The sequence below is a fragment of the Lissotriton helveticus genome, chromosome 9 (assembly GCF_964261635.1).
Source record: "Lissotriton helveticus chromosome 9, aLisHel1.1, whole genome shotgun sequence".
Lineage (NCBI taxonomy): Eukaryota > Metazoa > Chordata > Amphibia > Caudata > Salamandridae > Lissotriton > Lissotriton helveticus.
In genome coordinates, this window is record NC_136070.1 from 460,577,845 (window position 1) to 460,722,023 (window position 144,179).

General features: G+C 42.7%; 1 protein-coding gene across 1 annotated transcript; it reads left to right on the plus strand.

Annotated features, from left to right (window-relative positions):
• The first annotated feature begins 8,172 nt into the window (after window positions 1–8,172).
• Window positions 8,173–120,706, plus strand: LOC144783200 (inverted formin-2-like). Its single transcript, XM_078662298.1, has 16 exons — window positions 8,173–8,180; window positions 8,282–8,423; window positions 17,384–17,525; window positions 27,085–27,208; window positions 37,268–37,538; window positions 37,621–37,682; window positions 42,979–43,081; window positions 43,173–43,258; window positions 48,255–48,355; window positions 76,063–76,133; window positions 76,294–76,401; window positions 81,475–81,545; window positions 108,896–109,019; window positions 111,842–112,006; window positions 115,920–116,022; window positions 119,944–120,706. The coding sequence occupies exons 1-16, from the start codon at window positions 8,173–8,175 to the stop codon at window positions 120,135–120,137; spliced, it is 1,875 nt and encodes a 624-aa protein (XP_078518424.1). The 3' UTR covers window positions 120,138–120,706.
• The last annotated feature ends 23,473 nt before the right edge of the window (window positions 120,707–144,179 follow it).

Sequence of the window (144,179 nt, forward strand, 5' to 3'; positions counted from 1 at the left end):
TGAATGACCTTCCCAACCCAGTCTCTACTGAGTTTGTTAGATTCACTTTCATCCAGGTGCGTTTCCTGCAATAAAGCTATGTCCACATGTTTGGACTGCAAATATGAAAGAACTTTCTTTCTTTTAATGTAATGGGTGAGACCATGTACATTCCATGTAACAACAGATAAAGGATGAGCATGAGTCCTAGTGGAAAATATTCAAAGAAATAATAAAGAAGAAGAATAGGGGGGTAGGGCCGAATAGGAGAGGGAGTTACTCTGGTTATTAAGTAGGAAAAGAGGTGATAATATCAGAAACTTATAAGATAAAAGTGCAGAGAAAGGAGGGAATCAAACAGGATAGAGGTATGTGAGTAGTCAAGTAGAAATGAGGCAGATGTTATGTATTTGAAAGAATAAATATAAATCGAAAAAAGTAGGGGAAAGGAAGATTAGAAGAAGTGGATGTGAGAATAAGATATGAAGAAAAGTTAGGAAACCTTGACTGTGAACCGCGGGCCTGGGCGCACTAGAGCACCGCCGCGGGACAGGACCCCATCCAGGAAAAGAAAAAGTATGGATCAGCGGAGTAGATGATAGTGTAAGGTAAGGAGCCCTGGGGAATGAATTAACAAAGAGCTATAGATACAGTAGAATATGATAGAGGAGTGATGAAAACTATTTACGAATGCCTTAGGTAGTAATTGATCAGCCAAATACTTTAATGACTATCTTAGATTATGCCCTGCAGTATCTTGTTACAGCTTATTAATGAAATATCAACAAACAAAACCTTAACATGGTAAAACAGTAAGAATACAGTATGGGAAGAATGCAATAAATGATGGCGAAATTATGAGGAATTCAAATAAAGTAAAGTAAAGTAAAGTCCACATTTGTAAAGCGCACAATCACCCGTAAGGGTCTCTAGGCGCTGGGGGCCGTCGGGAAGATTAAGCGAGCTATTGCCCAGAGTCACATGGTGCTGGGCTAACCTGCCGCCGGAGCCGGGGATCGAACCGTGGTCCCCAGATTCCAGCGTCAGTCGCCCTGGCCGCGGCGCCACACCTCTCCCACAGCAGCTTTTAACAAAATATGAATGACAGATAAAATGAGCACTCATAATTAAAAGAACTCAAAGGGCACATAGCATATTCGCACTTAATATCCAAGCTAAAGCTAGAGAAATACATATTAAAATGGTATACTATAATGAAGGGTAACATGTTGCATTATAGAATAAAATAAGGTGGGGGGGAATATGCATAATCATAGAATTTGGACGTATAAAGAAAGGGAATACCAATACCTACCTTAATCCATTGAGCAACATAGGAATGATAAAACATGCAGAAATAGATAAAGTAATTCCAATACCCCGAAGAGGGATTGAGGATGAAGAAAAAACATGCAATTTACTAAGAACTATGTCTAAGCATATAACAGGCAATGTAATATTAGGTAGATAAACATCTCATAGCAGAAAAATAATACTGAATATAAGTTATCTAATAGTAATATTGATGAAGAAAAATCAGAATTGAATACAAGATATGGCAAAAGTACAACAAAGCACAGGAACAGACAGTTAAATAATAGTAAACTATTCAGTCAGCATCTGAAGGAGTTTTAAGAGGTGATCTAGATTTGTCTCTCTGCGGCTCTTTTGTAAGTGTAGAGACAGAATGCAAAGCTGAGGCTTTATCTTCCTGGGAACGATTGACTCTATTCAAGTCTCTACCCCGTTGTCTGGAGTTACTAGATGCTCGTGGGCTTTGCACCGGCAGTTGTGGGGAAAAGGTAGAAGACGGTTGGAACTGTTCACAAAGGGAAGACTAGATATCCATGTCCTGAGATTTGATGTCATATAAGAATTTTTGTAGAAGTTCAGGGTCATAGAAGTCCTTGGTTTCTCCATGTTTGGTAATAGGGAAGCATGGAGGCTCAAACAACCCATATTTAATGTCTAACTGACGTGGTTGAGGCCGCATGGAGAGAAACGCCTTCCGTCTTTCATTAGTCTCTTTAGAAAAATCCGCTGCTACGTGAATATTATGACCCTTAAAAAGAAAAGAGCCTCGTGAGCGAGCTGCAGTCAATATTTATCGGGTTTGCTCATGACGAAGAAAACTGGCAATAATTGGCCTCAAGCGCGCAGCAGCGTCTGTGCGTAGAGGGCCAATTCTGTGAGCTTGTTGAATTTCAAGAGGTGGAGTAAAGGAGGTTCCAGTCATTATTGGAAGGGTATCACAGAGGAATATTTTCGTGTTGTGTCCTTCAATATTTTCCGGAAATTCAAAGAAGCGTAGATTGTCTCTTCTACTGCGATCTTCTAAGTCAATGATTTTGCTGTGCAAAAAGAGAAGATCTTGATCTGAGCTTTGGACTGTATCAAGGCGACTCTCCATGGCCATTATTTTAGAGTCAAGACTTTCAATTCTAGTATGAAAAGTTGTAAGGTCTGCTCTAATCGATTTAGTTTCTTCAGCCAGAGATGTAATTGTGATATCCATCCCTTCCAATCGACGATTGACCCCAGAAAGCTCCTGCAATATACGTTGCATGGTGTCTGTTAAAGTCTGGTCACCATGAGAGGGCGCAGCTTGGGGCATATTCGTTGAAGAGGACGAGTTCCCTTTCGTTGGCATAGCAGTAGATTGTTTCAAAACTTCTGTAAAGAGTGGTTGTTTAGGTATTTTACTCCCATTCCTATTAGTAGACATTTGTATGTTGCGCTTCATAGACGCTCTACAGTAACGTATTGATGTGGTAACGTGGTGAGAAGCAATTATGAAAACAAATTTCTGTTCTTAGCTCTCATTCTCATTAAGATCACCTTTGGCGGCTTATGTATATTGATCAAATACTTGCTGTTGCAGTTTTTTTCACTATCGGCACCAAGTTTTTTAGGCCGCTAACTGATGTTTGAAATTTTGTTTAAAATCTAACAGCAGTAAAATCCCTTGAAGGTATCTTCACCCTACTGTACATATTGCCCAAACCCTCAAGGGTATATTGGGTTGCTCACTTTTTGGTTACAACACTCTCACATTATATAGCAAAAGTCAGTAATAACAGAATTGCCATGGAATGAGAAGAAACATGTAGAAATTCACCTCATCAAAATAGTCACAGCCAAATGAAGCTCCTCGTAAAATTTCAGGGAAACATAAGCGAGCAATGACTAATGATAGCAACTATAGACTTCATAATGTTGAGATAATATGTATAAAAACTTCAAACCACAGCGCCAGTCTTACTTATTACATTTTGAAAAATAAAGGACTTCCAGGGATACTGGTAGTATTAATACATTTGGAAGCGCTGTTCTCTGACTTTCCCTTAACGAGGTTTCCAAATGACAATTGAAGAGATTCTGTGGTAAATTATTTTAGAAAGCTTTTGATCTAGCTGGTGACATTCTGAAAATAATTATTACCCACAAATACAGGAAGTATTGGTTCACATGGAAAGCTGCTCTTTAATATTCTTGTAAAGGTTTCCAGATGGCTATTAGAGAGGTTGTAAATCAGAGTTTAAAGCGCTGGCAATGCACATGTTAATGGCAGCGCAGAAAGGCAGCGTGTGAGGTGCTTCAGCTACTCAGCTGTGCTTCGGTTTTCAAAATGCCAATGAAATAATAATTTTAGTCATAATTAACCCCAGAAAGGTTCATTCAGTCACAGGATTCAGCCACAGTGTAGAAAGGCAAAGACAGTTCTTACTGGCATGAAATTATTAGAGCCCAGAAGAGTGCAGACCTGTTTCCGGTATATGTGAATGTTTTCCAGTCGGAGTTAACCCTAAAAAGCGTTATTAGAGTCTGAAATTCAGCCACAAGTGTGGCTGCAATGATGTCTGAGCTTCTTTATCTTCTTTTTATCAGAAGCGCCTCAATTCAAGAACCGCTCCCATTACTGGAAAGTCTTTCATTTACTCTGTGAATAACAACTTTGACACTGACCTTTATCTGTGAAGACACACTTCACATTTCAAAGTTGAAAACCAGTGAATTGTCTGCCTCACATATCTCTGCTGTCAAGTTCAAGTGTTCACAGGAAGGCAGGCCTGTGCAGCAGGCAAGGCCTGGCAAGTGCTCCTCTCCTCAGGCCTTCCTCATTAAGCGAGCCCGGGGATTCCAAATAGGTCATGAGGTCAACGGCCCGGCTGCGCTCCTCTCCTCAGGCATTCTTCAGCTTGAGAAAAGCCCTCCAAAAAAAGCCACCAGTCAGAACAAAACACACTGTTCATGACCCGATAATTTCACCTTCTGTAAAATGTCCAATTATTAGCCCCAAGCTCACTGTAAATGAGGCTGCCTCCCAGAGCGGAGCTCTTCTACCAGGCGGCCATTCTCCCTCGTGGCCAGACCATGCCCGTAATGCTCAATATTAAAGAAGATAAAGGCTGAGTGCACCTGATATGAGTTGCAGTTTCAAAGTAGTTTGTGGCTTGAAGCCAAGGCCTCATGCAAAAAATCTGTAAGAAAAGCCAACGCTTATGTTGACAATAGGTTGTCTATCAGTGGATATCTGGGCAAATGCACATGTTAAATAGTTGTAATACAGTGATATAACCACATTGTATGTTATAAGTCTATTTATTGGTGTGGATGTTTATTTCCAGAACTTCAATGAATATTTTAAGGCAATGCAGATTGTTAAATAATGTAGAATGAAGGAGTGATGTAGGGGCCGATTAGGATCGCGGTTTTCCCGCATCCTCCGGGCCGGCGGAAGCCACCGCCAGCCCGGAGGATGCGGGTAAACCGCTGCGGAGGCACAAAAGACCCACCGCCAAATTAGGATGGCGGTGGGTCTCAAAATCGGTCCGCAGCTTTTCCGCCGCGGTCGCCTACCGACCGCGGCGGAAAAGCTTTAACATGGCTGGCGGTGTCTATCAGACACCGCCAGCCATATTAGGATGGCAAAAAACAGATGCCTTTCCGCGGCGGATTCTTCGCCGTGAAAAGGCATACGGTGAATTATTTGGGGGCCAGTTGCGGGCCCCCAGGTAGAGTGGGGGGGTGGGGGATGCACATGGGGGGTGCCTATGGTACCCCCCTGCATTTGCATGCACGAAGCGGCAGGCACCGCGCGGTGCCTGCCGCTTTGTGCATGCAAATGCTAAGCATGCATATTTAACCTTGCGGCGGGTGCTGCTTCAAGCAGCACCCGCCGCAATGTTAAATATTGAGGATGTGACCGCCAGGCTGGCGGTCACATCCTAATTGCACTGGAGGGACCGCTGTTACCCCTGCGGACGGTCCCTCCTCCTCTAGGGTCCGTCCGCCATCCTAATGAGCCCCCTAGTTAGAGGTGGCTTAGCTCACACTGGGGTTGTAAACATGGTTGCAAGGTTGTATGCTATTATACCCATCTCAGGAATGTGTGTAGTGTATTTGTGAACCTACAGAGGGTGTCTATGGGGCCTGGCAGAAGGTATCCTATCAGTGGCAAATGCATACCTGTCAACCCATTTAATCAAACTTTCAGGTCATGTGAAGTATTTAAAAGGGTAATCCTATTAATGTGAATAGAGTAGAAAGTTATTTTTAGAAGGTGATTGAGGCTCAAAAAAGTTGTGATCCACATTAAAGTCATTTTGTTTGTTAGGTGGGTGAATACCAATAAAAAAGCGAATCACCCACCAAATGTGGCTTACTTGTTAGATTTGCTGTGTGTCCAGCAATGAGTATGTCAATTATCATTTGATTGGTGGTGGATAAATATGGCAGCTTGTGGAATTACTTCAAGTCAACGAACCTTGTAGGATGCTGTCACAATGACTGGCTGATGTGCAACTGGGAAACTTTAGTGCTTTGGAGTCATATTATGATAGGAGGTGGGGCAATAGTGCTCTTCTGCCAGCATGTGTTTGTTCATAAAGTGGGAGGGCATAACTCTGAGGAGTTGTGGTCAATGAGGGGGAGAGGAGTCAGGACTTGCTCTAAACAGTGCTACCTACTGGGAAGGTGACCGTAAAAATGGCTTTAGTTTACTTAAAGACTGGACTTTTTAAAAAGAAAATATTATGATCCTAAATCTTCCTCCACCCAAGAGAATCCCTCCAGTCATCTAGTGGTTACAACAATTTTAATATAAGCCTGGTGCACATGACCTGCTGCTGCAGCTAAGTGTAGTAAAAAAATAAATTGCATTTACAGAAGAGTCCCAAAAGCATGCGATACCCAGTAGTTATTTTGCAATTTGGCGTCCTCTGTTAGCATGACATTACATGAAGTGTGGCCGGACATATCAGAAAGGGACATTGTACTGATAAAGGATTTTTTCAAAAGACTAATTCAGCATGAATTAATTGTGCCTTTCCTGTGTGTGTGTTGAGACAGTTTCTCTGTGAGCCCAGTCAGTGTTGGGAGAGCTATACACGTGTATATAACATATTTAGCACTCTGAAGTAACCAACAGACTACTCACAGCACCTTATAAATGTCAAAAATGTCAAATGTATGATATCATTATCATCTGAGATGTGATGAGTGATGTTATCAATGATGTCATTTAACGTGTGATTTAGTAATGTAATATTTGAGATCATAAGCAATGCATGACTAGATTCACAAAAACAATAACTGGAATTTCAGTGTTTTTTCAGATTTTATAATTTCATTACCCAACTATAACGTAATTTTAACCCTTTGTTTTGTGTGTGTGTGTGTGTGTGTGTGTGTGTGTGTGTGTATATGTATATGTATGTATATATATATATATATATATATATATATATATATATATATATATATATATATATATAATCATCATACATGGAACCAACACTCCTAATACTAAGGAGTGTTCTTTAGTATAATTTTACCTTACAGCCTAAATGTAACCCCTTGCATCCCAGTTTTGTTAAAGCAGATGAAAAAAGGCAAAGGGCTGTGGCATGGACCATATTTCCTAATTTCACTTGTTCTGGGAGGAGAGACTCCTCACAATTCACCCAAGGCTTCCCCTTTTGTGAGTCTGTCTTTCACACAGTAAAAAATAATAATAAATAGCATCTACGTTTTGTGATAATTTCTATGCAATTATTGTCGAAGTCTCACCTAGGTGTAACTTCACTTTAATTGTGAAGAAGAAAATCAATGGAGGGTTACATCTAGGAGTAGTAGCAAATAGTCACGAGTTGATTTATTTTTTATTCCAATGGTAACTGAATGTACATTCTACAAAACTATGTTCAAGAAAAGATACTTGCATTTCAGAATGGTACCTATCAAGTCATTCACGTCTTTATTATCATAAACTTGGAGACACACACTTCTTATACTTCTGCCATTAGAGAAGTAGTGTTATAACACAAAATGAGCCCACACTTATGCAGATTGTAAAGATGTCCCATGTCTTGTTACCTCACAGAGAAACTGTTCAACTACCAACGTTCTGCACTTCAACACATCCCAACTCCCTAATAGCCCCCCAATTTAATAGAGATGCAGATTTTTAATGATAGTGGCCTTCTCCTCTGATATGTTCCCTCCATGCCACTGGAATCAAGCTAACCTGGCTGATTAGGACTGAAAGCCCGAAACCGGTCCTAGGATGCTCGTTTCTAGTCCAGGGAGAACCTGGCTTGGCAGTTCAGGCTGGACTGTTCCCATGGGGCAAAGGGTCAAGACTGATTTGCATATGGCTGGGTTCAAACTGGAATGGCATGGTGAACAAAAAAATTATGGATTTAGGCCGAGATCTCTGTACTGGGGTGAATGTATGACATTGTTCTGCATTCAGTCCATCAACTGTTATTTTTGCATTTGTTACCCCGAGTGGGACGGGTATGCTCAGAGGTGAGTACCCTGCTCTCCATGCCACTGGAATCAAGCTATCCTGGCTGATGAGGGCTGAAAGCCCGAAACCGGTCCTAGGATGCTTGTTTCTAGTCCAGGGATAACCTGGCTTGGCAGTTCGGGCTGGACTGTTTCCATGGGGCACAGGGTCAAGACTGATTTGCATATGGCTGTTTCAAACTGGAATGGCATGGTGAGCAAGAAACGATGGGTTTAGGCCCAGATCTCTGTACTGGGGTGAATGTATGACATTGTTATGCATTATGTCCATCAACTGTTGTTTTTGCTGATATGTTTTTAGAGATCAGGGGATAAAACGCTTTTTTTACGATATATATATATATATATATATATATATAATGAATTATATGTGTGCGTATTATGGAGAGGTATCTGAAATGAATAGCATTATAATTTCACTAGGATGATTTTAAACTAAACCTCTTGTAATCTCTTACTACACACGTCTATGATGCCAATTCCAATCTAGGGACCACGAGGATGAAGATCTAGATATCCAGGCTTCCGTGTTTGAAGATATAAAGGCCGAAGATGATGAGGCTTCTTTCAACATATATGGAGGCATTGATATGAACAGTCATCACGAAGTCTTTTCAACTCTCTTCAATAAAGTGAGTGGATTTATTTTTACCATAAAGCTTTAAGTAACCACTCTTTCAATGTTTCAATTCAAAACCAACACCTTTCAACTAATTTGTTTCAGGCATCCGTTAGTTCCTTAAGCAATTATGAAGTGCAGGTTTCCGATTGTGGATATGTACAGTGCTGATCATTCCAGGTACCACACCAGGGGTACTTGAACTGGGGTGCTTCAACTGCCCTATACATAGAGGCAGATACGAAAGAAAACATTCACCAATGAGGCCTTTCGATCAGTTTCCTTTTCAGCCGCATTAGCTGTTTGTTCAAATGCCGTGAAAGGTCATTGGTAATTAAGGAGAGTCCAGAGAGCAATCTTTGAACCACTACACATTTACTTGCAATGTATGTTTTGAATGTACATTATGTAGCTTCAAAGCGATGGCATTTTCTTAAAACTTTTGTCACTCTTGTGATACAGTCCTATGTAGAATGACCTAATGAGGCACATGAAGTGCTCCAACGTAAAAATAGCTATTTTTTTAAATTTTGCAAATGTTAAAAAATGGGGGCCTTTTAGTTGTGTAAGTTTGCATTAGATAAGTTTCAATGCAGGAAAAAAAACACAAACATTTATTTTACTTTTGCTTGAAAGCATGGTTAAAAGCACTTGACTTATTAACAGCTCTTTAAATAACTCTTTTTTCTGAGTACAAACCACAATTAATTCATGTTTGCAAGAACATTCCATCATAATTCAAATTTGAACTATAGGTATGCAAAGAAAGTCTGACTACTAGGTCACCCTCCCTTTTCCCTCACAAAAACATATGCACCACACAAATTTTTTTTATGATGGCGTTGCTTGTTCAGTATCACCAGGATTTTTTTAAATTTAAGAATTCCTATAATTTTAGTGATCTGACTAGGGTTGGCCGAAACTCGCAGAGTTTCACTTCATGGATTCTGCGGAGTTGCATAAAAACTCTGCGAGATTCTGTGGTGTTCCACCAAAAAGGCTGAAATTATTCAGCTTGCACTGCAATTTAGCCCTGGTAGCATGAGCAGAGCTGAAAATCACAGTGAACAGCACTATGCATTGCACTAGAACTCCGGCCATTCGAGAAAATCTTCTTTAGCGGCAGCAAATCTACTTGAACTGCAGCTCTCTGGCCACTCCGCACAGCCCGCATTCGAAAATCACGCTAGGGGACAACAAGTCTTGCTCACGCGCCAGCTTGCATTTTCTCGAGCCTCACAGGATAAAAATTCCACCACTCGGTGTGTAGTGGAATTTGGCCAGAACTCCGTGTTAAAGTGTAACTCAGAGTTACCAAAATTCTGCCAATTCCATGGGTAAAACGAAACATTCTGCCCACCCCTAGAGCTGACACCCCTGGTCCCTCAGAAAATTGTTCCAGCACCACTGTGCAACACAGGGCTGCTTGACGGTTTCTGTTCAGGCAACTGTGTTTGCAAGACTTTGACATCTCTGGGATAAGAAAAAACATGAATAGCTCAAAATCTCCGAAAGATGAGCATAATTCCAAGCACTGTTGTTATGACCAGAATAAAAATGTGGATCTCTTTTATTTGAAATAATGTATACATTTGATAAATAAAATGCAAGTAATTGAAAAAGTGTCCCATTTGGAATGAAACTAGGGATGTATTTAAATATGTTTCAACATGGTTATTCAGCGAATCTTTACTTTTTTTCTGAAAACAGTAGAGATTACATTGTTTCAAGAAACCATCTATTGAAAAAAACTGTCACTTTAACATTAAGAAATGTAGGATAGTACAGTGTCAATTTGTCAACCATAACTGTACAAAATTGCCATAAATCGTAGATATTCTAATATATTTTTTTTAGGAAATCTACTATTTCAATCGGAAGCAAGGTTTCTTAATTGGCATTTCCGCTATAAATTAGATAAGAATCACTAGCATCATTTAATCATCATATTGAAATCCATTTTTGGTTTCGTGGTCACACTAAGGAAAGTATCTATGGAACTCAATAACACTGGTTGCATACCTGTGCTGCAGTAACCCACCATGCCTAGTCCTAGCTGCTTCCTCTACCTCAGTGGTACTCAAATTATGACCCAGGGGCCAAATGCGGCCCTCCTGACCTTTACTTGCGGCCCTCTTGGCAACAGAAACTCTAGGCTGCTGTTTAGTGGACTCAGAATACCATCATTTCTTTTTTTGTTTTAAAAACAGCAAGCATTTAATTATAGATTAATTGCAGTTCAAGAAAAGACGTAACCAGTGTGTACTGCACCCCTTAACTTTAGCAACATCTTCATTTTTAAATAAAGCAAACGTGTACAAATATGAAACTATCTTCAAAATTCAATAAATGTAATTCATTAATCTGCAGCACTATTTCACCTTAGTAAATCAATATTATAGAAGTGTATTGAAAAGTATTTTTTAAAGTGATCGTTTTCAAACGTTTATTTAGAAACATTCATGCTTCCTCTCCCCTTGATAACTATGCGATTAGTGATTAAATCCAAAATTCAGGAGAATGTTTTATACAACAGCATTCTGAAGTCATGTATTTCGAGGCACTCTTGCATGTGATAATGAAGAAAAATTTAAATAAAACAATTGCCCAGGATCACACAATTTGGTAAATTTGGGAAACCAGGATTCATCCCAAGTTTTCTGTTTCAACGTTGTGCAATCCATTTTAGCCACTAGATGTACATGCTTCACTTCCCCTACACCCACTTTACACCCCTGCTCCCTGACCACCACCTAGCTGTCATCAGTGCCGCCCTCGGTCACACCAAAGACCAAACTTTTTAAACCCCCGGGAAAATGTTTGCAAGTGCCCATGCTCACCCTCCATAGTCTGTATATTCCATTGGCACTGGTCACTGTGCTTCCATTCTCCACCAGTATTGGTCCATGGATCCTTTACCTCATTCTCTCTGACCATGTGTCCCTCCCCTTTCGTCATTGATATCAATCCAAGGGCTGCTTTCACAATTCAGTGCTGGTTACCTGGCCCCTCTCTTCTATTATATTTTTTTACCAGGGACCTTCTCTGAATTTTTGTTGTTGTTCTGGTGTCCTTCTTCCTGATATGACGTTGAATCTAAGGTCCCATGCTCATCAATAGTCTTGATTATTAGTCCCCTTACCCTAATGTGCTTTGGTCCAAGGGTCACTTCTTTCAACTAGGTTGATCTCAATGTCCTTTCCATAATTACTCTGCGTCTCAGGGTGTCTAACCTCTATTCGAATTGGTCTTTTCAATTATTCTTCCACCCATTTTGGGTGCATTGTCTGTCTCTCCATGTATTGTGGTACCAGAGCCTCTCACCACCTGCCGTCCTCTCTCTGTGCTGGTCCATGTAACCCTTCAGTCATCAATACTTGCCATTCGTTATCAAACACATTCAGCTACAACTATACTAAAATATTATGCTCTATATTGTTCTCTCTCTTTTGTCTGACTTTCCAGTGCCCGACTTCTCAACAAATGCTACCTGTTCATAGGCTGTTCCGCCTTGCATGGTTGGTGGCTGGACCAAGTCTAACTCACCCTTTCTTAAAGCCTCTTCCGTGGGCCATACCCAACCCTAGTTGTGGTTCCTTCCTTGAACTGTGCCTGGTTGATAATACTGCATTTCTGCATCCTCTAAAAGTCAGTCTTTTCTCTGTGCCTCATGAGTTGCTTACTCCCTTAGCTCATATGGTGAAGTTCACTACCTGGTTCCTCCATTGCCCAAGCTGCTGCCCCTTCTTCCTTTTCTAAGTATGCCTTTCTCTACCTAATATTTGCTCCTGCCCCCTTTGCCTGCCTGTCCCTGCTGAGCTTTCCCAATTTAGTGGTACACCACCATAGATGGTGCTAAATCCCAGGACTCTATTCATCAACATCACATCAAAAAATATCTTTATTTAGATATAAAACAAATATCTTTAAAAGAGAAGTTCAGGTTCACATTATTCATAACAATAAAAACGATACAAGCAATCAATTGTTAAAACTGCTCCCCTAAGCTGCAAGTCCATACATAATACAACCCCATGCACATGAGCTACTATTTAACCCATTATTAGCATTGTTTGCCCAGTACTTTGAGGTTATTAAAATACATTGATTAGTTTAAAACAGGTAGGGGTAAAGCAGTGGCAGGCTGATTTTGTTTAAAATTGTGATAAGCATGCTGGATCAGATTTGTCAGTCTTATGTTTAAGTCTGTATTATCTGGACTCAGTGCTGCAATAATAGCTTGCCTACAGGTTTGAACACCCAGCCAATTCCATTCTCCCCTCAGCTTGACCCTGCGTTGGTGGTTGAAGGCGGGACAGATGCAGACCACATACAGTAGCATTTCTGCTGCTTCGCCACACCCTCTGCAAGTTGTGTCCTCCTCCACGCGACGCCAGGGGGGTATATTTTGCAAGAATCGCCAGTCACCCATTCTAATAGTGATGAAACTGCGTTTTAAGTACAGTGAATAAGGACTGGAAAAGTAAGTGGCAGGGGTCAGTTGATTGTAGGAATTAATAACTGCCCACGCATGGCTTCGTTTTGAAAATAGTGCTTTGTCAGTAATGAGTGATAGCGATCTTACACATTTTTTGACAGCAAGCTTAAATGCAGGCTGACTAGGATTGAGGGCCCAGAGGCCTTCTGGTGAAATTTGTTGGGTGTAGTCCTTAAAAAGTCGACCAAATGATCCTCCTGGATTTTTTCTGTTATTTCTTGCCAAACTAGGGTCTCTAGAGTGCCTGGGTTGGATTGTCGTAATTTGTGGCAGAGGTTAAGAAATACCCCAATGCAGGAAACGTCATAATTCAATAACCCCATCTCTAATCTGATCTGTGGAGGGGATGCGGAGTATGGCAAGTGGAAAACCTTTTTATAAATTTTGGTTGTGTGCTGATTTAGAGCCCTGTTCAGTTTTCCCTTAAAGATCCCTATGCCATACGACAGGTTGGGGCCAATTTTTGCTTTCAAGACTTCCAAGAGAGGAGACAGCGTGGGACCTGAAAGGTTTCTTAAAAGCTTAGTCAATGACACCGCAAGCGTCATTGCTTTAACCACAATCTCTTTGCGCTGCTTTATAAGGTTCCCCTGGAGTCCAGATGGACCCCCAGGTATTTATATGACTGGCCGATGGCGAGGCTGTTGTTATTAAAGGACATTCCGCCACCGGTATATTGCTTCTTCCCGAATGGGACAACCTGAGTCTTTTTCAGATTGACTTCAAGTTGGTTCTTGATCGTGTATTGCAGCAGTGTGTCAAGCAGCCTTTGCAACCCCACCCTGGTGTGGCTAAACAAGGCCAGATCATCGGCATATAAAAGATTGCTCAAGGCCGTACCTCCTACTTTTGGCGATTGGCTATTTACACCATCCAGGGTACAAGACAGATCAGCAATGAACAGGTTGAATAGGAGGGGGGCCAGCACGCATCCCTGCTTGACCCCTCTTGTTGTGAAGATTTTTTGCGAGAAATGCGTGCCGGACGCCAACTTCACTCGAACCCAGGTGCGTGAGTGTAGTTGGATAACTGCATTCAGTAATTTGTCAGGGATTCCCCACTTCCTCAGCTTGTCCCATAGGGCCTCCCTGGGGACCCTGTCAACGGCGGCTTTAAAGTCGACAAAGCAGCAAAACGCAAACCTAGATGTTGAAAGGGCTTTGTCGACAATGGATGACACCACTAGTAAGTTGGTCATGGTCCCCGAGTTGGCAGTGAACCCGGTTTGGTTCATTGGCACCCTGTTGTGATCGTTTGCCCATTGCCTCAGGTCCTCCAGGAGGAGCCCTGCGTAATGTTACGCCTCAAGGACTCTATTCAATTGCTTCTTTTGGGGCACCGCAGCTCACTGCCTTTCCATGAGCCTTTTTTCACCACAGGATTTCTTCTTTGGGTCCCTCTGGTTGTGACTGCGTCTTTGACCTTTTTGGTTGGTGAAGCTCCTGAATAGCACTATGGCCAGTACTGTGCCTTCAGCTAACCTCCATATCTCATTTCGGACCTTCTTCTCTCCCTCCTCAGGACACATTAAAATAATGATTAAAAACCAACAAATATGTAATCAAAAAATATTCATATATGCAAGTGCAAATGAGTATAAAAGTGGCTGAAAGCAGAAGATGGAGTGCACCACTGTTTGCTACCTCATTTGTCGATGAATTCCTTAAAAGCAACACAGTAGGGCAGAAGATGTGAGTGAATTTAAAGGAAAGGACCACTATATGATTTGGCCATTTTAGATAAAGTAGAGCATCCAAATGTAAATTCATTAAATGTATTATGTGGTTTACTGACTAAGGCCTCATTTAGAGATTTAAGGGAACTTAAATAACTCCACCTTGAGGTTAGCAAACTGTACATGATGCCCAAATTATCAGATTTAGGGTGTGCTGGTAACTGAGAATACTTCAATTTCTAGAGAAAACACCACATGTGAAATGGAGCCCAGTAGCTGATTACGTTTCACAAAATAGATCTCCTCTGTGATATGGAAATTCAGTTTCTTCATTATTTTGGAAGCTTGTAGATACCAGCAAATTCACATCTGTCTTTCAGCTCAATGTGGATAAGTAACAACTTAATCCTATTCTAATATCTCCATTTAGATTTTAAAGTTACCTTTGAATTTGAATAATTTCAGCACTACCTAGATTTGGTCCTGATCACGCTGTCATCTAGTCATCCATGTTTTTCATTGGCCCTGCCAGGCGAATGGTGAACTTGTCTATTCCAGTGGTTTTCCCTGAACTTAATTCCTATGCATAGCTGCTTATGCAATACTTGCTATTTGGTGATTGTATCCTTATCAGCCCCCAAACAAGGCTACTTTCTTTAAGGTTCACTTCTATTTTTGGACTCTCTAATTTACGTTTGCTCTGCTGATCCATCTGGCTAATGCCAAATAGTCAACCTTTCCTTTGTTCATGCTACTTACATGACTAACTCTGGTGGGTTGATTCCTGAGGGGCCCTTCTGATCAGAACAGTGCCGCTCTTTAAAACCTTATAAAGAGCACTTTTCAAATGGCATACGTGCCATGTTGGTTCCGCCCAGTGGGTCACTTTGGTTGACACCATTATGTCTGCTTTCCTTCTGTTTTGTTGGTGTTGCTCTATTCATGGTTCCTGAGCTATGCCCCCAATCTCTACTGATTTGATGCCCTCAATAGTCATTGAATTTATTCATAGTTCCCTTGTTTGATGGGAGCCACTCTCGTTTATTCCTGCCCAGTATCCCTGCTTAAATAAGTAATGCTCTTTTAGACCACCCTTAGGTTGGTGGTGCTTCCATATACCCATGTTTTCTGTCAGTTTTTATATGTCTTCTATTTAGTGGTGCTAGTCTTCGGTACAGTACACCAATGGTTAGTGATGACCCTTGAGTTCCTTTCTGGTTGATGGGATAACATGTGTAACCAAAGCTAATACATGGTTGATGGAACTTACCACACTTCCCAAATTTTGCATGTATGATCTGGGCCAAACACTCCCCAAAGGTTTGCTGCACTACCTGACCACATCCCATAGTCGGTTCTTCCTGTATTCATCCCCAGGAATGCTGATCATCCTCACTACACCCCAATCCTACTTCCTGGGCCACCTATGAGGCCACACACTCTTTGGTTGTTTCTCCATGGCAATACTACTGCAGATTCATAACGTGTGGGCTCTGTGTCCAGTATCTTCCAAGTACTCTATAATTCTTCCTGCCATTCTGTGACACTCCCTTGAGCTCATAACTTCAAACTGGATTTCCATCATCAGTCATTCACCCCGGAATATTATTTGAGCTGATATACCATATCTCACATACATCAGAGGAGGTTATGGAGGGTACCACTGATTTCCTAGTTTGTCACTTTGGTAAACTGTTTGACGTTACTCCTATGTTCCTGCTTTCTTTTTGCCTCTCTCAATGTGTTCTTCATGGCACAGGATATATTTAGCCTCTCCAATGCTTGGTTGCTACTCTGGCTGATCATCAGTTGGTAGTACTTGGCTGCTTCCCTCGTACCACTTGGTGTGGGTCCATAGTGGCATTCCTTGGGGCCTCTCAACCAAAAATGGTGATATGTGAGTTCCCACTTTATACAATTGTGGGGGCTCACCCAAGGTTAGAGGAGCTCTCTCTTACTCTAAAAGTGGTGTACTCCTTGTTTGCTGGTATTCCCCTGTGCCCTCGCACCTCCTAGTAAATGATACTCATGAGCACTGGCCGTGGTTGATGGTGACCCATGCCAATGCCATGTTCACCCTCACTTTTTTACACTTTTGGTTTACATTACTCTCTGTATACCCTCCTCTGCTGTGTTACTCACTAGCACCCTCTCTTCTAGGTAAGTGTACTGACCTCATGATTTCTCTAGACTGTGGTTCTGCCTATACATCCTGTGGTAGGTGGTTTCCTGGTCCCTCCACCCCAGACCTCACCTTTCTGACTTTGTCCTCATCCAGCTCCACAGTCTGGGGGATTCAAGGTCTGTGCTACTCTATCCTATCTTTGCATGTTTTTTCTGTGTAAGCATGCTCAAGTGGCACCCCATACTCACCCCACCATGCATCCATTTGTACATGCCCTCTTTGAAAGTGCTTCCATGTCCCTTCCTTTTTTTCCAGCCCACCACCCTGAGGTATCAGCCACAGTTAGAAGCACTGTCTTCCTCCCTGATAAGTGTCAAGGATGTAGGAGTCTAGTGCAAAGACAGGACGAATATCAGCTATATTCTTGAGTCAGTCTGACGAGAAAGTAGGTGAATGCCTTTTTGTGACAGTGCTAGAGGTGCTCCTGTGATGTCAAGAGCCCCCAAGTAATAAGATATTACCTGCTGAGTTCTGATTTCACTCTGTAAGATATTAATTACTGAAATATTCAACATGAAAGCAGTATTGGTCTAGAAAATGTTCTGAAAGCAAATTGATGACTGACATTATCCATTTGTACACTTATTGGTGACTTATGTTGATTTTGTTTTTCAGGTGAGCAGTTCTCCGGTATCTGTGCAGTTCCTCTCAATTCTCCAGGGCCTTCTACAATTGGACCCTCTTAATTCCTCTAACCTTCTATTATGGGAAGCACTGGTAATCCTTGTCAATCGAGCAATTTTACTTGCAGATCAAGGTGAGAATTATTTAAGCAGTATATTGTCTTTCCACTGAACATTTTTTTAATTTTATATTAGCATTTCAAAAATTAATTTTGTACGCAGTCACTCAATTGCTGCTCTTAGGGTTTGTCATATGTTAAAAATAACTAATGATAGTTTGATTTTTAGCAAGAAAGCAATTTATGTCGATAAAAATTACATACAAATGCAGAGTAGAAAACAAATGTATAGGACATTTTAAAAACTGTCTAGCCAAACAAGTGTGAATGAAATGCTATCATCTTTGCAGTTCCTCCAGTTTTCACTTGCCTCTTTGTATCCAAGTGGACCATATATGTGATGATTCAGTGAAATAGCTACCATGCTTGTTGGTCCTATAACAAAGTGCTGTGCACTGTTCGGCACTTAATGCCAAAAGTTTCGAATATCGGCAGTAACCACTTCTTGCGATCAGTTATTATCTTTGTCTAAAATAGCATGAAATGGGAGAATGAATCCATACCAGCCAAAGTGCAGTCACACAGTCCAATCTTACATATTGCTCCATGTTGTAGAAAACAAAATTATGAGTTTTGCCTAATTCAATCCGCACATCCGATTGTTGTCATTTTCAAAGCAAGACCAATCAATATTGTCAGCAACTCAGGCCTGGGTGCTCTGCAAGGTGTGTGACACCTACCCACTAAAGTGTCCATCTGTTCACAGATTCAGATGAATCCTAGTCACAAAATTAAATACATAACACCTGAGCACACATTCTCATCATTTCTATGATCCAATATGTTTGTATTACTCTCCATATTAAACCATGGCGCGTAGTTAAAGGATCATGATACATCCCTACGCCCTGAGGCAATCACTCAGAGATGGTTACGGCAACTTTTCCTTTGATGGAATCTCTTGTATGTACCATGCAGAGTACATTGGACCGCTTTCACTGCCTGGATACAAACGATCATATGACGCCAAAGAATTTGATATTTTTCCGACTACAAGTCATTTCTAAGGTATATCACAAGGCGTCACTACTTCTAAGCTGCTCGAGATTGCAATTGCAAACATCCGGGCCATCACTAATCTGAAAGAAGGACGGACTCCCTTTTCCCGAGTTATCAAATTTGGGTTTCCAAGAAAGTCAATAAAGCCTTGAAAAAGCCCTGTGGGCAAAACGCGTGTCGGCTGCTGTGGTGCTATTCACTGTCGGCTGCTGTGGTGCTATTCACTGTCTGCTGCTGTGGTGCTATTCACTGTCGGCTGCTGTGGTGCTATTCACTGTTGGCTGCTGTGGTGCTATTCACTGTTAACTTGAAATTAAAAGCTTTCATCTAACAGAAGATTATGACTGGACCATTGCATCTTTCTTTGTGGATAATACGAACTCTGGACTATAGGGCGTAGAGACACTGCTGTATTTTTTGGAGAGTAATACAAACATATTGGATCATAGAAATAATGAGAATGTGTGCTCAGGTGTTATGTATTTAATATTGCTCCATGTTAGTTTGCTATTAGTCTGGAGAGTTCTCATCCTAAACCTGTAGTTTAAGTACAACATCACATGTCTAAGGTTGTATCCAGTCTAAAAAGTGCTTATAGCCAATGACATCTGATAAGGAGAACATAGTTGAAAGCTAGCAGTCCTATTTGGTTGCACTTCCAATGAGTCACCATTATTTGGGGCATGGGACACCCACAGTTGGCCTAAACCCTGATACTTGAGAATATACTTGAAGGTGTCATCCAATGATTTGCAGCACCTCTGTTGCAAAATGCCACTTCCAACATGGATCAAAAGTATAGTCTAGCAAGTGTATTTCCATGGAGTTGCACCCAATGTAATGGGAGCATGAGCTGCGATATCAGTAACTGATTAAAGTTTAATTCCAAATACGAAGGCAACGTGGAGTAGAGAGATGGGTGTGCCAGACCAAAGTTAAAGGATTACTCTTAGGATATAACTTTTGATATTCTGTCACTCTTTAACCTTGATGCTACTCCAGAGCTCCAGACCATATGTTGTCAAAGCTACAGTCTTCTGGGTATGTACTAGGAGAATTGAAATAAGTGGGCGAGTGCCTATCCTTTGCTTGCAGCTTCACACAGTGCTGTGAAACTGCACAATATACGAGAAGCCCAATTCAGAGTTGAGCAGATACTCCAAATTATCAATGCATTTTAGAGTTTGTTCATTTACCACATCGTTTTTTCTTAAGGGACCAGTGCTCTTCATTAACAGTACTCTTCTTTCCTCGCATATCGTCCAATCGTTCTCCACGCAGTGCTCAAGAAACCTACTAATAAACTTCAACTTATGCATGAAAAGTTCTGTCAAGGAGAGTAAAACAACTTCATCAGTAAATAAAGGTATAGGGATTTTTATATTGCATAAATTAAGGCTATGAAGAGTGAGTTCCCATAGGTATTCAACAAATCGTTAAAATATAGAGTAAATAATAGTGGGGCTTGAACGGATCTCTGGGTTAAGACTGATAGTACTGGAAGCTCTCACTGCATTCACTTCAGACTATAGCATAATCTACCTAACCAAATAAATGTGGACCACAAGATGAACCTGTTGTACGTCATGAGCAACGACTTTAGAGCTATAAATGCCATATACACTGGAACTTTATTTGCTTGCAGATCTTTTATACCGATATATGGAAGCAAATTGAATGGTAATTTGTTCTGATACCCTACCAAAACCCAGATTCTACATCAGATAGGATAGGTTTTGTATCTAACAAGCGCTGTAGGACTCAACTAAATTTTCTGCCGGCACTATTTAATTGAGTTTGGCCTACATTTCGGAGGGTTTCCACAACTATCTTTTTTGTGCAAGAGGATAGTTATGGCAGACTGCCAGGAATCTGATCTGTAAGTATTTCCACTATTAATGCCACATTGAACATCCTATTGAGTACAGCTGCCCGTAGATTGACTGCTGCATGATATATATCTGCCAGGAGTCCAAATCGACATGGTGCTGTTTGCTTTGCTCTACCACTGGGATAAATAGATCCAAATTGGTATTACAATTTTATCCCTGTGGCGCTAAGATAGTCACATCATTGGAATAATTATATTTGAAGTATCTTACTAATTTTTGGTCCACAATACATAGTTTCTGCTTGTTTTAATGCTCTTGTAAACTATGGGCTATACGTTCCTAGAATCTTTTTATCCTTTATCAGTGGAGTCCTGTTTTAGCTTGTGCCATGTGCTCTGTACATTGCTTTCAACTTTTTATAGTTTTTCCACAGATTTTTAAAAGGTAGTTCTACTGGCAGCACAATGGTGGGGCACCTTTAAGGCACATTATTTATTGTGCTTTATTAGCCAACAGTCTTTGTTGAACTATTCATGTCTATGGTGAACTTTACTTCCTCTAAATGGATTAGGATTTGTTCGGTAAATAGACATTTTCACAGTTACTTGCTCATATAGCCATACAAATTTTCCCTTCTTCTAAGATTATTCAGCAAAGTTCACCTGCCAATTCTTCCATCAGTAATTGTGCCAAACTGTCATAGCTTTCTGCATTCCATGTATCTACTTTTCTGGTATTTGGTTGTAGAATTTACAGATGGGAAACAACTAGCCCAAATAGTGGAGGCCTTGGCAGCATAAATTCAAGGATAAGTTTCGCTAATGGTTTGAAATCACTTTCCATGCACCAAACCACCTCCATATCTGAGATCAGCTTCTGACCTTCTAAATTGATCAGTATATAATCAACTAATCTTGACCTCTTTCCTAATCCATAGTTTTTTTTTAACTGGGTATCAGAGTCACTTAAGCTATTTAGAAGACACAAGTCATCAGATACCAATAGGGAGGCAAAATATTTCCCCATTTGGTGTTCCTGCTTACAAACGGTGTCGATTAGAGATACCCTCTTGCTTCTTCTTCCTCATAAATTACATCAACCAGTGATGGCTATCAGATGAACTCTTAAAATGTCTACTTATTATAACTTAACCAGCATCATTAATTGGGTATTCATGATACAGTGAACTGACTCTTCTAGAATTTTGAATATAGATACATCGTTGACAATACGACCTGGTGGGATATAAATATTGAGGGTACCTAACTCTGTTCCTTGCAAGGACACCACAACCAGTCACCACCGTTCTGTATTATGTCATTGTGCACAAGTTGGACCAAATCAGAAAGAAAATGATTGGAGGCATTGCATGTCCTTGGTGATAAATCGCTCGGTGTTTCGTATTGATCACTGTTCAAACCTACATTCATGACACTGTTAAAGTCCTGGTATTGTGTTTGTCTGTGGCGACAAACTGCAGTTGAGGTACTAAAATACAATACCACTAGAACACAACGCCACACCACCACAGTCTGATCGGTGCTGGTATCTTCGGTGCTTCAGTTGCTAGGAGCTAAATGGCATACAGTGCCTCAAGTCAGCAGCCTCAATCGTCACAGTAGTGTAGCTCATGTGGCAACTTTGGGGGTTAGTGCCAGGCTAGCCATTCAGTGAGTGCTACCCTTGATGGAAATCATCAGGTTGTTTCAGTGGCAGTCTAGACTGCACAGCACAGAGCTGGCAGTGTCATGGTCATGCTGTCCCAGGCATGCAGCGAATACCACGGGACAAATTTCAATCCTGGGTTCTGTCGAGCCAACTGATTGGACATCATTTACAGGGATGTGGAATTCCTATAACCTGACGCCCAGGACATATTGTTTGGGTCAAGGGCAACAAGTTTTAATGTGTATTTTGTCCTTGGGACAAGTAGGCTCAACCCCCTGCAGCACAAACCCTTTGGCTGCCAGTTTGCAGTACCACATTAAGGATCAGGGAAGGGCACTGCCTGTAGTTAAGTTAATATTTGTGTGCATGTGTTAATGCTGTTCAAACTTGTATTTATGGTTCATTAATTGAAAGCCTTTATTATTAGGGTGAGCGCTCTAAGTAAATGTACGTTCTGCCTGCACTACTGACAGTGGTTCCAGTATGAAAATGTGTACACACGGTTTCAATGTTTAACAACATGAGGCTATGCATGATGCTCACAGAATGCTCTGATTAGATGCAAATATTTGCAGAAGCTTGAAAGCAAGATTAATGTTTCTTTGCTTTCAATATAAAATGTTCCTAAAAAATGAAAGTAAGGAAAAACACATTTTGGTAAACTACTGTAAAATTTCAGGTACCATTTATTTGCAGCATCATTTAGTAAAATGTGCTGATGCATGCTACTATTTCCCAAAAATATTCATATTGGCAATTTTTTGTAACCAGTTTCAATAAGATTATGGGAAACAAAAATAAACAAGCCTTGGCAAAGCCAGTAGGTCTGACATTGGTGGTCAGCTTTTTAGTTTTGGCAATGTGTGACTTGTTTTGGCATGGCTTTTGTAAAACCTTATTGATGTGGGAGCTGCCGGGCACTCACCATTATAACAAACATTGGCAAACACAAAAAATGTTTTTGGTCTCAAAAAAGCACACACTGCCACATTAGTTACTGGTACTGAGCAAAACTAATTTGTGTACCGATATGCTCCTTGTGAAAGAGCAGAATGCTGTCACTCACAGTGAAGCCAGCAGATTCAGAGTGCGAGAGAATTTTAATAAACACAAACGGGCATGGTTACCGCCAGACCAAATTAGGAGCCCAATTATTAAAGAAAGTCTCAAAAGTGCACCTTTGGTATATGGCCTTCGTGAATTCACAAGAATTTACATTAGTAGGGCAAGAAAGTGTACTTCTACAAAATATTTGTGAACTGCATTTTAGCATGAGCAAATATGCATGTGTAGATTTGCTCATGTGAAAAGCTGGATGTTTAAAGTTAATTTTCCCTCCAACTACTTTTTTCCCCAACTCAAAAAGAAGGTTTACGTCTACCACTCTCAGGAGTAACTTTACAACATTTCTCAGTATGGGAAAGATTAGAGAAGATTTGTTGAAAACCCTTAAAACATGTAAGTTAGTAGGTTTGCACGGACTCAAAAGGGCATTCCAACCCTGGAACTACTGCTTACCACTGTCTTCAGTTCCAGTATGTAGATCTGCGGAAACGTGGCAACATAAAATGATTACTAGTATTCAAACACTACTATGGTATATACCCTGGCATAATCAGAGAGGCTATATAAGAGCTCTTATATAATGAGATTGCTACCATAATTTGTGGCAGCACTACATAGCACCAAAGGGACAAGTGGATTTTGTTACAGAACAAGTAGATTTATGAAGCAACCTGCCCCATGGACAAGTAGATATTTTAATAAATTCCACACCCCTGATTCAAGTGTCACAGTGACGATGATGGGGGATGAAATGGATGGCCTCTTGGAAATACATTTGAAGAATGTCGGTTTCTCAGAGGGTCTCTGGGACTTGTCTCCGGTTGTCGGACACTTGCACCATGGTCAACTGCTTCAAATCCCCTTCCAACAGTCCGCTCTTCCTGCAGGAGGGCTTGCTCCTTCCCCTTCACTAATGGCAAGAATTCTTGGGTTCCCAAGACATGGAAGGTAGCCCTCCTTCACATTGACTCCAGGTGAAATCCCCTTACCGCTCAGAAACTGGCTGTCTGGGAGACAGTAGGTGTGGTTCTGCAGTAATCCTCTGAGTAATCTGTGGCTCACCCTTTCCTTGGTCAGAGAGAACTTGAAACTGGAATAACTAGTGGGTCAGCAGCTCCCTCTTTTATACATAGTTATCAGACGGGGGATAATGATTCTCTGTCTACCTTTCCAGAACTGATCTAGGTTGTTTCCTTTTTCATGTCTCCTTTGCTGGCTATCCTTCAGCCTCCTCCTTTGTCTTGAGTGATGCTCTTCAAAGTATGGTCGTTCCTGGGTTGGAGCACCAAAATCAGAGGCACAAAAAGATGTAAGGAATCTGGCCCTGACTATCAGTAGCCGCACATGAGACTGATCATGAAACAAGAGAAATGGCTGCCCCCCTCTAAAGGACCCTTCACACCCTGATACTTTCCTCACCCCTATCATTCAACACATGGCAGTCTCAGGAAGACTAATCTGCATACCTCTGTGTCAAAAAGGACCTCGTCGAATTTCTTAGGGGGGCCTCCCTGTTCCCCACTTCAGTGTCTGATTCCCCTCCCACTAGTCAAAGGAAAGTCAGCAATACGCTTTCACTGTCTGGGAAACCAACCCCATCTCCCTCATGTGTACAAAATGGAACCCACAGACCTGAGTCACTCTGGATCACTCAGGCACTCATGCAATACACTCCAAACTCCATACCATACATGCAGACATCGAGGATCACGGAATCTCAGTGCTAGGACTAGTAGTGGTAGAATTTCAAATGAATGTGCAGTAGGCTTCCATTCACATGACAAAAGTAAAAAGGTCTTTACAATGAACACTTTAAAACCTGGTATGGTGCCACCACGGTACTACACTTGTGAATCTGCAGCTAGAATCTTAGTCCTTTTGTCACTACAGAGGGTCTGCTTGATGTATTCCTCTAAGTCCAGGACCATTCCATGTCTAACAGTAATTGAAGGTTAGGCCTAGGCTGTCATACCCATGCTAGATTAGCGTGAGGCTGGAGCCAAAAAAACCCAAAAAACTCTGATTCTAGATTCTTGCAGGTGTTCACGCATATCATGGTTCACAATTGCTTCTGTTAAGTCAAAGGAAAAAAATTAGATAACTGATTATAGCCTGCAAAAGATAACATACGAAAATGACTTTGGATATAATCAACTACAGTTATGAGCAGTCATTTTCTTCTCTCCTCAACTCCAAGAAATTATTCAATATTCTGTAGTTAGTGTCCCTCTTTTTGTCAACACTTTCAGCCTCTTCATGTTTCAGAGGCTTCACCAGGATTTCGCTGGGTTTTGATGGTGAAGCTAAAAAAGGAGGGATTACGATTCAGCTAGAAATAGTTTTTCTAATTCTCAGTTTTTTCTAGGAGTATTAATGACTTGTGTGGTTGCTTTACCCAGAGAAATGTAAGAGCTCCTCTGTAAGCGAAATAAAAAAAAAGAATTGGTCCTAATCATTACAAAGTCGCTTCCATTTTCATAGTGGGTGATGGTCTCTGGACGCATAAAGTGTATACCAGGTTGTATAGTTTTAGGAAATGTTCACCCTAAAGCTTGTATTAACATCTTGCAACAGTTTACATTGTTCTTTTAATAATATATTGTTTTGTGAAAAACGTCAAACTACAATGACCTGTTAAGACAAACCTATACCATGAGCATCATAACAATGCAAGCTATTCAAACATCAAGAGACTGTTTAGATTGTTTAACACTTTGCTGCAACAGGGTTGCAGTTACCTTGCATGGTAATGGGTGCTGATACAGTTCTTAAGAAAATGTATCATTTAAAAAATCTGCATGTATGTGCTGTATATACGAATGTATGACGGGATTCTGCAAGCCGGAATCATGCCGTGCCTTCACAGCGCCGTCTTTAAAATGAACGCGTCTTTAGTGTGCATTCGTTCAGCATGCAAGTCGTTATAAACTTAATTTACCATTCCAATTCTAGTCGGCGCAACAGTTGGGAAGGTGTTGGACTTTAAATCCAACACCATTCCACCAACACGCCCCCTAAAGCAAGTTGTTTGACCAACTGTTGTGCTAAACGAATGTGTACTGAAGACGTTTTTGTTCTCTTGCCGGCGCTGGGAAAGCACATCGGGATTCTGGCTTTGTTATAATGGACGTTTACCGTAAATACACCCTTAGGCTAAGTGACATGATCCATTCATCAAATGTTGATGTAAAATGTGATGCATCTGGTACTTAAATACCACTTGCAATGCAGTTTAGCTTTGTGCCACTATGCTTAAATGTAAAAAGAGTCGTTGAACTGTCTAGCTTGGCAATCCAAACCATACTTGCTTCAGCATACATTGTGTTGAAAATGTGCAGGTGGCTCGTCATATCCAGGGTTGGGTCTAGGGTGAAAGTGTCTGATGTTGCACAAATGTTACAGACTCCCTTTACAAACATTAGATGTTCCCTCTTGTGTGGCTGGGTGTGGGTGGCAATGGATGAATACAAAATGAAATTACATAGTGAGTGTAAATTTGTATTTCTCCACTGTTTACGAGCTTTGTGTAGTACCTCATTCTTACCTGCACCTTTGAGCAGGTCTTGAGGGACTTCAGACAATCTTACCCAACTGCCAATAATCTAACATTCCCATTAGCAGTAAAATCACACATACAAATGCACTGCCAACTTTGAGATTAACGTTACCTATTTTCAGGAACTTGCTGTGTCATGCAAGCCATTTGTGTATGGACATACTGAACCCAGTTTCAAATATTGCAAATTGAACATCTGTAATCAATGGTTATTCTGAGCATCTTAATGGTATCTGGAATAGATCAGATGGTCACTCTTTGGACCTGGATCTGGATTACACATCTGTATTCATTTTGAAAACTCTTCCTTGTTAAGAACCTCTTTAGAGCGACGTATAATATTTGCTAAAGTGTCTTTACTAATGTGTTTTATGAGGTTTGTTATTCTGTTTCCTCATGCGTGCGCACACACACACATTTAGCACTAACACCTTTCATGTTACTACTTTTACAGAGGAAGAAAACACCCTGGAAAAAATTATTGAGCGAATTGCAGTTTTGAAGAAACTTCAAAATAATAAGAATTCGGAGAACAGTGGACCTGTTAAAAAATGTCATAAAAGTATTCAAACTGAGAAGTCAGTTGAAGAGTCTATAAAGGAAAAAAACAGAATATCACAGCCTCAGTTTACATGTTCTGAGAAGATCTCAACTACACAGCAACTGATCTCTTCAGTGTCATCAAAACTAGAGTCTCTGCCCCCTACACATGAAATTAAACCTCCCCCTCCGCCTCCCCCTCCCCCTCCTCCTCCTCCTCCCCCTCCTCCCCCTCCTCCCCCTCCTCCTCCCCCTCCCCCTCCTCCTCCTCCTCCTCCACTTTCCAGCATGGCAGGTGGGCCTCCTCCAGCCCCCCCACTGTCCAACATGTTTGGTCGGGCTCCACCCGCACCACTTTGGCCAGGTATGCCACTGACTCGCCCTGGTGCACCTCCACTTCCTGGCTCGAACAAGGATGAAATTGTGGTTGCACATGTGGGTTACTCTGTGGGATCTGCAAGGAATGCTTACTTCAGCAGTGCTAGCAGGCCAACATTAAAAATGAAGAAGCTGAACTGGCAAAAACTTTCTCCAAGCGCAGTAAGGGGTAAGTATTTGTATTTTTCAATATATGAAGCTAGGGCAAGCATGTCTGTGTTAAATGTTAGGATTGTTAGTAAACCTGAGATAACTGATCTGATATGTTGTATTGCATTGCATAGTTTGATGTCATATTGGCTATGTATTGCAGAATAACTCCGGTTCATGGTACTGTATTTGATCTTTTATTCAACAAGGAGCTATGGGGGTTCTATAACGGTCAGGTCAACACGCCCCTTTTCAATGATTCAAAACACTATATGACCCGACCCTATTTCAAGAACAGATTCAATTGGATTTCAATGTGTTTGATCTGACAAAATCTTATCACTAAATGTAAATTATGTAAAAATATACTAGTCCTACTTTTGCAAAATCATTTCACTTTACATATTATGATTTTTTTGAATTCTCTGTCTCCATTACCTGTTTATACATGTAACATTTGGTTTTAAATATTGCTCATGTGTGTACCCTGTCTGGTTCTATGTAATTATTGGAGATCTGTATTACGTTTTGCTCGTAAACATTTTTTGGGTTATCAAATATGTGGATGTGTCAACCCAGTCCTTGTTTTTGCTTTTGGACTCTCAAGTACCAACTACAATCCTTTGGCTTTCTACTGTATAGAAATAACTATTCTTCCCTGACGACTGAGTGAAGAAGTAGTTCCAACTATGTTTGAAATAAATTTGATTTTCATTCCGGCTTTTTTAAATGAAAATATAGAAAGCTATGGTTCCTAAATTATACCTCCAACCAGACAGACTGCAATCCTCAGAAAGAACTCCTCAAGTGACGACACAATGCTGCTGTAGCAGACCAAGCACAAGTTCTTCCTCCTGAAGTGAAGTTGAATAAAACAATACCATAAAAACTGTTCTACTACACAGTGATTAAATGTTAGACCGATCCATTCAAAAGCGACCAGACTTGCCAAAAATAAACAGTGAAAAGCTTGAATTAATCTCAACCTCTGCTAATGACAATGTGCTAACAACCATTTCATCATTTGTTGCTCACCGTGTTATTACTACCCGGCCAACCATAAACATTTGGTTAACTCAGTTTAAGAGTGAATGCGACGAATAGTGTAAAAATTATCAGTTGGTCCCGCTTGCTACTGATGATGATTGGCACATAGAGAAAGTTTCCCCCTTGAATGATCTTTTTAAGACCTAATTTCTACAGTTGAGCAAGACATCAGGAAACTGTTGTCTACCCACAATGTCCTGAAGCAAAATATTGCTGATGGCTTCTATTGCTTGTCTGTGCAGAGGAAAATTTGTTTTCATCCTTCATTTGAACTGTCTACTTGCATACCAGTCCCCATATTACAGAGAGGGATCATGACCCTCATCTGTGCCACCTTTTACTGAATGCACTGAGCACGGACCAGAAATGTGCACTCCAGGACAGCCACAAGTTCACACCTGTCCTGGGCGATATGCACCGGTTTAAGATGCTCGTCCCCCTTTCACTGGAGGTGACAACTGGCAACCTGCCCTACATCTGAAAGGGGGAGGGAGTAGCATTGATTCTCCAGGATCTGGTTACAGTGGGTGATTACACCTCCATGAGAATGCCCAGAGGTTCCCCCTTCAAGCAGCAGACTGTGCACCACCTCTATATGGCACACAGTCAGTGCGTCTTCTGACAACATGTTTTCTTCTGGCCCGCATCTGTGAAATGGCATGGGTGCAGAGGTAAAGTGTTCCTCATGTACATGAAGCCACAACCACATGCAAGTTAGGGAAACCCCCTTGAGCTCGCACTGGTGGTACATGTGCGTCATCACAATTTGTGTTACAGAAGAGGCCACACAAGCATCTCCAGCCAATTTTGTAATGCTGTAGTGACCAGGAGTGGACAAAGTAGACTTGCACACCTTCTGCACCCTCACCATCATCAGGAAAGTTGACCACCATTGATTGGAGGTTGTCCCGCCATCTGCTGTAAAATCCTGATTAGGCTAAATGAAGCCTATTTTGGAAAAAGTGTTCTTCCCTAATGTGATGATATTTCCATTCTTTGATCAAATGGACATATGTAATGAAATTGAAGTCTCCTATGTCAAAGTACATCTCTAGTATGCAATGCCCATTCCATACAATGGGGGATTGATTAATTCATTGTCGTCTTTGCTCAATTTGCTGTGGTACACCAAGAACAAACTTAATTGTTCAATGGCGCTAAAGACCGTCAAATGCAGACACGCCAAAGCAGTTATACACTTCTAAAGCTACATACAAAGTACAGTGATGACCCAGACAAATACATCTGATTGTATAATAAAATATTCTTCCTGTAATTATGTAGTTTCGGGGCTCCTCAGCAAGAGACGATGGTCACTCACCCCTTGGATCCCATCAGTCTGTCTTCTGACACGCCTCTCAGTACCCACTGATTAAAATAAATAAATAAATAAATTAAAAAAAAGTGAATGTGTAAAATTCAGTTCGATGAACACTGAAAGTTAAGTTTGACTCCAGACATTATACACCACTTGGGAATGAAGGGGGATGATGCATAATCTGAGTACTGCAATGAACCAAATGATAGCAGACTAAACGTCTTTCATTAGTATTACAATGAACATTGTCTCAGATCTTTTGCCTGCCTCCCTGGTGTAATTAGGACAGTTGCCATATCATCACAAACTTTTTGACCCATGAAATCCAACACTTAAGGTAAAATAGCTTGTCAAAATTGTAGTGGAACAGAGAGGAGTGGGAGTCTCTTGCATACTGGGCCAGAGACTTGAAGTAGATGCAGATATAGTTAGTTTTGCGGCAGCTGGGCTGGTGAGAAATCGTAGAGTGTCTCTTGCACGAGAAAGGAACTGTTGGACATCTCACACTACTTTAGGCAGAACCAAAACATTGCCATAAAGTAGTCTTGCTGTAATGCTGACAAACTGATAGTAAGCAAAACAAAAAAAAGCATTTGGGAATAGTTTTTTTTATTGAGAGCATACGCCACATAAATTAAAAAGAAGAAGAAAAGGAGTAAATGCTCCTACTTAAACGTGGTGACCATATGCTTGTGATAAAGGTTTTAAGTAAAACCTGCTCAGGGCAACAAAGAAAGGCCTAACAGCACGAATCAAAATAAGCACCAACAAGAGCAAGGAACTTTTCAACATTGTTAAGGAGTTCTCCAACCTGGCTGCCAGCGAAAACAAAATCACACCCTCACAGGAGCTGTGCAACAAACTTGTCAGCTTCTTCCATGACTAGATCCAACCATATACAGAAACTTTGAACCCTAACCTATACCCACAGACTTAATTGACTAATACATCATCACAGCAACTGGCACAAACTAAAAATTGACCACCTGAAACCAGCTCTCCACCCTGGACACTTCATCCATCGTGAAATCCATCCATTCGGAAACTCCCACAGACCAATGCTCGCACCACATCTTCAACCTTGGAAGCCAAAGAATAGACCAAGAAATCACCACCCTGCCCAACACCTTAATCACCACCAAAACATTTTCGACATCTGGAAACATGCCAACATTAGACCACTACTCAAAAAACCCTCCCCCAACCCCAGTGAACTCAAGAACTACAGGCCAAAATCATTGCTCCCATTTCCTGCCAAGGTGCACTAAGGTGGATCACCTCCTTCCGCACCGTAAGAACACAAAGGGTCTGCCTACCACCTTTTACCTCCGAGCCCAAGGACCTAGTCTGCAGTGTCCCCAGGGTTCATCCCTCTGCTCTTCAATGTATACATGACCCCACTGACCAACAACGTCCGTTCCCACAGTCTCAACATAAAATCCTGTCCAGACGAAACCCAACTCATCCTCTCCCTCACCGATGACCCTACCACCACCAGGACCAACTTCCACAGATGCATGACAACTGTCGCCGACTGGTTGAAGAACAACTGCCTGAAGCTGAGCATGGACAAGTCAGAAATATTGATCTTCGGTAACAAAAGCAACCCCTTGGATGACTCCTGCTGTCCCTCAGACCTAACCTGCACCCATACCCGCAGATGACGCCGGAAACCTTGGAATCATCATTAATAAGAAGCTCACCATAAAATCACAGATACACGCCTTCTCATCCGCCTGCTTTCTCACTCTATGCATACCTACAGAAGATCTTCAAATGGATTCCCCTGAACACGTGAGGCCTAATCACTAGCTGAGTGGACTATGGCAATGCTCTCTACGTAGGGATTGCCGCACACCTCCTACAGCGACTTCAAACTATACAGAACACCACAGTCAGCCTTGCCTTTGCCCTTCCTAATGAACCCACTTTACACCCCACCTCGGACAACTCCACTGGCTCCCTGTACAAAAGAGATGGCAATTCAAATTGCTGCCCTGCACACACCAGGCCATACACAACTAAGGACCTGCCTACATCAGTGACCACCTGAACTTCCACCAACCATCGACCTGAACTTCACCATCCATCGAAGACTTTGCTCTGCCTCCCTATCACTGGCCCACTTTCCCAGCATCCACTAAAGCATAATTAGAGGATGCGCCTTCTCCTACATCGCAGAAAAGACCTGTAATAGCCTCCTCATGCAGCACCCGACCATCTGCTGCCGTACGGAATTCCGAAGGGCCCTTAAACCTGGCTGTTTCAAGCCAGGCAAGCCCCTGGATACTGTATTAGGTGATTAGCAGCTCTTTATAAATCCTGATTGATTAATTTATATTGAACAGTATAGAAGCTCTCTAGCACACCTGAGGCCCAGAATTAGTTATTTACTTTCAATGAACAATTTAGTAACATATGACTCTTATTACCACAAAAAAGGTTCAATTGGTTTTGAAGTTATATACCTTGAAGGCTTGGGACAATTAACTAATCTAGTTAAAAATGTAAAGGCAAAGATGTCTGCCTGCACATACTTAGTCAACTTTATGGTTTTCACAAACATACCCAAAAGTAACTCTGGAAAGTGGCACCAGGTGCAGGTTTCCACGCTTAATCTTGGGATGGTCAAGTGACTTTCCCCGCAAGGTCCTATTCTCCATGTACAGTAATCCAGACAGGAGAATACCACAGATGGGGAAGAGAGTCCCCTGTGCAAGTGCACATTCTTTTCTGTGGGGAAAGTATTATTCCCAAAGAGAACCCCTTCACCTACATGCTAAGTAAATCTTGGGGTGAATCATTCCCCTTCCCACTCGGAAAGGGATTGGTGCCATTCCTTGGCTGCAGTAAAGTTAATCAATTACAGTGTTAGTTTGTGAATACCCATGCACATACAGATTTGTAGGTTCTCACCTTGTGAATTCCTGGCAGTTATAAAAAAAAAAGGTATTTTCGATCGCAATTGTACGACGTCAAGCAACTTTTACCTTTAATAAAGGGGCCATAGTTTGAAAACACAAGGATACAAAAAATACAATTAGGCTAAGGAATGTGGGGAAAAAAATTAACTAAAAACAAAGTATTGACCTATCAACACTGGCATTGGAGTGCATGTTTTTGTAAGTGCTCCTGAATATGTGAATGGGCATAATACCATCACTCACAGAGCAAGACCAACAAACGCCTATGAAAGATGGATGCAAAATCTGAATGACAATTGACGATGACAGCTGACGCAATGCCTCTCTGGTTATTATTTTATTCATGATCTTCTTTTTCACATTATACCGGCTTGAATGCTAAAGTTGTCTGTAGGCCAGATTTAAATACAGGGCATCTCACCCTAAAGCTCAATTTGAATCCCATGTCTTGAACTGAAATTCATAATCTCTTAATTGTGTAAATTCTGCACAGTGTAGAAGATTGAACGGGACAAACATAGGTCCATAGTTATGAAATTGCAAGTTTCTCTGTAGTTGCAATGGTTTGACAGAGATGCTGCAAAAAGATCATAAACAAAATCAGCTCTGCTAGAGAACAAGTAAAATACAAGACCATATTTCTCAATATCCACTTTGGCTCAGGTATATTTCTGCTTAGGTAAATTGGCTCCTCCTTTCTTTGTCACATTGCTCAACATGCTGATTAGGTGCTTGGCATTAAGTACCAGGAAACCCTAATGGGCAAATGAGAACAAGCTTGCACATATGGAGCAAAGATGCAGATCCCAACATTTACAAATCTGCACAACTCTGAGGTAATTTAGCACAAGTGCATATGGAAATACATCTGTGTGCACTTAGTGCAGCCTGTGCTGACCGACATTAAACTGACTGACAATCTGGGATTGCTGCACATTGGCAAATCACCTTGAAACTTCTTGTAAATGCCTGGTGATTGGCCAATGAATTGTCTGTGAATATTGACAATCACATTGTTTATATGTGTAGAAGTGCAACAGCCTGGGCTTGCTGAAGGAGCATGTCGATGTTCCTGATCCTTCAATTCTGGCACATCACTAGTAACAGTGATGGTAGGAGGAGCCAGGGGTGAGGGTAAGAGCGACTGAGTGGAGCAGCCTGGAACCACACAGATAAAGTCTGCATTGGTTTACTCCTGTATTTGTTTTGCTTCTCTTATTCTCCGTGCTTCACCATGTGTCTCTGTCGGTGTTTCCCTGAGTTTATTTTTCTTCAAATTATCCCACTATGCATCGCTCTCCCCTCTGTCTGTTTCGCTCTTATATTTCCACAAGCCTTTCTCTCCTCTCCCCCTACCTGTGTCACTTCTCACCCTCTCTGTTGTGGAGTCTCTAGTGAGGGTGAGAGAGAGGGAGCCATGGCATCAAGAGGAAGTGTGACGAAGACAGAAACCGAGTGGGGTGCCATTGATATATTGGATTCAAGTTATCCAATCACAAGTATGGTAAATAAGCGGTGGGTAGGGACAAACCGAAGAAGAGAGAGTAAGCCTTCAAATAAATAAGAACAAAGTAAATGAGATTAACAAATCTAACCAATGGCAAGTGCAATACGTCTTTCACAAAAAAAGGTTAAAAGCTAGCTGTAGGCTAGACTTGAAAACACGAACTAGTGGCTTGACCAATGCTTATTACTTTTTACAGGTTACCCACGTTTCCACATAATTTTGAGAAAGTGAAACAACAACTTATAAGCACTCTCGAAGGGTCATGTCCTATTATTGTCTACACCACAATCCCATGCCTACATCCAACCCTGTCTAGAGAGTTCATTTATTACAATTTTTTAGTAGTGGTCTACTCCCTTTGGGTGTTTCAGAGCCCTGAAATAAAATTGGAGCGAGGTAGCAAACGAAGGGGATAGGTGCACAGACAACTAAGTTTTAAAATCCACGCAAGAGGAACCAGTCTGTGTACCCCGCAGAAGAGGAGTTTCCAAACCTTTCTTAAAGCCTGTGATGCGTGGGGACATGTAGAGAATTTTCCTATTATTAAAAGGATATTTTTGAAGGAAACCCTGAATGGAAATGCCTGGTACGTTAAAGAATTCAAAAAGAAAGTGTGATACATGCTGAAAAACATTACCAAGAAAGTGTTAGGTGGTGATGTGTCAAGTATTCAATTTTCCCCCAAAAAATTGTATGTGCATTGACTTGCTACGAATCTTAACGAAACAGACTTCCATGAGAGAACTCCTTACTCTCTAAATGCTATGTCACCCAATTTTTTTCAACTTGAATTTATCGATTTATCTATGGATTTCAGAGGCTCCAGATTAACATATTTAATACATTTCCTGTGTAGAAAGTTGACTTCCTGGGATTAGTGCTTCCATCTTTAAAAGGAAGTAACTCGGTCACAGAGAGTTGATTAAGCTGATGTATAGCATTCGACACCTGGTCAGGTCGCTTTAAATGAGGAGAATTCTTGCAGCATTAGCACAGTATACACTAAAACTTTGCTATACTGTTCTTAGGTAGACCAAGACGAATAGACTTACCAAATACGTGCTGGAATAGACCAAAGTCTTGATTGCCATCATTCTCTGAGAAAAGGACTAAGGGCCAGATGTAGGTAATCAAAATTAAGTCACAATCACACCCTAAATTAACCATGCTCAACAGTCCGGCTTAACTTAATAGGCAATGTGTAAAGCATTTGTGCAACACTTAAAACAGTGAAAACGCAAAAGGATAGCACACCTGGTGATGAAATAGAGCTTAATTTAACACACAACCCAAGACCAAAACAACAAAAATGACAAAAATCCAATAAGTAGAACCGGAGTTATGAATTTTTAAAGATTAAACTGAAAAGTAGTGCTTAAAAGCATAAAACGCCAACCGCAGCTATCTGGTCGCGCTTTACCGGCACAAATTTGAAAGTTCAGGTTAACGCGATGGAGCACTGGTCAGATACAGGGACCAGCCTTGGCCCACTGCAAAGTACCTTGTTTGCATCAAAGAAGAAGATGCGAGGAGCATAGGAGGCAATGCCTCACCAATGACTCAGGATGTGGGCACCACATTGGCTATGAGCCGCGCAAAGTCAAAGTTGCGTCTGAAATAGAGACAATGTGCCAGACAGTCTGCAAAGCAATGCACTTAATCATGGCAGCAGTGGCGTGTTGTCGTCGAGGGAGATGCACCCGTTCCAAGCGGTGCAGCGATGTGTGGATTTTGGTACAAGCCGCTCTCTATACCCACTTCCAAAGGGCTGGGTTGGCACCACTTGGGAAGACAAGACTCTCAGATGGCAGAATCCAGGTGCTGTTGCTGGGTGGTTGGAAAACTTCGATGTCCAGGAGGCAAACCAGCAAATCCTTGGAGTCACTCTGGGTTCAAGAGATGTGGGTCCAGTCCTTATTACCCAGGCAAGGATGGAAGGAGGCAGCAGACAAGTCAGTGCAACAAGGCAGGAATCCAGCAAAGCAGCAGTTTAGCAGAGTAGCAGGGCTTCAGCGGCACAGCAGTCCTTCTTGGCAGAGTCTTCATCCTTCCCATCCTGTCCAGTATGGGTCATCAGGAGGTGGCTAGCCCGTAAAGTCACACCTAAGCTCCCTTTGTATACGGCTGTCTAGAGGGACACAGAGCTTAGCTGTTGCCCACTTTCTAAAAAGAGGCATTTTCAGAATTGCAATTTAAAATCTGACTTCACCTGGGCTGTACCATTGGGGTTTATTTTATTGGTAAATTGAAACATCTTTTTCCCCTAGAACAGGAAGTGATCAGGGTCGGACTGGCCTACAGGGGAATGAGGCAGTGCCCAGTATACTAGTCCTGCAGGTCAGGGTGTGGGCCATTTTTTGGCAGTTTCTGAGCCTGTATTGTGGTCTGTTTCACCACTTTTTACTGATTATTTCTTTGATATTAAAACAAACACTACCTCCAGCAAACTATAATGCATGCAGTCTTCCATATAACGTGTCTTTGCAAGTTCAAAATTGTCTGTTTGCAACCATTGGCCATCTTTTTAGCCATATAATTCACTAATGGGGATCACTTTTATGTTGGTGCTCGAATGTAACTTCTGTCCCAGTTCGACCCTGGAAGTGATGCACTTCAAAATGTTGTTTTGACTCTCATGCTTTGATTCTGTGGTAGTCTGCAAGACTGAAAACTCTGCTAGAACAAATAACAATTCAAAAGACAGATGGGCTAAAGCCAACTCTTGAGACATTAGGCATTGCAAATATTTTTAACGTTTTCATTAAACATTCAGGGATTTCATGGAAAAGGAAAAGAACTCTGTGACCTACTTGCCTTTTGATGTTTTGCATCTCCAGCATTTGCAGGCATTTTGGGAAGCTCCAAAATTCACTGCTTGTTTCCCATCATTGTCCCTTTCAGACACTCACTCCATGTGGGCATCCGTCAGCATATCTAACGAGGCCATAGAGCCGAACTATACGCGCATCGAGGAACTGTTCTGTGTGGCACAGATAACACTGAAGGAAAAGGAGGCCGCTACTGTGAAGAAGCCACCCAAAGAGGTATGCGGTTAGCTTCAATTCTCCCTTGCATCATATATACTTTTTGAAAACAGACATTACATTGTTTGTTTTTCGTTAACAGATAACCTTCTTGGACTCCAAAAGAAGTCTCAACCTGAATATTTTTCTCAAGCAATTTAGGTGGTAAGATGTGACCTTTTCGAACTGCCTTTTTAGGTGCATTTAGCTTGTGTCTTCTTAAACTAATGCATAAATGTGATTATAGCTTAGGAAATAAGTTATATTACAAACAAAAATAAACAAGGACTTCATTTGCCATGAAGTAGAAGTGAGAATTATTATAATGTTACATTGCACAAGCCAGTGAAATTCGAGTTGCAACACTACTCCAAATCATCACCCCAAGTTGCAGTAGTTATGGTTCTGGATTAAAAAAAAAAAAAAAAAAAAATATATATATATATATATATATATATATATATATATATATATATATATATATATATATATATGTGTATATATATATATATATGTGTATGTATATATGAGGCAGGTCAAACCAAAAAGCCTTTCAGCAGAAGCTCTTTACACCAAAAGAAAGAGTGTTTCAAATACGTTTATTTACGACCAAATTCAACTGTTCTTTTACCTTAATTTTTTGCGTTTTGTGGAAATGCCAGTGCTGAAAAAATCAGCGACCTCTCTCCTCCACATTCCCAACTTTCTAGATGTAAGAAAGGATGCCCTCCAGGCTACACCTAAGAGTAAAGTGACTGCCTACTTCTGAATAGCATCATATAAATCCAAGGGTGACTTTGGGCGATGATGACTTGCACAGCAGTATGTGCCTTTAGCTTTGTTGTTATTCGGCTCTGTGTCCCCAAGATGTCACCCGTGGGCATTAATTATTCTAGTAAACCCAGGCGGAGTGAGATTTAAAAACTTAAGCTTCTCACTTGCAGTGCTTAATTGTAGCTGATGGTTGCGCAGGAGACCCACCAACTCTCTTTTTTGGGGCCATTACTTATTATTCCTCATTAGACTTTGCCCCATAGCAAAAGAGAGAAAAATACAAATGGGAGGGAAGAAAAGTACCAAAAAACAGTGACGCAGGGAAGAAAAGGAACTTGTAGGTGTGAGATAAAGGAGCAGGAATTTCCTGTTAATGGATGAAAGAGGCGTGGGGTGGAATCAAGATTTGTCTGGCTTTGGTATTTGGCACCTCTGACATTCTGTAGTGCCAACAAAGTCCATCTCAGCAAACTTTGGGCTCTATCGCTTATTCTTTTACAAACTAAGCACTGCTTGCCTAGCACTTCTGGAAACTCAGACAGGTTGACAGTAGAAGACACAAGGACACCAGCTGTATCCGGGCTACATGGCTCTGGAAGATTGTTGAGGTTCGCTCTCTCAGAAAGACAGTAGGATTGGGGGAGACAATATGAAAAAGTTAGTAGAATCTGTGAGAGAGGCTTTCTGAGAATTAGATGATAACTTAATGTAATGTTAACCTAGCCTAATGTTGCCTAACAGACGGGGCGGTTGACCTTGAAGCTGGGTGACAGGGTTCGAGTCTTGGCAGGGACGCTCAACATCCTGTGATTTTGGACAAATCACGTAATCTCCCTGTGCTGAACAAAAATGAATGTGTCCATCTGTAATGCAACTTGGGCTCATGTACAGCGCTCTGATACCTTTGGGTCTAGTTTGCACTATATAACCCCCTCCCCCCCAAAAAAAAACCTAGGTGTAAGTAGGCCTGCATAGAAGGAAGATAATGTGGAGAGTTTCAATAGATAGGTCTTGGAAGAGAAGCCAGCTGAAGGGGGTAAGTGGAGAGGCTGGCAGAGATTAAAGATGACAAAGCACCTCTGCATCTGAGAAACCATGGAGAGAAATGCTGGTGTGGATGGCTGAGTAACTCCTTGAGGAAATACGAATTTTAGATCGAGAAACGGTGTTACATTTACAATATGTCAAGGAAGATTGCTGCTAGAGATGAAGGTAGCTGTGGAGGGTGGGTTAAGAGAAAGACCGAGCTGGAGGCTGAGAGATGGTGTAAGTGGTGATGAGGCTAGTTTGCAAGAGCATAGGGCAGAGGCTGACAGAGCAACATACATGTTGTCTGGGAGATGCTATATGAAAATGAACAGGGTTGGCTGATAAAGGCAGTGTCTGGGGAGTGCTAATGGCTAGAAGGAAGAGTCTTGTTAAGACTGGCTGAGAGCTAGAGAAAGACCCACAGAGATAAAGGTAAGGTAATAAGGGATGTCAGAGAGCTACTTTCAAGGAGAGACTATGCCAGAAGCAGACAAGGGGACAGAAACTACAGTTAGATGATGTACAGAGGGAGTGACTGGTTGAAAGGGAAATGTAAAAAGGCTCTGCAAACAAAGGTAATTGTTCCAAAAGTGAGAAGTATTTGCGACAGTAAATATTTTAGGATCTAAAGTATATCGGTAACAAGATCAGTGTTGTATGCAATATTGAACAATCATACAGTTGTAACCAATCATCCGACATCATGTACAGTATACACTTGGAAAGCACCATTCCATGATACGTGGAAGAAAGGTCCATGTAAAACAATATAAATATGGTCACTCTGGAAATCTGAAATATACACATCATTGTAACGGAGCTTCTCAGAAGTAGGACGTTAACTGCACAATCGCAATAACCTAAAAGTATTAAGTTTGTGATAGATGTAATTGTGATTCACAGTGGCAAATCTTGCATTTTATATCACTGAACCTTTTCAGCTGGGATAGCTGTGCAAATCTCAATTCTTCATACATACGTATACTGAGTGTGAGAAAGTCATCCCTTTTGCCCTGATCACCCCCATATTTTATTGATACTGCTGGTAACTTACTCTAATTGTGCCCTGGGCTCTTCTAAGCAGACCCAGGGCCAGTGCTCTGTGTAAAAGGTAACCCAACCTACCTATAAACCCCAAGTATGTGGTAAGTTAAGAGGCCCAGCAGATGTAATGCATTTAAGTGTGCACTGCTGTGTTGCCTGCCGCGATCTTGAAGGCAGCGCTGCTTTTAAGGCTGCTTTTAAAAGTAAATTATATGCAAATGTAACTTTGGAATTAAAGGTAATTTCAAAGTCTTAAACAACCTTATTTTTTCATATAAGTCACTTCCAATGTCTCACCTAGATGCCCCAGGGGTAGCGTGCCTTGAAGCTATAAGTAGTAACATTCAGAAGCGGCCCGTGGTGGGAGTGCTGCCGGGCGCTGACGTTGGGAGGGACAGGATGGGGGGTAGTAAACTATGCCAAATGCAATACAGTGCGTGCAATGACATTTGTTTTATTTATTTGTGTTTACTTGCCTCTAATCGGCCGTAATCTGTAATTTACTACCCCCCACCCTGCCACTCCCCACGTCAGCGCCCGGCAGCACTGGCACCACGGGCCGCTACTGGTGACATTATAAAAGATGCTTTATATCCCCCAGTGTAAGAAAAACTGCATATTTTGTTTTCCTCCATTGTAGCATTGTAGCACATTGATTCCATAGGCTAACTTGGGACTACTTTAATTAAGGACAACAATTGATACGAGTGAGCTAAAAATTTACTTCAACATATTAAAATGATAATTAGAATGAATCCAACAACTTCCCAAGGTTAGATTTATTATACTTACCTCAGAAAAGAAGTTATAGAATTTTCCTTTCTGAATAACTGAAATCCAGTCTTCCAGGGGCATTTCCCGTTGGCCAGCCTTTGGCAGGCTAAATCAAAACTGCTTTAATGAGGTGTAAAGTCGCCTGCAAATAGACAAAGGACACCAGGTGGGAGGAGATCTGCAAGGCAGGAAGGGGGCTGGGTAGCCAAACTGGTCTTCAAAGACGGATGACATTTAGAACATGACAAAGGCTCACTCTACTTCCGGCACCCCCAGCCAGACAGCACCCCAGTAATTGAATTAGCAGAGGAGCTGGAAGGGGAGTGTTAGGGAAACTTAGCCACACCAGTAGGTTGGCTTAACCAGATCTTAACCTCCAGGAGAAAGTTTCTCCATTTGGGATTTTAAAGGAATAGTGCTTTCTGGGACAAGAATATGCTGATCTTTGGTAGAAGAGGTCAAACCTGAGAGTGGCACCCTGCACCCTGTTAGCTAGGGGTGCCCCCCTGTTTGTCAACCAGGAACACTGGATAAATATTGGAGAGATGCCAAGCACCTCCGATCCCTATCGGAAACTACATGAAGGAGGGCTGTCCTGCTGGAAGCCTGGCCTGCACCTGCTGCACACTTTGGGAACCACTGCCTGAAGGACTTTGCCTTGCTTCAAAAAGTGATGGAGTGGACTCCCTGAAAGCAGGTTTAAAGAGCTCCACCTGCATCATCTCCAGCAAGAAAAAACGAGCTGACTACCTTCGGCTGGACTTTAAAAATGTGGCAAAGTGCATTGTGGGAACTTCTTCCAGAAGGTCGTTTAGAGGTTTCAAAGTATTCACAACACCAATCCAAGGTTCCAGAAGCTCCACTTTGCTCCTTGGGGTGTTGGAACCACTTTGAAACCCCAAAATGACCTTCTGGAAGAAGATCCAGAAGTTTGGAGAAGAATGGAGAATTTTTGGTAAAAAGCTAAAAATGATTGCCAACCTGTCAACGAGAGTCAAGCTGGCGACGTTGAAACTCATCCTGGCCTGAGATTCGGGTTTGCCCCCCTGAAGCTCTGGAGCATTTAGTCATTGATGAGACCCCCAGGAGTTGACCGAGGTGTCAAACCCAAAGCTGGCCTTACAAGGAGCCTCGCTCAACTTCGAGACAAAAAACTCCCAAAAAGTGACTAAGTCAGAAGGTAAACACTTGGCCGGGCCCTACCGCTAAGAATGTCCAACTTGTGCTCCTTCAAGGTCAACCTGAAACTTTGACTTTGTCCCAGTGAAGTACGATCAGATATCCCAAAGTGGCATTTCTAACCTTTAGGCACTAAGAAGTGTTTATTATTTTAAAAATCATATGTCTGGTTCCCAACATTTGATTTTTGTCATTTTGATCATAATATTTCTTGTTTTTATGAATTAGATTTGTATTGTGTGTGGTGTTTTACATATTTAATGTGTTGGAGGTTTTAAATGCTTTACACTCCTGTCTCCTCTCCCAAGTTAAGCCTGTCTGCTCACAGCCAGCTACCAAGGACTGAGCAAAGGAATCATTTACTGAGACGTTGACTGGGCCTTATATTGTGATTGTGGCCTTATTACTAGTGGCAGGACCCCACCTACACCTACTAATAAACCATATTCCACCACAGAGGGAACTTGCTAAGTCATTGACTTGCATTAGACAGTTTAAATCTCGTAGGAAGCTGTATTTCAAACTCTAGACTACATGTACGTCTCCTAGGTAGTATCAGTCTTATATTGCGGGGGAGTTTAGTGGGTGGCATATCTCCTTGGAAGCTGTAGTGTGATATTTCCTGTCACTTAGCTCTTTTGTTCCATTGTTCATTCCACAGTCCAAATGAAAAAATTGTTGAGATGATACAGAAAGGGGACCGGTCGAAGTTTGATGTTGAGATCCTAAAGCAATTCCTGAAGTTACTTCCCGAAAAACATGAGGTAAGAACTGGATCCCTTATTCTCTTTCTGTGAACATGTACTTTTAACATTACACTTTTACTTTGCTACCCTAATGGACTGTACTCCATAGATCGAGAACCTGAAAGCCTATCAAGATGAAAAAGAAAAACTATCAAACGCTGATCAGTTTTATCTCCTCCTCCTTGCTGTTCCTAGGTAAGTGCAATATTAAAGTATCTACTCCTCTTGATATGTTCTGTTCATTTATCCTTGTGCTGATTAATTGTTAGTCTTGCAGTAAATCAGTATCATAAACGAGTAGGAATAGTGACCTCTAGCAACTTACCTTAAAATTTCATATTAGCCCTTTGTGTGCTCATGACGAGACCAGGCTGTCATGAGTCGCATTTGAGCTGTGCTCATGACGGCCTGGTCTCGTCATAACGGCGCTGCTCCGCCCATGCACGGTTAATTCCCCTCCTGTGCGGAAGAATTAATCAGTGGGCAGAGTCGTGACGAGACCAAGCCATCATGAGTACAGCTCCACCATGACTCATGACGGCCTGGTCTCGTCACGAGCATCGCGGTGCCAGTCTCACCCCGCCCCTCCCGCACCGTGGGGGAATTAGCCCCGCAGGGAAGGGGTTAAAGGTAGCACCTACTACAGGAATCGTTATTTTGGTAAATGAATGCGTTAAACTTATTTATTTATTTATGTTATTTGTATAGCGCGCAAATACCCTGGGGTGTCTCAGCGCTGTAAGGTAACTGAAGAGTCGCTTAGGTGGGAGGCTACTGATTGAAAAGCCAAATTTTTACTTGTCTCCGGAATGTCACTAAGGAGGGGCTGTTTTTAATGTGAAGGGGGAGAGTGTTCCACAGTCTGGCAGTGGCCACTGTGAAATGTCTGTCACCCCAGGAAACATTTTTGCTGTGGGGGACAGTGAGCAGATGGGCAGAGGCTGAGCGTAGAGATCTTTTAGGAGTGTAAGTGCGCAATACTTTTTTTAGGAACTCCGGCCCTTTATTGTTGATAGCTTTGTATGCAATACACAAAGCCTTGAATTTAGTACCGCTTCTGACTGGCAGCCAGTGCAGTTGACGAATGATGGGGGATATTGAGGCGAACTTGGGAGTGCGGGACCGAATTCTTGCTGCCGCATTCTGGATTAACTGCAGCTTGTTAAGGACTTTCTCCTGAGCATTCAGGAGGAGTCAGTTGCAATATGCCACCTTGGACAGCACCAAGGTACACATGAGGGTCTTGCCGGTGCTAGGTGGAAGAAAAGGCAGGAGTTTTCTAACCATTCTAAGGGTTGATGAAGGAGAGCTTGTCATCAAACATTACACCCAGGTTCCTAACCTTGGTGACAGGTGATGGGGGGGACCCAGGTCGGTAGGCCACCAGGTTGGGGACCATGAGGGGGTGAGACTGCCAAAGATCTTGACCTCCGTTTTATCGGAATTGAGTTTTAGGCAGTTGTTTGCCGTCCAGGAGATGATGGCCAGCATTCCCTCCTGGAAGCTGGTGGCAATTGCTCCTTCATCGTTATGTTTGGCCAACACTAATTGGGTGTCATCGGCGTACGAGGTTAGTCTTATCCCATGTGCTTTGATGACCCTTGCCAAGTCCGACACATAGATGTTGAATAAGGTCGGACTAATCGAGGATCCTTGGGGTACTTCACAGGGAGGGGTAAAAAAGGGGGAGTAGAAGTCTCTGAGTTTGACTGACTGGGTACAGTTGGATAGGAAAGAGGTTGGGAGGGATTTTGCTTTGTGATGGATGCCGATGAAGGATACATGGTCGATCAAGATGGTGTGATTGACCGTGTCAAAGGCTGTTGACAAGTCCAGCAGTATCAGGACTGCTGCGCTGCCTTCGTCAAGGATCATTCTAATCTTGTCTGATGCTTTAATAAGGGCCGTTTCTGTCCCGTGGCCCTTCCTAAATCCAAACTGGGCGTCATCCAAGAGGTTGTTCTGGTCAATAAATTGGGACAATTGAATATTCATGATCTTTTCAAATACTTTTGATGGGAAGGGAAGGGATGCAATGGGTCTGTAGCTTTTTGATTCTGAGGGATCGAGGTTAGGTTTTTTGAGCAGGAGTTTGATGATGGCCTTTTTCCAGATTGATGGGTAGGAACCTGAAAGGAACATAGAATTGCAGATATTAGTAAGAGCAGGTCTTATTAAGTCTGAAATCGGTTTAAGGATGGAGGGTGGCAAGGATCAAGGGGGATCCTGATTTAATGGATAAGATTAGTTCTACTATCTGCATAGGCGAAATTTGACTGAATTCGGAAAATGTAGTGGTGGGGGCGTTGGTGACGATGTTATAATTTGGGCGGTTGGTTCTAACCTTGGTTGAGAAGTTAGAGTAAATATCATTGACCTTTCCTTTGAAGAAATTTGCAAGGGAGTTGCAGAGAGCTTGAGAGGCCTCTGTGGTTGCACTCACCGGCGGGCAGGATAGTTTAGTTACCACCTGGAAAAGTTGTTTGGAGGAGTTTTGGGCTGACTCTATTTGTGTGAGGTAAAATTTGCTTTTCTCTGTGGTGATAAGCGTTTTGTATTTAGCTAGCGCATTTTTGCACAAAGTTTTGTCATTATTGTTATAGTGCTTATGCCAGCACCTTTCTAAGTTTCTACATCGTTGCCTCTCAAGTCTGAGTGTTTCTGAGAACCAGGGGGGCAGAAGGGGAGTTTCGGTTAGAGGAAATGTTCTTGGATGGTACTAAGGTGGTAAAGGCGTTGTGTAGCCAGAGCGAATAATTGTTGGAGGCTATATGCGGATCGTTTCTGTCAACCGGTTGGGTGGAGGAAAGGATTGCCTGTAGGGTATGAGCGTCAATGTTCTTCCAAGCTCGAATCTGAATAGGGGACCGAGAGCTGGCGTTTGGGGATTTGTGATTAGCAGTCTGAATGGTGAACGTTATTGCGAAGTGATCTGTCCAAGTTAATGGGATAACTGCTGATAGGACAATGTGTACTTACAGTAATGACATACTGGTAACTGTAAGCTAATATTTAAAAAAGCAAAGAAATATATTATAACCACAATGAGAAAGCAAATAGAAATCCAGGTTTTCTGCAGAATGATGCATTAATTGTGGGGTCGACTAGGGGGTAAGTAGCATACCGGATTTCATGATTCAACATAAAGTTGTGGCTGATCTAAGGCCTGCCACTGAAAGATTTAGGGCTAACAGATTAGGGATATTATGATGTTTGCCAAATATATTAGTGTTATACCTAGTCTTGGTGTCAGAGAAGGAAATGTCTTGCTAAAACAATTTGAAAGGGAAACATATGGCCATCATTAGCCTACATGTGTATACCAGCCACTTATGATTACTAAACCTAACTAGGACTTGAAGCAAAAACGTTTTTTTAGACATCTTGGGGTAGGCGAAAGATAAATTTTCATTTACGTAGTTGCAAAGTACACTCGGTATTAGAGCCTTTACAACTATAGAGATAAATTAATTTTAGAAACTCGATAGGTCTTCTTTGTCTGCACCTGCACCATAGTGCAATGTGCACTTACTGCTATCTTCATTGCAGATCTAGCATACATAAACTATTGAGGTTAATGGTATTGACTTTGCAATGATTACCATACATCATGTTTGCCTGAAAATCCACTGTAGAAAGTGTTGGCAATCTTTGTATGTCTCTTTATATAGAAAATGGCCACTATCTACTGGAAACTGCACTTTCATGATCTAGGAGTAAATTCTGATTTACATTTACTGGAATCAAGTCTGGGACAAGTTAGCCAAATTGCACTTTCTAAAAATGTAAAAATGCAAAATACGCATACAGAAACTCTTTGGCTTAGTGCCTACCACAGAGTCCTCATATTAACATAGCAACAAGGGTGATTGGGAAATATTTAATTGTCTAGAGTAGTGATGTGCATATCCATGTTGCTTAAATAGAGGTCTTAAAGGAAAGCCAACAATACCTTTAACTTCTCATAGGCTGAAATATGACCTTCTGAAAAGGGGTGAATCTGTTGCAATATGCATTATTTCAGTCTCATGATGCAGAACATGAAGATACAGCACACAACACTACACAAGCAGCTTATGGTGCTGTTCATACAGTATTTCAACATATAGCAGACATTTGAAGCAATATTCTGTTTGAAATTGCATAATAGCTGCTTAGGGTGCCTTTCATGTTGGATATTCACCCACAGAACTGCAGCAGTGGGGCTTGACATCTTGACATTGATGCCCCTCATTTACGCTTTTAATCTGTGTATCTGATAATTATGGGGCACAATACATAACTGACAATTTCATGTAAATACATTTTGTGCTTTTCAAGACAGTAACTAAAATACCAATTTGTGAAGTCTTATCTTATCATTTTGTTTGACACTTTGTGGCTATTTCATGGCTATAAATCTTATCAGCATGATAATATTTATTATAAGTTTCAGAAATCTAATCTCATGGGCATTTCTCGATACTTATTTTGACAATGTAAAACTACATTCTGACATTCCACTGCACATCTGTTCATGGGCATTCTAGAGTACAATATCCTACAAGCATTCCCTGGCACAATTTGTGATGAGCATTTCATAATATAGTTCTCAATAAAAATGTCATGACCAAGTCGCCAACCAGAAAGAATTTAAGGCCACCATCTCAGATTGCCTGAGATCAAAATACCAGCCAATTCGGTAAAGAACCAAGTCTGTGAAAACCATGACGAAAACTGCTCGGAATCAAGGCTGGAGTTCACCTACCATAAGGTTATATAGTTGTGGCTTAGGACACCATTGTGTCTTTTCAAAGCGGAGCAACAGACTAGCTCAAAACATTTGAGGCGCTTTTTCAAAAAAAGTACAGTTGTTCAGGTTCTGTGGCCATGTCTAGGCCGGGACCAATTCTAAATTAAAGCCTTTGCTCAGAGCTGCTGAACACTTACATCGGGCTAGAAGACACTATTTCTTTTACGTACAAAGAATCACAGCATCACTCAGGAAAGCAGTATTCTCGCCCACCGTGTTTTGTTAATTATTTGATGTAGAAGGATTTTTTCTTTTTTTTTTAATAAATAAACTATGCCTGCTGACTTGTAAAATAATGAAATGTGTTTGCGTTTAAGCTATTTTATCATGTCTTTTAAAAGGAATTTGTGCATATGAATTTTACAATAGTAAAATGTTGCATTGTTTTCCTGATATCAGCTACCAGCTCCGGATTGAGTGTATGCTTCTGTGCGAGGAAACCACAATTCTCCTTGAAATGCTTCAGCCAAAAGCAAAACTAGTCAGCACAGCCTGTGATAGTAAGTATGTAATTTATTATCAAATCTGGGAATCCTAATCTAGAATGATTTGTACAAAGCAACTGAGAAATGTATAGTTTTACGGCATTGAAAACATGTCTGATATGTAATACAGTGACTACACAGAGGTTTGATGGAAGGTCGCTAGACCGAACCCCACTTGAAGTTAACTCCACTTGGCTAAAACACAATCCACAGAATGCCACACCCAACAGTGCCAGGCACCCCTTAAAATAACAAACACACCTGTGTACAAAAATGCTGTTATAAAGTATAATAGAAGATATTTGTTCAGTCCTTCTGAATGTGCTGAGAGTTGCGCACAACAGATCAACCAATTGGTTGTTTTCACATGCACAAAACCCTAAAAGAAGCATATTTGAAACAATCTATTTTGCTGTGAGTGCAGACACCTGCAAAGCTATATATTTCTAGACCGTAGACTGCTTACAGCATTCCAAACAGGTGATATTGATACACAACTTTGCAACCCATAACCCATCAAATGCTTGAAAGCAAGTTTATACCAAAACTCAATTGAAAACATTTGCTCTGAACTACATGTACCATCTGACACACATCACTTGGATAACATGTTTAGTTTCTATGATATTCTATTGTAATTCTTTGTGTTTTTCCTCAATTCTTCAACCAAGTCAAACTACCAGTTAGAGTTACTTGCCATCATCCTAAATTGTTCTTAGACACAGGAACATTTTTAATATTGGTGATGCCATTGAAAGCAAAATGCTCCACAAAATTTGACAAACTTTTGTGTTGTAGATAAAGTTTGCGTTTTCACTTGGCTCTACCTTCATGTGATTGTAAGACCGATTTGGTAAAATAAATTGTCAATGTTCCCATGATAATCCCCAACGATGAAATTAAAACTAATCTTCAATTCAATATAACCAAAATGACATTAATAAAGACAGACTCTGATCATTTATCAATATACTTTTATCTACATTAAGGTGAATGCTCATAAAGCACATTACAGCTCAAATCATAGATCACCACACAAGAGAAACAATAACACAGTAATTCATAATAACATCTCAAAAACCATGTCATGAGAGAGCAGATAGACGAAGAGACAAAAGGTAAAGAACATTTGCAAAATAAGATTAATGCAAATTCAGAATATCATAATCACAAAATGCTATCAGTCTGAAAAGCTACTCTCCGGCTGGAAAAGTAAGCTGGGGCACCTCAAGAAGGTATGAGGACCAAATGTCAAAAGTCAGGATCAGCAGAACAACAACCAGCGAATTAGATAAGGAAACAGCAACATCTGTTGCAAAGTCGAAATCTCACCTGAAGAATGCCTAACTATAAATTCTAGCACTAGCAATTCTGTGGTAGGGGATCTCTGTGTATAGTCATAATCATGTGAATAGTCCCGCCCATGTGTGTGGACACTGGAGATATCGAAATAGTCTCTTAAGTTGTCCTCTTCTGCAATCATGCTTAGACACTTAAGAGAAAATAAAGACAAATAATTCAGCCTGAAATTAATAAGGCTACTCTGGCCAGTACTTTTCAGGTTTGGTGGGGGCGCACATGAACAAAGTCCAAAACAAGTCATGAATGTGTACAAAAATATTTCTTCTTTATTTATTCAAATTTGTAGAAACATTGATTGTTAAAATCACAAAAAAGAGATCAGCCAACGCGTTTCACTCCCTTGCAGGGAGCTTCCTCAGGGCTGAAAATCAAACATATAAACATAGGACATGAATGGCACATTTACAGGAAAAACATTTTTATGACATGCATTTTTTACAGAAAAAAGAGAGGGGGAAACACAAAATCACATTTTGACTTTCATAATCAAACATAATATTAATACACTATTATTATAATACAACTAGTATCCATGGGTAATTTGCAGTGACATGACCCCAACACATCCAAGTCCACAACCAATGCCGAAAAGTGAAAGAACGGGGGAAATTACTTAAACAGATTTTCGGTATTTGGAAGGGCCTAGCCATGTGTTGGGACATTTAACAACGAGGAAAAAGAAAGGCAAAGGGAAGAAATGCAAGAGAGAGATAGAGAAAGGAAAACAATTGTCAGTGAAGTGGTCATAGTTCATCCCACCTCCTTGAATTATCCCTATTGCACTTTATCAGTAAATGTATTTTATCAAAACATCTTCGTGGGCAGATAAATATCACGATAACTTTCTGTCAATTGCCAGACTCATTAATTATCTTGAGTCCAGCCAAACACAAGCGGGCTTACCAGTATAAACACAATTGGATTCCAAGAGTAGAGGATCTATCGATATGTGAGCAATGATAAGAAATGCCAGTCAGTATTCACCGTCAGCTTCAAGACTAATTGGAAACCACAGCATAGATTCAGAAATGGAACATGGTTGTGGGCCAGTCATTATTCAATAGTCCCTACTTAGTAGTCACCATGTTCAAGATTGCATTCCATATAATATAACAAACTACCCTACTAGACTACATCTCCTGTCCCCCAAGGAGTTCTTTGCATTCTCAACCGGTAGATCAGAGGGGGTTCCACATGTGTGGTTTTAAAACTGCGCTATCAGAAAAAATTTCCAAATCTGTACCGTATCCCATTCGAATACTAACCTTCTCCTAGTATTCAAGAATCACGTATCAGTGGAATCATCGCCAGCTAGTTCAATATTAAGTTCTAGGGTTGAGTAGGCTTCGCAGCATACGTGCATATGAACACGCAATGGACCTGTATGCACGCATAAGAATGGGACAAAAATTAAAATAGATATAAAAATAAACATAACAATAAGAGATATGAATAAGTTCGATATCTGGATAAGCAAAGGCTATGGAACAGTCCCTGTACAATATTCACCATTTAATCTCCAACATTAGTTAAACGTATGCTCCTAATGGAGCAAAGCACTTGCTTGAGGGACTGAACCCTAGGTCACTATATAGCTACCAGTCCCCAATGGGTACATCATGTAAAGTTCCAAAATAAAATTTTCGTCCATGGGCCAGAATGCCACCCAAGGTATATAGGCCAGCATCAGGCCATCATAATTTCTGGTCGAGCACTAACCTCCTTATGATATTCAGGATACACGTGTCAGAAAGGTGGTGATCGCCAGGTAATTCTATGGTCCACTCCCAAGATTAAATTGGCTTAGGAAGAAGAAGCGCGTAATCACACAGTAAACTTATATGGGAGCATAAGAGTAAAGCAAATAGGAACCCTGTTTAGTGAGATGAGTCATCATATGTGTTTTTTCTACACCTGTCGACTATCACTGCGCATATGTTAGATATATTAAAGATTTTTCTAATAAAGATATAAACTATTTTGCAAAAAAAAGCAGAAAAGGGCTCCTGTCATTAAAAAAGATACTAGTTCGAGAGGCGCCCCATTCCATTCGTTTTTACCTCCTATTGTAGGTGGACATAATATGCCCCGTTTTATTGTGTCTCCCGGTTTCCTGGCAAATCGGAGGAAATATAGTAGTTCCTCGAATCTAACGTGAGCGTGGACCCTGAATCCGGACCTAATGGTAAACATAAACAGAGAGAGCGTGTCATCCATGTAGTCATCACGTAGTCATAAACTCAACAGTTATTGGTAAGAGTGGCGGGACTCCTGACCCCAAGATCTGTTGTTAAGGGAGACTGATTTAAAGTTATCATTAATTTGTTGGTTCCCTTTCTCACAGGACTACACGTCCCAGAATCCCTCCCCTCCGTATTCGCTGGGTAGTTGATTCCCCCAGATAATGTGTTAAAATTTCCGCTCGAGCCCCTACACCCTTCATTGATCTAAAATTTACCCCGCTCAAAAAAGAGTAATTCTACCATCACAATGAAAGCATTTGGAAGTTCAAAAGGAATTAATGACGCTGCCTTAGCCATAGTACCCAATCCATATAGTTAGTCGCCCTTCAAAGAATACATTCAAGGAGATTCTCTATAAATGGAGGCGCGCCTCCCTGTACCCGTTATCAGAGAGCCACCCTCATCTTGTGAAGTCCAGAGGCAATTCTGACTTACCGATCTCTCGCGTGTTGTACCGTCCGGCGTAGCTTTACCCGAAAGCAATCCGCCATTTTTACCGTCCTCCTTGAATGGGCCATTCAATCCCGGATAATCCCGTAAAGCCAACCAATCCAGTGTTGAAAACGAATACACACCCCCACAGCTCCTGATATGTCAAAAAGTTGAAGAGAAAGCCATCTTAGAACATGTTAAATGCTGCATATTTGAGTGATCCCGCCATACATGTGGCCAGGCAATTACTTTGCTACCACACTAAACATCCATATTTAAGAATGGACATAACGTAACGGTAATAGACAGAAAGAAAAGAAAAAGTAATACGGCGTGTGCGATAAGTTAGTTCTTCACGAGCGTCATAACCATATATGAAGTATAATTAGGCCGTGTCAAGATTGACGAAATTAAAGAATCACTAAACTGCTATTTTGTTTTGCAAGTGATGGTAACTCTAAAAACATAAGATGAAATGCCGCGAAATAGAGTAAGCCCATGATTCAAAGCTACCAATGTTTGTAAACAGACTTACCCACGTGGGGCTCAGTAAAAATGCTGATTTATCGCAATGGATTCGAACGTTTTTTCGGTCCTGTAACCTGATAACACAGTGGCTTGGTGGGTATACCAATCATTTCCTCAAATCTTTGTGATATAATGCATAAACAATAAGGACGGGGATTGTGTCCCCAACTTTATTGTTCTGATCGACTCCTAAAAGGGCAAAGTAGATGCAATTGATCCCGGCGGATACGTCCCAGTTAGAGCATATTGGTCAGAAAGTCCAAAAAATAAGCTTTTTAGGCGGAGATAACAGATCGAACTCAGACATGGATACAAACTATGTTCCATGACACACATACAGTATTTATATATAACAGCAGATCCGTCATCACCTAATCGATTGCCCTTATTAGGCTACAGATATTCCTAATTATAGGATAGAGAAGGAAAGCAAATAGACATATAAAGGTCACAGGTATTGGCAATAAGAAGAGTCATGCTGGTTGGGTAATGTACTAAGAAGCATGATACAAGATATTTGGCAAATTTATACAGATCAAGAACATTGGGATTTTATAATTTTTTACAGTTATTAGACATGTGTGACAAAGTTTTCTTACAGCTTTTTACAGGTTTACATGCATCGGTTTGCTTATTCGTACAACATAATCATAATACACAGTGTCTTATATCTCCTAATCAGATACGATACACAGTGTCTTATATCTCCTAATTAAACCAGAAAGTGATGCATCTCATTATCTGTATTCAATCCATGGGTGATACTGTGCAGTTTGCAAATCCATTTCGCCTCCTTTTGTCTTAACAGCAGCTCTCGATCCTCACCTCTTACCGGCATGTGGATCTGTTTTAGAGCATGAAACCCAAAATTGGATTTTCCACCATGAACTTTAACAAAGTGTTCTGTATGGGGATAGTTCAAATCCTTATTTATTATGGCCCTTCTATGTTCCTGGATTTGAATTTTCAGGCTACGCTTGGTGCTGCCGACATATATCAAACCACAGCAGCAGCCAAGCACATAGACTACAAAGGAGGTTACACAATTTATAAAGGAAGGGATATTGTATTCCTGGGAGCCATTAAAGGCAAAGCTCTTAGTCCTATCCTGGCCGAGTTCACAGATATTGCAGTTCTTGCACACATAGAAGCCCTTAGGTTTCGATGGTAGCAAAGTTGGGCATCTCTTCAGTTCTGGTTTCAAATAACTGGGACATAAGTCATTTCTCAAAGTTCTCCCTCTTCTAAAGGTAACAGACAGATTAGCCATTATAGAAGACTGCAGGCCTGGAATTTCCTTTAGGAGGTACCAATTATTTTTAAGAATCTTAAAAATCGCGTTACTGTTTATCGTGTACTGGCTTATAAACCTCACATTAGTATTGCTGCTCCTTTTCCTATTGGTACGGGGTTTTGTAATGAGTGTGGATTCTCTCTCGATTCCACGTGCTCTTGTCTCTGCCTCATTTAGAGTTTTCTTATTGTAACCCCTCGCTTGGAATCTGTCTTTGAGCGCAATCAAATTGGCGTTAAACATGTCATCTTCACTGCAATTGCGTTTTAAAAGCACCATTTCCCCAAAGGGGATATTCTTTATGGTGGAACTAGCGTGTGCACTACTTGCGTGCAGTACCGCATTGCAAGCCGTGTTTTTTCGGAATAGAGTACTTTGAATACGACCGTTCTTAATGTAGAATTTTAGATCTAAAAAGTTTATGTTGTCCCTGTTGTATTCAACTGTTAGTTTCACATTCATACTATTGTCATTCAAGTATTCAAAGTACTCCAATAATTGTCCCTCTGATCCCGACCAAAGACAAATAATGTCATCTATGTACCTCCCACAGAACACAATGCTATCTGTCCAGGTTGAGGCACCCTTATTCCATGCATGTCCTCTTTCGAATTGTCCCATGAAGAGACAGGCATATGATGGGGCAAATTTGGTACCCATCGCCGTACCCCTCTTTTGATGGTACCAAGCGTTGTTAAATAAGAAATAGTTCTTCGTTAGGACCAACTGTGTCATGTCTAAAACCATTTGGTTTTTCTGTAACAGATCAGCTCCTTCTCTGTCAAGGTAGAATTCTATGGCTTTTAAACCAATGTCATGTCTAATGCACATGTACAAACTGGTCACGTCAAATGTGACTAACCATAGTTCATCTGACCACTCAAAGTCATGTAATTTGTTCAAAATATCTTTGCTGTCCTGGCTACTCTGGCCAGTACTTCATCCTGAAGTGAAAAAGGATAGCTAGATAACACTGAAATTTAAACATTTTGCTAAGTTTCATACATAGAGAAACTCCCCTTCACAAAAATCCTTTGTCATGATAGAGAGAAAGGGTTGGACAGACAAGCCCCATAGGCAGCCATTATGTGTCTGTGAAAGGATACCATGCCTTTAAGGAACCCTCCAGAGACCCTCGGTATCCCATGATGCACAGCCAAAGTTCTTTTTTCTGGAGCATTGATCTCTACCTTTAGTGGTATATCTTCAAATATTTGAGCTTTTTTGATAGTTTGAGTGTTTCACTCGACGTCTGAGGTCTTTACCTTCCTTTTGCTGTTTTTTACGGGCTGTTTAGCCACTTTCTTCTTGTCAAAATGCCATCTTTATTTGACAAGTGCCCAGAATGTGGTAGGAAGAAGGCCAAGTCAGACTCTCACAGGGTTTGTATACTCTGTCTTCCCTCATCTCATGTTCCTGACTCCTGTGTCTTCTGCAAGTCATTCTCCAGGAGGACCCTGCGTGACAGGGAGAAGATTAGTCTTCAAGGCCTGGAGCAGAAAAGACAACAGGCAGCAGGTCGGACATCTGGGCATGGAGAGAGCCTTTCCTCTTCCACAACCCATGCGTCAGCCTCTGGGGTGCTCCCAAGTCGAAAGAAGGCTCAGAAACGGCGCATGTCCAGGTCGACTTCGAAGGCGATGATGTCGAGGCCAGGTCTGACTACCAAATGCTCTCCGTCGACCCAGGGCTCTGGGTGTAAACAATGTCGAAGATAAACATCGAGGGGAAGGACGTCGAGACCTCAGACGAGGTCGACGTTGAGGACTTCACAGACGACGTCGACACATCATCGCAGTCGATCTGAGTCCAGGAGACATTGCGCTCGCCGCCGAGGCGACACCGCTGTTCGCCGTCGATGAGAAGATCAAAACTGTTGAGGAGAAAGTCGGCGTCGAGAGGAAAGTTGGCATCGAGAGGAAAGTCGGCGTCGAGAAGCCATCGGAGCTCGGCGTCGAGAAGCCTGTCACCCTCTGTGGTCAGCATCTCCACGTCTGGGAGTTCAAGGTCAAGACAGCATCGACGTTCACCGTCAAGGGCACTGCTTCCAGAGCTTCCTCTTCAAGGCCAGCCCGCAAGCGGAGGAGGGTGATTCATACTTTGGACTCTGAATACTCCAGGGCCTATTCTCCAACCAGGTCACCGGAATCAGCTCAGCCTGTGGCTCCTCGTCAGTCGCTGCTGCGACCTAGGGCGCCTACTCCTCCTTCTCCTCCTCCTCCTCCTCCTCCTCCTCCCCCTCCACCTCCTCCTCCTCTTCTTTGTATTGGGGTGTTTTGGGACATTCTGCACCTTATTTAACTGATATCTGAATAGGATCAACTCCTTTCATTAGTCCAATGTCTTTCCCTAAAAAATCCCACACTTCAGTCATCACTGTGTCTCTCAGTTCAACAGGCAAATCCTTTGCTGTAAATAAAGGATACAAATCATTCACTTCTATCCCTTGCCTTGCCATTATCGTTTTGAACACCACATCCTCATCCTGTGTATGAAATGCTATACCATCTGGTGTACAATACATGGTTCAGTTGCTTTTACAAAGCAAATCTCTTCCTAGCAGGTTTACTGGACTTGTATCACACACCACAAAACGATGCACGTCTTTGAAATCTCCAATGTGTACCTTCATTAGGTTTGTCACTGGAGTTATGATCAATTGATTTGAAACACCTACAACTTGGATAGCATCTCCTGAGATGGGTAGATAGGGATTAATGCAGTTCTCACAGTGTAACGGGTATCACCAGTGTCTACAAGGAATGTAATCACATTACCTTTGCCTTCTCCATCCAGAAAGAGACCACACTGATTGATCTACCTTCTAGAGATGCACCAAGCATGCACTCCTCCTCCTCCTCCCTCCGGCACAGTTATTGAGATGTATCTGAATTACTCTCCTGGCACTGCAACCAGTATTGTGAAACCATTTGCAAATCTCTCATCGGATATATCATTTCAGTCATTGTTGTCTTTGTCCCCGTTTCTCTCACTGGAGGCATAGAGGAAGCCCCTTGATTTGCAGCCATTTCTTCTTTCTTTTTAGCCCATCTACCCTGCCAGTGTTCTAATTCACCCTATCGTCTCAATGTATTAATCTGCTCTTTAATTTGCAACCGTTTTCCTGAAGCATTTACACTCCAAATGCTTATCACTAAAATTCAGTCTATATGTCTTCTGTAAAGCCTTTGATTTTTCTACATCAACGCCATATGTCTGTGAGACTTAAGCAAACCCCTCATGTAGACTCTTCGCTCTCATTGTAATATTCTAACACAAAAACAATAACTTTTCTTTCTGGTATTTACTCAATCTTTCAGGACTAATCGTTCCGACTAATATCTCTTCTAAATCGGCTTTCAATCTGCTCACATCCATGCTTGTATTTACTTTGTTAGACGCCATCCCTCTAATCCATTCAAATAATTCTTCTGGAGATGGCCCTATTGAACCTCCTGATATAGGTGTCATTCCTCTTTCATTCTGCACAAATCTCCATGGCTCTATTTGCACATTATGCTTTGGGGTGTCTATTGACCTTTCCCGAAATGTCAATCAATGATCCTGTCTCACCTGCACTAGCACCACAACTAGCTCTAATATTAGCAGGCACTGTTAATGCATGCACTTGTAAAATATTCTGTCTTTCACTATACAATAGAACTATAGGACCAATAGTCACAGGAACTGATAAAGCTTCTGCATTCAAATTCAATTGAGTAATCATTTTTGTAAAATCATCGTTCACTTGACTCACTATATTTGTATTTCTCACTTGAGAAGACTGAGGAACTTCTGCTTGTGTCAATGGAGCACTTGGTATAATTCTTTCTTGTTCTTCCTGATATGGTGGAGGTCTATTTAGCAATAAAACATTCAGCAACTCACCATCTACTTTATTTTGGTCATAACCTGTTTCCACAACCTTTTTCTCCTCATGCTTTCCTCCTTCCTGATTCAGACTACAACAACTGAATATAAACCCTCTTCAGCTTCTATCGCATCTCTTCTCCGCTTCTTCATTTGGGCATCCCAGTTTGCTTCCGATTATCTACTCTCAGTATTTCTGTATTTAGACTCAGACCTTTCCCCATCTCTCTTATATTCCTCATGATCCCATTCCTCAAGTGCTTCAAACTGCATAGGTCTTGGATTTGGTCTCACCACATTCATTTGATGTCTTATATTTTCCAAAATCCTTAAATTAAAAATACCATTCTCTGGAAACACCATTTTCTCATCTCCTTCTGTATACTTCACCCAATTCTACAGCCATGTAGATGTGTGATATCCCCATTCTAAGGACATAAAAGAAGCAGGTGGAACAGAAATTACCTCTCTAATAGGTATAGGCTCATCTTTTCCATAACTTCATTTTATTGTGTTTGTTACACTAGATACAAAGCAAAACAGATGAAAACACTTCAGTATTTCCACAAACACTATTAGTTCAAACTGACCAATACCAGCGCAACTCACGCCAATAAACCAATAACGATTCAGAAAAGGGGGGTGGTGATGAACAGAGTGTCTGAATTAAGCAGACCACTCTTACCCAGTCCAAAGATCAGGGCTTGATCCATCACCGTTATTTATCTCGCTGCCCCATCCCAGCTCAGAACCTGGCTATATGCAAATTAGTCTGTCCCTGGCCCAGTGCATCATGGGAACAGGGCAGACCAAATTACCAAGCCAATTCTTCACCAGAAAGGAGACAAGCTACCAGGAACCGGTTTCTGGCATTTCAGCCTCTTCGGCCCGGCTTGCTTGAATCCTGATGGAGCAGTGAGAAAGGGACTCATGTCTGAGTATACGCTGCCACACCTATAGTGGCCAAAAACGATTCAGAAAAGGGGGGTGGTGATGAACAGAGTGTCTGAATTAAGCAGACCACTCTTACCCAGTCCAAAGATCAGGGCTTGATCCATCACCGTTATTTATCTCACTGCCCCATCCCAGCTCAGAACCTGGCTATATGCAAATTAGTCTGTCCGTGGCCCAGTGCATCATGGGAACAGGGCAGACCAAACTACCAAGCCAATTCTTCACCAGAAAGGAGGCAAGCTACCAGGGACCGGTTTCTGGCATTTCAGCCTCTTCGGCCCGGCTTGCTTGAATCCTGATGGAGCAGTGAGAAAGAGACTCATGTCTGAGTATACCCTGCCACACCTATAGTGGCCAAAAACGATTCAGAAAAGGGGGGTGGTGATGAACAGAGTGTCTGAATTAAGCAGACCACTCTTACCCAGTCCAAAGATCAGGGCTTGATCCATCAACGTTATTTATCTCACTGCCCCATCCCAGCTCAGAACCTGGCTATATGCAAATTAGTCTGTCCCTGGCCCAGTGCATCATGGGAACAGGGCAGACCAAACTACCAAGCCAATTCTTCACCAGAAAGGAGACAAGCTACCAGGGACCGGTTTCTGGCATTTCAGCCTCTTCGGCCCGGCTTGCTTGAATCCTGATGGAGCAGTGAGAAAGGGACTCATGTCTGAGTATACCCTGCCACACCTATAGTGGCCAAAAACGATTCAGAAAAGGGGGGTGGTGATGAACAGAGTGTCTGAATTAAGCAGACCACTCTTACCCAGTCCAAAGATCAGGGCTTGATCCATCACCGTTATTTATCTCACTGCCCCATCCCAGCTCAGAACCTGGCTATATGCAAATTAGTCTGTACCTGGCCCAGTGCATCATGGGAACAGGGCAGACCAAACTACCAAGCCAATTCTTCACCAGAAAGGAGACAAGCTACCAGGGACCGGTTTCTGGCATTTCAGCCTCTTCGGCCCGGCTTGCTTGAATCCTGATGGAGCAGTGAGAAAGGGACTCATGTCTGAGTATACCCTGCCACAGGGACAGGAACAGACTAATTTGCATATAGCCAAGTTCTGAGCTGGGATGGTGCAGTGAGCTAAAAAATGGTGATGGATCAAGCCCTGATCTTTGGACTGGGTAAGAGTGGTCTGCTTAATTCAGGCACTCTGTTCATCACCACCCCCTTTTCTGAATCATTTTGTCCACCATAAGCGTGGAAGGGTATACTCAGATGTGAGTCCCTTGCTCATTGCACCATCAGGATTCAAGCAAGCCGGGCCGACGACGCCTGAAATGGCAGAAACCGGTCCCCGGAAGCTTGTTTCCTTCCCAGTACAAGAATTGGCTTGGTAGTTTGGTTTGCCCTGTTCCCATCATGCACTGGGACAGGAACAGACTAATTTGCATATAGCCAAGTTCTGAGCTGGGATGGTGCAGTGAGCTAAAAAACGGTGATGGATCAAGCCCTGATCTTTGGACTGGGTAAGAGTGGTCTGCTTAATTCAGGCACTCTGTTCATCACCACCCCCTTTTCTGAATCATTTTGTCCACCATAAGCGTGGAAGGGTATACTCAGATGTGAGTCCCTTGCTCATTGCACCATCAGGATTCAAGCAAGCCGGGCCGACGACGCCTGAAATGGCAGAAACCGGTCCCCGGAAGCTTGTTTCCTTCCCAGTACAAGAATTGGCGTGGTAGTTTGGTTTGCCCTGTTCCCATCATGCACTGGGACAGGAACAGACTAATTTGCATATAGCCAAGTTCTGAGCTGGGATGGTGCAGTGAGCTAAAAAACGGTGATGGATCAAGCCCTGATCTTTGGACTGGGTAAGAGTGGTCTGCTTAATTCAGGCACTCTGTTCATCACCACCCCCTTTTCTGAATCAATAAACCAATAACAGCACAGCACTCTTCCGTGACGATTCACACTAGCTGATCAATGCCAGTGCGGCTCACTGTGACATCAGTATAACTCCTGCGACTGACCCTCCCTTTACTTAAGTAATCCGTAGTAAATTACAAACATTTCTTAAAAGATCAATAAGATTAGAACAACATATAAACAAACCTGCTTGTCTGCTCCACTAAAAGAAACAATAGAATCAACCACTCGAAGAATTCTTTTGATACCAGCAGAATGTCTAACAACGTTATTCCACCTTCAATCAAGTGTTGGGACTAATTCAACTGCACTTTCTAAAGGTATCCCAAAAAATCTCCACTTTACTAACTTCAAAGTTCCCTGTGCAATACTAACAATGCAACTATTGTTCAGTACTGCAGACAATGCAATACTACTTGGTGTATGCCACACTAAGACCTCCCATTAGGCAATATCATCATCCTGGGATCTTAGGCCACTTCAGACCCATCTCTCTTAAGGTCAACGATGGACCACCACATATAACAAGAATACAAAATATTAATCACCAAAATTATTAATTCTGTCCTAATAAATTGCTAATTTAATCAATATAACCATCCAGTCTACTACCAAAAACAGATGCAGAGGAAAGGGGCTTTTGCCAAATGTTACCATCAGGAGCCAATTTAATTACCCCATAGTCACTTTTACACTGTGTGTGTTTAAACCAAGTTACCAAATCTATACTATCTATAATGGTCCTCACTCTTCACTGATGAATCTTGTATAGTTGTCCAGGATTGGCAGAATTCTAACAATGAGGACCTAAATAAAAATGGAATTCATTCAATATAACCAAAATGACATTAATAAAGACGGACTATGATTACTTATCAATATACTTTTATCTAAATTAATGTGAATGCTTATCAAGCACATTACAGCTCGAATCATAGATCACCACACAAGAGAAACCATAATACAGTAATTCTTAATAACCTCTCAAAACCATGTCATGAGAGAGTGGATAGGCGAAGAGACAAAAGGTAAAGAACATTTGCAAAATAAGAATAATGCAAATTCAGAATATCATAAGAACCAATAGCACAAAATGCTATTAGTCCGAAAGCTACTCTCCGTCCGGAAGAGAAAGCTGGGGCACCCTCAAGAAGATATGAGAAGCAAAGTCAAGAGTCCGGATCAGCAGAACAGCAGCCAACTAATTAGGTGAGGAAACAGCAAATCTGAATTAATCATTCATGTTTGGGGCCTACTAGAAAAGCACTTGAAATGCTGATTTCCTTCCAGCACACATTTGTGCAAATTCCATCTCCCTTTTTTTTCTTTTTGCACTGTTAATTTTCACACAATTTGTTGTTAATCCATGCAATGAGAAGTTTGATCTGAGCAGGTTTTATTTCGCGAAAACCCTGCTGCATCAGTCATATCAAATATTCATTCTTGTGCTGATTTCTAATCGATTTCTGCAAGATGTGTTGCTTTGAGTGAACTACAGGTCAGAATTTGTGTATTCCTAAAATAAATATGTAATAAACACGCTTTGGCACACATTTAAGTGGTGACTGTCCTTAAAATGTAAGTTTAACCTCTTTGTGGCCTTATAAAAACACGTCTCATGTCTTTCTATGAAAAATAGCATTGGAATCCTGGATGGATATTGACGATCCATTCTTAACTGTTATAGTGCTTAACCAATAGCTCGGGCACTCACAAACGTAGGTAAGCCAGTTAATGTTAGATTTTGGAATGTATTGATCACTTATCGGAAAGCAGATGATCTTCGATCCTGTGTCTATCAACTGCCAGGCCTGTAGTTAATGATTGCCATTAGCATTAACTTTGCTAAGCTTACCGTATTCTACTTATATGCAGAGATATTTTGTGTTAACCTGTTTTAATGTAAGAAGTTGACTTACCATAAAATCCTTTGTAGCTATATCAGCAATATTTAGAAATGACCTCCTCCACCGATGAACAATGGAGCAGGTGCAGTACCAAAGCGCATGTTCTCTTTTACATACCTAGGTTACTATTCTAGCTACCAAATTTTGAACAATTTCAATCCTTTCGATATTTTTTCTGTAAAGACAATTACAAGGTATTTATTAGACATTTTATATTGTCATCTGTACTGCGCGCTGTCGATATGGTTTGCAGTACAACAACCAGTTTAAGTGAAGAATTCAACATTACACATAAACATGTCTTTGAGCTTGGGGGAGGTCTAGGGCATGGGCTAAAATGGCAATAGCCATTCTTGGCTTTCACAAAACATTTTGTAATGGTAGCGATATGGGGCTCATTAAGGAGCACACTTTTTTAAGTCAAAGGTTTAAAGATGGTAATTGAATAACCAGAGGATCTAATTTTTGTGCTGCTCCATTAACGTAACCCAAGATCAAGGATCACCGCTCTCACATTTAAAAGAAGTGGGATCTTGATGTATCTTATTTTCTCTAAGAAGTCTCATGATTTCATTAAGGTTGCAAAAATCTGAGAGCAATATAATTTTGGTATTGCTGAGGCTTGTTTCAAATTCCTTTCATGCATTCCTGGAATTAAGTCAATAGAGATTTTATTTAAGTGATCTCTTAGAGAACAGAAAATTCCAATTTAGAAATGCGTATGTGTTTTCTGATAAATATGTAAATTAATTGCAAAGTATAAAAGGGTTTGGTGCTTGGTTGGACATATATACAAAGAGCTAAACTTTTAGGAATGCACAATTTCCTGTAGACGTGACTTTTTTAAACATTGTCATTGACACACAGCAATAACAAATGAATGGTGCAATTGAGCAAAGTAGCCATGATGTGCTGGAGAATCAAAAGTGTACATACAACAGGTATCTCCGTAATAGCCTCAAGTCCCAACTGCCAATTGCTAAGGATGATGAACACTTTGGTTGGTAGCCACTAATTTATTAATTTTCAAAAGGACCTCATGTGGAGAATGTTAGTTTTCAAAATGGCATTACTCGAGCAGCTATTTAGGCCACTTTTAGTTTATATGAAATGTTCACATTAATATATTGTTTACAAGTATGGCAGGCAATACTTATTTGAAATCCTTTACTTATTACGTTGCTGCTATGACTTAAACAAATATTATCTGATTCAATCATGTTGCAAGTAAACCTTTTTATCATACTCATTGCAAGTATTGGTATACAGGCTAAAATTTCACCAGCATTGGAGCTGTTATCTATTGCTATCTTTTAGACCATGATGGAAATGATTAGTTTTACAAATGTAGGGGTGGGTCGAACTCGTGAGTTTTACTACACGAAATTCCGCTGAGTTACATAAAAACTCTGTGAGATTTCGTGAGGTTCCACCCACTCCATAGACTGTCTCAAATTGGGTCTGCATTTAAGAACAGAGATAAACACTTCCTCATACATCTCTAGATGAGGCAGATGAGCAGACAGAGGTGTGCTCTGCCTTTCCACAGCTGAAAGAGTGTGCAGCCTACCTCAGTAGGCAGGTAATGTCTGCTGAAACCTCAGGTCTGCCGGATCTTATGCTAGCAGGAACTAGCGCAGACCTACAGTGGTCTGCGCCTCTATTGCGGGTCTAACCGAGGAGTGACCGGTCACTAGGGCAAGGAGGAGGGAGGTGCAGGCGGGGTAAGTGCTGCAGATGAAAATGAAAGCCACTTCAGGAACTCCAGAAAACCGCGAGGGAGATAGTCTTTCTTTCTATTTATTGGACGTTGGTGTTAAGAGAAAGTTGGCACGACACATGTAATCCTGTGTTCAGGGTCAGACTGGTTTATGGAGCAATCTGGCAGTGCCAGAAGGGCTGGTCGCAAAGATCTATGTGAATGTATATTGTTTTTTTGGTTAATTGCGGGCCTACTTAATGGTTTGCGGGATGGTTTTCATTGTTGATTTCTCAAGGTTAAATCCGCTTTCGGCTACATGAATTGCTGCATTCTTAATAATAATTTTGTTTATGTAGCACTTTTTCATACCCATGTTTACCCTAAGCACTGTAAATAACAAATCACATTGTGACGCTGCTGAAAGCAACTCATATTAGCGTTATTGCAACTCAACTTACCGATGTCGTAACAGTGCAAGACAAGATTGGCCTAGCTTGGATTTCAACCATTGACTCGAAGATCACAGCAGATGTCAGCAGAAATAATTAACCATTGACCCAAATTCCCATTTCAAAGTATGCCAATCTGTGTGCAAACCTGAATTTGCAGCGGAACAGTATCTCTGGTTGCAATCACAAAATCGGAACCTCATGTGTTACAAAACAAGGAGCTGTCTTAACTGTCAACACCTTGCAAGGAATGAGATGAGCTATCCAACACTGAAAACAGTCAGTGGGGTAAGGCAAAACGATCCCCCTCTCACCCTGAATGTGAGGAGGACATCTTGAGTCTCCCATATCTCACATACATTCATGGATTGAATAGACCTCCCCTGAAAGTCAAGGGCCCCTCTGAAGGGTTGTCCCCCTGCCCTCGCACCCTTGTGAGCTGCGTTACTTTTTGAAAAATGTAGTTCTCCGTCTCCACTCCAAGCGATCAGCTTTAGCTGTCTGAGTGCCAGTGGCATGGCAAGGGTGAAAGAGGCTTTGGTGTGAATGCAGAAATGGGCCCTTTCAATAGGTTGGATAGTAAAATTCAGTAAACTTTGGGTGCAGTGGGACTCTAGTATCCCAGGGCCACCGAGCCACTGCACCTGCTACACTGTTGATAGCTGCACATCCATAGGCTGTTTCTCTAAGAAGAGGTCTGTGCTGAGGAGTGGGTGGAACATTCACGCCCATGCAAGGGGAGTGTTCCCTGGCATTAATCCAGCTGCAGATGCATAGTCAGCACTAAGCAGTACTCGGATCTGTGATTAATGTGGGATGGGGCATGGGCGGTAAACTTCAGAAACACGCACATCTCGTGTCCCACGAGGAAGGGGGTGCCGTTCTAAGAAAATAATGAAGTGGGCGTCTGCAGTGTGCCTTTTTTCAGCGTTCACAAATAGTCATGGAAAAATGCCTTGGGGCATATGTAAATGTAAATGTAGTTGAGCTTATATAGCGCACAGCTACCCGCAGTGGGTTTCCCGGCGCTTGCTTAGGGAACCCTTCCTGGTATTCCCCTGTGAGATAGCAGGGTATCCACAAGGTGAAAGTCAGGCATCCCGCCGCGAGGGGCCGTTGTGGAGATTAAGCAAGCTATTGCCCAGAGTCGCAGAGTGTGAACCCGTGAGTCGAGGAGGCACCGGGGCGAGAATTATCGAGTCCGTGGAATTTTTAGCCCAAGACCGCCGAGGCGGGGAATTGAACCCTGGTCCAGGACCGATCTCAGCTTCTGGGTCTGCTGCCTCTAACCCCTGAGCCAGGCACTATCTTGCCCACGCTAATCACATGACTTCTTCACCCTAGTATATAGCATATACTGAGTGGCTAGCTGATTAATTACGCCCATTAAGCGGTGGAATTCATTAGTAATTCTGTGTTACAAAAGTAATGCGGAATTTCTTCCTCCAATACCGCCCGCAGAATAGGAAGTTCCACCCACTCCCACACAAATGTCAAAGTTAGTTTTATATTATGAGAAAAGTTGCACATCATTAAGCCCATTAGTTTTAGGTCTGTCAGAAGAACAATGCTTTTGTATAAGCAAGAAATAAACATAGCATTTTTTATACATACACAAAGTGACATTGGTTTAACCCTCTCGAGTCATTGACTAGGAGTTTTGAAAAAATCTCACAAGAGAGTTAATTGATGAAGAAAGTGTTAGCCAATGGAGTATCTAGTTTTGCCTGTTATCACAACTGAATTGGCTGATACTGGACAGCAGTTGTATGAGTTCATTGGGAGAGGATCTCCAGGAAAACTCCTTCTTTAGATTTATTTATTTTGTGTTGTGCGTGTGGGGTAGACTTACAGCAGAGCAATGACTTGGTTATTAACTATTTAAATCAATAGAGATAGCCCACTGCCCAAGGTGTCAAAGAGTCATACTTGACTTCTATTATATGGTGTGGCTATTCCAAGTAAATAGACAATTTTGGTCAAAGATACTGGATGTAATAGAAGTGTCAAATACATTATGCCCTCTCGATTGCTTAGTATTTTTGGTCCTGGAAACGGAGCCTAGTAAAGAACTAAGTAGTTTCACAGACCTAGCTTTGGTGCTTGCAAAATAAAACATAGCTATGCAAATGAATGCCAATAAGGCACTGAGCACTGGAGCATGGTTAAGAGATCAGCAGTAGTAGACTAGAGATGAACTAACTTCGACTGCAAAAGCAGGGCCGACAATGCTCCAGTGCCACAACTACCAATTACTAGGACACTATACTGATGGCCTTAATGGCATATTCAGGTGAACGCTCGGCCGGAACAAAAGAGCAATCCTTCATATACTATGCGAAGATATTTCAATAAAAATTGAAATGTCATATGGATGTTCCTGCTAAGAGGAGGACCTAAGGAAACATTATGGTTTTATGCAGAAAATGAGGGGACCGGTGGATAGACTGATGGGAAAAGTTTCATGATTCTTTTAATTGTGTTGTATGATTTTTCATTTCTTATTTAGCATAGTTGTCTCCAACATGGATGAGCAGTGGTGTGCAAGGCGTATATTACTGTAATATATGTGATCGGATAACTGCTGTTTATTGCATACCTACAAAAACACTCTTTGATCTTGTATATGGAGAAACAGTAAGGGGGATTTCTCACCCAAGTCTGATTAACCTATGATTAAACAAAGCTACAAATGAATATAAGTCCTGTAAAGGGAAAGAAGAGAAGGGTGTAATGACCAGAGACTGGTTCATTCAAAGATCAGCAGCTGAGTCTACTAGGCCCTAGGAGGACTTCTCGTCATACACATTATAGGGTGGGCGAGATTTGCGTAGTTGTGCTACGCAAAGCTCAACGAAACTGTAAAAAATCTCTGTGAGCACGCAGAATTCCGCGAATACGCGAAATTGCTTGTTCCACCCATTTGCAGTGCTTTTTTTCTTTCCGCGAATGCTGTTTGCGTGCTCGGGGGAAAATATCTCGCAAACACATATTTTGAAAACGCCAGCAAGCAAAAAATTCCACGAAGTCGCGGATGGCAGAATTTTTGCCAATTCCGCGTTTCCCGCGGAACGCGAAATTACCCAAATTCTGCAAACGGAATTTACCGCCCATGCCTAATTTCTGTATAGTGTTGACCCAGTGGGCATAACAGCTCTTTGCCGCCAGCATTATTTTGTTATTCTAAATCAGAACTGTTAGCTTGAGAGTAAGCGCACATCAAAACCTAAACAAACAGTCCATGTGAGGAGGAAACGCTGATGTGACAAATAGTCTCTGCAAGAGAGTGTAGGCTTCGAACTTTACCTTTGATCAATGTTTCTATCAATTGCCACAGACACACATTGGCATGTGATTCTTTAATACTCTCAGTGCCACCATGAGCATGTTAGGTGACCTTGGGTGAATGTCATGACTTTTAAGCCTCACAACAGGTAACAAAGGTGACATTTTGGAAATATTTTTCAAAATGAGAGACCACCTGCTCCGAATGCTGAGAGAAAAAAGTATCACAATCCATGGTGAAGATATAGATCAGAAAAGAAGCAAATGATGAACTTAATCAAAAGTTGAGGATTCCATTTATTAATGTCCAAGCCGTACTTTGCAAAGAGTTGGGAGTGTGTGCCCTACCCATAATAAATTGCAGTTTTCTGTGATGATAGCCCTTTGTTGGCGCTTCTGTTGAATCGACCACAGACTCCATTTCAATGACACGTGCCTGAGGTGCATCAGTGCAAGTTCCCAGTCTGTGTCCTCCACTGAGCTGAGATTTGTCTCCCATTTGCCTCTGAGGGGTCAGAGAATGTCAAGTCTGTTGTTGTGTGGTGCATGGATGAAATGGAATTAGAGGTCAGCCATTTCGAGTATTCTTTTCTCCATTGGGCGGCTGGCCTCCAATGTTCCCCACTCTACGCCCTCAGTGTCTAGTGCATGTTGAATGTGCGTGTAGGTATATAAAAAAGGAGAATCTCTTAGTTCATACTCATCCTGTAGATCGTGAAAGTACTTCATACCCTCCCTTCCTACTGTGTTTCCAGGGGTTGAGATTTCTATGAGACACCAGGGCTTCATCCTGGTCAACTTATGCAGCTTGAGCAACTGCCAGGTTACCCACGGGTCTCTCAATACAAATTGCCTTTCCAACAGGGATTTCTGGTTGGCTAAGGCTTGCGCCAAAACCAGGTAGAAAACACCACTCTAGTCAGGGCAAGGGAGTTACAAGCCAAAGATAACCCCTGCTCACCCCCTTGGTAGCTTGGCACGAGCATTCAGGCTTATCCCAGAGACAATTTGTAAAGCATTTGGCCAACACACACACAGCATCAGCAACACACTAGGCACACCACAAAAGGAACTCCACACAATGTTATTTAGAAAAAATAGCCATTGTATTACAAAAACAGGCTCAAATGCTCTCTGTCCCAAAGTGTCAGAGCTGGAGGCTGCCAATGCAGCAATTAGGAAAAGTACTTAATGAACTTGGTCTAAACGTAGCAGCTGCCCACTAATTGCGGAGCAGCTGTGCAGGCAACAAAAGGCAGGCACTGGAAAAGCGGCACTGGGCCATGGGGCTCTCCCAATAACTGTAGCCCAATGGACACCGACCATGTGCCCCGAAATGTCGTAGATACCCACTTTCTGGGCGGGGCAGCTGTGGAGCACAAACCGGTCCGGGCACTACCGTGCCTCTGGCATCCTAACTCAGGGACTTCTGGCACAATGCCCCCTCAGAAGGAGGCGTCTGCACTGGGCCTTAACTGGGCCCAAAAGGAACTCATTCTGGTACCAACTACGCAAAAGGGCAACCCCACAGGGACTCCTAGCTAAAATTGCCCACCGCAACATACATCAGAGAGCCCCCACTCACCGGGGCTCTGTCAGGGCTCCGCTCTCTCTCAGGCTGCATGCGGGGCTCTCCCTGAATGACCTGCTTCCTGCCGGTCGTGCTGCAGTAGGCTTCTCTCTGTTGGTCTGTCTCAGGTCAGACTGCGGTGGGGGCAGGCACTGACTCTGTGCCTCGGGCCCCCACCATCACCATCTCTCTGCCGCAACCTTGCATGCCGCTTCTGGAACTCACCAGACTTCGGGAGCCCCCCTCCTCACCGGGGCTCCTCATAAAACAGCAGCGCTGGGCTCTTACCATTCACGGGAGCCCCGCTTAGCCACGCTACCACTTCCTGCCTCAGCCCCGCCCACAACCAGGCACTCCGGGTGCCTGACTTCCAGGTTGCCACGGGCAGCGCAGCGGCTCTCAGGATTCCTTGGAGCTTCTCGCCAGCGGCCTCATTCAGGTGGGCATGAACCGGCGGGGTGGGCTCCCGCTCCGGTTTTCAAAGGTAGCAATACGCGGGGTGGGCACCCGTTCGTCTAGCAAGCATGAACGCGAGGTGAGCACCCGCCAATCAAATTAACCCAGTGCAGCTGCAATCGCGGGGTGGGCTCCTGCTGAAGAACACAGACAATTCGGGGTGGGCTCCCGCTCCGCTCACAAAAATGTGGGGGAATCCCTACGTCGGGGATGCCCTGTTCATGCTGAGCAGCTCAGCGCTGCAGAGCCCCCGCACTCCTTAGACAAGAAAAGCCCTCTTTTAAAATAAAAGCAAGGTGCTCTTCCCAAATTCAAAATAAATCGCTGATAGGAGCTGTAGTCAAAAGTAAGCCCTTTAGGATGAGGGGGGGCAAAGGTCAGCTCACAGGGCCCTCCAGCAGGGAGGCAGTCCATAGTGGTGGTTCCTCCTGGAGCCCAGCAGCAGACCCCCTTTAAGTCAGGAACAGCAAAACAACATTCATGGGCTCACAGCCCCTTCGTTTATACACCCTTTTCCTTTGTGTCACAGCACAGGGCTTGGGAAACCAGATGCTACTGGTTTTGGAGCACTCTGTTTACCAGACTCCTCTTCCCTCATTGTTAGGTGGGGGCTCGTCATCAGACACATCACAGGGGGTCGGAGCCAGCATTCACTAGGGCAGGCACACCTCTATTCAGGGGCCAGGGACTTCTCCTCCCACTATTTAAAATGTAGATTTCCCATTCAGCCTAGCACGGACTCATCCCGCCCCTCCTGGAGCCACCCACACCTCACCAGTCCCTGTCACTCACAAGCCAGACTTACAATTCACATCAGGCAGGCAGACACATAGCACACAGAAATGCCGACTTCTAAAAACGGCATTTCTCCACCAGTCACCATACATCTGCACACACCATTGCGCAGTATTTATTCTCACTAGTTCATACATACTAAACATGCCTCTGGACTCCTCTAATACCAGGAATTACCATGGACACACATATCCCCCCATGCTATGGAAGGGCAGACCAGTCTCACCACACGCACTCAGAGCGTGCACACACTTTACTCTGGGCCAGAGTGCTAAAGTGTGCAGAGGCCAAAAACTACCAATATCAGGTCACAGAAAAGGCAAAAAGGTTAGGGGTGAACCTGCCAAAAGGGCCAAGTCCAACCCCAACCCACATCGTCTGTCACTTTATCCCATGCCTCGAGAGAGCCCCTTGTGGGTCCCAGCAGAGAGGGCCTGAAAGGTCTTCTGTAAATCTACTGAATGTGATGCTTCTCTTCCATCAGGTGGTCTCTGCAGCTGTGTTGCTGGGCCGTCTCCTACTGCATGGCTCTATTCATTAATCGCTTGGTGCTTAGCAGCCCAAATTATTATTATTATTATTGTTGGATTTGTAATGCGCATGGCTACCCCAGCAATGGGTCATCCCAGCGCAACCAAAGACTAAAGACTGTAAAGGTGGAAGGGAGTTTAGGCCGGGCAGAACCAGGTCTTTATGGCTTTGCGAAAGGCAAGGTGATTCTGAATCCCTCTGATGGAGGCTGGAAGCGGATTCCATAGTCCGGCCGTGAGCATTTTAAAAGAGCGGCCATCAGCTCTGACTCTTAAGATTTGAGAAATGCAAACCAGCCCTTGGTCAGCTGAGTGTAAAGAACGCCAAGGACCATAAAAGGCTAGTAGATCAGCAAGCCCCGGTGGAGCTTGCTGAGTCAGAATTCTGTGGGCCACACATAGTGTTTTAAAATGAATTATTTTTTCCACTGGCAACCAATTAAGTTTAGGTGGAAATTTAGACACAGAGCAAGATTTCGGGAGTGCCAAGAGAATAGGGGCTACTGTGTTCTGTATTCTCTGTAAACGTCAGTTACTGGACTTGGCGCCTAAATAATGAGAGTTACCGTAGTCTAATCTAGATACGATTGTGGCCTGAACAATAGGATGACGAGTTTTTAAATCAAAAAAGCCAAGTGGAGGTTTTAATCCTCGCAAGACCCCAAAACAAGTCTGTGCTACTGATTTAGATTGGGTATCAAAGAAGAGACCACTGTCAATCCAAACATAGAGATTCTTAACTGTCTTTTTAGGCGAGGTTGCTGGTTTTAGTCGATCTGGCCAATATTGCTCAGACCACATATCATGGTCCCTCTCGAACAGCAGAATTTCAAACTTACTGGCATTCAACTGTAGATAGGTTGAAGCCATCCAGTCCGCCACCACCAACAAGTCCTCCTTAAATTTCACGAGGTTGTGATTACATTTCTTTGAAAAGGCAATAGCCAATTGGGTGTCGTCAGCGTACGACACCAACAACAACCCTCTACTTTTAGCCACCACTGCTGGGGGCTGAACATATATGTTGAAAAGTAAGGGGCTCGCAATTGAGCCTTGTGGCACCCCCTGTTGCTAGGTGTACTCCTGAGAGTGGACAGGAGGCACCAGGACCTGGAAATATCTCCCCTACAGAAAAGAAGGAAACCAGGTCAGGGCCAACCCCCTAATTCCTATTTCGTTAAGACGATTTAAAAGTATCACGTGGGTGATCGTGTTGAAGCCAGCACGTAAGTCCAAAAGAACCAAGGCTGCAGAGTTTCTGATATCAAGGTTGCCACGGATTTCTTATATCACTGCCAACAGAGCTGATTCGATACTGTGGCGAGACCTGAAACCATTTTGTGAGGGGTCTAAGATTTCATTTCTCTTGATGAACTCAGTAAGAATGGTATTTACATGAGATTCTACTGTCTTAGCCAGATAGGGCTGCTGAGATATAGGACGATAGTTACCCTACTCGGATGGATCCAGGGACAGTTTCTTCAGAAGTGATATGACTTTAGCGTGATTCCACGCAGATGGTACGGACGTAGTAGTTAGCGATAGATTGACCAAATCCCTGCTCACTGGCGCAATAAGGGTATGAAACTGACGAAAGTGAGCAGGTGTCAAAGGGTCGACTGGAGAGCCTGATTTAATTTTCAGACCGAGAGACAGAAAATCAGAGAGGGACAGTAAAGGAAAAGACGAGAGAACACTGCCCCCTGTGGATCTAGTGTTCCCATGCCTTTCCATGAGATCAGTGGTGCTAATGGCCGGAGGGAGACTCTTATAAATCTTATCCACCTTCTTCACAAAAATAACAGGCCAAGTCATCACACTGAAGATTAGAGGTGATAGGAGAGTCCATCTTCAGCCCGGAGCTCTTCATGACCTTGAGCAGGGTGAAGATTGTTTTAGAGGGGTTATTACTCGCCGAGATTTTTCCCGCTATAAACTCTGCTCTGGCTCTCTGGGCCAGTTTATGATAGAGCTTAATGGATGCCCTATATTTATTTTTTGCTTCCGCATCATAAGTGCGCCACCAGGCGCACTCAAGTTATTTGCAGTGTTTTTTGGCTTTAATCAGCGGGTCATTGAACCAGGGATTAGATTGCCCTCGTTTTTTTACTCTCAATTTGGCAGGGATGCAGCTATCTAAAGCTAGCGTCACCCAATTCTGGAATCGCGTATTTGCATCCTCAGTGTCAGTTGGTACCACCATGAGGTCTGGTAGTGCACTGCCGCCATTGTACACTGGCCTATATATGGGTATGGAGTGCAGTATGCAAGGCCCCACAGGAAGGAATGCACCCTTGCCCCTACCCTGTTAAAGAAAGTCTTTGGCTCCGACCGAGGGGGAATTCTGAAGTATGTATAAGAATGTGATCATTATAAAAAGGGCAGTTTTGCCCATAAGTGAGAGGCAACCACTTAAACACCAATGCCCTCTTTAAACCTCCTATAGATCACGTCTATGTTCTGCTCCAGAAACATGGTCCCTTAGGCGTCATCACCCTATGTGTTGGTGGCTGCCACACGCCCAGCCACTCCGCTTTGCATCTCTACTGCCCACCCAAGAACCCTTACCATAGCTTTGCAGAGTCTCACATGCTGCTTACCGGCTCCTGCCATCTTGTGGCCCTCTACCAGACCTGTCCATGCGGCGGTCTTTAGTCCAGGTACCTGCCTCAATGATTCGGGCCCATCACTATTAAGTTGCATCTGGCAGACAATCAATGCGACTTAGCACTGTGCAGGGGGAAATTACAAGCCAGATTGTTATGGATGATCGGGGGGCTTGAGTGGGAGCTCTACAGCTGTTTGACTGCCCTCTTTGGCTGCTGGCCACCACCCCCACTTTTGAGTTTTTTTTAATCATTAATAGGGAAATCAGTTTGTCAGTCGTCTGACAGTGTTCCTTCAACAAACCTAGTTTCAGTCACTGAGAAGCACTATGAGGCTGACGTGAGGTGCAGTCGTTTGAGCCAGTTGAAATAGTGAAGATAGTAAATGGAACCCTTCTGCATCTCCCAACACACAGCTACCAAATTGTCCTATGCCATTAGGATGAATTTCAACCAGTTCTGAATTTTCAACCAACAGTACTAAATATACTGAGGCCTGCAATGGTGCGAAGATGCAAGACACTGTAGGAAAAATAGCCCTCTGCCAATTGAGCGCTCCCAATCCAGTAAGAAAATATATAGTTCTGCAAACCTTGATGCCACCTATTGATGGTGTACTAAGGATGCAGTCTTCCTTCACTTTGTGGGAGACCACCATTACATGGAATTGAAGGCACAGTGTGCACCTCCAAGTCCCAGAGCTAAGTGCTGTTACCAGAAATTCGATGGTGGCTGAAAGTCACACACGTGACATGGTTCCCTATTGACAAGTATGTAGGCGGAATTTATATAGTGTGAATGTAGCCAAGACAGTTGAGTGCTGTAAAGGATGAAATATAGGAATACAGTTGAGGTGGTTTGAGAGGTAGCTGTTTTGTGGACTCTTACTGCATCATGATGTCGTGGTCTTAAAAAGGTGCTTCTTTAACTTTTTCCGAAATTGAAACCGGTTTGAGGCAGGTTATGATCAATATGGGGATGTTGTTCCAGAACTGGAGTGCATAGCTGTAAAAGACCTGTGGTCACAGGCGTCTGGATAAGGGTGTTCAGTGCTAAAGATTTTTTGTTTGAGGCCACCTTTGAGAAAGCTACACAAGAACAGATAGACATTATCACGAGTTTACAAGAAAATTGCAGAAATTGGCTAACTTTACAAATCAAGTAGTGATGATGTACATATTTTGCTTTATGATTTTTGGGTATGTAAAGCCTCTCACACGGTGCTCTCTAGGGGTATTTCCCCTCAATATATAAGCAAAAATACCTAAGACATTTGGTTCTACAATTCTGGTATTGGACTAATTCATTACATTTTCTAGCAGAAAATATAAATCCCTACATTGTAATTTGATTTAAAGAATAAGATTAATATATTTAATATGAGGATGTATACTTCTGTTAAAAATAAATGGACCAAAAATGCATATTAGCTCATCATTGAATAACCTATATTGCTTCATAAACCTTCGAGTGGAAAAGAAATGCTTAAAAAAATAACTAAGCCGATACCAAAGGTAAATGTGGAAGCAATTAAATGCGGCAATTTTTTAAATTGTTTTATTTATGTTAAATATTTTCCTCCAAAATGTCCCCAAACAGGACTCGTAGGATTCCTTTCGACTTTAGTGTTAAATGATTTTCCTAAAGAGAAAGCGTTACTAATGTCATTCACTGTTTTCGTTAATTGCAATAAATAGCTTGATTTTGCTTTTGACCAAGTTTGTACAGACTGTAGTTGAATATCAGTGTAATTGCAACATAAAAGGTTTAGGTAAATGCTTTAATGATATCATAAGTGTTTATATATATTTGGAATGGTTGACGCCTTTCTACAATTCAATGTGGTTAATGTCCTTTCAGATATTCTAACCAGTCACCGACTTCCAGTGTTCTGTCAACTGATTCTTAAAGTTGGAAATTTTCTTAACTATGTAAGTTTTTTTTTACATCAACAGATTTACACAGATTTAAACGAATGAATTGTGTATTTAAAAAATATTTTTGGAATGCAGATGCCTACAGAGCGCAGGTTAATTAGGACATTTCTGATTGTCATTGTTCTTTTTTTTCCCTGCATTTTCCCGATTGTAGGGAAGCCACACAGGAGATGCAAATGGATTTAAAATCAACACCTTGCTAAAGCTGACTGAAACCCGCGCAAACAAAGCACGCGTTAATCTGCTGCACCACATCCTAGAGGTTTGATTTTTTCTTCTATTTGTGATTTTTCAGAATAAGTATGACCTTGCAGAGCATTTACTTTTTATATAAACCTATACATGAGACTTAGCAGTAAACTTACCAGTAAACTTAGCGGTATACATTGCAAGAGCTTTGAACATTTGATTTGAAGTCGGAGCAATCCTCACGTGTAATGACCAATTTCTACCTTAGACCAATGTCCCCATCAATGGCAGAAATAAGGAAGCGTGTATGAGAGTTTCTCTCTAACAATGCTATAACTAAGGTCTTTATGTGTTTTATTTAAAAAATTCTATATCGGGTTTGAAATGGCACCAATGTGTTGTCACCAGATATTTTCTACATGTACAGACTGTTGTGATCTACGAAGTTGTATCCACATTTATTTGCTAATTCTCTAGAGATTTTGGATTTCTACTGCCATGCAGTTTATAAACCTCACCCCTGAAATACTGTATATCTTTAACATAACATCCTCTTCTCTATATCAAAACTTTTCATCACACATCTTTCTCATAACAAAAGATTATTTTTGTGTGGGAGGCCTTTCATCTGTGAACATGGCTCCACATTTCCCGATTGTCTTTTCAAAAAAGCTGAAACAGACTTGAAATGGAAGTGGAAATACAATCTGAATATGATACTTAATAAGCTACACACTGCTACTTTGAAATAACATTCTCCAAAGACGTGGACCCAATTAAGAAAGGAGCTAAAAATGCGTTTCTTCAAGAAGCAGATTATTCATCAAGATAAGAAACTCGCAGTTCGTGTCGTCCCACATAAGAGAAGTTATACCTGATAATCGAAAATGGCAGTTGCAATTGCCAAACATTGTGAGGGTTCAAGGATTGCTAGGAAACATGCCTTAGTTGTATGCTCTCACATGTGCGGTCTCTATAAGTGCAAAGCCTTTCACCAGGCTGAGTGGGCTTTCCGGGACTCCACCCCCCACCCCAACCCCCTTCTTTCCATCCTTGAAATGAATTAAACACTGGTGGGTTTAAAGTGCCTGTTGAGCCACCAACTGTAAGCCATGCTTCTTGGTTAACTCCCAGACATTGCTCGAGATTTGATTCTGGCAATGACTGATGCACCGGGATTCTTATCCGCTCTCATTAGAGTTGTAGAAAGATTTTTCAGATGTGTCCTGACAGTACATCAATTCAGAAAATGTGTTTGCTATGGAAATAAACTGGAAAAGGCCAAAAGTGAGTACTTCAATTCAAGTACCCATCTAAAATAGTTGTTAATTTTGCAAAATACCTGAAAATGCAAATAAAAAGACTGTCTGAATTTTATAGTGCTAACGTGCTAGCCTTTTGAAGGAGAAACTGAGGATTACCGCATATAAACATCTTCTTGCTCAGGAAGACTACAGATTTGAAAAATAACCTTAACCCCAGTACTTGTTTTCGCAGCACTTCGGAGGCAAATGCAAGATTTTATGTGGCAAGGGAAACTTTCAAGATTATTGGGAAAACTATTCAAATTTCTAGTGATTCAAGGTTGGTTAGGATTCCCTATCATAATTAATTATTACACAGCAGCTTAATTACCTTTTGTAGGGGTATGGCACACGCTTCAATAAGCACTTGCTCCGTTTGGACTGGGTGGTACTTAAAGGGCTCTCTGGGACTTTATACAGCTGTCCATAAGAAGTGGACTGTTGAGGATATACTAAAACCAAATTTATAAAACCACTTCTCATGGTATATGACTTAATGGTACAGGAAAGGCAACGTGCAACATATCTTTCACCATGGGAATATATGAGACACCGTGTCCTGTCACTTGTGAAAGAAGCAATGATTTCCTGAAAAAATGGCTTCCCCAGCTGCATTACATGAGCTCTGACCATGAAGAACTCACTTAATAATCGCTTTATATGATAACCCTTACATGTGCCATTAAGGGGGTGTGAACCTCACTTGGAACTTTGCATAATCAAAGCCTGTGGAATGTCGTTTGGGAAAGGCTACGAACTGGTGGGCGGGAGGGCCTGTTGGGGGCAGAAATGTTCTGCTTTTCAAAGGTTGGTATACATGTGTATTGATTAACATTGATGACGACCTACAACAAGATGATGCACATTTTGTTACACAACTCATATTCACATGTTCGTGACATTTAATAAAATGAGTTTCAAAACTACCCAAAAAACCTCACACCTTCTGCACTTCTTTCTAACTGAAGGGTGGGCTCTATCAAGAAACTGTAGAGGTCCTACATCAGTTTCTAATGTCTTTGACATCTGTCTGAACTGAGCAAGCACACTCTTTAGGGCCAATCTTAGTTTTTAGCAAATTCACCAAACATGTGACCTAGTTACTTCGGCATTTCCAGAGCTTTTCTGAAGGCAATGCTTCACTGGAATTCCCAAGCAAACATCTTGTTCTGTTATTCCTATTACTTGGGTCAGCAAGAACACGTGGGCTTTATTTTGGTTTTTGATAATACAGCAAAGAAAATGAAATGTCTACAGATTGTACATAATTTTATAAAATATTACAGGAAAGGGAGGCTAGTGCAAAGCATGCTAGAAAAAACACGAAAAAGTGCCTGGTCCACAAAGCTACTTGTGTGTCGTGTCAAAACTAGACCAGAGAGTCCATCAAAACACATGTATGAAATGACACTGGGCTGAAAAATTCATCAGCCCACCCAATGGCGGAATATCATCATGTGGAATGCAAGTCATAAATCCAGATCTCGCCCTACGCACCTGTTCATGATGCGGAGATGGATTTTGAAACTGTTTTGTTAGGCCACAGTGTTTATCAAATGGTACTGATGGAGTGCAGTGCTAGTGAAAAAACTAAAGTGAAAATGAAGTGAGGATAAAATTGGCTCAAAGGACAAAAAATGAGTTTAATAAGTATTGTCCTAAGGTCAAAAGTAAAACAACGCCAAATAGTTTAAAATAATAACTATCTTATGGCGCAGTGCAGTGGGGTCGACATGTTTCAGCTTAAAACGGACCAAGTGTCCAAGCTTTCTTCAGGACCAGATAGAAATAGCAACTGCAGATATGAGAACAATAATGCTACTAGAGTTGTACAAATATATTAATTTACTCCTACCAGGAACTTGGAGCCCCAATGTAAGCTGGCGGATATCTTATCATTTGTTCTTTCCTAAAAGGAAAAGATAGTGCACAACAACAAGCAATAAAAATAGTGCATGATGGTATCTCAAAACCAAAAGAAATGACACAACAACACAAGCAAGGCGAAAAAAGATTCGCCACACAGGAGACAGAAATTCTCCTGGTCATATCAACTTACATTTAATAATGAATCATTAGTTGTAAAGTATAACTTACCCAGCGTTTTGTGAGAAGTTACCTCACCTCCCCGGCACCCGCTCGGGGAGAAGGAGGCCCCGCTCTGTTAGGGTGGAAAGGAGGAATAGAACAAAAAACTTCAGAGACTTTCCAGAGGAATATAGATGTCTTAATCACCCCTTCCCATTACTCTCCTAACTAAGCACCAGTTGTTCTGAAAGAGACTTAAAAATAGGCAAACACATGGCATTGACCAAGCATGGAAAGACAGACTGAATGACAAGAAACTGATAGACTGCAATGAGCAGTTCAGGAGCTTGTAGGAATAGCGAAGCCCTTGCTTTTCTTTATCTTTTCACATGCCAGTCCTTTTAACCAGTCTACCTTTCATTAGAGCCTAGCATAATTATGATTAGGTGCTCTTTTCTGAGATGGCCTTCAATCTCCTTCCTGAACTGCTCATTGTAGTCTATCAGTTTCTTGTCATTCAGTCTGTCTTTCCATGCTTGGTCAATGCCATGTGTTTGCCTATTTTTAAGTCTCTTTCAGAACAACTGGTGCTTAGTTAGGAGAGTAATGGGAAGGGGTGATTAAGACATCTATATTCCTCAGAAAAGTCTCTGAGGTTTTTTGTTCTATTCCTCCTTTCCACCCTAACAGAGCGGGGCCTCCTTCTCCCCGAGCGGGTGCCGGGCGAGGTGAGGTAACTTCCCACAAAACGCTGGGTAAGTTATACTTTACAACTAATGATTCATTATTAAATGTAAGTTGATATGACCAGGAGAATTTCTGTCTCCTGTGTGGCGAATCTTTTTTCGCCTTGCTTGTGTTGTTGTGTCATTTCTTTTGGTTTTGAGATACCATCATGCACTATTTTTATTGCTTGTTGTTGTGCACTATCTTTTCTTTTTAGGAAAGAACAAATGATAAGATATCCGCCAGCTTACATTGGGGCTCCAAGTTCCTGGTAGGAGTAAATTAATATATTTGTACAACTCTAGTAGCATTATTGTTCTCATATCTGCAGTTGCTATTTCTATCTGGTCCTGAAGAAAGCTTGGACACTTGGTCCATTTTAAGCTGAAACATGTCGACCCCACTGCACTGCGCCATAAGATAGTTATTATTTTAAACTATTTGGCGTTGTTTTACTTTTGACCTTAGGACAATACTTATTAAACTCATTTTTTGTCCTTTGAGCCAATTTTATCCTCACTTCATTTTCACTTTAGTTTTTTCACTAGCACTGCACTCCATCAGTACCATTTGAAAAACACTGTGGCCTAACAAAACAGTTTCAAAATCCATCTCCGCATCATGAACAGGTGCGTAGGGCGAGATCTGGATTTATGAATTGCATTCCACATGATGATATTCCGCCATTGGGTGGGCTGATGGAATTTTTCAGCCCAGTGTCATTTCATACATGTGTTTTGATGGACTCTCGGGTCTAGTTTTGACACGACACACAAGTAGCTTTGTGGACCAGGCACTTTTTTGTGTTTTTTCTAGTATTTGCAGGGGCTAGAGGTGTCGTGGTCGTTAAATATTCCCCTTGTGACCCTCCTTACTTTATTTTCTGAGTAGTGCAAAGCATGCACCAGGAGCAAAGTCCAGAATAAAGTTATAATCATTTGTGGCACCAAAGATGAGTTTATTGGCAAGATTGTGGTGGCGCGTGGATCATGGATTAATTGGTGTCCATAATCTTCATACTCGAGTGAAGGGTGTAGTGGATTGAATTTGTAACCAATCGGTTTTGTTTTTTTTGTTTTATTTTGCAGGAGGTTGAAAAGAATCACACTGACTTGCTGGAGCTTCCAAATGACCTTGAGTCAGTTTTCAAAGCAGCTGGGTAAGAACACCTTTTCTTCTTGGATGACATAAATGGAATTAATGCTAGAGAACTATTGTTCTGGTTGCCCGGCTTTCTGTCTATTGAAGCTACACATCTTTCCACCTCCCTACCACCTCTACTCAGCATGCAGACGAGGTTTACACATCCGCAGCGACATGGCTGTGTTTTCACTCGCCATGCTTGCCAACACTAGGCCACGAAATCATGAAATATTATTTTATTTCTCCAAACATTCGAGAACTGGGGTTGAAATAGAACAGCGGGGTACATTTCTATGTAACAGCTCTAATTTTAAACGAAGCATAGACATTCCCCACATTTAGCACGCACAGGCACATGTAGGGAGGTGAGGGGCTGCTTTATGAATGACAATAAGAACATAATATTGAAGCCTGATACACTTTTTCATCGGATTTAGTGATATGATTGTTTCTAGTGTATTTCTGAGTTTTTGGGATATTTATCCATTTTGTAAATTAAATCATGATCCCTTGATATTATTTCCCAATTTCTGATAATTATTAAATTAATTTCTTTTTTTAGGGAAGGTCTGCCTCATTTTTTTACTCTTCCTGCAGCGTCTGTTTTCAAACGTTGTTTCTTAAAGTTACCCTTTGAGCACTAACATTGTATTAAAACGAACTACTTTGAATGTGTACAACAAGCAAATAAATAAGAGCCCCCTCCCTAGTCACCTTCATTGTAAATTCTCCTGAGAGGATGTTGACCTCATCAGTTCTTCTGCTTCCAGATGTTCATGTCAGTAAAGTAATATTAACATAAATGCTGGTTAAAGATAGGCTGTTTTTAAGTCGGGCCTAAAAATATCTTTCGTATTGTGCTGGAGCAAATGCAATGAAAAAGAAAATATAATAGAGAAATGTTTCAGGTCAGCCTCCTATAAACACTGGTTATTGGTAGTGACATTCGCAATTTGGAACCGCCCACAATACAGTAATTTGATGTTCGCAGTGTCAGTCAATGACATGATATACAGTTAGTCTCTTTACCCACCATTTCATTGGTTAAGAATCTGTGAGTGATCATAGAGATCCAGCCCTGCCGGGAATCACGCACCAGGGGATAGGCTTACACTTTTTTGTATTAGTGTTGATCCCTGCTCCTCCAGGCAGTAATGTGCCGGTCCAAAGGGAAGGCTACTTGTTGCATAGGTGTATGTCTGCCTGAACCCTGCTAAGTTGTTGCTTTGTATCACCAGAGCCTACAGTTACACAACATTGATTTCACTGTTTGTTTTTGACTGACAACTACTTGTCAGTCACTCTACCCTCTGTTCACAAGCCATACGAGTGGTTCCCCATCTGGTCCGGGTGTACACTGTGTCATCCGCCAGCATCTGCCTAAAGATATGGAGAGAGGTAGCATGGAGCCCAGCAACTAAAGCAAAGAGGCAACTGGCAACCGTGTTCATATTTGATCACTGAAAACTGTTTCATCACCATCAGAGGTCAGTCCTAGCAGGCCAGGAATCCCTTTAGCCTGCAGATATCAACACCTTCCTATGGCTCTCTGCCCAGCCACAAGTCACTCAACCTGAAAGTCACTGGGGCGGGACGGTCTTCTTAGCACAAACTGGTGAGGCCACAACTGCTACGAAACAGAACATTTGGAAGCTATTTTATGACTCCTGCTTCAATTTACAAATCAAACAGGACTTTGTATGGGAGAATTTAAAGTGGACTTTGAATTTGCCTCTTTGGGATGCTACAATGGAGCAGTTATGTGTCAGTTCCAGGGGCACTGTTAGCGATTGGTCGAATGCGAAGACAATGTTACATAGCACACTGCACAAATGTGCACATAGGACTCTGCACAAATGAAGATCATTGATGCTGAATTTGGGGGTCACTCGAGGACTGGCTCTGACTTATAAGAGTGGAGTGTCCATACATTCATTGATTTTTGTCTCAGTGTGGGAAGCTGGCATTGAGGAATGCCAGATAACAAACATTAACGGGCTATAATGCCCAAGTCTCGTACAGAATTTATTTCAATCCAACAGATGTGTAGGCGCGAGTGTGAGATCAGTGGCGCCCGCCTGCTAGCTGGAGGATATAGGACGGGCTAGTTTATAACACCTGATTGCAATGAAGATATCTTTGCACTTGTGTGAAATCAATGATGCCCTCGCTAGATCCCAGGGGGCTAGAAGCCGAGCTGATCTGTAGCGCCCACCCTCAATGCGGATATCTAAGCATTAGTGTGAGGTTAGTGACGCCCTCACCAGCTCCCAGGAAGGTAGAGGCTGAGGGGATCGAGCTACTCTATAGTATCTACTCCTAGTGCAGAGATATAAGTACTAATGTGTGATAAGTGTAGCCCTCGCTAGCTCCAAGAGTAATAGAGGCGGAGTTGCTATACAGCACCTTCTCTAAGTGCAGCTATCTAGATGTTAGTGTGAGATAGGACATATTCGGGAGCTTGGAACCCCTGGGTTCCTACTGCTAGCTTGTCTTCAGTGAGGTCATGATGGGACAGGGAGCCCGGACAAGCTGATGGTGCCCAGGGGGTCTCCTCCAAGAGCTCGCTCTAGGAACTGCAGGTAAGCGCTTGTTAGGTTTTTAGAATGGTTGCATTCTATTGTGAGGTGAGCGAGGAAGAATATGCCTTAACCCTGTATTTGGGGGCTCACTGTGTGTTTTGTAGAGGGCATGTTTACAGCGAGCATGGAGAAGAAGAGAGGCAGTGTTATCTTTGGCAAACTACATAGAGTGTTGATGCAGAAGTATTTTGCTTAGAATATTGTTCATAAATCCAGTTTGGAGAAATTAATCTCTTATAGAGTGCTGCTATTTTAATTGTATGTTTTGTGAGTGCTTAGACAGGGCTGAAGTGTGATTTGAAGCACTATATTGAATATTAACTGCTTTTTAAAAACGGGTCTTCTTCCGGACCTTTCAAGTTCCATGTTAATCAGATTTCAAATTAACATTCTGACCTAACCCTTATGATGGCAAAACATTTGGGAGAAGTAAATGTAACATATTCATATGTGGGTTATGTAAGACTATTTTCAATCCTGTTGTACTGCATTGATTTCTCAGTCAGACAGCCCCACATGCTCCTCGTGTTTCCTTTGCTAAACATGACCAGTAGGCCTGTGACCTTTCATTTCAGGGGTTTTGCATCAGCTCTCAATGCGCAAACGGGAATAATTTCAGAATTGTATTCCTTAAATAGGCTTGATGCTCAGTTTACTCACTCGAAATGCCACACATTTGGCAGTGATTCAGTGCAAGTCCCAGTGATGGGAGTGTCTTCCCGTTGGAGCACTACTTTTTGTGTACCTAATTTGATCTCATTTTATTCAAAGTTTTGTTTCTTGGCGCCTGACACTCATAAACTTGTACTTTCAGTAAAGTCTCATGTCTTCAGTTTACTTGCATATATGCTTGCTTTAATTTTTTGCAAAATTCAGTTCCACAATGCTGACACATCGCTTTGTGCTGTACGCTTCGCCTACACCCGAGTGGTTCGACAACTGTGCATTACTTTGGTACTTCTTGCATCTTGATGCATCTTTGTTGTGCAGCTCGGAACCAACACATCATCTCCCCTGGTCCTCGCATTGTCTTTTTAAAAAAAAAAAAATGTTCTCTCCTCATCTCACCGTGTCAAGTCTTTGTGGAACATTTACAGCCTTACTGTCTCTGTGGGCCACCAGGCTGACCACGCTGTAACTTGGGTCACCAGACCTCCTCCCCTTTAGTACCGGGGACATGGTGTAATCATTGGAGTGACCGGATCAGTCTTAGGTTCCTTCCCCACCTCATTAGAGGGTGCCAAATGTTAGAAGACTTCTCCTCTGCCCTTTCATATTCCAACCGAGCCATATTGAATGTTGCATTTAGCCAGTCCTCGCTACTCGGGGGAAGCGATCCTTCCACCTCCTACAGATTTCCCTCCTTGCTAATCAGATCAAGTAGATTAGGAGCCCTCTCTCTTTCAAAGTAACTCTCTGATAGGACACCCCATCATCCCCAAAAATGATCAGAGAGGAGTTTACATAAATCACAGTGCTAAAAAGACCTGACAATGCCTGACCTATGTCTTTCCAATATTTGTCAAGCTCTTTACATTCAACAAACATGTGGATGTCATCCACCAACGCTTCATGGCACCTCGGACATTGTGGTGGAGGGGCAGGGGCAAACTTCCCTATTTTGTAGGGGGTATAGTAGAGCCTATTAGTTACAAAGAAGTGGTTCTTTTTCAAACAGGCAGGCTTAACATATTTATATAAGATCTTCAAGGATGTTTCAAACATGCCCTCTGCCTGTGTTGCCAGTGAAGAATTGTTCCATACCCACTCGGCCGGTGGTATCTCCATATCTTCACCCTTTAACAGCTGTTGGTACCATACCGACATTTCCTTTACAATAGGTATGGACGATCGACTAAGTCTTTCTACTACCTCATTGTCTTTTATCTCGACACATCCAAGTTATAGTTTTAGCGGGCAAACGCTGGTCCCTGTATCCGACCCACACTCCATCACGGTCAGCCTAAACATCTGGATTTACCCAGGTCAAGCGCAACCAGATTTCCCCAGTTGGTGGTTTAAATGTTTAAGAACTATATATTCATGCATTCTTTACAAATTCATAACTCCACTTATACTTATTGGATTTTAGTAGTTTTGGTCTTGTGTTATTCATAGAAATATAAGCTATTTTTCTAAACAGATGTGGGGTCTTTTTGTAGAGTTTTCACTGTTTTACGGTTTGAAGAGTTGCACAAATACTTTGATTGATTTTTTTAAAGCTTGTATAGCGTATTCTGTCACCCTACGGGTATCCTGGCGCTTCAGACTAATAAAAGATGACCAGAGTGGAAACAGGTCACAGCAGAGAGAAAAAGAAGAAGCAGGGGCTTAGACCTTGGGATAGAGCCAGGTTTTTAGGTTCCTGCGAAACTCTATCAGGGAGTTAAACTGTCTAAGGCTCTGGGGAAGTTCATTCCACAGATGAGCACCAGCCACACTAAATGCCCTTCCTCCTAACCTAGACCGTTTAAATCTAGGGGCCGTCAATAGGCCGGCACTAGAGGAGCGTAGCTGCTTTGTGGGTTGATACCATGAAAACCTTTCCTGCAGAGGAACAGGACCTAGCTCATGCACCGCTCTAAAAACCAGACAGAGGGACTTCAAGTGAACTCTTTCCCTTATAGGCAACCAGTGTAGCTCTCTCAAAGCCAGAGTTGTGGAGGAACTCCGTTGCCTACCAAGGGCCAGTTTAGCTGCTGCAGACTGGATTCTTTGCAACCCCTGAAGAATGTATAGTGGGGCCCCCAGATACAGGGAATTTCAATAGTTCAGCCTGCTTCCCACTGTACTTCTTATCACCAGTGAGTGCGACTCTTTAGGTAGTAGAGGGAGTATTTTGTGTAGCATACGTATTAAGGCAAAGCATACACTGGCGGTCTTGCTTGCCTATGCTTCCATCTGAAGATCGTCATCGATCAGCACCCCCAGATTGCGTACCTTACTGGCCGGAGTTAGTGGTTCCTCCTCTGGGGTAAGCCTAAACGCAGATAGAAATTGTCTGGACATCCTACCAGAGGAGCAATATACCACCTCGGTCTTTCCACTATTAAATTGCAAGGAGTTTCTTCTAAGCCAGTCAGTCGTCCGCCGCATGCATTGCTGAAACATGTCCAGAGATAGTGCATGGTCACCTTCTATAGGAAAAGCCAATTGCGTGTCATCTTCATAGTTGACTAGGCAGACCCTGGAGGCCTTTATAATGGGGAGCCAGGGTTGCAGATAGACATTAAAAAGGATAGGACTAATCGCAGATCCCTGCAGCACCCCATGGATGACTGGTGGTTTACTAGAGGAGAACGGTGCAAATGTTACCACCTGTTGTCGTCCTACTAGATAAGATTGAAGCCATTGCAGTGCCTGACCTTTCACTCCTATCTCCTTAAGTCTTTCCATTAAAATGAGATGGTTCACCGTGTCGAATGCGGCAGACATATCGAGAAGCACTAGAACAGTGGCATTCCCGTTGTCGGCTCGCATATGCAAATTATCCAGCATTGTGACCAGAGCAGTCTCAGTCCCATGACCTGGGCGAAAACCAAACTGGTCTTTATCAAGTAGGGAATTCTCCTCCAAAAAGCACGGCAGTGACCTGCTGACTGCTTTTTCTAGAATTTTCACCGGATAGGGTAGGAGAGAGATGGGCCTAAAATTTGCCGGTATTAATGGATCCAGAGAAGGCTTTTTAATCAGTGGAGTCCACACTGCCAGTTTCCAGCCTTCCGGGACCATTACTTCTTCCAAGGACTGATTGCATATCTGCCTCAGCCAGAGCATTTCAAGTTAAGCCTACCTGCTCTTTTCCAAGATACCAGAGGGTGAGCACAGGGTAATTTATGGTGCGTATCTGTCTTACTCTGACTAGGATTGTGGTTCCTGCTTGGACAGGGTGCATACCTCTGCCAACCAGAACCCCTACTTCCAACAGAATTCAAATAAAAATAAAATCTAATCAGTTTGACTATTTTATTTGCTAATAGCCATTGTTAACATGGTATAAAAAGAGTTGATGTAAGAGGTCCATGTTATCTTTTGTTGATTATTTTGACATGGTTATGTAATTTGGTATAAATTTGTGTTCATTTCTTCATGAGTACAGAAAAATAAAAAGGGAAGGAAACCCTGTGTCACTAAGGACTTTCAGTATTCCAACCTTATTTAGAAAGCTAATTGGACTGCAACCACCCCACAGCCCTCTAAGCAGTAATTCAATGAGATCCATTTCAGGTAACAACCGTTTCCATGAGCTAATACATAGATGATTAGTGTAACTCAAACCCTTTTTCATTATGGAAAGACACACTCAGGAACACTAGGAAAAAAGGTATACATTTTAAAGATGTTTTTAAAAATCAAAACCCTATCCTAGTGTACACACTATTATGATTTATTAACAATTTAATGCACCAGAAGTGTGAATAGCATATACAATTTTAACATATTGGTAAATACTTTCATTATGTCAATCTAATCCTCGTTGGCTAACTAAACTTCTCTTGACACCAAAGAAAAGTCCTTATTTGAGTTTAAAAACTGTATCACATCCGCACACCTCATCTAAACAATAAAGCCTGTATTAGTAAAATAGCAGCATCTGCTATTCTTTTTAAGTTCAAGTTTATTGAAACCAATTGCAAAGAGCAAAACAAATAGAAATGCATCATCTAGGATATTATTGACAGGTATATAAAATACATAATGAGAATGCAGGAATGAGAGGATTCAATAAACAATAGTATATGAATGGAAAAAAGGGGGGTAAGGAAGGGGGAAGGGAAGGAAAAAAGACATATTGGGAAGATGCCAAAGACCTTATGGTAGAGTCTACAAAATAGGCATTGTATGCAAATACATAACAATTTAAGAGAAAAGTATCAATAACGATAAAAATAGAATGAATAACATCAATGTGTAATTTATAAATAAAAGACAACAAGAAAATGATCATGGTGGCTTTCGAACTTCATAAGACTGAGGGAGAAGGAGGAATCAGAGACTAGGTCGCCCTTCAAATAATTAGTGTACAATCAAGAATCCAAAGTATTGGGTTCATAGACCTAGCTCATGTCGCGGTAACTGACCTGATTGATCAGTGGTACCTGCCAAGAAAGAAGAATTTCTTTCTAGTGTCCCCTCACTCACTGGGGTTGCCCCACGGTGACATGCTTCATCATTGGGGCCATCCCAGTTCTCTACGAAAAGGGGCGTGCTACGACTCACGAACTACGCAGGAGCACTTTAATGTGAGAGACTATGTGTAGTGCAAAGTGATGGAGTGGGTGTAGGTGAGTTAAAAATACCATGCTTAGTGGGCCTTATTTAGCTCCTAGTCAGGTATGTTAAAAATGGGGTGAGAGGAGCTTGGCGGGCATCCGAGATGGCCGCTTGAGCACAGCGCTCTCCGGACCCTCGCCGCTCCCGACATTTTATCCTGGCTGAATCCTGATTTCTTGCAAGAATTCGTGTAGGGGACGTTTGGCTGATTACCCTGGCACTTTTCTGAAATCGATTTGGATCTCGTATTCCTGAGATATGGTGCTCTGAACTTTTGGGCTCCGCCCTTGAGGTGCGCCCGGGACGGGGTGCGGTACTGTAGCCGTCCTGCAATTGAACAACAACGGCAGGAGATCTGGCCTTGTGGGTCCCCCCTTCCTAAGTTTCGGTTTCGATTCTGTTCCGACTTGGGCCACGGACGTGGATGTCGTGTTGCGACTGAGACTTGGAGGCAGATCGGCTGTTGGGCTTTCGTGTGACCTATTTGCTGGCCTGGCGGCCTCTACCCGAGTTGTGCCCCCTTTTTATGTACTTTTGATCCTTGCTTTGGGTGTCGGGCCCGTCGACCCTGGTGGCTTGTCCCGTGACGCATCTTCAAAATGGCGGGCAGAGGGGACAGAGAGACGCGCAAGACAAAAACACCTCTGCGCGGAGCTCCAGTTCAATCAAATGTCATGGACCGTTATACCCATTCTAAGGGGTCCCCCGGAGCTGCCCTGCCTGGTTCTAGTATAGCGTCCGAACGAATTTTGGAAGAGTCGGCGGAGCCCTCCCTACAGGATATCATGGGCGCCATCTCGGGCGTGAGGGAATCCATCGGCCTGCAGTACGAGGCCTTGGCCCACAAACTTGACACCGTGGCTATTGAGGTGAATCTGATTCGTGCTGATCTTGGCAAGACGAATGAGAGGGTACAATCACTGGATATTAAATCCTCTAGCCTTACGAATGATGTCTCGGAGCTCCAAACAGAGATTGGAAATCTCCGTCGGGGGAACGACTTCATGACCCGTCGCCTGGAGGACTTTGAAAATAGGGCGCGTCGCTGCAATGTTCGCCTGGTTGGTGTACCGGAAAACCCTGAACCCCACTCGGTGGATCTCCTGGTTGAGGATCTGGTCTTGAATCACTTGGCCCCTTCTGGTCTCACAAAATTTTTCACGGTGGAACGTGCACATCGTGTTCCAGGGGGCAAAGTCAAGCCGGGAGCCCCGCCGAGACCCATTGTAGCGAAGCTTTTTCACTATAGAGACCGGGACGCTATCCTGCAGGCCTCGCGGGTGAAGGGCCCGGTGGCCTTTGAGAATGCTACGGTGAACTTTTACCCGGACTTTTCCCAACAGGTCCAGAGACAACGCATGGAGTTTCGTGGTGCCAAGAAACGTCTCCGGGATCGGGGTCTACGTTACGCCATGCTCTTTCCCACTAGACTCCGGGTTGAATACAATGAACGTACCCTTTTCTTTGATCGGCCAGATGCTGTTAATGACTGGCTGGACTCATTGCCTGATCGTCCTCCTGAGACAGACTCCGCCGCTCACCCTGGTGGTGCCGAAGGTGGTGTGGAGATCTAACTGTTCGGCTCTTACGTCTTCTTTTGAATACATTCTCAGGAGTGTTGACCGGCGTCCCTCTACAATGTGATCGCACTGTCTTCGTTTGTTATTTTTGTTCTTGCTGAGGTCGGGGGGTGGATGGAACGGAGACCTTTCCTCCTCCGGGGTCTTTGTGTAGAATAGGGGTTCTTGGGCGACAGGCACACTGCAGGTTGGGGTGGCTCTTTAGCTTTTTGCAGGGGTGCAGGGTGGGGGGTGTTTCTCTTCAGTTTGGGGGTGGGGGGTTGGGAAGTTTTTTCTTTTCTGTGTGTTGTTTTCAAGGCGAGTTGCTCCTGTGTTTGCTGCTGTTTCTGATGTCTAGCTCATGGACGAGGGTTCTTGGCTCGGGCGGTTGGGATGGGGGGTAGAGGGTTGAAATTTCTTTCCTGGAACGTTAATGGCCTAGGAGATCGTATTAAGCGCAGTGTGGTCTTAAAATGTATACGACGTTTGTCACCGGACATTGTTTTCATGCAAGAAACCCATTTGATTGGTAATGTTTGTTATGCTATGAACAGATGGGGCTACCGCCTTGTGGCGCACTCGGGGTTTACCTCCGGATCTAGGGGTGTGGGTATTCTTGTTCGAACCTCCCTCCCCCTGGCTATCGATGAGGTGATTCATGATGACCGTGGGAGATATACTGTCCTGGTGGGTAGATATGAAGGCCGCACCCTATCTCTCTTCAATGTTTATGTTCCCCCGGGTTTGCAAGCCTCCACCTTTACTGACTTGGGCCGTGTTTTGTTAGATCTCCCTGATAGCACTCTCTTCATTGCCGGTGATTTTAATTCGGTGCTTTCTGGCCTTCACGATCGCCATCCCCCTAGAGATACCCCGCAGGCTCAGCAGTGGTTGGGTGGGTTTTTAGATACCTTTGGCCTTGTGGACTGCTGGCGACTGTTGCATCCTACTCAGCTCCAATACACCTTCCATTCTGGGGCCCATGGCAGTCTGTCCCGGCTGGATTATTTCCTGATGCCCGCAGCCCAATCATCGGCGGTTCGCGAGATCTTACATTTGCCGAGGGGTATTTCTGATCACTCGCCGCTCTGGCTTCGTTTTGAGGTTGGGGTAGAGGCGGCGGGCCGAGTGGCTCCCATTAACCCTTGGTATCTTTCCTCCCCTGGGACTCGTACCCTCTTGCTCAAGTCTATGGATGCATATTTCCTGGAAAATGAGGGGTCGGTCTCTTCGGCTGTGTCCCTGTGGGAAGCCTTTAAAACTGTGATCCGTGGTCAGGCCCTTTCCTTGATTGTTGAAGCTAAGAGGGCAGGGAGGAAGGAGGTGGTGGACCTTGAGGGGGAGATCTCTGCTTTGGAGGACATGTTGGAATCTGGTGTCACGCCTGAGAAACTCCATGCCCTGGGTCTAAAACAGTTTGCATATAAATCTCTGGTCACTGACGCTGCAAAGGTGATGTTTCGTGAACAGCAGGGCAGACTGTACGATGTGGGTGACAAGGCGGGCAAACTCCTGGCGTGGTTGGACAAGAAAGAAAGAGTTAATCGTGTAGTGCCCGTGATTCAGTCTGCAAGTGGTGAGAATGTTATTGATCCGACCGCCATTGTTGATCGTTTCGCGGAATATTTCCGTGTGGTATATGCTCCCGTGTCTGTGAGGGATGTTGCTGACTCCCGCCTTCTTCTGCGTGATATCTCTTTGCCCTGTGTCACCGACTTGGACCGTATTGCTTTGGACTCCCCTTTTACGAATGATGAGATAGCCAATGCACTTCGATCGCTCCGTTCGGGCAAAGCACTGGGCCCGAACGGTTTGCCTATTGAGTTGTACAAATTACGCCCCGATAAGGTGGCGCCGTATCTCCGCGCCATGTTTCTAGAATCTCGTGAGCGGAACATACTTCCTTATGATCAGCGTCTGGCGACAATCGTCGTCATTCCCAAAGAGGGTAAACCGCGTGACCTCTGTTCCTCGTATAGGCCCATATCCCTATTAAATGTTGAACCTAAGGTGTTGGCTAAACTTTTGGCGACCCGTCTCCTTTCGGTTCTTGGGGAGTTGGTCCATCCGGATCAATCTGGCTTTATCCCGCATCGCAACACTGCTCTGAATTTACGTCGCCTTCACGGCGCGCTGGCGAGGGCGGGGCTTTTGACTGAACCGGCCATCTTGGCGTCCCTGGATGCCTCGATGGCCTTTGATACTGTGGAGTGGCCCTATTTATGGGCAACACTTGAGAAATTTGGATTCGGGTGCGAGTTTATTAGCTGGGTTAGGCTGTTGTACGCGGAACCTCTGGCGCAAGTTGTTGTGAACGGTAGAGTGTCGGCCCCCTTCTCCTTGGGCAGGGGTACCCGTCAAGGTTGCCCCTTGTCCCCTCTTTTGTTCGCGCTCGCTCTTGAACCGTTGGCGGCCTGGCTCCGTTGGGAACCGTCCCTTAAAGGTATTCGTTGGGCCCCGGACTTCGAAGACCGCGTCTCGCTTTATGCGGACGACATCCTCTTGTATCTTACTTCTCCTCGCAAGTCTTTATCTGTTTTATTTGACGTTCTTGCGTCCTTTGGCGCGAACTCAGGTCTCGTCATCAACTGGTCTAAATCCTGTGTATACGTTTTATCTGGTATCTTGCCTCCGTTGCCGAGTAGACTTCCTCTTCAGGTGGTCCGGGATGGTTTCAAATACTTGGGGGTTTTCGTTACCTTGGATCCGTCCCTTCGTTTTGATCGTAATCTCCTTCCCCCGTTGCTTAGGCTCCGTTTGGACGTCGCCCGCTGGCGTAAACTTCCCCTGTCTCCACTGGGTCGGGCGGCCCTGTTTAAGATGATGTCACTACCGCGGTTTCTCTACGCTCTCCAGAATTATTATGATCCTGTCCCCAAGACTTATTTTCGGGAGATTGAGAGCCTTCAGAGGCAACTTATTTGGGATGGGCGACCGCGCATTGCTCTCGCGAAACTTTCCATCCCGTGGTACGATGGGGGCATGGCGCTCCCCGATATTAAGAGATACTACTGGGCTTCCCATCTGTCCGCTATTAATCACGCTATGTTCTCTCCGGGTCGTAATCCGGCGTTTGAGATGGATAAACTCCAGCTTCCGGGAGGGGACTTTAATAGAGTGCTCTATTCTCGCTCCGCTGGACGCCATCTTGTGGGACCTACTTTGACTGCCTTGACAGTGTGGCGTGCTGCGAATGTGAGCCTGGGCTGGGAGGATCGCTTGACGTTGGCGACGCCGCTTTATGCTTCGGAACGTCTGGGCGGTCTTTGGTCTTCCAAGGGTTTTGACCGTTGGGACTTGATTGGGATCTCTAAAGTGGGGGATGTATATTCTAAGGGTTCTGTGCGCCCGTTTCAGGCCCTCCAGGCTGACTACGGCCTGAGTAGTCGGGAATTCTTTCGTTATTTACAGGTCAGGCACGCTTTGGTTTCGGTGTTTGCTCCTGGTGAGTTTCCGCCTGACTCTTCCCCACTTGAGGACCGTATCCTTGACGAACATCTTCCTGATAGCACTATCTCCCTGATCTATAAAAAGTTGATTAACAATCGGACTGACTTATTGGCCCGACTTCGGGAACAGTGGCTGGGAGATGGGTTGGAACTTGATGACGAGGATTGGCAATCGGCCCTCTCCTCTCCGAAGGAGGTGGCGATACCGGCTCGACTCCGTCTGGTCCAATTGAAGATCCTTCATCGGGTGTACGTGACGGGACCGCGATTGATGGTGATGGGCTTTTCCTCCGATGGACTGTGTAAGCGTGGGTGTGGTTTGCGTGCTACTTTCCTGCATATTCTTTGGGAGTGCCCGATGGTGGCTGCTTATTGGGTAGCCGTGCTTGATCTGATGACTGTGGTGACGGGGATTTCCTTGCGACCGGAACCCCGTCGCTGTCTTTTGAATGTTTGGGAGCCCACGGACTATTCGGTGGCACAGACTAGATGGGCCACCCTGGGCTATATGATTGCGAAGCGAGATGTGGCGCAACTCTGGGGGGCCTCCAGGCCCCCTGCCCTCTCGCAATGGGAGGATAATATGGATTGGTCCATGTTCCGTGAGAAAACTGTCTATGTGGCCAGGGGTAGACCCAGGGCATGGGTGAAGGTGTGGGGTCAATGGAACGAACACCGTGGCGACATTTGTACTCCTCCCCTTGTGGACACTATCGAGGTTACCCTATCTCCTTAGGCTAGCGTTCCCGGAGACTTCATATGGGGACTGAGCTGGTGTCTCCGGCTCTTCCCCCCTTCATCTTCCTGATCTCTGCCCCCCTCCCCCCCCCCCACTCCATACTCCTTAGTGCTTAGGTTATTACTACTGCACCTCCGCTGCTGTCCCCCCCTCGCGTCCCTTGGGCTGACCTTCAGTGACACACTCTCGCCTTTCTATATGTTTGTTCTTTCATATATATAAAACCTGTTTTGGTCCTGTATATAATGTGGAATATTGCATTGTTGATTGACGGTTACCTCTGCGGGCATATGTGATATGTATCTACTCCTTTTTAGCGGCTGGCCCGTGTGGTTGTAGGCCCATCCTTGTACATTTCTGCTTGCTCAAATAAAGGTTTAAAAAAAAAAAAAAAAAAAAAAAAAAAAAAATGGGGTGAATATCACTAATAACCAACCTATAATGGGGATTGGTTCAGTGAAAGGTCGACATGTTTCATGCTACCCCTAGCATTTCTTCAGGACCATGCAGGGGCCAGCCCTGCATATGCCACTCCTATGTCCCTAATCAGACAGTGATTAATAAAAACACTTAATGTATGAAGCATGCGTTTGTAATAGAATACATACAATTTTTGGGTTTCAAAAGCTGTAAAAAGAAAGCACACCATTAGTAGCATTTTACATCTCCCCTGCGAGGAGGGTCACATAGTGTCTTCTCATGACGCACGCATCATGGACTATGGTGGAAGGTTGCACCATATTGGCGCGTGCAGGCTCTCATGCCAGGCAATAATCAGTAGTTCTTATAAAGAGTAATAAGTGGTTGTGAATTCACACACAAAAACAAGACAGGACTTGATGTGACCAGGACGATAGACACACAGAACACATAATTTGTGCATAGACAAAATATGAGAAACTGTTTCACCATATTTACTTGTAGCCGTGCTCAATGGCACCTCATGGTCTCGCTAGGGGTTCGTTTTCACCATATGGACTTACTGCTGAGTGTCCGTTATGGGGTTAAAAAGCAAAAAGAGAGAGAGATCGATAAGTATCTACTACTACGATCTCTACCCATATTTGCATTGCCAAAGGAACCACGCCATTTGTGTAAAAGGTTTTACTTACTTCCTTGCTCGGGAAAACGTGAGGAAATACCTAAATTCAGCTCCCCCGGGACTGCATCTTACTGATCGGCCGCGCTTGCTCTGTTTAAGTTTCATCAGAGTTTCCGGGATACGTCAAACGGCCACTAGACCGTGAGAGGTGGTCGGCCATCTTGGGAGTATGTCAAACCGTTGTACAATAAACGGTATTGAAAACGAAGGGCGGATGGTTCGCGACTGCTATATTGCGGTTGTGATAACATTCATAATGGTTTTACTAATGTTGAAAACCTATATTAAAAATGACGAAAAATACCAGGGCACTTTTACAATTATTTAAAAGGTTATTTGAACAAATTATTTGAAAGAACGTGGTAAAAGCAATTTAAGGTTCTCGTAGGGAACCCAGCTGTTTTAGTGGTATCATTTGTCAATATACTTAGTGCGAAGACTAGTGGATATTTTTCTATCAAACCTGTTATGTTTGTATAGAGCAGGAGAGGTTTTGGGTTTGGTTAGAGTACATGAAAAACTCAACTCAAAATAGCTGCCTAACCGGGTGCCAGACAAAGGGTGCTTGTAGACATTTAGCCTGCTAAATAGCCACCTTGTCAGGAGGATAAACGGAAGGAAACCATGAAGGCGGTATGTCATAGTTTCCTAACGTGGAGATAAACATACCTGTGATATTAGCCTAATGTCTCATTAATACTAAAAGTGATATATAACTGCAAAAATAGCGTTGTGTAGTCGAAACCTTATGACAATAGACCATTACTGCGGGAGAGTACCTGCAAAGAAAATGGTACAAAAAGGTTCAGTTTATGAAGGCATGGGTGCAAGTGTGTCAGGAAAATCAAAGGGTGAAATAAAAGATTTCTCAATGGACAACCATACTGGAGAATGAGGGGGAAGATCAGTAGATAACCATTTGGAAGCCTGTTTAAGGGAGAAAGCATAGTGGTAAGATTTAAAATCAGGAAACTTGAGACCTCCATTGATTTTATATTTCTTAAGTTTCGATAATGCTATCTGAGAAGATTTATTTTTCCAAAGAAATTTTAATAAAATGTAATTTATTTGTTTGAAATAGTAACCTGGGATATGAACAGGAATCATGGAGAGAGAGTATAAAATTATAGGGGCTAATATAATTTTAATAGCATCTAGTCTACCCCACCATGAGAGAAAGAGAGGATGCCATTTGGTGATTAAATCGGTTCGTTTTTTGGTAATATAATCAAAATTAAGTTTTAAAGTATCAGAAATAGTAGAGGAAAACCACCAACCTAAATATTTTAATTTAACTGGCTGCCATGAGAAACCAGATTGGTTACAAAAGTGGCGAAGACATAAAACGTTAAGGGTTAGAACCTCGCATTTATCTCGATTAAGGTGATAGCCTGAGACCTGCGAGAATGCATCAACCTGTTGGAGAAAGGAAGGAAGAGAAGTATCAGGGTTAGAACAGTACAAAAGTATATCATCAGCATAGACCGGTAGTTTAACAAGGTCAGAGCCAAGTTGAAAACCAGTAATATGATTATCTTGACGTATTTTCGTGAAAATGGGTTCCATTGCTACTATAAACAACAAAGAGGACAAGGGGCAGCCCTGACGAACACCTCGGGAAAGAGAGAAATAATCTGAAACCTTACCATTGGCAAAAATTGATGCTCTGGGGCCAGAATATGAGAGAAATAAGGGAGATTAGTTTTGGGGGGAAACCAATCCATTTGAGAGCATAAAACATAAAATCCCAACCAATCCTATCAAAGGCTTTCTCTGCGTCCAAAGTAATGGTGGCTAATGGATACTGTTGGGAAGAAGCCTTACTGAGAACATTAAAAAAGACTCTAGAATTATCAGAGGATAAACGACCTTTAACAAAACCAGATTGCTCCGGTCCAATAAGTTCGGGTAGAATGGGGTCAATATGTAGAGCTAGTATTTTTGCAAAGATCTTATAGGGCGTATTTACAAGAGAAATAGGACAATAGTTTTTGCAATAGGAAGGATCTTTATTGTCTTTGGGAATTAAACAAATTACAGCTTCTTGAAAAGTTCCTTGGGAAGCACCATTCATAATGGAAAAATTAAAGAGAGAAAGAAGGTGTGGAAGAAGAAACTTTGAAAAATGGTTATAGAATTCCAAGGATAAAACCATCCGGTCCCGGAGCTTTACCCCTTTTTAAAATACAAACCACATGAGAAATTTCATTCAAGGTAATATCTGCTTCGAGTGAATCAAAGTTAATATGATGGGAAGAAGGGGAAGTAAGATTTTGAAAGTAAGAAGATAGGTCAGAGTGAAGAGGCAGTGATTCAGGAGTGTGAAGGTGTTTATAAAAAGCTACAAATTCTTGTAAAATATCATCATCTCTAAAAAGAGAGTCACCATTAGAGTTTGTTAGGGATGTAATCCTGGTTCTGTCGCGATGAGTTTTTAAGTAAGTAGCCAAGAGCTTACCCATTTTGTTCTGACCTCCATAGTACCGTGCACTACTTTTCAAAAGATAAGAAGCTGCAGCATCAGTGGACAACTTATTAAAATTTACTTTAGCAGAAATGAGGTCTTTCAAAGAAGAGTCAGTAAATGAATGATAATAGACTTGTTCTTGCTGCTTAATTTTCATAAGAAGTTTGGCTGATTGCTTTTCAAAATTTGTTTACTTCTGTGAAACATAATTGATTATGAAGCCTCTTGCAGTTGCTTTAAGAGTCCCAAATCATAATAGGAGAAGAGTCGGAAACCGTATTCGTGGAGAAAAAGTCTGCCGCAAAAGAACTGAATTGGCTGGAGAATTTGGAGTCCGCGAGAAGGGAGTTGTTAAAGCACCACCTGTTAGAAGATGGTGAAAAAGGGAGTATATCAAAATCGAAAAAAACTGGAGTATGATAAGAAATTAAAATGGAACCTATTTCTGAGTTAAGAACATGTTGGCTAAGGGATTCGCTAAAAAATAGATAATCAATACGGGATTGTGTTTTGTGTGGGGGGGAAAAATAACTATATTCTTGAAGCTCTGGATGACATAGTCTCCAAATGTCGATTAATGATTTACTACGGATGGCGGAGGTAAATTGGGAATGCATTGTAGAATGTATAAATTTGACTGAGGAGCGTCTATCTAAAACGGGATCATGAACTTGGTTACAATCACCACCAAATATAATATAGTCCTCATCAAATGTGAGTAATTTATCGGAAACATGCAACCAAAAATCGTTATCCACAGAAACTGGAGCGTAAACATTAAATACAACTAATGGGACATTATCTATTAACAGTTTGATAATTACCCAACGACCATTAGAATCAATTTCCTTGATGAACTATAGAAATATTAAACTATTTGTGACACAAAATTACAACGCCATTCTTTTTGCCCAAAGCTGGGGAACAGAATACATTGCCCACCCAAGACCTTTTTAACTTAGATGCTTCAGATTCAGGAAGGTGGGTTTCCTGTAACATGGCAATATCCGTTTTTAATTTGGCCAAATGAGATAAAACTCGTTGTCTTTTAATGGGGTTGTTTAAACTTTTAACATTCCATGTAGTAACTCTGAATAGATAGGAGTGAGAAAAACATCAATAAGCATACAATGAAACAAACCGATTGAAAAGGTAAACTAAGCATCTTATAAAGGTGTGAAAAATGAAGGATAAGGGTATAACAGAGAAAAAACGATTGGAAAAAAGTGATGAATGAAAGAAGGAGAGGGAAGAGAAAAAGCGAGAAGGGAAAAAGTGAAGGATATCGAATAGGGAGAAGATAGAAAAGATCAAAATAGGATAGTAGAAAGGTGAGAAAGAAAGGGTGGAAGAAAAAAAGTAAATAGGAAAGGTAAAGGAAAAAATGACAGAGCAAAAGGGAAAAATAGAAGGAAGAAACAGAACCTACATAAGTTCCAGACCATATGAAACAAAGGATGGGAGGGTGGAAGGCCACACGGAAGGATGACGGTACCCAAACTCACGAGGGAAAACGGGGAGGAGAACAGCACCAACAAACTGCTGGTAAACATGGTAAAAGGGAGGAAACTGGACGAATAATCTGTAAAAAGGAAAAAACTGGGTTAAATTCTTGTCTTAAAAAACAATAACATCAAAAGGTATAAACATGTTTGAAGAATGTGTGAAGAAAAGTATGAACTAGGCCAAAAAAGAAAATAGAAGAGGAAAAGAAAAACATAAAAAGCAAGAACTGAGGAAGCGCAGTCATATTAACATCAATCTGAATGAGGCATTACAGATAAGTTGGCAACTACATCACAAGCAGGATGAAGCATATACAAATTGCAGAAATGAGAAATAATGTTGGTTATCCAGAAGAAGTCGCAGCTGAAGTATCCATGGAGTTAGAGTGGTAAGAGTAAAGAAAACTTTTAAGCTTCAATGGATCTTCATACGAAGTAGTCTTATTGTTGATAGTAACTTTGAACAGACAAGGGTGAAAGAGACCATATCGTGCCCTAATTAGACGCAACTGAGGTCTCATTGCCAAGAACTCCTTTCGCGGTCCGCCATTGATTTTGCATAATCCTGAACAAAAAACAGAGTATTGCCTGACCAAGTGATTTTATTCATTGCTCTAGCTGTAGCTAAGACTTTCAGTAGGTCAGTAAATTCAAGAAAGTACATTATCAATCCTCTTGGTTTGCTTGTGGAAGAGGAAGAGGTCTGGTGTGATAAAGATCCCAGACGATGTGCTCTTTGAATATTTAAACTAGGGCCATCAGGAAGTTTTAGAAGTTTGGGGAGAAAGGATTTGAAGAAAGAAAGTGGATCTGACCCTTCTGTCCCCTCCGGCAAACCATAAATGCATAGATTATTGCGTCGATTTCTGTTTTCTAAATTTTCAACCTGTTTGTGTAGGGTGGATATTTGAGAACAGAGGGATTTGATCTTGGAAGTAGAAGAGTTCAAGGTTTCAACATTATGTTCCAGCGTAGTGACGCGATACTCCACATTAGACCACTTATTAGAAAGATCCTGAAGTGTAGCAGTAGTTTCTTGAAGAGTGGTGGTGGTTTCCTCAACAAAAAGGCGTAAGGCCCTAATTTCTTCAAGCAAGAGGTCCATGGTGACTGAAGAAGATGGTGTAGGAGGAGAAGGAAGATCCTTCTTTAGCCTTTTCGTGGATGCTTTATTGCCAAGGGGAGCCGGAGAAGACGCCATTGATGATGCGCTTTTTGGTGAGGAGGTGGCTGGATCATCCATATCCAAACACTGAAAACGTGAACCAGTGTGAGTGGAGAAATTACGGGAAGTAGATTTAGAATGAAGAACCTCTTTAGTTTGCTTTACCATAGGTAAATCACCTGAAGAAAATGAGCTTATTCATGGAACATTACCAGATAGAAATAACAGTACAATAAAAGCGAACAGTGCAATGGAATATATACATATGCAAAGGTATCAGAAGCATATATTGGTAACATCAATGCAGGTAAAGGATTACATATAAATAAAAACATGAATCAACGGCGGTGAAGAAGGTTGTAATCCATAACTGTTGTAAAAATTGTCCATATTGTCACTAATTGTGGTGAAAAAACGATGAACCATATAGTGTAATATGGTGTAATGATAAGGTTGTGAAAACCAAAACAGCAGAAGAAGGTTCCAATGAAGGTGTGTCAAGATGCTTTTAAAATAAGTTAATGCAGGAACTAACGTTGCAGTGAATCTGAATACATGTAAGGAGCTGCGCATGCATATAAGAGACTCAGAGTTTCAGTAAAGCGTCATTTGACTCCCTTGGCGTAAGCATCTGGTTGTAAATGATAAAGACAATAATAATAATATTGGCTTCAGTGCACGTTGAGCGTAGTCATTGTAGGAGATGGGAGGTGAAAAGAACTGAAAGTCTCTGAGCGGCGCAGTGAAGGAATCAGTAATAGCTTCGTAAACAGCAGTTGACAATGCCTCTTCACATTCAGGCATTAATAGCGGCAGCAGTAGTGTAACGTGTGAATAAGGAAAAAAGTATGAGGGAGATCATACGTAGAAGAAACCAGCGTCACAAAATGGCGGCCGAGTAGTTTGAATACCTCAGGAATCCGCTGTTATGCAATATAATCGCTGGAAAAGGTCTCCACACAGCAAGTTCAGCCACATAATGATGATGGGAGGCAAGGGGGACCCATCGCACAAAGTGAAAACAAAGCCGCGGAGAAAAGCCGTTCCATAACTGGCATCGCAAAATGGCATCAGGCTGAGGCAGAGAGACGCGACGGGAAGAAAAAGGCTGACAAGTACACTACCGTGAACTGTGGTGTTCAGCAATGGGTCCCAGGATGATCTCTGTTAGTTCTCGAGCAAAGTCCTCCGTTTTGGGCTCAAACGGCGGGAGCCATGAGCAGCGCTGGCCGTATCCGCTTCCCTAAGTCCCGGAGAGCTACGGGCGTGCTGCCATCTCCGTTGGGCGAAAGCCACGCCCCTCAGCATCTGCTATTCTTGTTGCAACAGACAGGCAGACCAGTAGGCCTGCCAAGTGAAGGCTGAGCCTGCAACCCAGTAGCCTTCAAAGACAGAAAGATGATATGGTTCTGAATGCCATCTGACTCGAGTCTCTGGTGTGTACTTTCTTTGTCTCCTCACACTCCATTCTTAACCTATATAACATATCTGATCACTGTTGAACTATTCAAAAGAATAACGGAAAAGGCCCTATCACTTACTTACATTTAGTGGAACTGTGCACTTTGTTTAAATTTTTTTTATGAGGACTGAATGTATCAGCTGTCATGAAACCTTCATCATTTTAAACAATTAACAGAAAAAAGAACTTGATTCATACTAAATAACAGGAATATATTCAAGCAAACGTAATGATCATATTGCGGTAAATAAATGGACGAATATGTGTGCATCATTTATTTATATGTAAATATTATATTATTCAAGAAGGAGATAACTAAAAGAGGAACAACTTATTTATAACTGTAATGAAAGAAACAGTGGTTATACAGCGGTTGTGTGTGTGTGTGTGTGTGTGTATATATATATATATATTATATATTTGTGTATATATATATATATATATATATGTGTGTTTGTGTATATACATATTTATATATTGAGTGGTATATGTTTGGCATGAATGAAGTAATAGAAAGGTGTTAGTTGCAATAGGTTTATGATACTTTGTTATATAACGGTTGCAGAATGAATTGTGTAGAAAATCATTGTTTAGTATATTAGAAAAGGTTACTGTTGATAGTGGAAACTACAGCGTGTGTTTTACAAGCAAATGTTTTAAAGCATGGTGGTTGTAGTTAGCATCTAGTAGTTTTAGAACATATTAATTGAATGAGCTGTTTAATAACATAATGGCAATGGCATGAAAACACACACAAATGCCCATGTAGCTTTTTAGCATCTTTAATGAAGTGTATATGCGAACATGTATTTACTTTTGCAACAAAAAAATTATTTCACCAACATATTATCATGATCATGATGTGTCAGCCAAGTATATACATCAAAGAGCATACATTTGTTCTCAAGAATAAGCCCCAACTCATGTTAATCTGGAGTCCAACAAAAACACTGATTGGAGCCCCATCACTAACATCTAGTGGGAATACAAATGGGGCAATGTAACCATCCATAAAAAACAATGGCCTTGGTGGACAGCCCCTGCATGCAATGGTGGATCATGAAAAGCACATGAAGACAAACGGCTGGAAGGTGCCTGCCCACAGTCTCTTGGTACTTCATACTGTACTTGTTGTGATAGTTGATGATGTGAAGTCTTTTTTTCTATTGAAGCTCACTATAACCAGACCTAAAAATCTGCTATTCCAGACGAAGTGAAAAAATATTGTTTATTCCCCCAAAGTGCAAAACAGGAGTGGTGAAACATGCTAGAAGCGCATACGCAGCTATTTAAGGAGGCTGGTCCATAATAAGGAGACATAAAAGGCATAGCAAAAATAACTACAAGAGAAGCATATAGTGAGGCATTCAATGCAAGGTAGACGTGTAGTGTGATAGGACACGACCCTTTATCAAACCGTTCTCGTTGAGGAAAAAAAAATATGAAAGATTGTGCACATGTTGAGTTTTTAGGTTTTGTTTTGGCAAAACATACTTTTGCAACAAAATGATACAAATATTACATAGTAATTAAATAATTATACAAATGCATGTGGTTCTGGCCAATGATAACCTCCATGACCTCCGTGACTTACAAATCAGAACTGCTAAGTGACAGTTTGCATTGAATTTATTTAGTGATCTGGCTATCAAATGTCTTGATTACATAGAGTTCCCAACAGTGCAGTGTAATTTTGCATTGACATTTGCACAGACCAAGTGGTACAAAAATTTGATTTGAGCTGGTTAGACAAAAATTGGCGCATAAGTGCACTGCACCAGGGGAGAGTTGTGTGTTTAAAGTTATCCATCAAATTTAGCTCTTTGCCAAAGTTTTCTGGCATTTTACAAAAAAAGGTTAACTGGGGGCGAGGCTAGCAGCTAAGATGAATGGCGGCTCTCGAGTGAGGCTCCTCAGCCCTCGCCAGAAATTTCGATATTTATCCTGATATAATCATGCGGTAAACCCACAATACTGGGGGTTAAGAGTACCTGCGCCTCTGAGACCCAGTTAGAGGTATAGCGGAGTCCCCTGGTGCCCAAACGGTGGAAAAGAAACCGGACCTGCATCCGACTGTGAAAGCAAGATGGTGGCGGTGCCGTAATCTGCCGAACACCTGTAGCAGACACGGGGAACCCGGTGAAAGTTGAGGCCTAGACCTATGCCAGAGGGGGCCATAGAGCCCTAGAGGCCATTGTCACACTAAGGGATCCCACTAGGTAATAGGTCCCGGACACTCATAAGGGGCCATCCCTTGGGAAACCCGACAGGCCGCCGGGGGATCTGTTTTTCCACCAGGCAGGTGGCGGGGACTACCAGGGTAAGCCAAAGGCAGTGGACTAAATCCCCAGCCAAAATGGCGAGTGGAAGAGTACCTAAAGCCTCGGCTCAAAATAAACTTGCTAAATTTGCATGGACCAAGGCAGGAGAGGAGCAGGATAAAGAGCAGACAGAAGCCCCGTATGGGAAACGTGGCCCTTCTTTCCAAGCAGACCTCACGCTCAATGACATAATGGAGGCAATCTCGGGGGTGCGCACCTCCCTAGAAGCTCGCATAGACTCAGTGAATGTGGAAGTATCCCTACTGCGGGCAGACTTTCGCAAAATGGACAAGAAAGATAAAAACCTAGGGGACACAATGGCCGCGCTGCAGGTGGACACATCCCAGCTCCAACAGCAAGTCAACGAACTGCAATCTCAACAAGCCATGATGGCTAAACAGCTGGATGACTATGAAGGGCGGGCACAAAGAAATAACATGTGTTTTTTGGGGGTTCCGGAAAGAATAAAGGGGACTGCTGCGGACCTCTACGTTGAAGATTTCATCACAAAACATCTCCAACCTAAAAGACTTTCCGGCTACTTCTCCATTGAAAGGGCCCATCGGGTTCTGGGGCGTCGCTCTAAGCCAGGGGCCACTCCATGGCCACTCATTGTGCGGGTCTTCAATTTTAGAAACCGAGACGCAATCCTGCAGACAGCCAGAGCTTATCCTCCACTTAAGATCAACAACAGTGTGGTCACCTTCTTCCCGGACTACACAGCAAAGGTCCAGGCTCAACGGCATAGTTTTATGGTGGTCAAAAAAGAACTTCGACAGCGTGAAGTGAAATATGCTATGCTATTTCGTGCAAAACTACGCTCAGAATCGGAGGGGAAGACATGGTTCTTCTCCACACCGGAGGAAGCCTGGGACTTGATGGAAGGGTGGCGAAGAGTTGAGTGTCCGCGATGTGGTCGGAAATGGGGGACCCCATCCACCCAGCTCCAAACACGGAAAGGAGCAGGAAGATGGCACATCCTTGGTTGAGAAGGGAGAGACGTTGTGCAGTGGAAAAGACTGAACCTCTGTACGAGATGGACCAGAACTGTTCGCAGATTAGTGATTGAAGGAGACAGTGAAAATGGGCGGCATATCCATAGGGACAGAAACGTGGTAAAAAGCAGGCTTCAGACATTACACTAAGTAACACGATCACTAGGGCAAGGCGAAGGAGTGAGAGCTGCCAGCCAACACCCATAAGTAATTTCAGGGGGGGGGAGGCAATCTGCCTAGTTTGGGAGTGGGTAGTTCTAAATCCACTGGCATGGAGGGGATAGTCACATCACCGTAGAGATTGTTGTAAACTGGGTTGAGCTTTACGTGTGCATCAGGGTAGGTAAAGATATTTTTGGAGGAATATTCGCCTCCAAGCGGCTGAAAACCTGCATCTGGGGACAACAGATGGTGGGTAATAAATGCAAAGCCCTTACGAGATGGGCATACAAGCTGTTGGTTCATGCAAACTTCACCTCCGGTTCCAGGGGAACGGGTATCCTGGTCAAAAAGAATGTGGAACTCATAGTGAGGAGAACATGGGCAGATCCGGAGGGCAGGTTCGCAGTGGCAGAGGTGCAATAGGAGGGGAAGATACTGAATGTGGTCTCAGTGTACATCCCCCCGGCGATGGGTAGAGAAGCGCTTGTGGATCTGGGGAGGATACTAGCAAATCTTCCCATAGGCACTCTAATAATGGAAGGGGACTTCAATATGACTATGGACGATAGCAAAGATAGACTTCCACCCAGACGGTTGACACGACCACACACACATATGGAAGAGTTTGCCATGGCCCTAGGTCTAGGTGACATATGGCGTGCATTCCAGCCGGACGGTGTCTAGTATACCTACTATTCCAGCGCCCACAAAAGCTCCTCCCACATTGATTATTTCCTCACACAGTCTGGGTTCCTTGGCCAATTTCAAAACCCCCGGGCACTCCCGAGGGGCATTTCGGACCACTCCCCAGTGACATTGGAACTCACCCTTTTTGAGCGCCAACCGCGCTCACACGGACTCTCAGTGACTGGTTGCTGATGATCCACGATATAAAAGAGTAACTACTTGAACACACCAGCAATTACTTTAAAGAAAATGTAGGCTCGGTGGCCTTGGCGTGACGGTATGGGAGGGCTTCAAAGAAGTGGTGAAAGGGCAAGCCCTGGCTCTTCGGTTAGGGTACACCAAAAAAACGACAACAATACATAGTCCAGGTTGAAGGCGACCTCCAAAGATTAGAAGACTAATACAATATGGCCCCTCAGAGGACATTAGACACCGCCTAGTGCTCAAACAGGAGGAATATAAGATCCTAGTCAGGGAAAAGATACAGGCAAACTCCTTCACACGACAAATAGACTATACGTGCTGGGAGACAGAGCCGGGAAATTGTTGGTGTGGCTGGAGAGGAGGGAGCAAGGGGAAAGATGGGTGCCCCAGTTAACTCTTGGGGATGGGTCACACGTCACTCACCCAAGGGATATCGCCAATGCATTCGCAGACCACTTTGAACACTTCATACACAACGGAGGACTCCCGCCAACTCCTTGAGGATAGTGACAAATCGATATTGTCTGGAAAAAAAAAGGTTAACTGAGGTACCACCTTCGACATCAAGATTGAGCTTTCGTACAGATCTATGTACCCCATTGCACAATGATGACTGTACTTACTTGAAAATCAATCTAAGCACGTGCACCACAGTATGCAATTGTTTTTGGTATACAGGTTTAAAATAAACACAAGGGTGTACCTACATTTCTGGACAGTAGTGTCTTGATGGACACGTAACAAGGCAACCCCCATTCCTGAGGGGTTGTACTTCAACCCCACACCCATCCACCGCAGGCATCACTGGTCAGGTGACCCTGCCAATAAAAGAGGCCGTGCGCACATGCCAATGGTAAGTCGCATACATATGTTACGTGTCTCTCATTATTCCTTTCAGCGAGCCGGCCTAAGGCCTTCAACGTAACATAGACCATGTGCCCAAAGGAGTGCATGGTTTATTACTGAAGATGAAATAAAACATTTAACTCTTATCTGGATTTCAACATTGCTCGTTATGCAAACTTTGGGGGAGGGAGTCTATCTTTATGCTTGGTTGAGGGCTAGGACAAGAGGAAGGCAGCTGCTTTCAAAACTCGAATGGCTGAGGCATCCTCTGCCCATTAATACCCGAGAGAAACCTAATTGGCATGATGGACTAATATTTCCTTTTTAGGTAAATTATTTAATGCTGCTTGGAAAGCATACACCTTGATGTATTACCACTGAATTATGGAATTATTTCAGATACTATATAGAATAACATTTAAAACAAATGACTTTCTAGCCAATATATTTAAGAAAAATAGTCTGAAAAATTCATAATTTGTCTATTTGTTTACGACTATGTATATGCTTTGTATCTTTCTCGTGCTTTTCAGAATGGCTTGGAGTCATTGTGCATCAGAGTAACATGGGTCTGGTACCAACCAATTTTCCTTTCCTGGTCAGGCATGGGACCAATACAACTGGTGTGATTCGATTTCGATACTTTAAAGCAATTAAGAAGCAAATAGAGAGATTCAGTTTTCCTCCAATCACAAATGTTACTCCGGTTGTAATTTCAATATTAAGCATGGCCCTGAATAATTCAGATCCCCACTTGTGAAATGAGATGGATAATGATTTAGTCAGAATTTGTATGACTTTACATGTTTGTTTTTTTAACCTTTTTCATTGTTTGTTAAACTTTCAGAATTAACATAGAAAATCTGTACTCCGAAATCACTGCCAACTTGAAAAAGTTGAGGGAAATTCAGAACAAAATGTCATCCCCCGCAACACAAGACGTAAAAGAGCAGTATGAGAAACCAATTCAGGCAAGTACTTTCCTGATATTGGCGAATGTCTCTATTGTCAACATGTCCCATGATATCTTTCTTGACATTCGTTTGTAGGCCTGATAATGTCTGTAAGTTTAATCACTGTATGTAATTCCATTGCATATTGTAGTGCTGAGATATCTGTCTAGGCACAGAGGTCTTTTTGGCATCTTTACCTTTTTGATTCAAGATCCTAGTGTTGGGAATGCCTAGCCATCAGGTTAACAACTCTTTTGTTGATGACCACAGCCATGCAACTGGACCTGTGTAAGGCTTCATACGTCTATCCAACATTTTATTTCTGTCTCTGCACTTGTCCTAGTGCCCTTCAGTTGGGGTTGTTTTAAGAGAGTTTGTTATTTAGTATGATGTTGGTCTGTTGCTCTGCTAAAGCAACCATAACACTAATCAAATAGTTTTCAACCACTTGTTGGAATTTTTTTTTTATTTACACCTTCTCAATTGTCTTGAATTTGCCCGAGCCTCTGACATTACTGCTGGTAGTGCCATACTGGACCAGATGATTAGGGCCGGACTGGGAACCCAAAGCAGCGCTGGCAGATTTTGTCAGAGCAGCTTGTACGGTACATGGCGAGTGCAGCGAGCAAGCCTGACCTCTACAAAAGGGGGATCTTGGGGGTGTGGGCGGGGGAGGGGGTATTCCCCCATGAAAATGTTGGGGGAAATGGTGCATCCTACAACACATTTGTTATTATTTATTTAATTGCATCAGCTTTTAAAGCATAGTAAATAATGACCTTTCTGTGCCCCAGGATACGACAATATTTGTTGGGGTCTTCAATTATTTCCTCAAGTTCACCCTCCAACAGTGCCTCATATCTCTGCATAGCACCTCATTTACCAGTATAGGGTGTTGGAGCACATTACATCACACAGATGCAGAGACCATGAATCATACTTGTGTAAATCAGTGCATACAAAATGTTACACAAGGTAAAGGAACAACAAGGTGTAGGGAATTGATATACCATCCAAATTGGTAGGCATTTTTTTAAGAGTGCTTTGTCTGGAGAAGCACAAACTCAGCATAGCATTCAGAACATAATATAGTGGTTTGGGTTGACTTTAATAATAAGAATTTATTTATATCCAAACGAATGTGTTTTACCAACATCAGGCTAATGAAAGTCCTGGAAAAAAACATGACTTACTAACCTGTACCATGCAGCTTACATGCATCCCTTTGATGGCAGTTCATAATTCTCTGTGCTAGATTATGATTGTAATTTATGAACATCACAGTAACAAAATAATCTCTGTTACAAAAGTAGTAACCCACTGAGATATGCACATAAAATATTGTTCTTTGATATGCATGGTACTCATTCTTTGCAGCAGGCATATCAACCCTCTACACTGCTCTAGATGAGTCATAGCTGCGTCTAGACAAAACTCCCATCTCTCTCCAGCAGGCACATTAATCACTGGAGTTATCTTGGCACTTATATTGTTGCCCAAATACTGCTGGATATACAAGGAACTTTGCAGTTTTTTCAAAACTGCTGCACTGCTACAAAACCGTCCCACAATAAAACAAACGCCACCCATTCCGCCATCCTCCCAGGGAAATGCCCGGCCCCTCCAGCCTTGCAGATGATACGTGGCAAGAGCTGTAATCTTCATTGTTTCAATTGTAAAGGACAGCACATCTTGTCTGCGTGTCATCTCATTTCCTAAACATGTTGGAAATAGAGTACACTAACGCTTGGAAAATAAGATTTGAAACTCAAGGCATTAAAGTGGAAAAATAATTGCATGCAAATTTTTTCATGATTTTGTGAAATAACCCACACATAAATTGTCCGCGTTATGCATTGTTTCAGCATTCTGTTCGGGCATCCCAATGAAGGCAAAAAAAACATGGTACAGATGGAACCATGAAGGTTTTGATCAGCTAAATGGTTAGTTGAACACATCGTAAAGAGTGTGTCTATTTAGACAAGAACACTCTGCATTAAAACACTGGAATGCTTAGAAATCCATTGATGACATGGAGTAGCTCCATGCCTATAATGGCTGGTATAAACCTTCTACTCCAACTTTCCAATGTTTGTCTTTCTGTTTCTGCCTTTTTAATTCAGAATATTCTACCCTCAGCAGGTGGAATGTTCTAATAGCCTTGAGCTATGCCGGTTGTTAAAGGCCCGCTCCATCGTTATATCCCTCGCCTTCGGCTCGAGCGTATAACTCTAGTTCAGGGCCTCTAACAACTAGTATAGCTCTCTGCTGCAGGCTATAAATCTTTATAATATGACATATTATTTTTCTATCCCCAATATAGTCTTACATTGTATGAGCAGTGATACTCGTTGAAATAACATGACTAGTCAGAAGGAGGGGAGATATGTCACAAATACAGCATGGGGCTGCTCTAAGCTATGCTATAATTACTAAGCCTATCAAGCTAGATTTATTCACGTTTGTCTCAAATATGCTTACCACTATTCAGGTAGCACAGTTTTCAAAAACAATTTTTTCTGTATTTGAACATTCCAAATCTCTTTTCCTTTTAAGCTCATTGAGGTTGGATATGGCAGATATTGCAAATTAACTTTTACTACAGTGATGGCAACATGTTTAAATTTTGACAAAAGTGTGTTTCTGCACCTTTGACATGGTAATACGTAGGTTCCATAATGTTGTGTAACCTTAACATTTGAGTGTAAAAGGGATCTCCATTTTCAAATTAGAATGGCATTGCAACTTATACAACTGCTGACTTGTCTATTAAATACACTTTAAATATTTATGCAGTGTGAATGCGCACATAAGACAATAATATAACTTTTTAATTTCAGGACTGTATTGATTCATTGAGATCAATAGAGGAAGAGCTGGAAAGTATTGAAAAGAAGAAAGCAAATCTTGCAGTCTACCTCTGTGAAGATGTAAACCGTTTGTCCTTGGAAGATACATTTTCCACAATAAAAATCTTTAGGGACCTTTTCCTTAAAGCTCAGAAGGTTTGTATGTAAAGGTCACTGGTACTCCTTAATCCACTGGAACAATAGAAACCTTGTATGAAAGAGAATATGGTCGAAGATTCTGATCTGAGCTGGAGAGGATAACATATCACAGATATTCTAAATTGCTTCCACGAGGTCCTAAATGTGGAATGTTTTTTAATTGTTAATGTTTAAAAGGTTGCACTGACTGAAGCATGAAAAACGTTTTTTTCTGCATCATGCCTTGCTATATTCTCCATCACACATACCAGATACTATTAGTGCAAGTGCAGTAGGGTGGCCAATGTTAAAATTCTATCTAATCTGTAACAGTGTGCCTATGACATAAATTAGGTTTCTTGAAAACAGTCTGTTTCATAGAGGTTTAGTTTATTGGATAAGAATATTCTATGAACTGAATATATATAGCTAGATTTGTTACATTTTTTAAATGATAGCTGTTTATTATGCAGTATAATATTGTAGGCCGAATCATTACAGAAAAGCATACTGCTATCATGATGCCTATTATTAGCTAATTAGCACAGAAAATACTGCACATGGTCTATCTTTGTTCTAATATTTCACGCATTATAATGTAATTATCAGCTAAACAAGATACTGAAAAGTATTTATCAAAAATATAACTCCAGATCAACATATCTATTTCATTTGCCTTGTTAGATAAGAGTAATAACTTACTCATTCAGTAACCCATCATATTGTTGCGTAAGCTACAACTCTGACATAGCTCTACAAGATGTGTTTTCCATCCATGGGTGACCTAAGTGAACTTTTAACTATAAGTATTTATTACAACAGTGTGAACCTGTTAATTAGTAAATCTAAAACGATCACACAAGATATCCTAAAAATGCAAGAAGTAACATTGCAAACGAGAATAAAATGAACATTTCTAACAAGGTTTAAAGGTCATCTAAAAGTCTAAAACCCCAAACCTATTTTTATGCACTACCCTAAGAGAGTTTATAGAGGAGCAACTTGCGAACTACAGTGTCTTGGGTGGGGGTGGGGGGGGAGCAGTGCACTGCATACCTTGTTGACTGCACGAGCTGTATTTATCAGAAGAGCCAGGGAGGAAGTGTTCCCTGCGAAAGACAAACGCATGTTTCGGTAGCAGCTCTCCTCGGGGACTAGGCTCATATAAGCTTCAGGCAGGGTGCATCAGCTTCTCTAATTGCCGGCAGTAATCAAGATAGTCTTTGGACAGTATCTTGCATGATAATCTGGGATGAAGGACCTCTCTCCCTAAGGGGTGAAATGGTGGTCCTTAAATACAGAAAAGTAATCAGGGATAAAAAACCTCTGACATAGTTTTAGGAACTTGTGATATAGGTTATAGGTGCCAGAGAAGGGGTCCTAGAAATATCTTCAAGAAAATGAGAAGCAAGGTGACGTCAATTTGAACTACACCTCTCTGATGAATTATCAAGGGATGTTTCTTCATGGCCTTGACATATTGATAAAGGAACACTTGTTCCAACCAGAGTGTCTCATCAGGTGTGCTATCTAGGTCCTTATCAGACCACCTTGACACTGTCTGTCCTCTTCTCAGTTCAACAAATAAGGATGGACAACATTTGTGGTATTATTGTTTACAGCCGATTTGACAGAATTCGGAAGGGGTGCAATCTGAAATGGATCAGAGGGCCTAAGTGGAATGGAGTCGGAGCTTAGGGACTTTATGTAAATATCCTGTGCAGCTTTTCTCCCGGCTGTCTATTTCAATCTCCCAAAAAGCTCTGTCCCGTGGATATTCAAGGCACAAACATCACATTACAGTGTCAATCTGGGAAAGGTCCGACACACTCCTCCCTATCCCAGTCTATATATTTGCTGAATTACATTAGTAAGATCTTGCCAAGAGTAATAGCTAATCCCATACAGGCTATTTTTGGGAAACATATTATATCTGGACCAGCAGGGTTCCATGGACGATTGCCAATGGGAGCAAAATATGTCCGCTTTCATTTGCTGTATTGATAAATCCATTTTCTACTCCCATTCTCTGCTAGAAGTATTAGGAGATGGCGAAGAAGCATTTGATATTGTGCAATGGGAATATCTTTCATATATGTTACACAGTTTAGTTCTAAAACAAATAATTAATAATGCTAATCTTGGTTTCTATAAAGATCCTTATGATAGATTGGTCATAGATGAGAATTTAAGTAAACAGTTTCATAATCCGAGAGACACACTCTAAACGTAGCCTTTGTCACTTGCACTATTCCTTGTCGTTATTGAGTCCCTTGTAATTAGCTTGCATTCTGATGCTCGAACACTACCCTTTCTCTTAAGAAGTATTTCAATAGAAACCAAGCTTTCTGTAGATGGCTTGTTAACAGTTACTAGCAAAGTAACTACCTATTAGTGACTTAATCAAAACGTGTCTGATTTTGGCCAATTTCCTGTTTTATATATTAAATGATCAGAAAGTAGATGTCATATAACAAAAGATCCAGTAGACTCTATCTGTGCCATTTGGCTAGAAAACCTCCAGTCATTACAGCAAGCTAGGACTATTATCTTCAAGAACCATGTTTCCCTTTTGCCTAGGACATAAGACAGTCTTTCAACTTTGTACACAGGATTCTGTTCAGCAAATCAGCAGTTTGGGTGTTCTTGGAAGCAAGCAGAGTTAACTACAAAATGGTTCCATTTGAATGGAACATAGGCAGGCTTTTATCATCAAGAACAAATGATTGGTATTGACTTCTATCTTTTATGGTTTAAATCTTTTTATTGATTTCAAAACAAGCAAGAAACCAGGACCCTCAGCTCCTCAAAGACATTGCAAAATAGACAACAAAGTCACGTTACAGTATTACCATTGGTAATAAGCATGGAGTGGGTCTACTTATTGAACAAGTGAAGGGCTAGTGGGAAATAGAAACCCCCCCGGCCTCCGCAACACACCCCTCGCATCACCCTCCAGCCATCCCACCCACCCCTCGTCCACCTGAAACTAAGAAGAAGGAAGGGAAATATGAAGGGGAACAGCCTGAGATTTAGCAACGGGTTTTAGGAGTTTTCGTGGAGATGCTACTATGGATCTGTGTATCTGGGAGGCAAAGTTGTCGCAAGTATCGGGGACATGTTAACTCCCGAAACTCAGACACCAATAATGTCAGGAAGGGCCGCCATAGCTCGGTGAACTCCGACCCCCTACCAGCCAGCGTGAGTGTGAGTTTCTCCATACCCAATACCAGCCAAAGTCTCTGAAGCCAACCATAATGTGTGGGGAGCTGGGTGGAACGCCAATGGATCAAGATATTTTGTATGGCCGCCCCTAGGGCGATCGCAATCATTCGACCCTTCCGGCACTTGAGTGGGTATGTCAATGTGTTAGGTAAGCCCAGGAGGATGTAGAAAGGAAATCGAGGGAGCTGTGTTTCGAACTGTAAATCAACTTCATCAAGCACTTGAGACCAGTATGGCTGTAGGCAGGTACAGCTCCAGAGAACATGTTCTAATGTGCCCACTTCCCTACAGTCCCTCCAGCAGAGGTCGCTCCGGCGTGGGTCGAAGTGGTGTAGGCGCACTGGCGTGTAATAACAATAAGTAACAATTTTGGTCAGAGTTTCTGTGAGGCCCATATGATAGGCTGAGTGTCGTGCCCTGTGATATATGCCTTCCCATTCTTTGTGGGTCAGTGATCTCCCCAGGTCTCTTTCCCAGCGGGCACAACCCGCGTTGTGCGTGTATGACTTCTAACTTTTAAATAAGTAATCCTAATATTTGAGATCATGCTGTTCTTTTAAAACAAAATACTTTACACATTTACTCACGATTAAACTTTTAGTCCACACCTCAGTTAAAGAATTCCAGTGCTTTTGGCATTTGCATGTGGCCTTTCTATGCGAACTTCCTAATATATCTAACTGCCAACTACCACATTTCATTGTAGGACAACAAAGACAGGAGGGATCAAGCTGAGAAGGCAGAAAGAAGGAAGAAGCAGGCTGCAGAGGAGGAGGCCAAAAGGCCAAAGGGGAAAGATGGAAAGCCAGGTAAGCTGAATCTATAATTGAAATTGACCCCTTCCATTTTGTTCTGTATTTGGCAGAGAGCACAGCACTGGCTGATTACTGTTGTTATGCTCCGGTTCTGGCACCCTTCTGGGACTAGATGTACAAGATGGTTGTTCATAATGCTGGTGGCTGTTGGTGATTTTTGCTGAATGTGGCCGAGGCTGCTGCATATGGGATTCTTAGGACCTGGAATAAGAGATTCAATAAATAGTGGGTAGGAGGTCAATGGCCTATCGTATACACGGCCAGAGGCACATGAAAAGTCATGTACTCTAAAACATGAAGATTGGCACACGCTGTGACTGCACCCCATAGATGTTCTTTTTGCATTTTGTCATTAGTGTCACAGATTAGCACCTATTAGCATAGGAAGCACATCTCCTATTCCAGGATGCACGTTTCTGCTATTTCACACATTGGAACGAGGCAGTAAGTGTCACACACAATAGGAAAACCCTAGAACAAGGAAATCATTTTCAGTGTACCCTTTGAACATGTGGTCTAAAAGAGGTACGTATCCACAGCAGCCTACTTTCCCACTAAGGGGTACAAGTGATATCAGAAACAATAGAAAAATATCCTATGACACTTGAAGCCTTTTAGTAGAAAACTTCCCTACGTTGAGAGCAACTTTTCCATATTTTATGTTGTATAATCACCCCTTCAGTTTATCCTCTTCTATTTCCCTAAACTGACTGCCAAATACACAAAGTGCAGAAGGAAAAGAATGATGGGGTGTCTGTTTGGAATGCAGGCATTTGCAATGAATACCTTCACATTGATTTTCTCTTGCCTTCTCCCACCCTACGTAAGCTTAGCGAAATGTAAGAGATTAGCATCTGCCTTACTACCTGCATACGTTTATGACCGTTTGACTTGTAGAATGTAGATTCAGGGCTCGACATGCTCTGGCATTTGCTGAGTGTTGTAGAGGGGCTATGCTGCTCCCAACAAATAACTAATTTGCATGTAATGTTTTTTTTCATCATGATCCAGTAGAGAGCCCCCGGTTTGACAGCTTTGTAAGCATGTTTTGCATCCATAAATCCCAGAGCAATGACACTGTTCGTGTCTGAAAAACTCATGTTGATGATGTTTGACATGGTTCTCTGCACCTAATATTCTTTCTGCAAAATGTTGATGGTCTTCTAACACTTGAAGCTACTTTTATGGATTGCATGCAGTTGTATATATTGATTTAAGCCGTAAAGACTTGCACTTGTAAACTCTGACTTGTCTCCTGCTGGATTTTTGTTGCTGCAGGAGCAAATTAATGAAGTGCTGGATTTTTTTCGTAAACCTCCCTCAGTCCTATTTTTTGTTTTTTATGAGGTTCCTCATGCCTCTTGGTATTGTGTACCCCAGATTCGAGAAGATACCAGAAGAGTAGTGTGACTTGTTGATAAATGCATTGCTTTGCCATCCATTGGGACATGAGGCTTAAGCACAGTGGATACATGTAGTATGCAATTAAAAGGGATTGTAACGTCGTCGACTATATGTACACCGTAAACGCTTTCCTAACCAATATTACTCATGTGTAACTGTGTCCCACCACATCTTTGCTTGTGCTAATTGAATGTTATGAATGGACAAGCAAGTCGCTCTGCCTGGGCCTTCCTGTTTGTGTTTGCTGTTTTTTTGTATATACTGTATGTCTGCTTAGAAGGACGCAGGCTTGTGTCCCACTTTATTCTTTTTATGTCAATGTTACGTATTAAAAGCATTTCTGTCTGGCTGGACAGCTTCAAATATAGTACTGACTCTGGTTCTAGAGTTATCTTTTAAGTTCATTGTCCTTGTTTAGGACCACTGTGTTTAAAACATGTAGTATATGAGGCACTTCTAAAATAGAATTAAAGCCATAGATTCCTGTGTAATGGCCATTTATTAATGTGTGAACATGTTAACCAATTTCCTAAGTAAATGAGGGTGTACCTAGGTCTGTGCAATGGCTGGTGTTATTAGCAAAACGGTCTGCTTAAAAGATGGTAACACTCCGCAGGATAGAAGATGGGATATAATGTGCCTCCCAGAATGCCCTTGGGGAATGCAGTCAGACTCTGGAGGGGCCTGTGGCCCTCTTCAAAGACGAGACAGGGTGCACATCCAAAGATGCCGACCTTTCAACGGTATCCACATTGTCAGTGTTATTGCCTGCTCACTATGCAGCCTCCTAGAGTAGGTGAAATTTCTGGCTGCACCCATAACCATAGGTGCTGTCACGGCTCCCCTCAAGACCCGGAGGGAGGGATATATTTGTCAGAAACATGTGGAGCAGCAGCTTCAGCTACCTATCGCCTGTACTTTCTGACACACATGAATTCGCCCCCTCACCTGCCATTGAAATATAAACCCTGGTCTCCTCCTATTCCCCTCCACTGTCCTCCCTTATTGCACCACTCCCCAGCAGTTGTATTAAAAAGGAATACTTGTTGTCCTGCAATAAGCAACACACTCTCAGTGCCTTCTCTTGCCACCTAGCTATCAGAAAGCCAAAACGACATAGCCTCTGACTTTCCTATTGGCCGTGGGTTCTGGAGATACCCGTGGCTGATAGGGAAAATATCACCTGGTGGTGTCCTATCACCAATAGCTTTTGGCCACCCCCAATAAATCTGTGGAGACCCAAGAGGGGTGAAAGACAGTGGGTAAAGCAGCAAGCTATCAGTCAGTACTCCCCTGCTTCACGTCTGTACTGAGGAAAGACCGGGGAGTCAATGATCCCCTTTAAGATGACGAAACTGTGAAAAATAGTTGCTGTGACTTAAGAGCAGTGATAAACATAATAATTAACCCTGGGCAAAGCACTACGCTATGCTCGCGTAGTTTGTGAAGTTTGCGCAACTTCGCACTATGCAAACGGCACGTAGCACAGTGCAAACATGCGTAGCGTAGCCTAGTGCAGCTTGCTCGCTGTCCCCAACGTCAAGTAGGCGACCGCGAGCAAGCAAAATGACATCCTCCCGAGACCTTTTCCCTGTTCGCGATCAGAAACATCAAGTTGCCGATCTCGAGCATGGAAAATAAACCTCCCGGCGAGATTCTCAACGCGGGGAGGTCAGGTTTCTCATTGCGAGTGGTCGCGCCTGCTCGTGACCGCTCGCGATGAGAAACTACCAGTCCGTGTTGAGAAAGCTGCAGCTCGAATAAAAATCTACTCGAGCGGCAGAAAAGTACAGCTCGCACTGTGCAAGATGCCGTTTTCAATGATTGCACAGTGCCGCATGCTTGTCCGCACTGTGCAATCATTGAAAACGATATCTTGCACAGTGCGAACATGCTACTACGAAGTTCGCGTAGTGCTACGCGTAGCTCGTGTAGTGCGAAGTGCACTTTGCGTAGCTACGCGTAGCACTACTTCGCGAACTACGCCCACCCTTAATAATAATCTATATTCGTAAAGCGCCAACATATCACCCCTTAAGGTTTCAAGGGGCTGGGGTCATCGGGGAGATCAAGGGAGCTATTGCCCAGGCAAACACCGGGGATCAAACCATGAGCCCCACGTTCCGGAGTGAGTGGCTCTGGCCGCTGAGCCTCACTTCTCCCTCCCAGATTTGAAATCTGGTATTTACACTAATGGCTTCCAGTTCAAGGCAGTTGTAGTTAGATTTCTGCAGTCACAATGTCTGAGCAGATACACCTCTGCTCACAAAACAAGCTTCACCATCAGTGTAAATTAAGAATTGTATGTAGAGATTGGTCTCATGCCAGATGAACGTTGGTTTATGAATCAGTGTTAAATATTTATTGATGTTTTAAATAACGAATCATTGACTGTGAATGTGTGCATTTCAGTTGCTTAGTTGTCAATGCCACTGCTAGTGATGGAAAGATGTTTGACCCTCTCTGTTCGTGTTGCTTCAGAATAATCAGTTCTATGTCTGTTTTTACTAGTTCATAAAGGTGTGGTGAAAGTTGAAGAGGAGTGCATCATCGACAACTTGCTTTCGGATATAAGGAAAGGGTTTCAGCTACGGAAAACTGCCAGAAACAAAAGCGGCACAGGCGGCGCCCAGAAAGCTGCTGATAAACAAGGTTTTGGTAAGAGGTCAACACGCATAAACCTGGTGTGGCTTGCTCGACACTAATCTGCTGCTCGCATCTTCCGGGATGAGAGGACTTCCGGCCGGACTGAACAGCCTGCTTTTTGTAATGCCGCGGTTGCTCTTTCTCTTCAAGCAGATAGATTTTGTTTGGCTTTTTCTAAGGTTGTTCATTACTGTAATTGCTTCTCCTGTTGCATTACTACGCTGTTAATTCTTTCTATGGTACATGTCGAAAATCAATTGTGTAAATACAATAATTATTTGTATATTTTTAATTGCACGTTTTTTCAATCCCAATTATGCTTACACGCGTTGCTTTATTTTGCTTTCCAATGTTTGTTTTTCTGGTTTGCTCTGCACTGAAACTCAATTTGTAATTTAATGTTGAAAAAAATATTGTGTGATAAAATGCATTTGCATGGGCACTTATCATCAGCATGGCTTACTTAATTTGATTGTTAGAATGTTTTAAAAATGTGTTAATGGTGTTTCAAAAAAAGAAACTGTGCTAAAAAAATAAAGTCGGACATTTTGAGAATATTTGTACAATTGTCTGTTTGCTATATTTATTCTTGGCCTGTGAGAAAATGTATGTATAATAAATATTTTGTGCAGAATGGAATGTTTGACTTTTTTATAGGTATGTGATGTAATCTGGTACTGAATACATTTGCCAACGGAAATCGCTAAATATCATGGATAAGAACCATTGGAATCCCAGGGTGTCACCTCTGACATGAACTATAACCATATTTAAGATCCAAACCAATACCACTCTATTCAAGGATGTTTTTGTAACCTCAATACCCGAACTGGACTATTGTCTCCTGCCTCCTCCCCAAACCCCAGGGAAATGGGAGAATTTGACTCAATCCTGTGTCTACAGCACTGTCAAGTATACCACACATTCGGGGTTATTCTGATACATTTTTATGTGGTGTTATACATCACCACACAAAAATTCTTAGTCACGCATTTGTAGCGCCCCTGATGAAGCGGTGTGCGTGTTGTTTGGGCAGCTAGGGGAAATTTCCCTATGTTTATAGGTTTTTACCACCCCACCTTATACTCATACTCTCATACTACCACAAACTTCGATATCTCCGAGATTGCCCCATATAAAGTGTACATCAACCATAGACTATAAGGGTCCTCTGATGGATCTTTTAGTTGAGCTAATAGGGACTTGGATAATCAGAGACGTATGGCCACTCCTTCCTGAGGACCTGGAATAAAAAAGTGCCTTTCTAATCTAATAACCTATATACACATAAATATCTATGACTCTAAAGTAAGAAAATTGTATACCCATGTATAGTTCTAACAAGCAAATCTTTATCTAGATTTCTAAAAGATTAGTCATAGCACAAAAATATATTTGATTCATTTAATATTAGTTATGAGTTGAATACAGGTAACTCACAATACATCAGAGTCTGGGGCAATAAACATCTCAGAGCGAGAGAGAAAAAAATGCACAACATTAATTTTAGAATACAATTAAGAATCATACAAACCAAAGATTTGTTTGTAGATCATCGGGAACGGGGACTCAAAGTGAGCCCAGAGGATGCTAGACCACAGCGTGCAATAGCCGGAGTCTTTCAACCCTTCAGCTGAAAGGCTTCACCTGTTCAACTTCACCAGCCAGTAAAGCGCAGGGAAATACAGGAAAGCTCACTTTCAGGGAAAGTCAGAGATCAGACCGACAGCATGTCAGGCCAATAGGAAGTTTTGCAAGAACAGCAGGCCAATCCTTTTCCCACGGGGCAGTTATACCCTCAATCGTTCATAGTTCCTCCCCACAAAGTAACTTTAGCACAGTGTGATCTGGTTTGCGACCATTCTCCATGCTTTTACAATTCAGGTTTAATTCTCACGTGGTTTACAAATCACATTGTTAGTCATGCTCCTTAAGTACATAGTAGTATCACACTATCCAATGAGCAGGAATTGGTTGAGGAAAATTATAATATAATCACACCCCATGGAGTAGCAGCTGTATTAGTAGTGTGAGCCGGCCACTGCTGGCACAGTGCTGTGACCACAGCACTACTACCACTCTCAGCCTTCATAGCGCTGCCCACAGTCTGTTTCATCACTTACAAAGACTGTAAACAAATACTGTTTACTGAACATGATTAGCACCACATTCTTTCATCACTCAGCTCGACCATGGCGGCCTCGGTATCCCATAACATCCAACACACTCTGACAACATACTCCAGAGAGTACTTCTCCCCGTGGGGCCTGGGTTTGTGTCGTCGAGCATGACACCGTCAGTGTGACCATAATAACAAGAAGTCCTTGATTGTGCAGTGGTCTGGCAAAACTTTGCTTTGTGTTAGGATGCACCCTGTCGCAGGCAGAGGGAATTGGACTGGTGGGGACCCCGGCCACACTGTGGCAGTGCTGCACGGAGACCAGAACTCTGCATGAAGTGTTGGCTGCGGAGAGGGACTGACAACATTTGGGTGTCAAAGGATAATGAATGTATTTTATTTACTGTTGGGCCACGCATGATCTTTTCGGCTGCATGTACTGACACCACTTAATGCATCCAAGACATGCTTGCTGTAGGCCCCAGCACAGGGTATACAGTGTAAAAAGAATTTAAACCAGGGGCCGAAGTAAATATTTTCACCCGCACCGGTTTTGATGCAGCGGAACGGCAGCAGTGACAAGCAGTTTTTAATGAGTGGAGCGCCTTGGAGTGCGTCGGAAAAACAGCTGCTAGAAGAGCAATGCGTCGATTTTTGCAGTTCTTTAAGTGGCTTCTTTCTTCCAGCTCCCAAACACCAGCAACAACGTCCAAAGGTCCAAAACAGGCACAGGCACACTTATCAGGTCAGAACTCACAGCAGCAGAGTTTTGGGAGCTGGGGGTGAAGTCTTTGTGTCCCAGAGACATTAGAACAGGAGGCCAGCACACTCAGGCCCTTGGAGATCTCCTTCAAGCGGGGGACACAGCACACAGCAAAGTCCTTCTCCTTTCCTTGGCAGAAACAGCAACTGCAGGCCAACCCCACACAGCACACAGCAAAGCGGCAGTACTTCTCTTCAGTCTCTCCAGCTCTTCTCCTTGGCAAAGGGAATTCCAGGGATGATCTAAAGTTCTGGGCTCTGGGTCCCAATATTTATACAGCAAAAGCCTGTTTTCCCTGGTGGAAGGTAAGCCCTGTGCCCAGTCAAAACCAGTTCTGTCCTCTCTGGAGCAGCTTCCTGGCAGGAGTTGGAGACCACATTGTGGAAGGCAGACCAGCCCCATTCAGGTGAAAGGAAATCTTCTCCCTCCTACTCTAAATGCAGCTCAGGTCTAATCAGCCCAGCCCTGACTCATCCAGACTCTCTGGAGCCACTGCTGCTCCTCAGCCCCTGTCACCCTAAAGCCAGACAGTCATTACACACCCTAGCGGAGGCACACTGGATGGCTAGGCAAGAAAACACCTACTATCTAAAAGTCATATTTTCAAACACAGAATGTAAAAATCACCCTCACTAAAACAATGCATCTTAACATTCTGAGTTCAGGCATATCAAACTTTATTTTCCCATCTTGATCCCTGGAATAGATATGTTTATAAAATGTTATAAGCAGGCTGCCACTTCTATCCTATGTGAACGATACCCTTGCAATAATGAAAATCGAAATTGGCAGTATTTCACTATCAGGATATGCCGCACACACCAGGGCATGTCCTACCGTTTCACATACACTGCACCCTGCCCACAGGAGTACCTTGGGCCTACCTTAGGGGTGACTAACATGTAAAAAACAGGAAGGTTACAGCGCGGCAAGTGGGTGCACTTTCCAGGTAGACATGGCAGTTGACAAACTGCGCACAGGCACGGCAGTGGCAGGCCTGAGACATCTTTTCAGGGCTACTCATGTGGGTGGGACAATCACTGCTGCAGGCCCACTAGCAGCATTTGATTTACCAGCCCTGGCACACTTTGTGCACTTTACTAGGGACCTACTAGTGAATCAAATATGCCAACCCGGGAGAACCTTCATAATAATTTACACAGGGAGCACTTGCACTTTGACACTGATCAGCAGTGGCAAAGTGCCCAAAGCATCTAAGCCACCAAAAACTAAAGCCAGTACAGCATGAAAAATACAGAGGTAGAGGCAAAAGGTCAGGGGAAACCACGCCAAGGATGTCAGGTCTAACACGTGTCCCCTCCAGCTGAAAAGTGGGGAGAACTACCCACCCTCTTGGGAGTTCTCACCACTAAGGCAGAAGAATCTGGACAGACCATCAGCATTGGCGTGTTCTGTACCAGGGCGGTGTTCAACCGTAAACTCCATTTCCTGTAGGGAGAAGGACCACCTCAACCGTTTTGGATTCTCACCACTCATCTGCATCAACCATCTGAGGAGCCTTGGGTCTATCTGGAGGTGAGTCCCAAACAAGTAGGGTCTTAGCTTCTTCAGCTCCCAGACCACAACAAAAGCTTCTTTTTAAATTGCACTCCACCTGTGTTACCTGGGAAGTAGCCTCCTTCTGATGAAAGCTACAGGTTGGTCCAAGCCCTCGTTGTTTAATCGTGAAAGTACTGCTCCCACCCCATGCTTTGAAGCATCTGTCTACACAACATATTCTTTGGAGAAGTTGGGTGCCTTAAGCATGGGCACCGTGCACATGGCGGATTTCAGGGCATAAAAAGCGGTCCGGCAGGCGTCAATCCAGATCACCTTCCTAGGATGCTTTTTCGAAGTCATCTCTGTCAAGGGGGCAACAGTGGTGCCGTACCCCTTGACAAACCGCCTGTAGTACCCTGTGAGACCTAAAAAGGCTCTCACCTGTGTCTGGGTCTTGGGGGCGCCCAAGCCAGAATGGTGTCATTCTTTAGTTATAGTGGCGCCACCTGGTCGCTCCCTACCTGGTGCCCTAGGTACACCACAGACCCCTGCCTTATCTGGCTCTTACTGGCCTTGAATGTGAGGCCTGCCTTTTGCAGAGCCTTCAACACTTCACAGAGGCGGTGTAACTGTTCCTCCCAACTGGAGCTGAACACAGCAATGTCATCCAGGTAAGCTGCACTGAATTCCTCCAGCCCAGACAATACCTGGTTGACCAGTATCTGGAACATGGCAGAGGCATTCTTCAACCCAAAGGGCATGACTTGGAACTGGTAGTGCCCCTCTGGTGTTGAAAACGCAGATCTCTCTTTTGCCCCATCAGTTAAGGCAATCTGCCAGTACCCAGATGTCAAATCAAAAGTACTGAGGTACCGGGCGGCTCCTAACTGATCAATGAGCTTATCCGTTCTGGGGATGGGGTCACATCAGTCTTGGTGACCGCATTGAGCCTCCAGTAGTCCACACAGAACCGAAGTTCTGGAGTGGCACAGGGTGCAGCAGCTTTTGGCACGAAGACCACTGGGCTAGCCATGGGGCTGCTGGAGGGCTCTATCGCCTCTAATGCCAACATCTTGGAAACTTCTTCCTTGATGGTAGCCCTGACTTTGTCAGCTACCCTGTAAAAGTTTTGCTTTATGGGTAGACTGTCCCCAGTGTCCACATCATGAGCACACTAAGTGGTGATTCCTGGAGACTTGGACAACAGGGAGGCAAACTGTCCCAGCACCTTGTGGCAGTCCCTCAGTTGTTATGGGGTCAGGGTAGTAGAGAGGTTTAACCCATCCACTGACCCATCATGTGCCTTTGCTGACAGGAGGTCACAAAGGAGCTCACTCTCCTCCATTTCATCATTTGTCGCAAGGAGCATAGACACTTCAGACCTCTCACATTGCGTCTTGAGGCGGTTCACATGCAGGACCCACAAAGGGTTCCTGGAAGTCTGCAAGTCGACCAAGTAGGTCACCTCACTCTTGCAATCCACCACCTAATTTGTACCAGTCCACTAATATTGGAGCCCACCAGGCTCAAATGGTGCCATTACCCACACTTTTTGGCCAGGCTGAAACTCAACTAGAGTGGCATTCTGGTCATACCAACTTTTTATTTCTCCCCCTCTGGCTTCCAGGTTCACCTGAGCGAGTTTCCTGAAGCCTCGAGTCTGGTTTCTGAAGACCAGTACTTAGCTGAGCACAACTTGAGGGGTCTTACCAGGAGTTTTCTCCCAGCCCTCCTTCGCCAGACTCGGATGTCCTCTCACGGGGCCCATACAGTAGTTCAAAGGTGCTAATGTCTAAGGACTTCTGCGGTACCTCCCTGTACGCAAACAGGCATGGTAAAAAGACGACCCATTTCCGTCTCATGTATTCTGCAAGACCCTTTATTATGCCCTTCAGGGTTCAGTTGAATCTCCCAACCAACCAATTCCCTTGAGGATGGTAAGGAGTGGTGAACGTGTATGTCACATCACACTCCTCCCACAAAGATATCCTGTACTTCGAAATTGTTTGTATCACTGTCAGAGACCACCTCTCTGGGGAACCCCACATGAGAAAAGATCCCCATCAATGCACAGCCCACTATGGGGCTGTGATTATCCTGAGAGGGAGAGCTTCTGGGTACTGGGTGGCATGGTCCACCAAGACCAAGATAAACTTGTTCCCTAAGGCTTCCTGGGTTCCAGTGGCCCCACAATATCAATGCCCACCCGCTCAAAAGGGGTGCTCACTACAGGAAACGGTTGGAGGGTATCCGTACAAGTCTGACAAGATCTACAGTGTATACCAACATGCCTTCTCATTTGGGGCCAGGTAAAATGGGTGACAAGCCTCCGATAGGTCTTGTCTCACCCCAAATGTCCTGCTAAAGACACGTCATGAGCCAGACCCAGTAGGAATGCCCTGTAGCGCTCGGGTTCCACCGGCACACAGGCTGCACTGGGCTCAGGGATCTTAGGCTCACTATATAACAATCCATTTTCCCAGTAAATAAGATGTGATCCAGGCTGAACACGTGCTGCCTGGTCTGCAGCCTGTTGCCGCAAACCAACAAGAGAAGGGCATTCTATTCTCTTACAGTCAACTTGTTTATTTGGCATATCCTCTGCAATTACTTTGTTGCCTATGGCTGCTTTAAAATGAAATCGACCCTCCCGAACGCCTCCCTCTAAAAACAGTAAGCCTTTTTCCTAGAGCATGCCCACAGAGTCCCAGCTAATTTTTTTCCAGTGGCAACTCACAAACCTGATTAAAATATGTATTTTTTCAAGTTTACACTTCATGCATATCAAAAGTTTAGCTGTCAAAAAATAGATTTAATAGAAGAAAATTAAAATGTGATGGGTGGAATGATCGAATGTCATTCAGTGGTAATTACTCTGGACTGCATTCCAGTCCTCCATTCTAAGGAGAAATATCTTCCCAGATTTCTTTAGTTTTAGACCATGGGTTTTCTTCCACTGTTGAAGATGCTGGTTAACTAGCCAAATTGAACTGTCCGTAGCTTTATTTACATCATCTTGTTAGAGGACCACATGTGCAGACACATTTTAATCATTAGAATTAAATCCTCGATCAGATGGTAAAGCCTGAGCTAAAAGGGCTACAATGTGAACAAAACATCCACTAACCAATAATAGAATGGCATTAGTTAGTGCCAACATTCGAAGAATAGGGTAGGCCCTTCTCGGCTTTCCAGACAGGTTTCTCGTACACTATCATCTGATGAGAAAAAGTTTCTTCTGCTGGATGTTTGCACGGATCGCTAGCATTTTCAAATATGATTAGGCTTTCCTGTTTTCAGTTTCTATTTTTGGTAAATTCTGGTGAGGTTTTTTCAATACCTTAAAAAAACAGTGGTTATCAGTGGTTACACATTTTCGCACCATTAAAAACAACAGAAACATTGTTTTCCGGTGTTTATAGAAGTTTAATTTAACTTTAATTATTGCTTGCTTTCTGCACTGATAGTGCATGTGCATAGGGTATATCCAAATACATGTTTACTGCACCAGAATGGACTACAAATTCAATAGCATTCTTCATTAACTTTGAAGATTGTAAAGATGCTTTCAGCATACCGTCTAGCACGAGATAAGGATCTCTTGCAGGGAAGCACTTCAGCTCAGGTATCGATTGTGACAGACCATAATACAATTTTTCACATACGTAGCTGCATTACTGCAAATACAAACATTTTCACTCCAATCTTTATTGAACTTGGTAGGAACCTTTTTCAGCAGCATCCTAAGTGATCCATTTTTACCAAACGTCTGGTGTCATGTTTTCACCACTATCTCAGATGCTTGATGACAACATTCTTTTCACATAGACCTGTCAGTACATCTTGTATTGAATGTTTAGAGCTTGTGTGTTTGGCAATGCACTTGCAATCAATACTGACACACTAGAAAAGGGGGCTGATGTATCAAAGGATTTTACCCATTCTCTGTCTGTGGGTAAATGTGATGGTATATATTAGGAAAGATTCTTATGAAACCAGCCACTTTACCTATTTGTGAAATCAAATGTAGCTAAAATATCAAATATGACTTTGACATTTCCTGATTCTCTGCAGTTTATAAAATAACTAAATACGACCTAAAACATTCTTCTAAACACTGCATCTTTAGACCAAAGACCAGAAAGCTGAAAAAACAGAAGGAAGACGAGACAATGTTTTAGTGACATCGTTAAACAACAAAACTCAAGCAGAATAATGTTAGCCCAGTCTTTCTTGATGCTACGTTGCATAACAAAGTTACATTGTATTGGCCCCTTCAGGAAGAAATAAAAATATCTCTTTCACTCATCTTCTCATCTGGTTGAACACTGCAGATATTGTAATACCTTTATCAATGAGAATTTATACTTGACCACATCAATAATGCTACTCTTCATCTCTCACTATAAAGTATCTCATATGAGCCGCTTTAACCGTTTAATTTTTTGTCCTTTTTGAAATGCAAGATTGTGAACAGAAACGTTCATATCGGATGAATTGAAAAAGGCATCAGGTACACATCTCAGACACAAAGTAGTTGAAAGCCTTGCTTATCAAAAAATAAAAAGTCTTTTAATTCTTTAATTCAAATGTAGATGTGCTTCATGATAGCCCTTTCTCTTTTAGATTTGCTAATATGCGCTTGGTCCATCCAATAAGAACTTGTTCAAGGCTAATATTAGATTGTATATTTGTATACATTTAGAAAATAAATCTCAGAATTGCAAGCAACAACAGTTTGTCTAAAATGGGTGCCACGTCATTAAGGGACAAATTCTGACTTTCAACAATCCTAGTGGAAAGACATTTGCAGTATAACCTCACCTGTGTATTAAGAAATGTCCGCACCACTTGCTTATTTCCAACTAGAAGGTACCTAGAATCCATTAAACTCACCATCTGTCTAACATACTCAATAGAAATTGGAGGAAGTATAAAAAAAAGAGCTTGTAGCCAAAGTCATGTTGATAAGAGCGGACAACACTAGTAATGTTGACCTTACTAGAAGTGAGATATACCTACTGTTTCAATTCTAATTATTGAAAAACATAAACCCCAAAGATATTTTAAGAATATGGCATTGTATCCTCCAACTATCTATATTAAAGATGGGCCCCTCGAGATTCCAGTATTCGTATGGTCACAACAAAACATTTTTTTCATGTGATGACATAGGGTGAAAGTGATATGATAGGTTTTATAACTTACACAAGTAACGTAAGAGAAGTCTTGTTGACTAATGTAGTTATGAACCAGAGTTCATCTACAGTAAACATCAGCTCACAGTATGAACTGATGTCTACACAGGGTACCATGAGGTGGAAGAATGGTATACAGAAAAAGATGCATCATCACTTGGGCCGTCACGATTGTATTGATATTATATTAGGTTGAACTGTTATTCCCATTTTCATCTGGAATAAGTCGCTAAGTGTTTAACCTGCAGCAAAAGGTTAAAATGTGATGATTAGGAATAAATTAAAGGCACAGACTCGTTTATGTACCAAGACACTATGGGGATATCAGATGGTGGCAGAACAAACTATCAAATGGAGCAACATTGGTCTTAAGATCTAACCAGACATAAGGGTTATTGGCTATCTATCTGAACCATAATGGATACCTGGTGGTCTTGCGTGGAGTTGAAGCCCCTAAGAATGTATTAAATATCCAATAGCACCAGTTAGATGGAATTCTCCATTCTCCCAGCCCCCTTAAAATCAAAGAATTGCACTCAGTTTTGCAGATGGGACCTAAGAGCTGTACCTAGGCATAACGTTTAAATTCATTGTTCCATTAGTCAATGCACTTGTAATATTTAGACCGGCCTTAGGTAGTTCCGTCTGTCTGTGTTCTTAAACAGGTTGTAACTGGTGAAAAATGCAGCAACACATCTTGTCACTTGGCAGCATTCCAGAGACCATGCCCACTTTATTCTTCGATCATTCCACTGGCCTCTAGTATGTAATATGTAAAATTTGAAGCTATGGTCATCAGACATAGAGCAGCTTATTAGTCAACTTCACATTTTATAGCAGTGCAGTTTAGCAGACAGTCCCTAATGTACATTACTTTCTGCCCACCTTGCCCAACTGGATGTCCTCAAAACCAGAATGGCATCTTTTTGAGACCGCAACTACTCTGTGGTTGACGACAAGACTTGGAACTCACTTCCTTTCCTTTGCACGCAGAGCCCAACTTACTCAGGTCCCGTAAAGGTTTGAAAAACTGGTGGTATAATCAGTATCTTTGAAATTCTTGGCCCTCTCTTGGCCTTGAAACTTGTCATTCTATGCTCCCATTTTGTTTAGCCCTCACCAACCTATCGGCTTACTTTGGTTTGTTTAAACAATAGTGCCAAAAACGTTATGCATATGTGTGAATATAAAACCAGGTCTTGTTTGTACTAGCATATTAGGCATAATAGCCTTATGATTATCCTTAATGATTTTTCAGAACTACACGATACTGATATAATATGCACTTTTAATTGTTAGAACAGTTGAAGTTATTAGACACTCTCTCAAACATATTATACTGATACAATGTGATCTCATTACATGTCAGAAGTGTCCTTAAGTGTTCATACTGGAGCTCACTGCAGTTACTTAGGGTATTGTTATAAACATGCTTGGTTGCCTCCTGGTACATCAGCACCTGGAAGATTTCACTGGACTTGGTATTTCAGTGTGATCACTTTGCATTCTGTAGATGTCGTTTCTATTCTTTGAATTAGTACTCCCGCCCTTAGAATTAAATTCACAGGTATTTTTTGTACAAATGTTCCAAATTAAATTCATAGATAGTTGTAGCATGAGAAAGGAACAACATTCAGCTGTAGGTGGGTATTGGTTTACTAAAATGGTGGTTATTACATCTGGTAAAATGAGAACAGGGACCAAGTGACCTTCTGTGGTCCGGTCACTTTAGCAAAAGTACAGACAGAATCTTACTTTCAGTATAGCTTCACAAGGTTAAATTACAACTATAAAGCAGGTTGAACTGGCGGAATCTTCTTATTTACCACATGTCCAGTCAGAAAGCTGGAATATTATCTAGTGGGAGCAACAAACTAGCCAGACCAACTCAAAAGAGCTATCAAGTTAGATCGAATTAGGAGGCACTATGAACTGATGGTTCAATATTGTGCTTGATGCGGACTTCGGTCTTAAAATCAGAAGTTATAGACTCACAGCGCCTAAACAACAAACAATCCGCGAGTTGAAGTGGAGTGTACAGATGTGGTGGAAATTCTAATAATTTTGGAAGGAGTCTGATTTTTTTTTAATCTAAATGTGTAAAAAAACCTTTACGTAAGCAATATCCTATCACACCCAGACTCTGGCGTATGGAGAATTGTACATATGTCTATGGAAATGTACCCTAGTTAGGAACATTAACCGCAAGAGAAGGTTTTATGGACCACTTCTAGCTAATGTTAAACTACTTAGTATATATAAAAAAATACATATATGATCGGAAGAAGCTCAAGTACACATCACAGGACTTATTTTCAAAACATTTTTTATACAGAGGTCATTCATACAACAAACTCTGATTGGAGCCATGCACCCATACATTTTTGTGTGCATATGTGTCTGATTTTGTCTTGCCAGTGTTTCTTATGAATATTCGAGGCTTAGCTGCAGCTTCTAATTGGATCTGCTATAAATAATAATATAAGTTTTGCTTTGCTGGAAATGTTTGTTTTCTGTCACTAAAAGAAATGTTATTGAGTTCTAAAGACTATGTCTGGTCCTGTTATTTCTTTCAAAGGAAAAGGCGCTACTGAAGTGGCGCAAGGAGCAAAGGAAGTGTCATTGTTATGTTATGTTATTTGTTTTTATATAGCGCTCTAATCACCTGGGGGCATCTCGGCGCTTCACTCTAACTCACCGCCAAGGAGGGCAACAGAAGGACGCAAGTAAACAAAGTTTAATAGAGGGTTTAGTACAGGAATGCTTTTAAATGTTTTCTGAAAGCGAGGTAAGAGGGAATTCCTCGTAGAGATAGTGGGAGACTGTTCCAGTATTTGGGGGCAAGATAAAAGAAAGCCAGGCCCCCAGACCGCTGGCGTTTGATACGGGGCACCAGAAGCAGTTGCTTTGTGCAGGATCTTGGGAGGCGAGTAGGAGCATATCTTTCCAATTTATTCTGGAGGTATACTGGCCCCTGACCTTGAAGTGCACGGAAGGTGAGGCAGCAGATTTTAAAGAAGGCTCTCTGCTTAATCGGAAGCCAGTGTAGCTGTCTCAGCAGTGGTTGTGAGGGGGTGCCGGCAGGCCTATTCAGAACCAGCCTAGCTGCCGTGTTCTGAATCACCTGTAATTTTTTCAGAGCCGTGGTTCCCACCTCAGCTAACAGGGCATTTCCATAGTCCATGCGGCTCATGACTAGGGCCTGTGTTATGGTTTTGCGATGTTCCGAGGGGATGAACTGCAGGATCTTCCGTAGAAGCCTTAGTCTATAGTAACATGCCCCAGATGTTGCGGCTATCTGATCTTGCATAGACAGGGACTGATTTAATTTGATGCCCAAATTCTTGACACAAGGCTTCGGAATAGGAGGCAGGCCAAGATGTGTTGGCCACCAATCATTTGACCAGACTGCTTCGGCCTTCCCTAGAAGCATGACTTCCGTCTTGCTTGGATTTAACTGTAGACAGTTGTTGGTCATCCACTTGGAAATTTCAGAGATTCCCCTAGCAAAGTGGAGTCTGTCAGCTTCAGGGTCATGGCTGATGTTAAATAGCAGCTGGGTATCATCGGCGTGCGATATTATTTCAAACCCCAGTGCTTCCACCACCTTAGCCAACGGAGCCATATAGATATTAAAACCATAGGGCTAAGGCAGGAGCCCTGGGGGACGCCCTTGTCTAGTGAAGTTCTATCTGATTGGTGGTGGCCCAGTATGATCGTTTGGGAACGATCTGCCAAGAAATTTAGAAGCCATTTAAGAGCCAGTCCCTGAATGCCGCAGGTGCTTAGCCTCTCCGCGAGCCTAGAATGGGAGATGGTATCAAAGGCCGCGGAGAGGTCCAGCAAGATCAGAACTGCTGAGCCGCCCCTATCCATTGTTATTCTCAAGGAATCCATCACAGATAAAAGAGCCGTTTCTGTGCTGAATCCTCGGCGGAAACCGGACTGCGATGCATCCAGGATTCCATTTGATTCCAAATAGCTGTTCAATTGCCTATTGATCTGGTTTTCCAATGTTTTTCCAAGAAGAGGGAGCAAGGAGATGGGACAGTAGTTGCCCAACTCGGACGGGTCAGCCGTGGTTTTTTTTAAAATGGGGCGCACGAAGGCTTCCTTCCAGGGTGCTGGAATTACCCCTTCCCTAATAGAAAGATTGAAAATCTTTTGTACTGAGGGGGCCAGAATGTGCGATAAGAGCGACATTATTTTAGGTGGACAGAGGTCCGTTGGTGACCCTCATTGGCATCTGCAACAGATGGCCCTGGTGCCCCTTCAAATGTCTCAGGCACCTCAGATGATGTGGGAAGACCTGGTTTCACAGACATTAAGGGAGAGCAGTCATCTACTGATCTACTTCATAAAGGAGATGTTGATGGTCATCAACCTAGCACAAAGGAGAGTGCCATAAAATGCCCTGAGAGTGAGGGGCTCCAAGACCATTCTGAGAAGAAATCTTTCACCCTCAGTCATTCTCTTGCTGTTGCCAGTGGCTTGTTTTCAGGCGAGTATTGTGCTCAGCCTACTTTTGAGATTGATGAGAGTAGTAGACACATAAAAATGACACCAAACCCCAGCATCAGAAAACAGAAGAGGTGCAAACGGTGGATTCTGGCACAAGAAAAAATAAAGACCAGGCAAGTGAAATTTGTGATGTTAAACGAGTCATCGACTTTGCTAGTGTGCAGAGTTCAGCACCAGCATGTAGGATAAATGAAAGCACAGACCCTCAGCCACTGCAAAACACATCTACGGAAACACCCTCGATTGGAGACCAGGTGACGAAAACTTCATCCAATGCAGCAGTGTCCCATATGCAGACAAGTACTGACAAACCGTCCCTAAAAGAGTCTGAGGTGCAGTGGAGCAATCTCGCAAAAAGTGGAGAAGGTAACGATTTTGTGCCTGTGTGCATCTTTTGTTTTGTTTGCTCATCCGATTCCATTTTTTGTGATTTGCTTTTGATTTGCAACTTCTTTCAACCTCTCCTTGTGTTAATCTTCTCATGGTCAGTAAGTAGATTGACCAGATCATGCCAGGTGAACGGGACAAGTCATTCCTTGCCCTAGGTTTTGAGTTAGCAAATGAGATCATTCTGATAGTTGTCTCATCCAGTTCAGTTAAAATAATTAGGCTCGCGAACATAAAATCAACCAGTAAGAGAAAAGAACAAGACTAAAAGATCCTGGTGACATGCTGAGACCTCTTAATCCTATTAAGAATCTGTTTTACAATTTAAAAAAGGGTGCTGTTGGGGGCTCTTGGCTACACATCTGTAGTGCACTGGCACTGAGAATATAGTTAAAAATATTATGACGCATATTGGGCTACTTTGAAAACGAAGAATCCTTTGTAGTCCGACAATAAATAAAAATGCTGCTTCAACGATGAGTTGAACAGGCAGACGCTCAACCCAAGCTTTCAGGTTCATCTCCTCCCATCTTCATAGTCCAGAATGGTATTGTAATATCCTCTATATTGGCGCCACACAGGGTAGGCTAAAAAAGTTGCAGAAAGTGCAAAATGCAGCCGCACGTTTGCTGCTAAATCTTACAAGACTTGTACCTTCTGGCCCGGCCCTTGCCGAACTGCACTACCTGCGATTGGGCAAAATAATATTTTTTTAAAGCAATGTGCCTAGGTCATAAACTATTTAATGGCAAAGGCACCAGGTATCTTTTTCCTCTGGTGAAACCTTAGCAGCCCAGTCTTAGGTCTACCAGTGCTGCACTTGGTTTGGTCGCCTTTATAAAAAGAACTTGTAGCGGTGGTTGCTCTTTTGATTTTCGTGGGTCGAAATTGTAGAATACCCTACGCCTTCATCCGAGACAAGAACCTTCAGAAACAGCATTCCAGAAGAAACTCAAAACTTGCCTGTTTAAGCTGACCTAAGGCCATATGTATCAAACTCTGATTTAGCGATTCTCAAATTGCAATTTTTTGCAAATCGCTATTTGAGAATCGCAAAACATTATGTATGAAGGATTTGCAAATAATTTTGCGAATCCTATATATTCCTTAATTGTGAATTGCAAGTTGCAATTTGCAATTAAGGAATTCCTCCCCATTCATTCCTATGGGCCTAGAGGCCCATAGGAATGAATGGGAAGACATTCTCAATTTGCGATTCTCAATTAGAGAATCACAAATTGAGAATGCAAATTCAAGGGTGTCAAAAGGACACCCTGTTGCACCCCTGAAATGTGCATGTGTGCACATGTGGCACACATACATGCCCTAAGGGCATGTATGTGCGCCACATGGCACTTTGAAAAATGAAAAAAGTGCATTTTTCAGAGAAATCGCAAATTACCACCAACTTGAAGTTGGTGGTAATTTGAGATTTCTTAAGGCCAAATTGCACTTTTCTGTGCTTCCTACCTTGCATTTAAGGAGTAGCAATTTGCGATTCCATAAATGCAATCTCAAAATAGGGAATCGCAAATTTTGGGATTCCTTATTTTGCGAAGCAGTTTTTCTTTAATACATACCACTGAGCCCAGTTGCGATCGCAAACGCTGAAATTCTGCGAATTTTGGCGTTTGCGATTGCAATTTGGAATGATGCATATGGCCCCTAATCTGTACTGCTAGAAACTGCTGCCTGGCTGTTCAGTTTTCTAAGCTAGGCTGCTCTTTTTTTCCGTTTTGGTAAAATCTTGTAGCACATTCCTAGCGTGGGGACGCTCCAGTGGGATTAACCTAGCACTTTACAAAATGTGTTATTATCTAAATAAAATAATGATATATTACCGTCCATCTTCTCGAGGAATACCAATTTCGTTGGTCACATACTCATTATTTTGGCCTAGCGTAGGTTTTAAATGCCTATATAATGGGTGTCTTAGCATGATATGTACAAGTGGGTTCTCTTTCAGTAACATTAGAAACATTAAGAAATATGTCCCAATAAAGAATGTCATACCAAACAACTTAATGAGAACCCCACTCAATAAATAGTTTGAGGCATTTCAGTATTTTGTCCAGAACAATTGACCTCAACAGGAAACAAATGGTTGCATAAAAGGGTGATGAATGGGTTATGGAAATTGTAGGTATCAGGTTAAGTACTAGGTATTCAGTTGCATTTAGGGAGTTTGGTAAGGTTTAGGTTAAGAATTAGTGTGAAGCAGTAGATTTAAGGAATGGGAATAGTGTTAGTATTTGGGGTTAGGAAAGCAGTAAGAATAGAAGTTAGCATTATGAACAGGGACAGATCTCTGGTTTCCCAAATCGAAAAAAAACTGGTAGAACAAAGAAAAGAGGGGAATTTGATTGAGGGAAGAAAAACAGCATGCTCGTGGTGGAAGTCAATATTGTACGGAGATTTTATAAAGCCTTTGTGTGCCAATTCTCTGAAATAGATCTGAATCATCACATATGGTGAGGAGATCCTCCCATTATACCAATGAGGAACTTCAATTATTCCAGTTTTCTCATGAGTAGTGTGTTGATATATTTATGCCTCAGGTGGGTGGAATTCTGTATTTCTTAATGCAAAAGAATCAGGAGAATCTTTGCTAAGTCCTCGAAACAAACCTTTCTAGAACTTGAGTAAACAAGACACAAAAAGATTAATTGGTTTGTTCACAAAGTCACATTTACTATATAAACACTTCAATGAGTGCTTTTTTTTTTAGAAAATATACTCCGTGTTATGATCATTTGTTTGAATGTCTCAACACTGTGCGCATGAATGCAATTTGAGGCACAACTACAGTTTTATCTCAAAGCTAGAACTGGAGTTAGAGGAGCGATGTCTTGATTTGCAAACCTTAATGAAAGTATAGCTTTTGCCTAAGAGCTGTGACAGCAGTAGTCCGGATCTGAGAATCTTTTGCTGCAGAAAATGGTCGAAAGCTAGAAGTACTCTAATTAAGTCCAGTCTCATTATCATTGGTCTTTCTTGCGCTTGAACAATAATATTGCTGCTACTGCACCCACTTGAATTTCCTTCAGGGGGCTGTAAAAGGAATAGGGCCTATTCACAAAGGCATTTTCAAGAGCATAAACTAGTACTCTTATAGTACTCTTTTACATATTACTATATGCCTTTATTTAATCAGCCCCAAAACATCTAAAATGATAATATTTGTGTACAATTAGTACACTTAGAAAGGACCGTGCCCTCTTTACACTTCTACTTATAGAGAGTTGGAACATACAAATGTATCAAGCCACACCGCTCAAATTTTTCTTTGTTTTCAAATTTGATTTAGCTTTTCTTAATTTCAGATACCAAGTATTATTAGGTAGGCTTTCTGCTTTTCATTTAATGATTCTAAAGAATTCTGTTGAAATAAACCTGTATGTTTGTATTCCACTTATTGTAAGAGGCATACAGACCTTTGGATGTTCTATAGGTGTTTCTGGGTTTCTTCAGTCAGTGACTGTGCTGAGCTTTTTGGTAGCGTTTTGTACCTTTGTCACACAGTAGCTCAATAACCAGCAAAGTATTACTATATGTATAATTCATCCCATGTAAATATATCTCTCACATCCTTTTGTTAGAAATTGGATTCATGGATGACTAGGGTATAAGCCCTGGTCAACCAGTAACCGCAATCGTACTCAGGATAAGGCACAAATAAGTCCTAAATTCACCTGTGCTCACCCTCTGGTAGCTTGGCACAAAGCTGTGAGGCTTAACTTTAGAGGCAATGTGTAAAGTATTTCTGCAACACCATGAACATCATTTGGGGTAGTCAGGGGTCACAGCTGTGACCGCTAGCTTGCACTCTGCTACTCCAAGCATCTCCTTTGCATCCCCTGGACTCAAAGGGGGCAACACTCTTTCTTCTCTGAGGCCGGGGGTCAAAACTGCGACCCCCGACTACCCGCCAAATGATGGTCTTGCACAACGCTTCAAACAGTAAAAAAAAACTCACAAAAAGATTTAATAAATAGAACAATTCCAAAATGACAAAAATCCAATACGTAACACCAGAGTTATTAATTTTTAAAAATTAAACTGTAAAATAGCACTTACCAGCATTAAGTGCCAACCGGGATTATCTGGTCGTGCTGGACTGGGTCAAATCCAAAAGTTCAGGCAATGGAGCATAGGTCGGATACAGTCTCAGGTTAGTGTCTGAAGTTTTACCTTCTCAAGTTTTCTGCCTAGAATCCTGTTTGAGTGGGAGAGAGAAAAGGGTCACTTCTGATGCTTGGCAGGATGCGAAGAGCTGGCCGGGATCGAGGACTGGCAGGCTGGAGGCTTGCAGTGACGAAACATGCAGGCGGACTATGCTTGCTGGGCAAAGAGACAAACTTACGGTGGCTCAAGCTGATTCTCTGTGCGAACCTTGCAGTTGTGGAGCAAACAGGCCATTTGCGTTTGTGAAGAGCCCAAAAAATTGACTTTAGGAGCTTGGGAACCACACCAAGGGCCCAGAGACCTGAGAGGTTCCTCTTGGGGTCACGAACCCATTTAAGACCGGTCCAACAGGTGTGAGGAGCCTGTTATATCTCTGAGGCTCACATCAGGAGGCCAGCAGAAAAGCCTGTTTGAGTCTGTCTAGGGTCCTGGGTTCAAGATGGGTTTCAGGTCCAGTATGTACTCTCCAGGCAAGGGGGCAGCAGGTCAGCACAGCAAGGCAGCAGCTCCTTCAGAGTGGCAGTCCATCTGTCCTTTCAGCATCACAGCAGTCCTTCTTCCAGACAGAGTAGCCACAAGCCCAGAGATCTACTGAAGTGGTGGTGTCTGCAGGCCAGTAACGATACTCAGTTATGCCTTTGAAGTGGGGGAGACTTCAAAGACATGCCTTTCAAGTGCACAGAGTCCCTGTCTTTCCTGCCCTGGCTCCAGACTCACTACAGGAGTTCATGCAGCCCTGTGTTTGGACACAGCCCATTCAGGTGTCAGTGAGGCTGTGCCGAGCTCCTCCCTCCCATTCTGCCCGGATATCCCATCAGATCACACCTAAGCTCCCACTGCGTGCAGCTGTCTAGGAGAAATACACAAAGCCCAATTGTCAACTACCCCATACATCTGATCAGAGACAGGCAGCAGGCACCAAATGGATAAAGTAAGACAATGCCAGCTTTCTAAAAGTAAAAAGAACAAACGATGGACAGACTGTTGAACAATGTCAAACATTCATCCCAGTACAGAGATCTGGGCCTAAATCCAATGTTTTTTTGCTCCCCATGCCATTCCAGTTTAGACCCAGACATATGCAAATCAGTCTTGATCCAGCTCCCTATGGGAACAGTCCAGCCCAAGTCAAGTCAAGTCAAAAAATGTGTATAGCGCACTACTCACCCAGAGGGTCTCAAGGCGCTTGTGGTGGGGGGGTTAGTTACTTATCAAATAGCCAGGTTTTGAGTTGTTTTCTGAAGGAGAGGTGGTCTGTGTGATGCGGAGGTGAGTGGGGAGAGAATTCCAGGATTTGGCCGCTAAGTAGGAGAATGATCTTCCTCCCATGGTGGTTCTTCGGATGCGTGGAATTGTGGCGAGGGCTTGATTGGACGATCGTAGTTGGCGGGTGGGGGTGTAAAAGGTCATGCGCGTGTTGAGGTATTTGGGTCCTAGGTTGTAGAGGGATTTGTGTGCGTGGGTGAGGAGACGGAATGTTATTCTCTTGTTGACGGGGAGCCAGTGAAGGTCTCTCAGGTGATCGGATATGTGATTGTGGCGGGGTATGTCTAGGATGAGTCGGGCGGAGGCGTTCTGAATGCGTTGGAGTTTTTTCTGTAATTTGGCTGTGGTTCCGGCGTAGAGGGTGTTTCCGTAGTCTAGTTGGCTTGTGACAAGTGCTTGGGTGACCGTCTTTCTTGTTTCGGTGGGGATCCATCGGAAGATCTTTCTGAGCATACGTAAGATGTTGAAGCATGATGATGAGATGGCGTTGACTTGTCAGGTCATCGAGAGGGAGGAGTCTAGAATGACTCCCAGCTTGCGGGCATGGTCCATTGGTTTGGGTGCGCTGCCCAGGGCCTTTGGCCACCATGAGTCGTCCCATGCAGAGGGGGATGATCCTAGGATGAGGACTTCCGTCTTGTCTGAATTCAGTTTTAAGCGGCTGTTCTTCATCCACTCGGCTACGTCTTTCATCCCTTCGTGTAGGTTGGTTTTGGCGGTGTTTGGGTCGTTGGTGAGGGAGAGGATCAGCTGTGTGTCGTCAGCATAGGAGATGATGTTGAGGTTGTGCTGGCGTGTGATGGATGCGAGGGGGCTCATGTAGACGTTGAAGAGGGTGGGGCTGAGCGATGATCCTTCTGGTACGCCGCAGATGACTTTGGTGGCCTCTAATCTTAAAGGGGGGAGGCGGACTCTCTGGGTTCTTCTGGTGAGGAATGAGATGATCCAATCCAGTGCTGTTCCTTGTATCCCAACGTTGCTGAGGCGTTGTACAAGGGTGCGGTGGCAGACCGTGTCAAACGCTGCGGAGAGGTCCAGGAGGATGAGGGCAGCTGTTTCCCCTTTGTCGAGTAGTGTTCGGATGTCGTCTGTGGCTGCGATGAGGGCGGTCTCGGTGCTGTGTTTGGCTCAGAAGCCGGACTGTGTGGGGTCGAGGGAGCCGTTAGACTCGAGGAAGGCGGCGAGCTGATTGTTGACGGTCTTCTCTATGACTTAAGCGGGGAAAGGGAGAAGCGAGATGGGGCGGTAGTTCTTAAGTTCAGTGGGGTCTGCTGTAGGTTTCTTCAGGAGGGCACTGAGTTCGGCATGTTTCCAGCTTTCCGGGAAGGTAGCGGTGTTGAGGGAGCAGTTGATGATATCACGGAGATTGGGTGCGACGATGGCGTCGGCCTTGTTGAAGATGTGTTGGGGGCATGGGTCAGTTGGTGATCCAGAGTGAATAGAGTTCATCAAGCGGATGGTGTCTTCGGTGCTGATCGGGTTCCAGGCGCAGAGGGTGGTGGTGGGGGGCTTCAGATCGGTGGTGATGGGGGTGGACTGGTCTCCGAAGCTGTTAAGTATGTCAGCGATTTTGCTGTGGAAGAACGAGGCTAGAGAGTCGCAGAGGTTTGAGAGGGAGTGATGTCGTTGGCGCCGGCGTTGGGATTGGTAAGCTCTTTGACGATGCTGAAGAGTTCCTGGCTGTTGTGGCCGTTGTTGTCGAGTTGATCCTTGAATGCTGATTTCTTGGTGGATCGGATCAGCTGGTGGTGTTTGCGGGTGGCGTCCTTGAGGACGGTCATCTTGTCTGTGGTTGGGTTTTTCCGCCAGGCTTTCTCGAGGGTGCGGCAGTTCTTTTTGGAGTTCTTGAGGTCGTCATTGAACCAGGAGGCTTTTTTGCTAACTGGCTTGTTCAATTGAATCCGTCGCGGGCCGTGTACACAAGACGAAGCTTTGGAGCAAATGTGTTAGCAGCTTATCATGGACTGCATATACATCGTTTTTACATCAAGCCTACTCAGAATATAAATATTCAAATGAGATTATTTCTTTCCATTTGTTGATACTATTCTTACGGCCCGTGACGTCTGTGTACACCTTTATTCCCGATATTTGGAATCTTTGCACTAGCTTGCCTTTTATAACATTGGCCAGCTTCTTTGTCAACTTGATTGCACTACAGCTAGACTAACCATCCAATATATATATTCCTTTGCCCTGACGAAGCTCCCACGGTTGGGGAGCGAAACGCGTTGGCTGTCCTGTGCACCTTGAAAATTTGAAAATAAAAAGAAAAATATATTTTTGATACAACTCTGGTCCTGTGTTACTTCGTCTTTGGTGCTGCCTCCACTCTTCTCCTAACTGGCTTGTTGTGATAGTTTTTCCAGGGCGCTAATTCGTCAGCGCAGTGGGTGATCCATTGTGCGAGATTGATGGCTGCTTGATTTGGGTCCGAAGATTTGGCGGGAGGGTTTTGGTTTAGCGATGTGGTGAGCTGGTCGGTGGTGATTTTGTTCCAGTTTCTGCCGGGGACTTGTTGTGGGTGGTGGTGGGTCGTGGTCTTTCTGAAGTTGAAATGGATGCAGCTGTGGTCCGTCCAGTGGAGTCCTGTGGCGTGATTGAAGGAGATGTGCTTGCTGGAGGAGAAGATTGGGTCGAGCGTGTGTCCGGCGTAGTGTGTGGGGGGTTTTACCAGTTGTTTGAGTCCGAGATTGGCGAGGTTGTCCAGAAGGGTGGTGGTGTTGCTGTCGTTGTTCTTTTCCAGGTGGAAGTTGAGGTCTCCTAGGAGGATGTAGTCCTCGGAGGGGAGGGCGTGTGGGCTGATAAAGTCAGTGATGTCTTCGCTGAATTGTGTGCGGGGTCCTGGTGGTCTGTAGATGAGGGTGCCTCTTAGTGTGGTCTTGGGGTCGGTGTGTATCTGGAAGTGAAAGTGTTCGGCGGCTGTGAGGGTGTCGTCGGAGCTGGTCGTGATGCGGATGGAGTTCTTGTGGACGATGGCGATGCCTCCTCCTGTTTGGTTGATGCGGTCCTTTCGGATGATTTTGTAACCGTCTGGGATGGCTATGGCGATGTCGGGCGCTGATGAGGCGTTCATCCAGGTTTCGGTAAGAAAGGCGACGTACGGCGTTGTGGTGTCTAGTAGGTTCCATAGTTCAATGGCGTGTCTGTGGACCGAGCGGGTGTTGAGCAGGATGCACTTCAGGTGGTTATTGTCGGAGCTCTGTTTGGCGTTTGTGGATGTAGTGTGGGTCCTGATGCAGCAGAACTTGCAGGATTGACAGGTGAAGGGTCCATGGGCGCGTCCTGGGGCGGCTTGGTGGCAGTCGGGGAGACGGCCTGTGTTTAGTGCAGAGAGGTTGCGGCGTCGTACGTTAGGCGGGTGGAGTGGATCTTGAGGGGGCCAGGGGGTCTGGCGCTGGGCGCGGGCCAGGCGCGGACGGGCGCAGACGGGCTTACCTTTGGCACGCCCGCTGCGCGTGAACACTGCGCGTTAGCCACTCAGACATAAGTGGATAGAGGAGGGGGCGGAGCGAGGGAGGAGCAACTGGGAGGCGGGAGCGGGGTGGCGAGTGTGGAGGGTCAGTAGGAGCTGGAGGGAGCGGGGGTGGGGCCGCGGGGGAGCAGCGGCAGGGACGGGCTAAGGGCACAACAAAAATGGCAAAACAATGCTGGGCGAGATCACTGGCACAAAGGAGGTCACGGGCATAAATAGCTGGCACAAATAAAAACAATGCAGGCAACGATACCAGGCAGAATACAGGTCGCTGGCACAGATAGCACGATACCAGGCACAGAATGCAGGTCGCTGGCACAGATAGCACGATACCAGGCACAGAATGCAGGTCGCTGGCACAAGTGGAAATAATGCAGGAGGGACGAGCTGCGAGTGGAGCAACCGGTTCTGACCAGGTCAGGACGTTCACAACTCCTTGTCTCGCGTGAGCAGCCTAAAGTTTGTTTGTGGGAGGGAGGAGCAGCTGGGAGGCGGGAGCGGGTGGCGATTGTGGAGGGTTAGTAGGAGCTGGAGGGAGCGGGGGTGGGGCCGTGGGGGAGCAACAGCAGGGACGGGCTAAGGGCACAACAAAAATGGCAAAACAATGCTGGGCGAGATCACTGGCACAAAGGAGGTCGCGGGCATAAATAGCTAGCACAAATAAAAACAATGCAGGCAACGATACCA

What these genes read in the sequence shown, in the direction of transcription:
- LOC144783200 (XM_078662298.1), top strand. An exon ending in TTTCTCAAGCAATTTAGGTG is followed by an intron (nt 37,683 to 42,978) that starts GTAAGATGTGAC and finishes TTCATTCCACAG; the next exon opens with TCCAAATGAAAAAATTGTTG. An exon ending in TGCTGCACCACATCCTAGAG is followed by an intron (nt 76,402 to 81,474) that starts GTTTGATTTTTT and finishes TTTATTTTGCAG; the next exon opens with GAGGTTGAAAAGAATCACAC.